The following is a 123,283-nucleotide window of genomic DNA, read 5'->3' as shown; positions in this document are numbered from 1 at the left end:
TTGATCAAATGCTTTCCCTCTGAGATCAGAAGTAAGGCACAGATGTCTGCTCTCACCATTTCACTCTTGGAAAGACAGGTTCTGTCGAGTTCACTCTCCCTAGCTTCCAGACTGGGAAGGAAGAAAGGAGACTGGCTGTTAATACACAGACAACAGGGTTTCTACAAAACGCTCAGGGGTGGAGAACAACCAAAAACCTACTAGAACTAATAAACAGGTTCAGAAAGCTTAGACACAAGATCAATGCTCAAAAGTCAGTTTTATTTCTACATGCATATTGCTGATGACCATGCTAAAAATAAAGAAAGTAATTTCATTCAAAATTGCAGAAAAAAAAAACTTGGGAATAAATTTAATGAAATAACTGCAAGCTTTTGTACATTAAAATCTACAAAACTGCTGAAAACAAAGATGTTCTAAATATTAATAAATGGATTAAAAGACTCCATTTTTTAAGACTGCACTTGTCTTAATTAATATATAAATGTACTGCAATCTCTAAGAAATCTTAGCAGATATTGACAAGATGATCCTAAATTATATCTGCAATTATAAAGGACCAGACTAGCCAAAACAACCTTGAAAAAGAATGAAGTTGGAGAACTAACACTCAGTTCAGCTCAGTTCAGTTCAGTCGCTCAGTCATGTCTGACTCTTTGCGACCCCATGAATCACAGCACGCCAGGCCTCCCTGTCCATCACCAACTCCCAGAGTTCACTCAAACTCACGTCCATCGAGTCGGTGATGCCATCCAGCCATCTCATTCTCTGTCCTCCCTTTCTCCTCCTGCCCCAAATCCCTCCCAGCATCAGAGTCTTTTCCAATGAGTCAACTCTTTGCATGAGGTGGCCAAAGTATTGGAGTTTCAGCCTCAGCTTCAGTCCTTCCAATGAACACCCAGGACTGATCTCCTTTAGAATGGACTGGTTGGATCTCCTTGCAGTCCAAGGGACCCTCAAGAGTCTTCTCCAGCACCACAGTTCAAGAGCATCAATTCTTCGGCGCTCAGCTTTCTTCACAGTCCAACTCTCACATCCATACATGACCCCTGGAAAAACCATAGCCTTGACTAGACGGACCTTTGTTTGCAAAGTAATGTCTCTGCTTTTTAATATGCTATCTAGGTTGGTCATAACTTTCCTTCCAAGGAGTAAGCGTCTTTTAATTTCATGGCTGCAATCACCATCTGCAGTGATTTTGGAGCCCCCAGAAATAAAGTCTGACACTGTTTCCCCATCTGTTTCCCATGAAGTGATGGGACCAGATGCCATGATCTTTGTTTTCTGAATGTTGAGCTTTAAACCAACTTTTTCACTCTCCTCTTTCACTTTCATCAAGAGGCTTTTTAGTTCCTCTTCACTTTCTGCCATAAGGGTGGTGTCATCTGCATACCTGAGGTTATTGATATTTCTCCTGGCAATCTTGATTCCAGCTTGTGCTTCTTCCAGCCCAGTGTTCCTCATGATGTACTCTGCATATAAGTTAAATAGGGTGATAATATACAGCCTTGACATACTCCTTTTCCTATGTGGAACCAGTCTGTTGTTCCATGTCCAGTTCTAACTGTTGCTTCCTGACGTGCATATAGGTTTCTCAAGAGGCAGGTCAGGTGGTCTGGGATTCCCATCTCTTTCAGAATTTTCCACAGTTTATTGTGATCCACACAGTCAAAGGCTTTGGCATAGTCAATAAAGCAGAAATTGATGTTTTTCTGGAATTCTCTTGCTTTTTCGATGATCCAGTGGATGTTGGCAATTTGATCTCTGGTTCCTCTGCCTTTTCTAAAATCAGCTTGAACATCTGGAAGTTCACGGTTCACGTATTGCTGAAGCCTGGCTTGGAGAATTTTGAACATGACTTTACTAGTGTGTGAGATGAGTGCAGTTGTGTGGTAGTTCAAACATTCTTTGGCATTGCCTTTCTTTGGGACTGGAATGAAAACTGACCTTTTGCAGTCCTGTGGCCACTGCTGAGTTTTCCAAATTGGCTGGCATATTCAGTGCATCATCTTTTAGGATTTGAATTAGCTCAACTGGAATTCCATCACCTCCACTAGCTTTGTTCTTAGTGATGCTTTCTAAGGCCCCCTTGACTTCACATTCCAGGATGTCTGGCTCTAGGTGAGTGATCACACCATCGTGATTATCTTGGTCATGAAGATCTTTTTTGTACAGTTCTTCTGTGTATTCTTGCCACTTCTTCTTAATATTTTCTGCTTGTTAGGTCCATACCATTTCTGTCCTTTATTGAGCCCATTTTTGCATGAAATGTTCCCTTGGTATCTCTAATTTTCTTGAAGAGATCTCTTGTTTTTCCTAGTCTGTTGTTTTCCTCTATTTCTTTGCATTGATCGCTGAGGAAGGCTTTCTTATCTCTCCTTGCTATTCTTTGGAACTCTGCATTCAGATGCTTATATCTTTCCTTTTCTCCTTTGCTTTTCACTTCTCTTCTTTTCACAGCTATTTGTAAGGCCTCCTCAGACAGTCATTTTGCTTTTTGCATTTCTTTTCCATGGGGATGGTCTTGGTCCCTGTCTCCTGTACAATGTCACGAACCTCCGTCCAGAGTTCATCAGGCACTCTATCAGATCTAGTCCCTTAAATCTATTTCTCACTTCCACTGTATAATCATAAGGGATTTGATTTAGGTCATATCTGAATGGTCTAGTGGTTTTCCCTACTTTCTTCAGTTTAAGTCTGAATTTGGCAATAAGGAGTTCATGATCTGAGCCACAGTCAGCTCCTGGTCTAGTGTTTGCTGACTGTATAGAGCTTCTCCATCTTTGGCTGCAAAGAATATAATCAATTTGATTTCAGTGTTGACCATCTGGTGATGTCCATGTATAGAGTCGGCTCTTGTGTTGTTGGAAGAGGGTGTTTGCTATGACCAGTGCATTCTCTTGGCAAAACTCTGTTAGCCTTTGCCCTGCTTCATTCCGTACTCTGAGGCCAAATTTGCCTGTTACTCCAGGTGTTTCTTGACTTCCTACTTTTGCATTCCAGTCCCCTATAATGAAAAGGACATCTTTTTTGGGTGTTAGTTCTAAAAGGTCTTGTAGGTCTTCATAGAACCGTTCAACTTCGGCTTCTTCAGCGTTACTGGTTGGGGCGTAGGCCTGGATTATTGTAGCTGATATCAAAACCTAGTACAGAGTTGCAATAATCCAGACAGTGTGGTCCTGGCACAGCAAGACATGCAGACCAATGGAGCAGAACTGAGAGTTTAGAAAAACCTTTATATTCACAGCTAATTGATGTCCTACAAAGATAAGAAAATCCAGTGATTAAAGGATAGCTTTTTTCAACAAATGGTGCTGGATCAATTAGATACCTACGTAAAATGGATGAATGAATACCTGGCCTTATACCGAATGAAAAAAAGAACTCAAAATGGATCATAGACCTAAATGTGAGAACCCAAACTACATAACCCTTGGATGAAAACATAAAATAAAACCTTTGTGGCTTTGGATTGGGCAAAGATATTTTAGACATAACAGAGCACAATCAACTACCAAAAAATTCGATAACTGGACTTCATCAAAATTTAAAACTCTTGCACGTTAAAGACAACATTAAGAAAATGAAAACACAAGTCACAGACTTGGAGAAAATATTTAAAAAACATATCTGATAAAAGAGCTTTATCTAGAGTATAAGACACTTATAACTCAATACAAAGAAAAAAATTAACCCAGTTAATATGGGCAACATATTCGAATAAACATTTCTCCAAAGAATATATACAAAAGGCCAATAAGCACAAGAAAAAATGCTAAACATAATCTCAGTCATTAAGGAAAATGCTCAATAAAACCACCCTGAGGAACATTTCTTCACAGTCCAACTCTCACATCCATACATGACCACTGGAAAAACCATAGCCTTGACTAGACGGACCTTTGTTGGCAAAGCAATGTCTCTGCTTTTTAATATATTATCAAGGTTGGTCATAACTTTCCTTCCAAGGAGTAAGCGTCTTTTAATTTCATGGCTGCAATCAGCATCTGCAGTGATTTTGGAGCCCCAAAAAATAAAGTCTGACACTGTTTCCACTGTTTTTCCATCTATTTCCCATGAAGTGAAGGGACCAGATGCCATGATCTTTGTTTTCTGAATGTTGAGCTTCAAGCCAACCTTTTCACTCTCCTCTTTCACTTTCATCAAGAGGCTTTTGAGTTCCTCTTCACTTTCTGCCATAAGGGTAGTGTCATCTGCATATCTGAGATTATTGATATTTCTCCAAGCAATCTTGATTCCAGCTTGTGCTTCTTCCAGTCCAGCGTTCCTCATGATGTACTCTGCATATAAGTTAAATAAGCAAGGTGACAACATACAGCCTTGATGCACTTCTTTTCCTATTTGGAACCAGTCTGTTGTTCCATGTCCAGTTCTGACTGTTGCTTCCTGACCTGCATACATGGTGTTGGAGAAGACTCTTGAGAGTCCCTTGTACCGCAAGGAGATCCATCCAGTCCATTCTAAGGGAGATCGATCCTGGGTGTTCATTGGAAGGACTGATGCTAAAGCTGAACCTGCAATACTTTGGCCACCTCAATGGACGAGTTGACTCACTGGAAAAGACTCTGATGCTGGGAAAGGTTGGGGGAGGGAGGAGAAGGGGACGACCGAGAATGAGATGGCTGGATGGCATCACCGACTCTGTGAACATGAGTTTGAGTCAACTCCGGGAGTTGGTGATGGACAGGGATGCCTGGCGTGCTGTGATTCATGGGGTCACAGAGAGTCGGACACAACTGAGCGACTGAACTGAACTGAACTGAACTGAGGAACATTTACATTTATTAAAACACTGCATCCAACAACAGCAAAATGCACAATTTCCTCTAGGTTCATAGAATACTCACCAAGAAAAACCATCTTATGAACCATAAAATAAGTCTCAATATATTTAAGATCATACAACATATGTACTCTGATCATTCTGAAATTAAAGTAAAAATCAGTAGCAGAAATACATTCAGAGAATTTGCAAATATTTGAAAATTAAACAACAGACTTCTAACCCATAATTCAAGGCAGAAATCACAGGAGAAATTAGGAAAACTATGCAAGTTAATGAAAACAAAAACCAAAGCATGCGGGATTAGTGGCTTCGTGGGAACTTTATAAGAAAATGAAAACTCTTGATTCTTGCTTCAAAACACCTCCTAGACCCGCATATGCCCGTTCCCCGCGGCAGCACCACCGTCCTCCCAGCTGCTCGGCACAAACACTCCGGAATCGCTCTCGGCTCCTCACCGCCTCGTCCCCTGTCTCGTCTCATCAGTATCTCTTGACCGGAACACGCACCCGGTAACTTCCTGGGTGGCCACCCCCTTCTGCTCTCATTATGCACAGAGTAGCCGGATGGTCTTCTCTAAAAGGCAAACTGAACTGTGTCCCTCTCCTGGGCTAATCCTTCCGATCTCACATAGAATAAAGCTGGGCCCTCATCGGGGCCGACAGAGGACCACGCTCCCCACCTCCACGGCCTTCTTCCTGCCTCCCCCATCGCTCCTCTGCTCCAAGCTCTGGCATCCCTGTCCCTGGAACACTCTTTCCTCAGATATTTGCACGGCTTGCTCTCTCATTTCATTCAGAAAAAAAGCAACCTGTATTAATTATTTAACCATCCATTGATCAAAACAAGAAAAAACATGGGTTATCTCTCACAGTTTCCACCGTCAGGGATTCTGGAGCAGTTTGCAGAATGACTCAGGCTCCGGGTCCCTCACGAGGTGGCAGTCAAGATCGGCCACGCTCGAAGGCGCCTGGAGTTTCTCAAGGGGTTTATGCCCACAGCTGGCGAGTCAGTGCTGGCCGCTGGCAGAGTGCCACTGGCAGGAGCGCCTGTGCACGCTGGCCTCCCTCAGAGCAGGCAGCCCGGAAAGGACAGCACCCAAGCACAGCTGCTCCTCGGACCTCCCCTTGAGAGCCACACCCCTCTCGGAAGCAGTCCTCCAGCCGACCACATACAAAGAGAGGGACTGGGCGCCCTCTGAAGGGGTGCATGTCAAAGACGCTGCAGGTGTGCGAGACCACCGCACGGTCCCATTGAGCTCTGTCCTCCCCTCCTGCTCTCTTTTCCTTGGAGCAGGTGACACTGCGGGAAACGGTCTGAGATCCTTATTTGCTTGCCGTGTGCTGAGTCAGGAATCTCCCTTTCCCACTGCTGTACTCCAATAATTTAGAGCAGTGCCTGCCACCCACGGGAGCCCAGCAAATGTCTGTGGGTGAATGACGTGTGGAAGTCCCCTGCAGCGGGGCCTGTGGGGACGCGGTAATGCTGAGAAGACGCATGCGCATGCTCAGTCGCTCAGTCCTGTCCGACTCTTTGCGGTCCCACGGACAATAGCCCACCAGGCTCCTCTGTCCGTGGAATTTTCCAGCAAGAGTGATGGAGTGGGTTGCCATTTCCTACTCCAGGGGATCTTCCTGACCCGGGGATCGAACCCGCATTTCTTGTGTCTCCTGCACTGGCAGGCAGATTCTTTCCCACTGCACCACCTGGGAAACCTGCTGGGAGATGGGCTTCCCGGAGAGTTAGGGTTTGGAAAGTCAGTGAGGCCAGGGACGGGAGGATCTTGTTGGGGAGGCAGGCCGGAGAACCATCTGGAGATGGCGTGCGGCGGAAGTCAGCGTGAGGGCGGGCCAGATGGCGCCATGGCATCTGCAGCCAGGGCTGGTGAGGGCCCCCGGGTGCCCCCAGGTCGAGGACCGAGTCCCATTGGCCAGGCCTGCAGATGGCTGGCCCCAGCTCCCCAGCCCTGGTCTGGAGGCAGGCCCTTGACTGGCCGCAGGCCAGGAGTCTGGACACAGCACCTGTACAAAGGTTCCACCTGCCTGTCAGCATCCTCCTGACAGAAGAGTGTCCACAAGTGACTCAACTTTCAGACATCGGTTCTCATCCCGGTGTCTGATTCGGTCAAAATCCTCGGGAAAAACCCTGGCGGGAGGTGGTGGTGGGGGGGGTCGTCTGCTTGAGTCACGTGACTCCCTCTCAGCCAATGGACCAAGGCCAAGGAGGGGCTGTATGTGTGATTGACAGCCCTTGCTAGCGCCCCGGGTTGGAGTCAGGGAGGAGGGGAAGCAGTTCCCTCCACGTGGGGAACCAGTCGGGGTCGGGTTGAGGTCCGGGCGTGGCGGTGCAGCTGGAGGCTCCCCCCTACCCCTGGGATGGACAGGACCTCGCTCCCACTGGGGGCCAGAGGCGGCCCCCCAGCATTCCTCCGTCCTGACCGCAGCATCTGATGCGCCAGATTCAGGGTCCAGTCCTGGCTGTATCTCTGTGTGTCTGTGTGTGTGTGTGTGAGAGTCACAGGTGCAGGTAACCGTGCCCTAGGGCAGCAGCAGTGCTGCGAGTCACCACCGTGCCCGCACTCCCGCAGCCCGGCCAGACGGGCGCCCACTGAAGGGAAGCTGGCTCGCGATGCCTGTGAGCAGACACAGGCCGGGAAGCTTTCACGCCTTTATTTTCACTTTTTTTTTTTTCCTCTTTCCTTTTAAAAATGTATTTCTTTGGCTGCACTGGACCTTCATGCAGTGCAGCGCACAGGCTTCTCTTGTTGCAGTGCTCAGGCTTTCACAGGCTCCGTTGTGTGGTTCCCTTGGGCTTTTCTAGCTGTGGTTCCAGAGCTTTGCTCTGCAGCATGGGGTATGGAACAAGCCTTCCCCTGTGTCTGAAGGCAGACTCTTAACCACTGGACCAGCAGGGAAGTCCCAGGCTTTACTTCTTTTATCAGCACTCCTGATTTTATAAGCTGCTCTGCTGCTTAGTCACTCAGTCGTGTCTGACTCTCTGTGACCCCATGGACTGTAGCCCACCAGGTTCCTCTGTCCCTGGGATTTTCCAGGCAAGACTACTAGAACAGATTGCCATTTCCTTCTCCAGTGGATCTTCCCAATCCAGGGATCGAACCCCAGTCTCCTGTGTCTCCTGAATTGCAGGCTGATTCTTTACCACTAGCACAAGGAACGGAGAAGGCAATGGCAAGCCACTCCAGTACTATTGCTTAGAAAATCCCTTGGGTGGAGGAGCCTGGTAGGCTGCAGTCCGTGGAGTCGCTAAGGGTCAGACACGACTGAGCGACTTCATTTTCGCTTTCACACATTGGAGAAGGAAATGGCAACCCACTCCAGTGTTCTTGCCTGGAGAATCCCAGGGACGGGGGAGCCTGGTGGGCTGCCGTCTATGGGGTCACACAGAGTCGGACACGACTGAAGTGACTTAGCAGCAGCAGCAGCGCAAGGAAGCCCATTAACCCCATTCCCACCCAAATCTCCTGGTAAGCTTGGATATAGTAGGACTTCATGGTGATCCAAATATCCTTAATAAGGCTTTGAAGCATCTTGGCACAGGCAGGCATCTGCTCATGCAGCCTCAGCCCACGGCAGGATCTTTCACAGCAAGCAGCAGGGTTGAGCCCTTCTGCAGCTGCACCCCTCTTGCTGGGGGTGTGGAAGAAGCCCACGAGGTGAAAGGGGGTGCAGAGCCCAGTGGAGACTCAGCATGGGAAAGACTGAGGCCTGGGACATGCGAGGGCCTCTGGGCAGAAGCTCGACTGCCGACAGCCTGTGGGAGGCGGTGCCGGGTTGGTAAACAGGCCTCAGGGGTAAAAAGAGCCCTGATGCGCTGCCGGCAGTGTCCATGGTGTAAGACCTCCAGCCATGGCCACATTCAAACTTCCAGCTATGTCACAACCGGCCCTGGGTCAGGGGATATTTAGAAATTCCCTTTCCAGGCCCCATAGGAACCTCTCCAGCACCCCTTCCTGGGGGAGTGAGGTGGGTGGGAGGAGCCAGGCCCCCAGGTGGCTTTGGACCCTGGTGAATTCCTTTCTCCCTGCACTGACCTGGAGCTGTAGGGGCCACACCAGAGCCAGCATTGCTGGCAGCCTGTCCCCACGCACCCATGCCGACTCCAAGCTCTGAGTCACCAGAGGCCACAGACCCTGTGAAAATGGGACCGGCTCTGGGCCCCTGAGCACACCCCCCAAGCCCTCCTAAGACCACACGGCAGACTGTGGACCTCACCCCCAGAACAGAAGGATGTGTGGGTGCGGCTGCAGGCGGGCACATTAGCCCCCAAGCAATGATTTCCTCTCGTTGAGAGAGAAGGGGACAAGAAAGGGAGCATGCCAAGCGCTGCAGCCCTCGCCTTGCAGCCGGGGTTCCCGCAGTGTCTGTGTTGAAGTGGGGGCAGGCCAGCCAGAATAGGGGCGAGAAAGGCAGGGGATGGGGCCAGGATCCTGTCGGGAGGGACTTGGGCCCTCCCCTTTCCACCTCTTAGGACATCGTTTAGGTGTGGGGACCACCCTGCTTTGTCCCTACTGGGGGCTTCTGCTGTTGGGTCTGCAGAATCCTCAGTTGCTATAGGAAACGGTGATGTCACTGGCAGTGGGCGGAGCTTCAGCCATCCTTTGAGTTAGGGAGAAGGAAGCACACAGCGGGGGCTGAGGGGGTGAGGACAAAGAATTGGGGTCTTGAGGACTGGAAGGACAAGGAGGTTCTGTCGAGGGGCGGGAGGGGGTGCTGGGTGCCGGGAGCGCACTAGGAGAGGGGAGAAGAGTGGGAACAGGGTGTGCACAGGGTGTGCCTCAGCAAGGCCTCCTGACCTCTGGCCCTCCTCCCACCTGCTGCAGACCCGACCCCCTCTGGCGTGGCCTCTTCGCAGCTGGTTGCGGTTCAGACCCTCAGACTCTCCTGGAAGATGCAGCTCAACATGGGGTGGCCACCCCCTATTCTTCTCAGTTCTCTAGGAGGGAGCCCGAGTCACATGGCCAGGCAGCCAGGGCCTCGTCCCCATTTTTGAGACTTCTGCCTCCCCCAGGGGCGCGGCTCAGGGCCTCTTCTCAGGCCTTGCTTTCCGGCCGGCAGAGTTAGGCCCCGAAATATCACTGACCGTGGGTGAGGACTCGTGCACGCGCGCGCACACACACACACACAAACTGGCACGAACACATTCGGTCCTGTTAAAGGACACAGGCGGCCACCCGCGGTGACACGAACTCTTCTCACCTCCTCACGCTCGACTCCCTACAGGTGCGAGACAGCCCAGGTCGCACAGTCTCAGCGACCCCTCCACGCGCGCGCACACACGCTCACACACGCGCGCGCACAGGCGTCCCCCTCTGGCGCGCGCTCTGAAAAACGCTCGCACGAACGCAGGCGCACAATCTGGCGCGGGAGGCGCCCCCGCTCCGGCTCCGCGTTGGGAAGCGGGGGCGGCAGGAGGGGCAGGCGACGCTGGCCCCGCTCGCCGCTCCGCAGTCGCCGCAGCTGCCGCAGCGTTGGGACGGGGACCAGCGAAGCCCGCGGAGGAGCTGCCGCCGCCGTGTCCTCGCGGCGCGGGGCACCCGGAGCGGCAGCGAGACCCGCTTCAGCACCGCGGACAGCGCCCGCCGCCCGAGCCGCGCGCAGGGGACCCACGCGCGCGGGGGCCGCCCGGCTGGCCGAAGCCTCGCGGCACGCGTCCCTCTCGCGGCTATCGCAGGACTAAGGCTCCCGGGGAAGACGCGGCGCCCTCCGTCCGCGGGATCGGGCGCGCGCAGGACGGCCGGGGCTTCCCGCTGGGGATGCACCCAGGGCCCCGTGTTCGCGCTGCCCAGAGTCAGGGCGCTGCCCGGAGCCCATGAGCACCATGCGCCTGCTCACTCTCGCCCTGCTTTTCTCCTGCTCCTTCGCCCGCGCCGCCTGCGACCCCAAGATCGTCAACATCGGCGCGGTGCTGAGCACGCGGAAGCACGAGCAGATGTTCCGCGAGGCTGTGAATCAGGCCAACAAGCGGCATGGCTCCTGGAAGATCCAGCTCAACGCCACCTCCGTCACCCACAAGCCCAACGCCATCCAGATGGCCCTGTCGGTGTGCGAAGACCTCATCTCCAGCCAGGTGCCCGCCCCCCCACACCCGCTCACGCTGTGCCGGCCCCTCCCCCATCCTCCCTGCTTCACCCTCCTTCCCTGCCTCTGTCCCCGTTTCATTCCATCTTTCCCTCGCCCTCTCGCTCCCCTTGAGAAAGGACCCAGAGGGCTGGTCTCGCCAGCAGCTGAACACCGGGGCGTCAGCTCTGCATCTTAGCCCCAGACCAATCGCCTGCCACTGGGGCTTGTCCTCACCAGGGGCCCAACTGGTGCCTGCGGACGTGTAGCCATTTGTTTGGTCACTGTGTGTCAGGGTGGTGGTGGGCATCCCGGGCCGCCCACGAGGTGCCAGCCCAGCCGCACGCAGGACGCAGGGCTTTAAACCGGATGGGGCCCGGGGCCATCTTTATTCCTTCTTGGAGACCTCCGTCCCTTCACCCTCCCCTGCCCCCATCCACAGGACTGCCTGACAGGGGAAATGGCCCACGTGTTGAAGCAGGGTGCTCTCTAGGGTGGGGATGGGGACAACGTGTGTGGGAGGCACCAGGGCTCAGCGGCTGGCAGCCCGCACTGCGGGGGAGAGGACACGACTGGGGATTTTGCCTGCGGAGCTGTCCGCCCCCGGGCTCCACGCCTGCTGCATCCCAATGAGGCAGCCCGATCACTGCAATGCAGCCCTTTATGTAAGAGGCGGACCGACCTGGTCCAAGTGCTGTTCATACACACTCACCTGACAGGCGTGCCACATCCACGGACATTCATGCTCACATGTGCGCACACAGTCATCCACGTTTGTGCACAGAGATGCGCAGCCTTAAAACTAGCACTCACTCATGCGCAGACTCAAACTAGCACTCACTCATGCGCAGACTCAAACTAGCACTCACTCATGCGCAGACTCAAACTAGCACTCACTCATGAGCAGACTCAAACTAGCACTCACTCATGAGCAGACTCAAACTAGCACTCACTCATGCGCAGACTCAAACTAGCACTCACTCATGAGCAGACTCAAACTAGCACTCACTCATGCGCAGACTCAAACTAGCACTCACTCATGCATAGACTCAAACTAGCACTCACTCATGTGTAGAGTTAAACTAGCACACACTCATGCATGTTGGCACTGGGTAATCCACTGCACACTCATTAACACAGACGCCCACTCCCACGCATATCCATGGGCACATGCATTCCTGTGCCGGATATGCAAACACGTGCTCACACACGCTCAAGCGTGCACACACATGCACATATACAAGTAGACATGCTGGGGCATGCTGTATACACACACACCCAGCACACACTAGTGAGCACTGGCATGGTCACACACATGCACGCACATGCTCAGGCAGACACTGACCAGACACCTCTGGGTGCAGATGGGGTCAGGGAGGGAGAAGGGCCCCTCCTCCAGCTTGCAGGTTTGCTGCCTGTATGCACCGTTCTCCCAGGGAATAGCCAGTGCCGGGAGCCACGGTGACAGCAGTAGCTTTCACTCACTGTCACGTGCTGTGGGCCAGGCATGGGCATGGCAGCCATCACCCCCCACACAGGGGGCCAGCACACTCCCTGCCCACTTGCAGAAACAGGGGGGCCCCATGGCTCAGACAGGGGAAGGCACAGATGGGACAGACAGGGCCTTCTGATCTGAGGGCGGCTTAGAACCCAGGCTGTCCACCCCATCTTCCTGCCTCGGGGGCTGAGCCGCTGGCCCAGGCGGGAAGTCCAGGCCTCCTTGAGCATTACAGGCCTCCTTGAGGATGTGGTTGGTGCCCAAGTCAGCACTGCGTCTGGCTCAAACCAAGCGGGGCTCAGCCTGCTGCTGGAAGACATCAGCAAGAGGCCTGGGCCTCTGGGTGGCTCCTTGTCCAGCTTCTCCCACTAATTCCTAATTCTTGGTCTGCAATTCTCCATTCAGGCCTTCTGGAGACACCCTCCGTCTCTGGAGCATTAGCCTCTGTCCACCTCTGACCCAGGATGGGGGTCAGTGGGGGCTCTGGGTGCGGGTCTCCCCAGCCCACAGCGCAGCTGCACGTACAGCCCCAGACAGGATGAAGACTGGCCTTTGTCCTCCCGTGCAGCTCAGGGCAGCCTCCCAGTGTGAGGCCAAGAGGGGAGGCCCCGGACGGCAGGAGCACGGGGGAGTCTGTCATCTCCTCATGCGTCTTCTCAGCCCTTGGAGTCTTGCTTTTAAATTATCTTTGTTTGGCTGTGCTGGGTCTTAGCTGTGACACTTGGAATCTTTAGTTGCGACATGTGGGATCTGGTTCCCTGACCAGGGATTGAACCCAGGCCCCCTGCACTGGGATTGAAGTCCCAGCCACTGCACCACCAGGGAGGTCCAAGTCCCTAGAGTCTTGCTGTCTCTCTGCTTCCAGACACCCCCCGCCTGCCGTGTTCTGCTGCTGCTGCTGCCGGCCGGCCGGCTCTGGGGCAGGGCCTCCTGCTCCCCGCTCGAGCTGACTGTGTCTCCTGTGCCCACAGGTCTACGCCATCCTAGTTAGCCACCCACCTACCCCCAACGACCACTTCACACCCACCCCCGTCTCCTACACAGCCGGCTTCTACCGCATCCCCGTCCTGGGGCTGACCACACGCATGTCCATCTACTCAGACAAGGTAAGGCTGACCGCTGTGCCTCCGTGGGCAGACCCGGGGCCACCAGCAGCTGCCCGGGGAGGGGGTGCGGGGCATAGGCAGAGGAGCTCAGACCACGGGCTCTGGGATCCAGATGATACATTCAGGCACGCTGACAACTCACACCAGAATACAGTCTCACAGAGACACACACACTCACCCACACACACGCACACTGGTACACACTCAGCATTCACACAGACTCACAGATGCGAACATATCTGTACACTCACGCCTACACACGCAGTCACACAGTCACAAGGACATTCACACGCTCTTACACACGCACACACTGACGTTCACACGTACACTCACACCATCTCCCACTCATTCTTGCTGTGTGCACACTCAGAACCACTGTGCTCACTCCCCCACACTCACGCCCCCTCACACACTGTGCCAGACCCACACTCACACACACTCATAGTGACACAGGCCCGCGCACACTCAGGCACACAGCCCACTGACAGGTGACAGGTGCCAAAAGCAAGCCCCGGGAAGCGGCAGAGGCCGTCGTGGGTCAGAAGAGGGACAGACGGGACAGCTTCCTTGGAAAAGGCGGTGCTGCAGGAGGAGGAGACGCCTAGAGGGGCCTCGACACCAGGGACCAGTGAGGGTGTAGTTTCCAGCCCCCCCACCAGAGGATGCAGCTGGAATAGGATTGCACTTGGTGCTGGGTGAATGGAGGAGGCAGCTCACGGCTGGGGGACCGGTCTGGGGGGTGCGGTCCTCAGGGCTGCCTTGTGGCCCCCAGGCTGGGGGTCTGGCTGGAGCCGTCTAATCGTGGAGCAGCAGCTGGGAGAGTCGAGAGACCCCCAAGTCAGGCTGGCAGGAAACTCACACCCAGAGCAGTGGGGAACGCGCCCTGGCTCGCGCATTTCTCCCGCAGCGTCTGCCCCACCTCCGGGAGGACCATCGGCTGGGAGTGATGCCACCAAGAGGCTGCAGGGGCGGCTGGGCCGCTCCACGCTGCCCCCCAGGTCTGGGGCCTCCCGCCCGCTCAGTCGCTCAGTTGTGGCCGACTCTGCAACCCCATGGACTGCAGTCTGCCCGCTCCTCTATCCGTGGGGCCCTCCAGGCAGGAACATTGGGGTGGGCACCTGCAGACAGACTGTGGGCTCTGGCTCTGTGTCTGAGCCAAGGGGCAGAGGGCTGGGCTCTTGGGGGCCTTCTGGCTCTCCCCATCTTCTCCAGATTCATCCTGTCCAGAGCCCCGAGCTCTGATAACAGCGCCTGAGTCACAGGGGTCATCTGAGCCAGGCCTGGGTTGTCCAGGGAGTTCAAGGATGACAGCAAAGTCAGAGCAGAGCGAGGGATCCTCCGGGATGGCCTCCGCGGGAGGAGGCCAGCGGAGGCCGGGGCAGCCCTTCTTCCTGAGGCTCTGAGAGCCACAGTCACAGCAGAGCCTCCCAAGCCGCTCAGAGGCACTCACCCCTCCGCTGTGAGTGGAGGGCTCCCTCCTGCGCCTTCCAGCCTCTGCCTTCCGCACCTCTCTGGGCACCAGGCCCAAAAAGTGCCTCCAGGGAGGACAGCAGCCGGGCGCCCGGAGAGGCTGGGGCGGGGAGTTCTCTCCCGGGAAAGATGTGGGCGTCACGGGCCCCCATCCCAGATCCAGACTGTGGCCCAGCACGAAGGCACACCTAGCGGCCGGATCTTAGAGATCCACCTTGACCCTACTCCTAGAACAAACCCCTGACCATCTGTGCCCAGCAAGCAGACCAGAACAACCCGGGTCAGAGCCAGTCCGACATCCCAGCCACAACACCCTGGCAGCCGTGTACCTGCCGGAGGACAGACAGAGGCAAAGAGACATTCTTGAGCCCAGATTTCAAGGCATGAAGAGGGAGCAGACGAACCCCTGTTCTCTCTCCCTGGACAAAGGCGGAGGCTCCGTGCTGAGGAGGGCGGAGCCTGCTCAGCCCCTCGCCCACAGGCGGGGCCAGGGTGAGGGTTAGAGCAACAACCCCCACGAGGCCAAGAGACAGGAATGTAGCCCCAAGAAGGAGGTTTCCTCAGAAAGACTGGTTACACAAATTCGAGAAGGACCTGTGGGGGTCTCTGAGATGCTGGGCGTCAGCCAGAACTTTCTGAGCCCGAGTAGCTGAGCTGGGGTATCTGCGGGGATGTGGGGGAGTCACCCCAGGAAAATTTCCACAGAACCCCGCCCCGTCTCAGCCAGGGGGCTGGTGGGCAAGCCGAGTCTGTTTCTCAGATGATGTGAGGTGCGGAAAAGTCACAGTGGGCGGGGAGGAGTCGGGGAAGTGGGGCCCCCGGGTCCGGCGTCTGTACGCCGCGAGCAGGAGCAGAGACTTGGTGGGGTCTCCAACGCGCGCGCCCTGGGCGAGGTCTCCCGCCGCGTCTCGAGCCCCGCGCGCCCTCGCGGGAGTCTCCAATGCACGTCCTGGCAGGGTTTCCGGCCGCGCGCCCTGGTGGGGTCTCTAATGCCCGCCCTGGAGGGGTCTCCAACGCGCGCGCCCTGGCCTTTCCGGCCACGTCTCGAGCCCCGCGCGCCATGGCGGGGTCTCGCACGCGCGCCCTGGCGGGGTTTCCGGCCGCGCCCTCAGCCCTGCTGTGCCCCGCAGAGCATCCACCTGAGCTTCCTGCGCACCGTGCCGCCCTACTCCCACCAGTCCAGCGTCTGGTTCGAGATGATGCGCGTCTACAGCTGGAACCACGTTATCCTCCTAGTCAGCGACGACCACGAGGGCCGGGCTGCGCAGAAACGCCTGGAGACGCTGCTGGAGGAGCGCGAGTCCAAGGTGAGGCGCGAGCCGGGGCGCCGCGCGCAGGAGCAGGAGCCGGCTAGCCGCCGCCGTGTCTGTGGCCCGTGTGAACACCCTTCTCTTTCCATCGTGCGTGGTCAGCACCACTCCGTCTGGCGAGCGCCGCCCCAGCCTGTCCTCGGCTCATTTCACCCGCTTCTGCCATTAGTCGAAATCTCCTTCGTGTCAGTCCCTGCGGGGCCAGGGCAGGACCACCTGGAGCTCTGCAAACACCCCGCGCCCCCCAGCCCGCTCAGGCCTGGGCTCGGAACTCACTGGGCCGCCCCTAGGGCGCCCCCTCAGGGCGATGGCCCCACGCACCGCCTCCCCTGCACGAAGGCTCGGTTCCCTCTGTGCGACCCCTCCCGGGTCCTTGCCGGCCTCGCTGCGCAGCCGCCCTCGGCCGGCCGCCGCCCGTCAGCCCCACAGCAGCCCCGTCCGGGGCGTCTGCCAGCCCCACTCCCTGTCTTGGCCTTGCCCCACTTCGGCCCCTTCTTTTCTCCCCACCCAGGTTCTGGACCCCTCCTGGGGACCAATTAGGAACCTAGTTCTCATTGACCGTTCTCGCCCAGCTGACCCCTGTCCCTGGGGCGGTGGCAAGGCCAGAGTGGTGTTTCTGGGGGTCCAGGTGACCCCTTTCCCTCCGTGTCCACCCCCACTGCCAGAGGAAACCCAGGGTCCCACCTCCACTCAGCCCAGAGCCCTGGGCGCTCCGCACCCGGGCTGTGCCCCTGCCAGGTTGGGTGGCGACCAAGCCGGGCAGGGAGGCCCAGGCTGGGGAGGGCCCCAGGAGGCCAGACCCAGGGGTGGCGGGCACACGCGCTGTGTGCAGAGGTGGAGTTGGCTTCAATAAGCTGAGTGCCAACCCAAGCCCCCAAAGGCGCCATAGGCCCCGAAGGGAAGAGTGGGCACCAGCTAGGGGGAGGCAGAGGGCAGACCCAGAGAGCTCTGGGGGCCTGCTTTAGGGGACAGGCTGAACCTGGGAGGGAGGGCTGGCTCCCAGGCTGCAGGGCGCCCCCTCCCGAGACAGCTCCAGATGGGCGTGTCCCCCCGGGGTGGCCGCACGCGTGCCCAGTGCACACTCAGACGCACATGCCCGCACGCCCAACCACACGCTCCCTCTCACAGGCACGTGCAGTTGCTCCCAAGCCCATCCGCTCACACTCCCTCTGTCCCAGACTCAGGCCCCAGGTGCCCTTCGCCCCCACAGTGGTCCAGCAGGCTCGCAAATGGCGTGTGCCCGTGAGCAGCTTCACCCCGAATTCACACTCAGTGCCTGCGTGCACACACATGCTCAGACAACGCTGACCCTCACCCCGCCCCCGCCACAGGCTCACATAGGGGGACACTCGCACGCGGATGCCGACAGATGCGCCTGTGCTCACAAACTCCCGTCATAACCGCTCAGGGCACACGGGGGTGGCAGTGGCATCTGTCACACACATTGGCGAGGGCAGGACACTGGAGCTCCCAGAGGGGCAGAAGGGGGTGCTGGAGGGGAGGGAGAGGGGACAGGGCTGGGGGAGGGGACGCCACCCCATTCAGGACTTACGTGGCTGGGTGGGTGCGGCGGGGACCCCGTGGCAGGTGCATGGCAGAGCTGGGGGAAGGCGGGATCCCCAGGGGGTGTGTTTCGCTTGGACGCAGACAGGGCCTTCCTCTCTCCTGAGCGTGACCATTTCCACGAGCGCAGCTCCACACAGGCAGGGAGCCTCGGTGGCCCCTGCGTCCCGCACCCCTGCCCCGGCCCGGCCCCGGCCCCGCCCCGGCCTAGGTGTTTGCGAGCTCCAGGTACGCGCCCGTCTGCAGACGTGCCGAGGAGGTGGTGTGATTGCTTTAGCGCCGTCATTTTCAACCGTTTATAATCTTCTTGTGTCTGCATATTTTCTCTGTGCACATTATTCATCAGAGTAAAAAAAGGAACTATGAAAGCCTCGACCAACTGTCCTATGACCACAAGCGCGGACCCAAGGTATATATGCATGGACGTGCACGCCACCCACGACTAGGGAGCCCCGGCCGGGCGCCTCGGCCACCAGGGCTGCCGTGGGCCCGGCCGCGCCACACCGCGGCCGAGCAGAGAGGAAGGAGAGCCAGGTCCAGAGCAGGCAGCCTAGGCAGGAGAGGCCGGTGCCGGCCACCGGGCCCCCGCCCGCAGGCGGCCCGCAGGAGGAGCGGCTCTCTGGGGAGTGCATGTGAATCTCTGGGCCCCCGGGTTTCCTCGCGGAACCCAGGAGGGAGCCCGCCTGCCCGCCTGCAGTCCAGTGCGGGCCGCTCCCGCAGGGCCGGCGGACCAGGCCCCGGAGGACCTCCCGAGGTTTTGGAAAAGGCGGCCTGTCTCCGCCTTTTTGGATTGTGTTCCAAAACTCTTTTCTGTTTCCTGTCCGCTGCACGCCTCTTTCTGAGTCTCAGTCCACTTCAACTTGCATGCTCAGTGCAAAAGTGAGGCCAGGAGTGAGAGGAGGAGAGAGCGGAGCGCAGAGAGCGAGCAGGAGGACGCAGGAAGGCCGGCGCAGCAGGGCAGGCGGCAGGCAGCGCAGGCGGCAGGCAGGCCGCGGCGGCCCTAGGGCGCGGCCTCGGGGTTCCTAGCGGCTGCAGCTCCTTTTGCCCCTGAGGCGCTGTGTCCCCGCCCCGGCCTCCTGCTGACACTCCCACTCACACTGCAGGCGGAGAAGGTGCTGCAGTTCGACCCGGGGACCAAGAACGTGACGGCGCTGCTGATGGAGGCACGGGAGCTGGAGGCCCGGGTCATCATCCTCTCCGCCAGGTGAGGCCAGGCTGGGCCCTCCGCCACCTCAGGGCCAGGCCCAGGGTGTGCCCTGCTGATGTTGGACTTTGCCTCCCAAACACCCCTCCGCCCCCTCACGCACACACAGAGCCTTGGGGATGGCAGAGGGATAAGCCCCTGCCCTTAAGAAGGCAGAGGTGGCCCGGGCGGCAGTGGCTGACCGGGGTTCTGGGAGCTGGTCAGGGAGAGGTCCCAGGGAGGGGGCGAGGGGCCTGCAGAGAAGGCCCACGGCAGGGAGAGACCAGGGCCCTGGGGTGGAAGGGTTGGAGCAGCCAGACTAGGCAGCACGGGAGGGGGACCGGTTAGGGACTCGACCCCTTGGCTGCTGCTGGAGGGGCCTGGCCCTGCCCCGACCTTGGAGCTGAGCCCCAGTGAAAGCTTCCCTTTGTGCAAATGGCTCCGTCCTCCTGCGAAGATAAGGCCAGGCAACCAGAAAGAGGAAACGGAAGTGCCCTGCACCATGGGACACGGGGGACCTGGGGAGACCTATTCCACTGTCTGCCTGCCCCAGAAGCTTTGCAGGCTCCAGCTGGGGTGAGACCCAGGGGTGCCCCACCTCCTGTCTCCCCGGGATACAGCCTGCTCCTCAGGCTGGAAGGGAGTTAGCAGGCACTAACCCCCCACAGAGGCATCCACAGCACACACACTCGCACGCATCCACAGACACACGTCACCCACATGCTGTCTGCACCTGTGACCTGCTTCTGCGCCCTCATGTACACATGTATGTGCCATATACACAGGACACTCATATCCACACACAGGCACGCCGCCACACACAGCACACACACGGCATGGCGCGCAGGCCCTGCTCAGCACACACGCTGTCCACAGAGGCCCAGCGTTCATCAGCCACATGCCCGCCTCTTGAATCCGCTCATGGCCTCTGAATTTCAAGTGCGAAGGAACCCCTGCCCTCACACACAGGACCTCGGAGCAGAGAGGCCAGAGTCCCACCCCAGGAGGAGACCAGCTGGCCCGGCATAGCCAGCTCCTGGAGCCCAGGGATGCCAGCAGTCCCCTGGGCAGGGCAGATGCAGCCCTCAGTTCACCCTGTCCCCAACCCGCCACCCCTGCCTGGTTCCTCCTCATGAAGCCTGTTGAGAGCATTTTGCAGAGAGACCTCATTAAGCCAGTCTTAACTTTTGACCAGTTTTCTATTGAGCGTGTCAGAATTTCTCATTTGTTTCCAAAACTTTTTTTTAAAGTAATCCACCTGAAATTGTCTTTACTGGGATCAGTTATTTCCATAAAACAGTTTGACGTCAATCAGGCTTTTGTCTGCAACTGCTTTACTGAAGGTATTGATTTACACAGACACAAGCATAGGTGTGTGCTCACCACCAAGTCCAACCTCACAGACCTGGATGGTGTCAAGCAGACAGGCCTCTCCACCAGGCTTTCGGGGTGCCACGCCCTGGCATGCACGCACTGGTGCTGCCGGCCGTCTTGGCTGGATGCAGCCTGAAGCACCTCTATTTTGGCTTGCGTTCTTGTTTAAAGCAAACACTGAAGGTTTGCATTTTTCCCTGGGAAAATTGGGGGCCGACCCTTTAAGGTCCCTAGGGCTGCCTGGGTTTCCCACATCAGCCATTGTAAAAATAACCCTGCCCTCAGACAATCTCCCAAACTGCCTTGTCCCCCGCTGCCCATGCATTAGAGAAGCAAAGTGTCCGTCGTGTCCGGGGTCAAGTTCCACCCTGCAGGGAAGAGGAGGTGGGAGCACCATCAGGCCCAGGGTGCTTATCCTGACCAGGGGGAGCCCAGCCCTAGGGGGCTGTGAGGAAACACCAAGAGCTCAGGAAAACGTGCCTGCAAGGTGAGGCCTGTGCTCTGTCCTGCCAGGGGCTCTGCCCAGGGCTGGGCACCCAGAGATGCTTGTTCAGACTCGAAAAGGGAGAGCAGGCGCCCTCATCCCCCCAGTGGCTTCTGCTGCGAGGCTCAGGGCAGCACCCTGGCACTTGGTCCCAGCAGCATCCAGAAAGGTCCCAGGCTCTCAGTTCACAAGTTCAGGCGTGGGACCAGAGGGGTGTGGCTTACCCAGGAAGCTGCAGGAGCTTAGGCTCAGGGATGGATTATCAGACACAGACCTGACCCTCTGCTTCGCACTGTGTGCTTTGGCTCCTCGGTCCCTGTCCTGACCAGGGATCATGTTCTGCCTGCCTCACAGGTTGTGAGAATTAAATACAAAGGTGCATGGAAAGCATTCAGAATAGTGTCTGGTACCGGTGAGCAAGTTATCCATCAATAATGATCCATCACCATCCGTGTCAGCCTAACCCTGTCCACAAGGGCGGGGGGCCAGCAAGAGACCTCTGGCAGGCTCTGGGGGTCTAGGCCCCACCCCGTCACTTCGGGGCTGGTCTCCTGGCCCAGGTGCAGTGCAGGCTGTGGGAGGGGCGGGGGTGGGGGCTGCGCCCCCGTCTCTACAGTGCCTCCAGAGCTCCCTGCAGACCAGGGGCGGGGGAGGGGGCAGGGGAAGGCCACGCTGTGGAGGACGACATGGGAGTCGAGCAGCCGCCGGCGGCCGCGTGTGGGGAGAGCTGGAGTCCTGGCCGTCACCCCGCTCTGCCCCACAGCGAGGACGACGCTGCCACCGTGTACCGCGCAGCCGCGATGCTGAACATGACGGGCTCAGGGTACGTGTGGCTGGTGGGGGAGCGCGAGATCTCGGGGAACGCCCTGCGCTACGCCCCGGACGGTGAGTGCTGGGCTCCCGGGTCCCGGTGGGCAGGGGTCCCCCGCGGGCTCTAAGCCAGCCCTCGTCCCCAGGCATCATCGGGCTGCAGCTCATCAACGGCAAAAACGAGTCGGCGCACATCAGCGACGCCGTGGGCGTGGTGGCCCAGGCCGTGCACGAGCTGCTCGAGAAGGAGAACATCACCGACCCGCCGCGGGGCTGCGTGGGCAACACCAACATCTGGAAGACCGGGCCGCTCTTCAAAAGGTGGGCGGGGCCGCTCGTCCAGAGTGGGCGGGGCCGCTCGTCCAGCGGTGGGCGGGGGCGCTCGTCCAGAGTGGGCGGGGCCGCTCGTCCAGAGTGGGCGGGGCCGCTCGTCCAGAGTGGGCGGGGCCGCTCTTCCAAGGTGCGCGAGCTGATCTAATTCGGACAGGGTCTCTCTCTGAGGTGGGCGGGGCCGCTCCGTCCGAGGGGGTGGGGCCGCCCTTCTAGGGTCGGGGGGCCACCGTCCCAGAGCCCGGAAGAGTCGCTCCAGCCCAGCGTGCTGCGCCTACAGACACAGCCTCCTTTCCCGCTCCTCTCTGTCCCCATCTCGTCTCCATCCTCACCTCCATCCCCGCTGTGATAACCATCTGATCCGTTTCCAACACTGACACCATCGCCTCGAATGTCACAGAAGCCTGGCTGCCTCCATTGCCCCTGTCCCCACCTTTAAACACTGCAACCAACACTGAGACCCCACCCCAGTCCCCAGGATGACTAACAGCCCTGGGGAGAAGGATCCTGCCTCAGGCGGGTACTGGGAGCTTCCTCAGATCCAGGAGTTCAGACAAGGATTTGGGGGATGGCACCCAAGCCTGCCAAAAGCCTTTGACTGTGTGGATCACAATAAACTGTGGAAAATTCTGAAAGAGATGGGAATACCAGACCACCTGACCTGCCTCTTGAGAAACCTATATGCAGGTCAGGAAGCAACAGTCAGAACTGGACATGGAACAACAGACTGGTTCCAAATAGGAAAAGGAATACGTCAAGGTTGTGTAGTGTCACCCTGCTTATTTAACTTATATGCAGAGTACATCATGAGGAACACTGGGCTGGAAGAAGCACAAGCTGGAATCAAGATTGCCAGGAGAAATGTCAATAACCTCAGATATGCAGATGACACCACTCTTATGGCAGAAAGTGAAGAGGAACTAAAAAGCCTCTTGATGAAAGTGAAAAAGTTGGCTTGAAGCTCAACATTCAGAAAACAAAGATCATGGCATCTGGTCCCATTAATTCATGGCAAATAGATGGGGAAACAGTGGAAACAGTGGCTGACTTTATTTTTTTGGGCTCCAAAATCACTGCGGATGGTGATTGCAGCCATGAAATTAAGAGACACTTACTCCTTGGAAGGAAAGTTATGACCAACCTTGACAGCATATTAAAAAGCAGAGACATCACTTTGCCAACAAAGGTCCGTCTAGTCAAGGCTATGGTTTTTCCAGTGGTCACGTATGGATGTGAGAGTTGAAGAAAGCTGATCACCGAAGAATTGATGCTTTTGAACTGTGGTGTTGGAGAAGACTCTTGAGAGTCCCTTGGACTGCAAGGAGATCCAACCAGTCCATTCTAAAGGAGATCAGTTCTTGGTGTTCATTGGAAGGACTGGTGCTAAAGCTGAAACTCCAACACTTTGGCCACCTCATGCGAAGAGTTGACTCACTGGAAAAGACTCTGATGCTGGGAGGGATTGGGAGCAGGAGGAGAAGGGGATGACAGAGAATGAGATGGCTGGATGGCATCACCGACTCGATGGACATGAGTTTGAGTGAACTCCGGGAGTTGGTGATGGACAGAGAGGCCTGGCGTGCTGTGATTCATGGGGTTGCAAAGAGTCAGACAGGACTGAGTGACTGAACTGAACTGACTCAAGCCTGCTTCCCTGATGACTCAGATGGTAAAGAATCTCTCTGCAATGCGGGAGACCTGGGTTCGATCCCTGGGTTGGGAAGATCCCCTGCAGGAAGGCATGGCAACCCACTCCAGTATTCTTGCCTGGAGAATCCCCATGGACAGAGGAGTCTGGAGGGCTACAGTCCATGGGATCATAAAGAGTTGGACAGGACTGAGTGACTAAGCACATCCAAGCCTGCTGAGAGCCAGGGTTGGCAAGAGACAGTGGGTGGCCGCAGCAGGGCAGGAGTTAACACAGAGAACCCTGGACACCACGCCACTAGTACAGGGAGGCCCAGTCTATCAGCAACACCCACCCCCAAGTAGCAGGTGCAGAATCCTGGTCCGTGGTGCCCACAGCAGGAGCACACACATGACCGCAGACACGCAGCGCACCTGCACACAGGCGCATGCACGTATATGCAGATTCCAAGAAACTTATGGAGCATCACACCTGTGCCACAAGTACACGCACAGGGCTGCACCCCATACAAAGATCTTGTGTGTGCACACATATATGGCCCAGTGGACACCCCACCCACCCACACACACACGTGCACACACCACACACACACACACACACCTGCACACGCAGGAAGACAGGTTCTCAACCCGGCCTCCTCCACTCGCTGGTGAATGGGCCACCATGTCCTCCCTGGGCTTCTGCCACCTCAGCCGTAAAGCTGTGAGAATCGAACGTCCCAGCCCACAGGACGCCCTCAAAACACGGTCTAGAGCCGAGGAGCTGCTTGGCTGGCGTGGCTGTGCTGTCCATCTGGTGCCAGCGGATGGGCTCGCCATCCAGGTGGCTCACAGTGGGAGCAGGGACTGCATGCCTGATCGTTCCAACCACACTGCCCTCTCCAGGGTGCTGATGTCTTCCAAGTACGCAGATGGGGTGACCGGCCGTGTGGAATTCAACGAGGATGGGGACCGGAAGTTTGCCAACTACAGCATCATGAACCTGCAGAACCGCAAGCTGGTACAAGTGGGCATCTACAACGGCACTCATGTAGGTGGGGGTCATGAGGGGGTGGGGGCTGGGGCCTTAGGGCCCTGGGGCCGAGACCCCTGCGTGGCCACCTCCATCTCATACTCCCACCCCCAGGTCATTCCCAACGACAGGAAGATCATCTGGCCGGGCGGAGAGACCGAGAAACCGCGCGGCTATCAGATGTCCACCAGGCTGAAGGTGGGGCCCCGCCTCCCCGCCCCAGGCTCCATACACCATGGCCTCCATCCTGGCCACGGGCGCAGAGGGGACAGTGAGGGCCCCGAAAGTGACTGAAGGTCCTGGAACCAGCCCAGCACCCACAGCCACTGCACACACCTGGCGCGGCAGAGGGGCAGTGGGGGCAGGAGAGGAAGCCCAGCTCCCCAGCCCCTCCTGACCCCATCCTGCTTAAGCCTGGGGCAGCCATGTGGACCCAGGCTCCCCTGGGGATGAGGGACAGACGGGTGGTCTTTCTGCGGACCTCAGTACTCTGAATCCTGAGCCCCGGTCCTGGAGATGACACCCTCACACTCTTTGGCACTCCTCCAGGTGGTCCCAGCCCACGCCCACCCTTGGCCTTCCTGGCCTCCTGCTGGGACTGGCTCAGACTGTCCTTCCGAGCTGGGTTTCCCTGCGCTGGCCAGCCCCTCTGTGACTCACCGGGCCTCTGGGAGCCCCTCCCCCAGGACCTCATCTCTCACAGCTTCTCTTGCTCGTCCCGATTCTGCTATGCTCCTTCGGGCTCATCCCACGGTGCCTCCCAGGAGTCCCTCCCACACTGACCCACACCAGCATCAGGCTGGCACCTGAGCTCAGCAAAGGCAAGGAGCCTCACACCATGCTTCTCGTTGTGTCCCCAGGCCCTCTCTTGGCCTCCTCTGCTTTCTGAGCTACCCCACACCACAGCCTCTCACCTGGACCTCTTTGTCTGCACCTGCCCACAGGCCACTAACCCTCTCTATGGGCAGAAAGGAGTTTCCCCAAGCCAACGCTCAGGAAAGTCGCCTTGTGTTGAAAAGTCTGAGCATAAAACAGACAAAACAGGTGGCCAAGATGGTCCCCTATAGGCTTTGAGAGCCAGAGGCCTTTCAAAAATTTTTTTGTGTGTCGCTTATTTTTTTGACACTAAATTGTTTATTTTCAGATTAATTTTCATTGGAGGATAGTTGATTTACAATGGGTTTGTTTCTTCTGTACGGCAAAGTGGCTTATTTATACACACACATATATCCACTCTTCTTAGGTTCCATCCCCATATGGGTCCCTGAGTGCGGTTCCCTGTGCTGTGCAGTAGGTCTTATTAGTCATCTATTTTATATGTAGTAGTGTATGTATTCATCAATTCCAATCTCCCGGTTTATCCCTCGTCTGTCTCACTGATTTTTTTAAAAGCACGAGCATGTTACTTGTATAATAGAAACTGTGATGAAAGTTTTAAAGGCAAATAAGCCCCTTCAGGGGCTCCCAATCCCCTGTCCTTGGGGGAGCTGGTCACCCTGCGGGAGAAGGGGCCTCTCTCACCAACCCCATTCACCTTGTAGACTCAACCCCAGCACTATGTCCCCTGGGACCCCTCATCCCATGCAGTGATTGGTTCAGCTCCTCTGCCTGTGTCTATCCTACCTACTCCCAGCCTTCGGGGCTCTAAAGGACAGAGAGGAGAGAGTGCCCACCGTGAGCCCCGAGGAGCCCCTGGATGAAGAAGCCATGGCAGAGAGGGCAGCCTCAGCAGGGGAGAGGCAGGATAGGTGATCAAAGACCCCTGCGGGTGGAGGCTGTGGCCAGAAGCTGGAAGAGCCGACAAGGGCAGTCCCACGTGTCCCTAGTCCTGGGCAGGCTCTGAGTGGACATGCCCCTGTCTTCACGGCAGGAGTGGGGGCAGGGGGTAGGCTCTGGGCTGGGACAGGGAAGTCCTCAGCCTCAAGAAGTCAGAGAAGGGGCTCAGGGCAGACTGGACGTTCTGTGAGGCTCCACTGACCGAGGGACTGTTCCATAGGTCAGGACCTGAAGGAAAAGTGGCCGAGAGAAGGCACTGTGTTCCAGGAGGCCGGGTGCCCTCTGCGCACCGGGCAAAGCCCTGGGGTCTGGCGCCCCTCCTGGGGGCAGCAGGCTGATCGCTGCCAGAGGGGACCATGGTGGGGGTGCAGGAAATGTCAGGGATCTGGGGAAGGGGGGCTCCAGGGAAGTCTGGGTGCTGAGAAGAGGGCAGCTGGTGGTCCAGGCCGTGTGTCCCCTCGTCCCCAGATCGTGACGATCCACCAGGAGCCCTTCGTGTACGTCAAGCCTACGCTGAGTGACGGTACGTGCAAGGAGGAGTTCACTGTCAACGGGGACCCGGTCAAGAAGGTGATCTGCACCGGGCCCAATGACACGTCGCCGGGCAGCCGTGAGTGCGGGGCGCGGGCCAGGGGCACTGGCTTCGGGCAGGCAGAGCACGCGCCTGCGAGCCCCTCGCTTACCGCACCCCACCCCCACTCGCCCAGCGCGCCACACTGTGCCTCAGTGCTGCTACGGCTTCTGCATTGATCTGCTCATCAAGCTGGCGCGGACCATGAACTTCACCTACGAGGTTCACCTGGTGGCCGACGGCAAGTTCGGCACGCAGGAGCGGGTAGGAGTGGTCCCTAGGAGCCAGCGCAGGACCGGGTCCTGCTCCCCAGAGGGTCTTTGGTGGGCGGGGCCTGAGCCTGGGAGGAGTTTGGAGTGGGTAACCCCTGAGATGGATCTGGGTGGGAGCCTGTCTGGGGAGTGGGGTCCGCGGCGTCCGCGTCCCCACCAGCGGGGTCGCCCCACAGGTGAACAACAGCAATAAGAAGGAGTGGAACGGGATGATGGGCGAGCTGCTCAGCGGGCAGGCGGACATGATCGTGGCCCCGCTGACCATCAACAACGAGCGGGCCCAGTACATCGAGTTCTCGAAGCCGTTTAAGTACCAGGGCCTGACCATTCTGGTCAAGAAGGTGCGTGGAGGCCCGGCGGGGCGGGGCGGCGTCCCGGGAGGCCCAGGGCGGCGTTGATGGCCTGTGGTCCCGCAGGAGATCCCCCGGAGCACGCTGGACTCCTTCATGCAGCCCTTCCAGAGCACGCTGTGGCTGCTGGTGGGGCTGTCCGTGCACGTGGTGGCCGTGATGCTGTACCTGCTGGACCGCTTCAGGTGAGTGCGGCCCGGGGACCGGTCTCCTCTACCCGCGGGCGGGCGGGCGGAGCGGGCGAGGGCCGGGGCAGGCTGCCCCTCGCGCCCTCTCCCGCCCGCCCTTTGCGCCCCCGCAGCCCCTTCGGCCGGTTCAAAGTGAACAGCGAGGAGGAGGAGGAGGATGCGCTGACGCTGTCTTCGGCTATGTGGTTCTCCTGGGGCGTCCTGCTCAACTCAGGCATCGGGGAAGGTGAGGCGGCGCCAGGCCGGGGCCCCATCCCGCCCCTCCGCCCGCCCCGGGCTGACGGTCCTCTGCCCGCAGGCGCCCCCAGAAGCTTCTCGGCGCGCATCCTGGGCATGGTGTGGGCGGGGTTCGCCATGATCATCGTGGCCTCCTACACCGCCAACCTGGCGGCCTTCCTGGTGCTGGACCGGCCCGAAGAGCGCATCACCGGCATCAACGACCCGCGAGTGAGGCCGGGCCCGGCCGGGGGCTGGGGAGGGAGGCGCCCAGGCCCTCCGCCGCGTGGGGTGGGGCGGCGTGGGGTGGGGCGGGGCCGGGAAGCAGCCCCGAGCCGGGCTCTCTGACCCCGCAGCTGAGGAATCCCTCGGACAAGTTCATCTACGCGACGGTGAAGCAGAGCTCGGTGGACATCTACTTCCGGCGGCAGGTGGAGCTGAGCACCATGTACCGGCATATGGAGAAGCACAACTACGAAAGCGCGGCGGAGGCCATCCAGGCCGTGCGCGACAAGTGAGGGGCGGGGCGGGGCAGTGGGGCGGGGCCGGGCCGGGGCGGGGCCATCCAGGCCGTGCGCGACAAGTGAGGGGCGGGGCGGGGCAGTGGGGCGGGGCCAGGGGGCGTGGCCATCCAGGCCGTGCGCGACAAGTGAGGGGGAGCGGAGCGACAAGTGAGGGGCGGGGCGCTACAAGTGAGGGGCGGGGCGGGGCAGTGAGGAAAGGGGCCATCCGGGCCGTGCGCGACGAGTGAGGGCGGGGCCAGCAAGGGGCGGGGCGGGGCCTGTGAGGGGCCGGGGCGGAGCCATCCGGGGCCGTGCGCGACGGGTGAGGGCGGGGCGGGCGGGGCGCGAGTGTGGGGCGGGCTGGACGAGCTGGAGCAGCCCACATCCACAGTCAGTGTCCCGGCCGTGTGGGAGCCACGGGGAGGGGTCAGACGGCGGGTCCTCAGCTGGCAGAAGGAAGGCTCGCAGGGAGCCAGGGCCACCTGGAAGCGTGGCCCCCGTGACCCCGCCCCTGCCCGCAGCAAGCTGCACGCCTTCATCTGGGACTCGGCGGTGCTGGAGTTCGAGGCCTCGCAGAAGTGCGACCTGGTGACCACGGGCGAGCTCTTCTTCCGCTCGGGCTTTGGCATCGGCATGCGCAAGGACAGCCCCTGGAAGCAGAACGTCTCCCTGTCCATCCTCAAGTGAGCTGGCCTCACCCGCCCCCTCTCCGCCCCGCCCGAGGCACGCCCCGCCCGGGCTCACACGCCCCGCCCATCCAGGTCCCACGAGAACGGCTTCATGGAAGACCTGGACAAGACGTGGGTTCGGTACCAGGAGTGCGATTCGCGCAGCAACGCCCCTGCTACCCTCACCTTCGAGAATATGGCAGGTGGGCCCCCTCCCCCCCACCCCCGTCAAGGCCCCTGCTGACCCTGGATGGGCGCCCCAGGGGGCCGCAGCCGGAGCAGCCACAGCTGAGGCACTGGGTGTCGCCCGCAGGGGTCTTCATGCTGGTGGCTGGGGGCATCGTGGCCGGGATCTTCCTGATCTTCATCGAGATCGCCTATAAACGGCACAAGGACGCCCGTCGGAAGCAGATGCAGCTGGCGTTTGCGGCGGTGAACGTGTGGAGGAAGAACCTGCAGGTAGGGCAGGCCGCCCTCCGAGGCCTGGTGCCCACGGCCCGGCCCGGTCCGGCCCTCCTCCATCCCCGCAGGCGGAAGCGCTGGCTCTGGCTCCCAGGAGCCCAAGTGGACTGAAGCTGGGAGCCATAGCCAAGGCCGCAGTGCTGGGGGCCGCCTGTGGGTGGCTGCCTTTGTGAAGCCGGGCTCCGAGCGTCCACCTGGCCCCTCTGTCTCCAGAGTCGCCCACCGAGGCCCATTCCGTAGGAAGGCAGACTGAGGCAGGGTAAGACAGGAACCCAGCTGGGTGTAGCATGTGAGTCCAAGGCGCAGTCCGCCATCCCTCGTCGCCCCACGCCCCTCCAAGGACCCGGTTCCCTGCCACCCTGCTGTGTCCTGTGCTCCATATAACTGCATTCCGAGCTGGTCAGCTGGTCCCGCTGGGCACCCCAGGCTGCGCCCGTGGGGCTTTGCCGGCAGCAGGGGACGGGCTGCCCACAGCCCACCTGGGCCGGGCTCATGCCCCACGGTCCAGCCCCAGGCTGCCCCATCTCTTCTCTTTCTCTGGGTGCCTCCCCAGAGCCTGTGTCCTGGGAGGAAGCTGGTGTTGCAGAGAGGGAGGGCTGGGGGAACGGGGTCGCCAATGTCCCGACACCTCTCATCTGCCCACTCTTGCTCTTGGGACCTGGCCGCTGCTCCCAGTGGTGGGCGCAGGGCCCACCCTGGCCATCAGACCTGAGGCCAGGGTCCCAGGAGCTGCCTCTGTCTCTCTGTCACTCCAATCCATCTCGCCACCTGCCTTTGGTCCCCTCAGCCCCTTCCTAAATCTCGGTGCACTTCTTCTGGGGTCAGAGTGGCTGGTGGGTCCTATGGGGGCGACTCACCCAGTGTTCAGGGGGCTCCTCCTCCTGGGGGCGCCTGTATACCAGGGGCACCTTGGAGCCAGGGAACCAGGCGGACCTTCCTGGAAGAGAGCCAGCTGAGGAGCCCACCCCACTTCCCCGAACCCAGTCCCAGCACAAGGAAGGTCAGGCCGGAGACCCCAGCAGCAGCAGAGGCTGTCTGCGAGCGTGGGGCCGGTGGCTGGTCCATCCAGCACAGGGAGGCAGGCAGGAGCGAGGGCCCAAGCGGCCAGCCAAGCTGGGCAGCAGCCCCCAGGAGCAGGCGAGGGCCGGTGTGGCCGCCACCCTCAGCCGTCTAATCACGTGTACATATTCGTTTTAGGATAGAAAGAGTGGTAGAGCAGAGCCCGACCCTAAAAAGAAAGCCACATTTAGGGCTATCACCTCCACCCTGGCCTCCAGCTTCAAGAGACGTAGGTCTTCCAGAGACACGGTAAGGGGACGAGCGCCCGCCCCGTCCGCCCCTCCGCCCCCGTGTCTGTGTCCCGTGCGTCAGGCCCTCGCCCTGTCCTCGCCATCCCACCGCCCGCCTCCGCCCACCCAGCACACGAGGCCTCTCTCTCCGACTCTGGACCTCTCTCTCGGGCCTCTCTCCCACGGGCCCGCGCCGGCGCCTCGTCCCCGTGTGTCTCTGCGTTAGTCTGCCCCCCATGCCATGACGCCACGCGCCATCTTAAAGCCGTGTCATGTTGTTGGTCAGCCGGTCAGCCTCCCCACTCGGGGCTGTGCCCGCAGCCCCGGGTGCCCAGGGCCACCCCGTCCCGTGCTCCTCAGCTGTCAGGAGGCCACACCACCTCTCTGTCATGTCCGTTCCTCCAGGCTCTCCCAGGGAGAGGCCCACTGCCCTCGCTCCCTCCCTGCGACGTCCGTGGAGGGGTGCCTGTGATGTCCCATCCGTCCATCTGTCTGGCCGCCAGCCCCGCCACCCAGACACCTGTCTCTCGTGTCTCACCAGAGCCATGCCCGCTGCCTTCCCTCCATGTGGTCTCTGTGTGGGCCGGGGCTGGGGGGCCGGGCCCGGCTCCATCTGGGTGGACGGCTGGGGCCTGGAGTTGGCACACAGGCCCCTGGCCACAGGGGCCGTCAGATGGGGAACGGGTGGGACCAGAGGCAGCGGCTCCCACCCCAGGCCGAGCAGGGGCCCTGCGGGAGGCGTGCTGGCAGCACCCGGGGGTCTGAGAACGGGGTGGGGGGTGGCCCCGAAAGCTGTGGCTGGCAAGCCTCGGGCACCGGGACTCACAGAGGGGAGCTTCAGCGCCTGGCCCCCGGCCCCTTCAAAGCCTGAGCCAAGGGTTCCTACCTTCCTGCCTGGGCAGCCTGTCACTGTCCCGGCTGTGTGCGCTTGAACCCCAGGCCTCCGAGACTGGCCTAGCCCTGCTGGGAGCGTCCCCAGGCGAGGAGGGCCCGCCCAGGGTCAGCCCAGCAGCCTCCCCGCAGTTCGGGGGCGGCTTGTCCTCCCGTCCACAAGGAGCCCCCAGTTCACAGGCGCCATCACCCCACAGTCTTACGATCCAGGTGGAAGCAGGATGTGTAGCCCCCACCCACAGCACAAGGGAAGAGGGCAGACGCAGGACAGACAGGGCGCGGCGTGGAGCCATCCGAGTCCGGGCTGAGGCCGCCACCTGCCCCAGAGGGGCCCATGAGGCCTGGCTACTCCACTCCTAGGGCTCGGCACAGGCAGAGAGGGTGGACAGGGGCGGCCCGAGGGGCAGAGAGTACAGGCCTGGAGCCGTGCAGCCCGGGAACTGGGTGGGGCCTGAGCCAGGGGCCCCACTGGGGGCTGGGAGGGCCAGCGAGGAGCAGCAGGGGGCAGCTGGGGAGGAGGCACCCAGCAGAGCTCTGGGAACAGGCAGGCGAAAGGAGGGTCAGGAAAGTCACACAGGCGGTGGGCCACTTTCTGAGGGCAGCAGAATCCCACCCCCGTCCCGGCCCAGAGCCCACTCACAAGCCCCTTAGCTGGCCTGGGTGCAGCTCAGAGACCCTCATGGTGCCTTTCCTGGGACACGCTCCCAGCAGACTCCTTGCCCGAGCCCCCCCGGGGACCACCCTCCAGGCCAACTCTGGTGCCATGTGGCATCTGGGGCTGGCCGGCCCTGCAGGGGTGACTGGGGACACTGCCAGCTGGGGGCTGGGCGGGGGAGGGCAGCCCAGCCCCCCACCGTTTCAGGCTGGGCACCTGCTCGGAGGGAGGCCTGGGTGGGGGGCTCTGTCGGGAGGGGTGGGGTTAGTCCGGCTGCTGAGATGCGCTGCCCCTGTCCCGTGGCTGGTCTGGGCCAGGGCGGCACTGGGTGCTCAGGGCTGGGGTCCCTGGCAGCCGGCGGGGCCAGCGGGTATTGATTGTTGGTTCTTATTTATAGAGCACCGGGGGTGGACGCGGCGCTTTGCAAAACCAAAAAGACACAGTGCTGCCGCGACGCGCTGTTGAGAGGGAGGAGGGCCAGCTGCAGATGTGTGCCCGTCATAGGGAGAGCTGAGACGCCCTGCCTGCCCTCCTCTGCCCCCCTCCCCCGCAGACAGACAGACAGACGGACGGGACAGCGGCCCGGCCCACGCAGAGTCCCGGAGCACGACGGGGTCAGGGGGAGGAGTGCCCCCCAGCCTCCCCCAGGCCGCGCCCGCCTGCCCGCCGGTCGGCCGGCTGGCCGGTCCACCCGTCCCGGCCCCGCGCGTGCCCCTGATGGCCGGGCTAACGGGCGCCTTATCTGTATTTCTATTTTGCAGCAGTACCATCCCACTGATATCACGGGCCCGCTCAACCTCTCAGATCCCTCGGTCAGCACCGTGGTGTGAGGCGCCCGGAGGCGCCCACCCGCCCCGTTAGCCCAGCCAAGGACACTGAGAGGTCCTGCTGCTCGGGAAGGCCTGAGGGAAGCCCACCTGCCAGAGACTGCCCACCCTGGGTCTCCCGTCCGTCCGTCCGCCCTGCTGCCGGTGGGCAGCCCCTGCTGGACTGAGGCTCGGACGAGAGCCGCTGAGGACGGGCCAGAGCTGAGCTGGCTGGGCAGGGCCCTGGGGTCTCTGAACGGCGGGGAGAACAGCTGACTCGGCCCGGCAGAGGGGCTTGGCGCAGAGACTGGAGCCCCATCCTTCGAGGCCACTCGCAGAGCCACGGTGGGCCTTGGCCCCGGCTGGCTGGGCCACCCCTCCCGCGCCCCCGCGCCTCACGGCCTCCGCCCCACCTCCCCCTTCCTGCCTGTAACCCTTCTCTGCTTCACCCCATCCTGAGCTGGCCCTGCCCTTCCTGGACTGCAGACCCTGAACCCCACCCGCTGGCAGCGCCTCCCTGGGGCGTGCTCGGGCTCCCCACTGCCTCCCACCTTCTCCGGACCCTGCGAGGGCTGAGCCTTCTCTTTGCCTCCTCCGCCGGCCGCCCAGGGTGGGCTACGCTGGCTCGGGACTATCCTCAGCCCCGCCCGGTGCAGGCCCGGCCCTTCCGTGTCCGGGCGCGCCTCCCCCGTGCGGCCCGTACCCTCCACCCCAGGAGCCCGGCGCGCCCGCCCCCCGCCCCACCCAGTGTGTGCAGTGGTGATGCCAAAAGGAATGCCGCGAAAACTCCGAGCTGTGTCGCTTGTTGACGCCTGTCAGGAATGAGGAGGGGAAAGCGGGTGGGGGCAGGTTCGAGGGCGGCAGCGGCCCCTCAAGCTTGGGCGGCGGTGGCCGCAGGCGAGGCCGTGCCGGGGCCAGGATCCGGCTGCCTCCTCTGTGGGCGGCGGGCGGCGGCGCGGCGGCGGCGGCGGCGGCGGTGGCGAGCACCGCAGGCAGTGAACGCAGAGCCCAGGGCCAGACAGGCGGCCAGGCTAGCGAGGAAGGAGACGGGCCCGAGAGCATAGACCACGGCCAGATCCTGGACGGCAAGGGGCCGCGCGCAGTGGCTGAAGGCGGCGTCCGGGAAGGCGGTCAAGGGGCTGAGCGTCAGGCGCCCCGGCGACACGCAAAGCAGCGTCTCGGCCTCTGCGGGACACGGGCGCGGCGTCAGACGGGCGCGGGGGTAGCGGCCCGCCCAGCCTGCCCGCGCCCCCGAAGGCTCACCTGGCGCGTGCCGCGGGTGCCCGCGAAGCCAGGCGCAGAGTGGGCGCAGCGCGCAGCCACAGGTCCAGGGGTTGCCGCGCAGGCGCAGCGTGCTGAGAGCCGGCAGGCCCGCCAGGAGCCCGGACGCGAGCGCAGGCAGGTCGTTGTCCTGCAGGCTGAGCGCGCGCAGCAGCGGGAGCGCGCCCAGCGCCGCGGGCTCTAGGCGTGCCAGCCGGTTCTCAGCCAGCGAGAGGGCGCGCAGCGCGCGCAGTGGCGCAAAAGTGCCGGGCAGCAGCGCCTCTAGCTGGTTGGCGCTGAGGTCGAGCTGCTCCAGCGCGCCCAGGCCCCAGAAGGCCCGCGCGTGCACCCAGCGCAGTCCGTTCTCGCGCAGGTCCAGGCGAAGCAGGGCGCCCGCGTCCACGAAGGCGCCGGGAGGCAGCGCGTGCACGCGGTTGTGGTTCAGCAGCAGCACGCGGACGCGCCGGTTCAAGCCCCCTGGCACGGCCGGCAGCGCGCGATCCGAGCAGTTGGCCTGTCCCCCCGGCGCGCACACGCACGCCTCGGGGCAGTCTAGGGCGCTCGGGGTTCCCCAGGAGGCGGCTGCGGCGGGCGCCTGGGTCCAGACTGGCCACGGCAACAGCAGCAGTAGCAGCTGCAGCGGCGGCGGCGGCCCCCACGAGGGAAAGGAGGGACTCCGCATGGGGACAATCGTGGAGGTCCGCTGTCCGCGTGTTACCAGAGCCGGTCCGTTCCTGCTGCGCCCGCACAAATATTAACTCTCCGGCCTGAGCACAGGCAGTTCCTGACCCACGGCTGGTCCTGCGCCTCCTCCAGGGCGGAGGCTGGGCAGACAGCCAAAGGCAGGGCACTGCCAGCCACCTGTCCCGGAGCTCAGCTCCACTTGGCTCTGGGACAGCAGCTCTGTAAGGACCGCACCCCTCCTCACCTGTGTGGTGCGCCATCCCGCGACCCCAGGAGGCCTGAGCAACTGGACCGCCAACCCCCACAATCTCTCCCCCGCCGAAGTCACGGCAGCGACACACAACGTGGGAGCCAGTGCGCCCTGCTGCTCACCCACCTCTGTCTCCACTCAGCAAGGGATCCCAGGGCGCACACAGCAGTCCCCACCTAGCACGGCCCCATCCCCACGGTGGACGGTTGAGGGGCCCCTGAGCCCGGGGTCCAGGAGATGTGGTAGGGGGTGGAGGGAGGGCGGCACCCCTGAGAAAGGGGAGGCAGTCACCTGCCCGTCACCCTCCAAGGGCTCTCCCGGAACCTCAAGGAGATGCGTGTGTGGGGCAGGGCCACTGGCCCAAGTCCTCTGGTCACATGCTGCTTCTCTGGACTCCAGCGAGTCACAGGTCCTGTCTTGGTGTTTTCCCGGGGTGGGGCGGGGGCGGGGGGCCCCGAGGGCTTCACGGGACAAACAGCAGGCAGAGTTAGGGAGGAGCTGGGCTGAGGCATGCAGGAAGTGCAGACACCCAGAGGTGTGGACCCCTGCCTGGAGGGTGGGACAGCTTGAGCCTAGAGCGAGCATCCCACTGAAGAGAAGGGGGGCGACCAGGTGTGTGCAGGCCCCCCCCCACCGCAGACACCCCCAGAGGGGCCCAGGGAGGACAGCACCGAGTAACTAAATACTGTTTAATTCACCTCCTCCCAGCGCTCAAAGCCCTACTCAGGTGGGGGGGGCGGCTCCTCCAGGGTCGAGTCCATGGTGATGGTCATGAGGCCGTGCTCTTCCAGGGGCTGCATCATGGGGACCGCCATGTCGGGGTCCATGAGGTGGGACTCCACGTGCACCGTGCGCAGGTCCATGTGGTCTTCCTGCACGCCGAAGTGCCCCACCATCCTGCACAACACGGCCCAGGTCAGGCCGGCTGCAGGCGGCCCCGACCACACAGGCCTCCGCCTCCCAGGGACACAGCTCACCCTTGAGGCCCTCCCCTGGGGTCACTCACCTGCTTTCCATGTGTGCAGGGCACGTTTCACTGGGGTGGGGGGGGGACAAAGGTAAGGTGTGAGTCTGTGAACAACGCGCCTGGCCTCCAGGCGCCCAGAGCTGCCCCCACACACCTCTCCCCAGCCCAGTCTGGGAGACGTCCTTCCCAAGCCCTCCTGCTGACCTCACCCAGTGAGACCGGGAGCCTGAGGGGACAGCCTGACCCACAGCCCCCACCCCCCACCAGTCGGCCCTGGGATTCACGCACCCCTTGGCTCGAATGACACCAATGGCCACGATGACAAGGGCGCAGAAGCAGCTAGCGCTGATGCCCGCCAGCACCACCAGCAGGGCGATGAGGGCCTCGCGGCTGAGACCAAGGCTGCACTCGCAGTAGGTTCCAGCTGCAGAGACACAGCCCGGGTGGCCAAGGGGCCTGTGTCACCTGCCAGTGGCTGACCCCTGAACCCCGCCCCCATGGCCGCTGGGCCTGGCTGGGCGCGGGCAGGGCCCGGGCCGGGGCAGGGCTGGGGGAGGCCGCACCTGCAGCAGGGATGAGCAAAAGGGACAGACACACGAGGCCGAGGGGGCCACCGAGCAGACAGGAGTTGGGCTGGGGACAGGTGGCCATGTCCAGCCCCCGGCCCGCCGCACGCCTCTGGCTGGAGCTCGGCGGAAGGCGCTGACCTCACAATGGAGCTGTGAGGCAGGGAGGGCGGGGGCAGGGCCTCGCCTGGAGCTTCGCTGCCCTGGGCGGGCGCTGGGGGCCTCAGGGAGCCCCGGGCAGGCGGCCCCAGGATGGACAGGGCCGGTAGGGCGGCCTGGAGTGTCCTGGCCAGGTCTGAGGCAGGGCGGCGGCGGTGGGGGGGCACTGCCCTGGCCTTGGGGGAAGACCACTTCACGGGAAGTGTACCACCTGTACTTGGGCCCCTGGGGGCATGGAGGCAGTGGCCTGGAATGCCAGAGGTCCACAGCGGGCCAGCCCCAGCCTATTTGTCAGGATGAGGGCTGAAGCAGCCTGGTGGCAGGAGGGTGGCCTGGGGTGCAGCTGACTGACATCACCACACTCCCCCCAAGACAGACAAGCAGGAGGCCTGGGCCTGGACCAGGCAGTGTTTGCACAACACCCTTGTGGAGCAGGCGGCTCTGAAACCACTACGACAGCGTCTGGAGCTCTAGGTTAGTTGTGTTGTTAGTTAGAACTCATGGCCAGCTCTGCAGTCTGCTCCCTGTGAGACCTTCCCACACACCAGGCAAGTGCGGCTAGTGGGAGGTCAAGGTTAACCTTAGCTCTGCCCCTTTTCCCCTAAGGACCTGCCAGGCAAGCTCAGGCAGCAGGAGGAAATACTTGTCCCACACCTGACCCTCCAGGGCACTGGGGGCTGCAGCCAACCCCTGGTCGCTGGGGACCTCCCTGACCCTCGCACGGTACTACCTCCTGGGGGCGGCTCCTGGCACACCTCTGCACCCGATGAGTGAGGCAATGACTTGAGATGCTGGGTTTTACCACACTCGGGCAGAGTCCGGAGGGACTCGGGGCAGGTGTGTCCACGCCCAGGGGCCGGCCATGCCACCCTGCCAGGCTGGTCCAGCCAGTTTCACCCGGGCTAGGACAATGAGGACAGGCCTGGCCCAGTGCCAGGCAGGAAGTCCTCTTCCCGTGACCACAGCACAGACCCCCAGCGGGCCGAGTCCAAGGGAGACACCTGCCGGTCTCTCAGCGTCCACAGACCACTCAGGCTCTGTTAGGCCCTCCACATCTTCCTTCAAACCCTGCGGCAAACCCCACCCTGGGGCATAAGGAGTCCCAGAGAGAGCTCCTGGTGGCCCAGTAGTCAGGACTCCGGGTGCTCCTGCCATGGCTGGGGTTCAGTCCCTGGTCGAGGAATCCAGACCCCAGACGACCCTTGGTGTGGCCAAAAATTAGAGAAGAGCCCTGGAAGCAGGAACCAGCACTGGGGCCCTCGAGCAGAACAGGACAGGTGGGGGCGCTGGGGCCTACACTGAGGGAGCCAGGGGGATCTGGGGCCCGGGGACGCCCTGCAAAAGGTGGGGGGCAGTGGAGACACTTGTCCCGAAGGGACCTTTGTCACCTGGGGAGGCAGTGCCACCAGGCTTGAGTCCAGCCAGACAAGCTGGGTGAGTGAAGGTTGGGCCATGGTGCCCGTGGCGCCCAGCACAGCTTGAAGGCCTCGGGCCTGGCACCAAAACCCACCCCACCACCTCCTGGGAGCTGGGGCGAGGCGAGGGCTGGGCCCCCAGAGCGGCTGGACAGGGCCTAGTGAGCAGCCCTGCGGGTGGCTGGCTCCCTGGGCCTGGCCTCTACTGTGGGGAACAGCCAGGCCCCCAGGTGCCCCCGACCACACCTCAGGGGCGTGGGAGGGGTGGGTCTTTCAGGAAGCACGCCTCACTGTCAGCCCCCAACACTGACTGCTAGACCACTGCGGGGACGCAGGCAGCCCCTCGTGTTGCAGACGTGAGGGGCCGCCTGTCTGCCCACCCGCCTCACACATTCTGACGCACCTCAAACATTCTGGCCGTAGGAGGAGCCCTGGGGCTCTCAGCCCAGCACTAGGGGGCTGGACCCTCAGGCCGGGTAGGAGGGAGGGGGACCTGAGGAGCTCTCTCAAAGGCCAGAGGAGTGAGGCCACGGCTGGGGCCTCTGGGGCGGAGATCCAGGAGACTGTTTCCCAGGCGGCTGGCCCCCTCACTGACCGGAGCCACGAGCCTGACGTAGGTCTTCACTGGCCACGGTGACCGGACACTCACGTGCCAGAGCTCCTCCGTGCCTGGAGCCCACACAGGTGTGCAGCCACCTGCTGGGGGGGACCCGCTCTTCCTGGCTGCAGGGAGGCCAGTGTGCAGAACCGGAGGACAAACCCAGGGTCGGTGGCGCGGGGAGGGCCTGAGCACGCGTCCCTGGAACCACAGAGCCGACACGACACGGAGGATGAAGACCCATCTCTTTACTCGCGTTCTGGGGGCAGGCGGGGCCTGGCAGCGGCTCAGCCGCAGTTCTTGGGCAGGCGATAGACGCCGGCGGAAAAGACGAGCTGCTGGTCGCGCACCTTCCTCTGCAGGAAGCCCTGGAGCTCCTGCAGGTCGATCTCGGCCAGCGCGGGGCCGGTGACCACGAACATGCGCAGCATGCTGTAGATGCGCTCCAGCGACAGGCTCTCCAGGTTGGTCAGCATGGCCTGGATGTACGTCCAGAAGAGCTGGGGGAACAGCCGCTGTCAGGCCGCCCCGCTGCACGCCCCGCCCCCGCGGTCACGCCGCCCCGCCCCCAGCCCCGCCCCCGCGGTCACACCGCCCCGTCCCCAGCCCCGCCCCCGCGGGCGGGCCGCGCACCAGCAGCTCCTCCTCCTTCTGGTCGGCCTGCGAGGCCAGGCCCGAGTCGCTCTCGTCGTCGCTGTCGACCAGCACCATGCTGTCCCGGTCCTGCGGCCGCTCCTCCTCCACCACCGAGAAGGTGCCGGCTGGCTCCTCGCGCAGCACGCCCTGCTGCAGCCACACGGACAGGCGGCGCCGCAGCAGCGCGGCCGGCATCTTCACAGCCTCGCTCAGCTCCTCCAGGCTCCAGCTGGCTGCGGGCAGGCGGCGGGCCGTGGGCGTGGGCGGGCTCCGCTGTGCCCCTCACCGCCCAGCTCTGCAGGGTGGGCAGAGCCTGGGGGCGGGGAGCCGCCCGGGCCCGCCCACCCTCCTCGGGAGGCGGGGCGTGCCCTCCTGGGGGCGTGGCCGGGGTCGGGGTGGGGCGCGGCCGGGGAGCTCACCTTGGTCCTGGAAATACAGCAAGACCACAGCCTGCACGGGGGTTACTGCCACGGACAGGGTGCGGTCAGCCAGCTCCACGTCCATTGTCACCAAGCCCAGGGTGTGCTTCCAGCTGAGCGTCCGCATGGCCTGGGGAAGACAGGGTCAGCGCGGGCTGTTCGGCGGGTCCCGCAAGACCAGGCTTTACAACCCGGGAGCAGGCAGGGAAGGGCTCCCGTCCCCAACTGCCGGGTGGCAGCTGCAGTGGCGGCCAAACGAGCACCCGGTGGGGTTCCAGTTACCTCCCCTCAGCCAGCAGCACCCAACAGCCAGGCCACCGTGTCCCCACGAGACACGCCCATTTCTTGATCCCAGGACCCCAGAATGTGACCTGACCTGCGGATGTCGGTAGGGAAGACGAAATCTGGGAGCTCACGGGCCCTAACCTCATAGACCGGGGTACCTGTCAGAGGGTGGGTGGCGGGCAGACACGGGAAGCAGAGGGGAGCTGGAAAATGGGGGAGGGACTCGCCTGCAGCCTCCAGGAGGCCCGCAGCCCTGCCCCACGCTCCACCGCAGACCCAGCCTGCAGGGACAGGAGCAGGTCCTACCACTCTGCCACCTGGGGAGTGGGCTTTGTCACGGCCACCGCGGAAGGGCGGTGGACTTCAGCGCGGGTGAAGCGAGCTGCTGGAGCAGGCACCTTTCCCAGAAACGCGGCTGTGGCTGTGGCGCTGGGGGAGGGGGGGACTTGGAACGTTCTGAGCTGCATGCTCGTGAAAGCCGGGGTTGCCCTGGGGAGACCACCAAGAGAAACACGACCCAAAGGCCCTTCCGGTGAGGCCTGTCTCAGCGCCACCGGAAATGACTGCAAGGCGCCCGCTGAAGGAGCGGCAGAGACGAGCTCCACTGAGGCGCGCAGGGCTGGGGGGAGATTCCCAGGTGAAGTGTGGGAGGCACAGCCTGCAGCTTCCTCACTGCTTGTGTGAATCGAGGGGGAAACCGGGGAGGACCGGCGAGCCCAAAGGAGCACACCACGCCACGTCCTCTGCAGACAGAGCCCACGCAGCCCGAAAGGTGAGCTGTATCAAAGCCACATCAACCAGCAGCATCCCGGGACCAGCACTGGGGGCCCAGGAGAGGCGTGGGCGCCCCAGTCCGGGCACTGGATGCTGAGACCTGCATGGACGCCCACAGGCTTAGCCCTCAGCAGCAGGGCAGGGCCGCTGGCCTGGGTCCCTAAAGGCAGCTCATTAAGGTGCGGTCACACGGAGCAGGGACTGGGGTCCTCGGAGGAAGAGGGAACTCTGCACACAGACACTGGGCGAGGCCGGGTGACACGAGCCGGGGTCAGAGTGACGCACCCACAGCCAGGAGCACCTGGAGCTTGGTCACCGCGAGGCCAGAGGATCCTCTCTCGCAGCGTGTGGAGGGGGCATGGCCCTGCTAACACCCTGACGTGTCTGCTGGCGTCACAGATGCTGCTACTGAGAAAACAGGTCTGTTGTGTTTGAGGCGCCTGTCTGTGGTCTTTGTTATGGCCGCCACCAGGGACACTCGCAGGGTGACTCTGGGCCAAGCGCCGCCCCAAGTCCTACAGCCCCCACAGCTCTGAAGGGGGCGTGACGCTGAAGTTCTCCATGGTTGGCAGGTGGCCGGGTCCTAACCAGGCGCTGCGGCTCCAAACCGTGACCTTTTCAACCCCAACTTGGGTCTGCAGAGGGGCAGCTGTGTGGCCAGCAGCAGAGGCCATGGCCACCCTCCTGTGTGCGGCACTGCCCTCGGGCAGGAGACCCGCTGGTGGGAGCAGAGGCCCCGTGGCACTGCCCCAGGGCTCCCCCAGGTGCTCCAGCACCCAGCTGGAGGATGGTTGTCTCACTGGGCGCACCAACCTGAGAATGTGGCTGTGTCTGAGTCTGCCTTCGGACCCAGGGGGATGCCCTGGAGGAAGCCAGCAGGGCCTCTCCTGACAAGTGCGCTGGGGCACAGAGGGAGGCTGGGGAGGGCCCCTCAGATGTCTTCAGTCAGGAAGGGGTGTGCAGGGCTGAGGTGGGGAGCACAGGCGGGCTCTGGAACCCTGCGCCCCACCGCCCCACCCCCAGCTCGGGAAGGAAGCCCCCAGGATCAGCTCTCCAGCACTGAGCCTCTCCCCACTTGGGACCTTGAGTCCTCAGCCTTAACAGCCGCACCCAGTCCGCCGTGGTGCCGGCTCGCAGCAAAGCCAGAGGAGCCACCGAACACCCCAAGAGAAGCCAGGAGACTCCCTGGAGACACCCATGGAGGGGACACAGTGGGTGTCCTGGGTCGAGCACGGCTGCCAGCCCCGGGTTCTGAGAACAAGCGGGTGGACGCTGCAGAGGCAGCTCAGGGTCAAGACTCGCGCCAGCACCGTCGGGCACAGCAGAGCGTAGAGAGTGCGCACATGTGCACAGACGGGCACGTACGCACAGAGGCGTGTGCACACGTGCACGTGGGTTCCTGGGAGAGCGCAGAGGGCGTGGACCCCAGAGCACAGGCGCAGGGCTGGCCCGAGGTGCCCCGGCCCCAGCAGCGCGGCCCTACCTTCAGTTTCTCGTATTTCCGGCAGTAGACCTCCAGGGCCTCCCTGATGGCCTCGGGGACCTCCAGCTTCTCGTCCTTGAAGGGTGGCCAGAACTCACTGGACAGGATGACGGCATAGACTCCGAAGGGCGGCTGCTCCTCGGCGGGCCGCTTCTCATCCTCCTCCCGGATGTTGGCGTTGATGCGGCGCGAGTCCGCCATGTCCTGGGGAGACGGGCCTCCTGAGGGTCTGGGCAGGGGCAGGGACCAGGTGGCTGCGTGGAGCCCGGGCGCCCACCTTGAGCATGACCTCACAGAAGTGCATTGGGGCCTCGCCAAAGCGCAGCTTCAGCAGCTCCACGTTGCGGATCTCCCTGCAAGAATGCATCTCTGAGCGGAGCAGCGCTCCCACCCCAGCCAGCCCCTGCAGGGCAACACCCACTGCCCTGCACCCCCATCCCCAGAGCAGGGACGTCCACAGTCCAGGAGGCCAAGCAGGAGCCCTAGGAGCAGCCACTCCAAGTTCTCGGGCTGTCCCCAGGCACCCGGGGCAGCAGTCGAGCACAGGCTGGTCCCTGCCGGGCCTGGAGACCATGCTCGTCTCTGCCATGCACTGGAGCTGACAGAGGACAGCTGTCCCAAGTCAGGGCCACGCCTCCCCTGGACGTGGGGGAGCCCCCGCAGGCCTCACCGCTCAGGGCTGAAGCTGAACTGGTGCAGCAGGCGGTCGGCCAGCAGCGAGCGGTACTCGTTGATGAAGAGGTCCTTGCTGCCGTAGATGCTGACCAGCAGGCTGATGATGTCCGAGGAGCGCCGCTTGGAGCTGGACTTCCCTGGAGGCCGGGCACACGAGTGCCTCAGACATGGAGGTGGTACCGTCTGCACCAAGCAGCCTGCCCACTGCACCCCTGCGTGAGGCCTGGCTCTGGGTCCCTGGTGTGGACGTGCAGAAACCTGCCCCTCCTCCAGCGGAAGCAGCAGGGCAGTAGGGCAGGGGGGAGGCAGGGCACCCCTTAGGGCTCTGATGGGGCCACCAACCACGTGGGCCCAGCTGGCCAGCGGAAGCACCCTGGGAAACCAGGCCAGGTTGGGCACGGACCAAGAAGCTCCTCAAGCTGGAGTACGTGCAGTGACAACCTGGAGGCCAGAGCTTCAACCCAGCTGGGCTCCCATATGACCCCAGGCCTCACAGGCCTGCCCAATGCTGACCTGGATCTGCGTCCACTGGGTCAGGGACCCAGTCCTCCGGCTCCCCAGAGTCGTCCTCGCTGTCCTGCCCGGTCTCCAGGCTCGCAGGGTCCGTCTTGGACAGCTCAACAGCCAAGTCCCCCGTCCCATCAGAGTCCCCGGTCAGCCCTGCCACGATCTGCCGCACAGTGTCCTCCCGCGTCCTGGTGGACACGAGCCCTTGCTGCCTGCTCCAGCTGACCCTGTGACCCCAGCGACCCCCGCAGGCAGCACCCACCAGTCACGTGCTAAAGGCAAGGCCATCAGACTCCACTGTCACCCCCCAAAATTAAAAAGCCACCGTTTCCTGCATCACGGGCTGGGATGACAAGACAGATCCGCACCGGGGCAGCAGAGCCAGGGGGCAGCAGGCTCAAGTCTCTACTGCTCCCCAAGGGGTCCTGGCTGGCTGCGCTCCCTGGCCAACAGTCAAGAGGCTCTGCTCCTCAGGATGAAAAGGCCAACACAAGACCCATCCTTCCCGTCAACCCTGGGCCAGCTCACAACGAGGCAAAGTTGAGCCTCTGTCTCTGTCTGTGCTGGCCTGGCCCTGGGCCTGCATATCGGTGTGGTGACCCTCGGCTGCAGGCCCACAGCCAGCACTGGCAAAAGGAAGGTGCCCAGCTTGGGCTGCCCAACCCGGGAGGACACCTGGTGCCCAGGGGACCACGTCCTTTCGCTTCACCAAGGCCTGCAAGGGGCTCAGCAGCACAAGTGGGGCGGGGGCCCTGAGGGTTCCCTCGGCCGCCCTGCGCTCACCGCAGGTACCGGCGAATGGGCTCACAGGCCACCTCCAGGACAACCATGGACGGGTCCAGCACGCGCAGCGCCTTGATGGCGGAGATGTACAGGGTGATGATGTCACATGTGTTCACGCCTGTGGTCGGGACAGGAGACCCCGAGCAACACAATGGCGTGGAGACAGACACCCCACCGGGTGACGTGCAGGCCCCGCTGTGACGCCACCCCCAGAGGCCCCGGGATCTGCCCCACCACCTGTACTGAGCGGGTGTGTTCTCACAGGGCGGGGCAGAACCCCGCCCCCAAGGGGTCTTAACCCCTCCCAGGCTCCCGGGTCTGGTCCCCGAGGGTGAAGGTGGGTGGGCCTGCAGGGCGGCACCTGGGTGGAGCAGCCGTGTCTCCAGGGCAGCCTTGAGGGACACGAGCAGCTGCGGCCTCTGGTCAGTCCTCTCCAGGCAGTACTTGAGGTCCTCCACAGCGGGCCTCGAGTCTGGGAAGTCTGTGGGGAAAGGCTGGTCCTGGCACATACACATGTGGTGTGCCCATGGAGGCCTGGAGGGTGAGCAGCCACACCTCCACAGGCCGCAGAGAGAGGCCCTGCGGGTGGCCTGGTGTGGCCCCTGTGCCCTCAGGGACCCGTACCCCTGAGTACAGCCACCCCGAGGGCAGATGGGCGGAGCAGAGCCCAAGGGCCAGTGCAGAGCAAGGGGGCAGACAGCGCCTCTCCTGCCCGATGCGGACACAGGGGTCTTGGGTGTCCCTGACCCCCGCCCCAGGCTGAGGGCAGAGGCGAGGGCAGGGGCTCCCAGGGGGCGGGCTGACCTCGGATGATACTGAAGAGCTCCTCGATGCGCAGGCCGGCGTAGATGCGGTAGAAGAATCTCTGCACGTGGCAGCGCCACCGGCGCAGCGTGGTGCCCGGCTCTGGGGACACAGGCCTGCTGGGGCCGTCCTGCAGGAACACCTTGCCCAGCCAGCCGACCACTCTCTCGATCCACTGTTGGGAGACCACAGGTGTGGGGCTCCAGGGGCCAAGCCCAGGGCAGAGGTACAGCTACCCGCCGCGGGTTGGGCCTTGGGAACCCCAGGCCACATGTCCAAGACCAAGAGCACAGTGGAATCAGCAGATGGGGGCCTGAAGGGGCCTCCCAGGGCCTCCCCCATGCACACCAGCCCCAGGCTGCATCTGAGTGGACGGACACACCCTGGGGACCGCGCACCCAGCCACCGGCAAGACGGCCCGGATAGTCTGCCGCCTGGGGACAGCACAGCTATCCCCGGGCCTCCAGGCATGCACTACACCCCACTGCAGGGGCCCTTGCCCTGAATGCCACCCCTACCCTCAGCATCGCAGCACACCCACATCCTCAGGAGACAAGAGGCAGGATGCAGCAGAGTGGGGCGGGTGGGAAGTGAGGTAGGCTCAGAGCCCCACAGTCGGGACCAGCTCTCCCACAACGCTGTGCAGCCCAGGGCAGCCCCCAGGCCATGCCCCAACAGCATGGACGCCCCAAGGCCCCTTGCTGGGACAGCCCAGACCTTGGAGCTGCCTCTGGCCATGTGACCCTGCAACATCACAGGTTCTTCCTCGCTGGTGCCAGGGTGGGCCCAGCCTCCACCCAGCACCAAGACAGCTTCTATCACCAGCAGCGTCCTGATTCACCCAGGTCACCACACTCTGCCCACGTCTAAAGCCAAGGCGTCTAGTCTGTTTTGCCATCAATCTCTTCTCTCATCCACGGGGGCGTGGTGGTGGGGCCTCACCTTGTGGAACTCACGCAGGAAGGAACGCTCGTACTCGCCCCGACAACGGTCTTCCATCCGCTCCCGGGTCACCTGGTGCAGGGTGCTGGTCACAGCCTCGGCGCTGACCCGCTCCAGCAGACTGAGCCTGTGCCTGGAGGAGAGCCCTGCCCATGGAGCATACAGTGCACGCACCCGCCCCACACCCTCAGCACAGCCTCCTGCAGCCCTCTCGCTGGGGCAAAACTGCACCGGGGAATTCAAAGCAAAGCCGCTGAGATGACAGAGCACCGGTAAGGCACCTCCTGCTCTCCCCAAAGGGTCAGCATCTCTAGCTACTGGGGCCAAGGCCTCGTCCACCTCCTTACAACGGCCCTAAAACAACAGCTGAAAGTGCCACTACTCTGACCGTGTAAACACAGCTGTAGCAGTCTCTGCTCCTCAGTGCTGATCCTGACCCACGGTGGCAGAAAACCCCAAGAGAACAAAGCTTCTGTGGAACACGCCACACCCTCAGTCCTGTGAGAAGACTCTGACAGTTGCATAGCTGCCACTTCACTCAAACTGAAAAATTCATCATAAAGGGCCACAGGACATCCCACGTGGTCAACAGGTTAAGAATCCTCCCAGTACAGACAATACAGGTTCAATTCCTGGTCGGGGAACTAAGTAAGATCCCACGTCATGGGGCAACTAAGCCCCCAGGCCGCAACTACTGAGCCCACATGCCACAAGTAGAGAGCAGTGCCACGGTCAAGGCACAACACAGCCAAATAAACAGTAGGAAAACAGGTATTTTATAAAAGTGAGCATCCACAGAGTCGGGGACCCTGACGGCAGGACCTGGGTCTGATGACAGAATCCTTCCCTCCTCAGAAGGCTAGAAGGCATCACTTTGCCCAGCACGCTGGTCTATTCTCTGACATGCTCTAGTGAGAAGAAACAGCAAGTGTACTTTTCTCAAACCCAAGACAAACGTCATTCCACTTCTGCAAGCCCATAGTAGGCACAGCCCGGGAAACTTAGAACCACGTAATCTTAGCGTAAGCAAAGTACAAACTCCTGAACCAAGGTGAGTGACAGATTCACCTACGGCAAGGACAAGACGTATAAACTCAGAGCACACACAGCCTGAGAACTCTTGGGAACCGGGGCAAGGGGCAGAGACCACCCCCAGCCAGCTCAGCAGCTCTCGGAAGGGGCCGGCTGGACCCAGAGGGGCAGACAGGAGCCAGGAAGGACAGGGACACAGGACATGCAGGCCGAGTACTCACAGGACCTGGCTGAGCTGCTGGAACTGCTCCAGCGCTTGGCGGCACCAGCACTGCTGCTTGTCGCTGCCGCACCCCGCGCACAGCGGGCTTTGCAGAAGGCGATAGTACCGGCGGCGGGCATACCTGCTGTCCAGCTCCCCTTCCAGTTCGGGATCTGTGCCTCCTTCCCCCTTTCTCTTACTCTGCATGTAAACTCTCAAGAAGCGCCCATAGAGGCGCTGGATCATCTCCTGAAAAGCTCTGGGAGTGGAAAAGAACAGGACGCCCCGCAACGTAGTGTGGACCTTTTCCCGAAGCCCCTGAGCACCGGTGCCCATCAGCAAGCCCAGGCGAGTCCATTTCTCCAGCAGCTCTAGACTACGCAGGTAGGGATCCAGGCGGCTCTCCAGCAGACCAAAAGCATCGAGGAGCAACAGAAGGCACTGGGGTTCGTCCGCACAGTTATCGCGCTGAGAGATGGCATTCCAGAACTCGAGGGAGATGTTGGCCTGCAGGTCGTTCTGCAGCACCTCTACGAACCACTCCTCCAGGACCGAGTGCAGACCGTGGCCCCTGAGCACCTCCACCGCCGCCCGGAGCTCCTCCTCTTTTGGAGGGACGGCACCGCTGGTCCGGGAGGACGCCTGCAGTACAGAAAACTCTGAGATAGGGCAGAGGCGGAGAGAGTGGAGACAGGTGAGGACAAGCGGGAAAGGGATAGCGCGGATGGAAGGCCACGGGAACCCCGCCGCCCTTCGTCGCAGGGACGCAGGCCCACGCGAGGGAAAGGCTGTGGAACACGGAGGGAAGCCAGGACGGGCGCCGGCGGACTCGGGGCCCCGGGCAGCCCGCGCCGGCCCGTCGCCCTCTTCTCGGGCCTCACCAGTCCCAGCGCGGCCGGAGGCACCAGCCCGGTGCTCACGGTGTTCCAGGCCGCCAGCAGCTCCTGCGCAGGCCCCGCGTCACGGCCCGCCTCCGCCGCCGCCGCCATCTGCGCCCAGCAGCCCTCGGAGCCTCTCGGCGAGGCGCGCCGCGATGACGCCGCGCTGGGCGCGCGCGCCGCGATGACGCACACGGGGCGCGGCGAGCGGCGTAGGCGCGGTGACGCGGACCGGGGGCGGGGCGAGCGGAGACCGTGCGCAGGCGCCGAGCGGCGCGGCCGCGGCGGTTGGGGCGGCGGGCCCGGCGGCGACCATGACCCAGCAGGGCGCGGCGCTGCAGAACTACAACAACGAGCTGGTCAAGTGTGAGTGGCCGCGCGGCGAGGCCGGCGGGCGGGCCGGGAGGGCGGCGGGGCCGCCGGCCTGCGGGCCCGGGCCGGCACTGGCCCGCCGCGCGCGGCTGTTCCGGCCGCGGCGGCCCGGACGCCGGGCGGAGCCGCGGAGTGGCCGCCCCGAGAGCCGGCGTCGGCGGCGCGCGCGGGGTGCGGGGCCTCGGCCGCTCGGACGGCGCGCGGGCTCGCGCGGGGCCTCCCGGGACGCCGGCCGCCGCTGCTCTGGGCGCCCGGGCCTCCGCCGGCCGCTCGCCTAGCGCGCTGGGGCCGGCGCTCGCGGCCCCGCCGCGGCCCCCGGCGCCCACCGCGCCCGCTCCCCGCCCGCCCCAGGCATCGAGGAGCTGTGCCAGAAGCGGGAGGAGCTGTGCCGGCAGATCCAGCAGGAGGAGGAGGAGAAGCAGAGGCTGCAGAACGAGGTGAGGCAGCTGACGGAGAAGCTGGCCCGAGTCAACGAGAACCTGGCGCGCAAGATCGCCTCTCGGAACGAGTTCGATCGGACCATCGCGGAGACAGAAGCCGCCTACCTCAAGGTGGGGCTCGGGGGCCGGGTGCTGGCCCGCGGGCGCCTAGACAGGCCGTCGGCCCCCGTCGAGTGACAGCGCGGCCTGGGTCCTACTGTTGGCGCCGTGTCGCTGGCTCCAGACTGAGCCGCAGCGGGAGCCGGAGCCGACCTGGGTCTGGCTTCCCAGGGTGTGGGCAGTGGGCTTTGGGCTAAACTCAGAGGGGAGCAGGGCCCGGCATAGGAGAGGGCGCCGGGCTGTGGCAAATTTCCTACGGGAGGAAGAGTGTTAACTGGTTGGTGTCTCTGTTCACAGATCCTGGAGAGCTCGCAGACTCTGCTTAGTGTCCTGAAGCGAGAAGCGGGGAACCTGACAAAGGCCACAGCCTCAGAGCAGAAGAGCAGTGGAGGCAGAGAGAGCTGATGAGGCCACAGGTGGGCTTCCTGCCTGTGGCTCAGTACCCCCAGCAAGTCTGTCTTCAGAGCATCTTTGTTCTTCCCCCAGCAAGTCTGTCTTCAGAGCATCTTTGTTCTTCGGGGAAGCAGCGTTCTCCATTTGTTGTCTTTGGTGCCGAGAGGCAACTGCCAAGCTCCAGTGCCTTTGGGTGACAGGATGGCCCTGGGCGTAGCCCACCCTGTGGGGGTCTTAGTCCTGCACTCACGCAGGCTCTGGGGAGGGTAGCTCTGTGCAGGGCCCCCACACCACTAGGGCTGCAGGGAAGGCCCCGCTTCTAAACTTAGCACCGAGGGAGTCCCCAGACTTCCTCTCTCAGCTAGTAGGTGCCCAGGCAAGTGGGGGAGGGGCTGGGGCCCTTCTTCACCTCAGAGCTTGCCCTGGAGGCCTGTGACTGTCAATAAAGTTTGTCTTTGTAAAGATCCATGTCAGCCTGCTACCTGTGTAGAGTGTGGGGCTGCCAGATGCAAACCGCACCCCACCCCCACCCCCTGCCCAAGTCAGAGCACAAAACCCTTGCCAAGCTGTCATATGGTTCCTTTTGAAGAAAAGGGCCTGGGGTGACTTTCTCTGCGTCCAGCCTTGTTGGCCTTAGGGACAGAGGTAAGGGTGCCCCTGAGCATTTCCTGTGACATCTGCCACACCCCCTTCCCCTGAGCCTATCATACAGTCCACACTTCAGTGAAGTTCCGCTGGTCCTGGCCTCTACCATGAGGCCAGGCCTAGGGGACCTTGTTGGCTTTAGGGCCCCCGGTAAGAGCTGCACTCCAGCCCAGTGACTCCGAACGCTGCGGGGCAGCACAGCGCCCGTGCTTCCCACTCATAACGAGCGGCCTCCGTGCAGACTGGGTCCCAGCCCTCCATTCTGAGTCCTCTGGGCCCATCTCCTTGGCCTGTCAGCCCCGCTGGGATCCCCACAACTGCTATCTCGAGCCCAGGCAGATGGGGAGGCATGTCAGTTGAAAAGGTCTACAGAAGCCTGGGCCCACCCCCCCAAGAAAACACCTTCTTCCCTCCCAAGCCTGGCCCAGTGGCATTTCTCCTGGGCCTGACATTCCAAGAGGAAAAGACATGCCTTCAATGGCTGGATTGTGAATGGCCTGGCTCCACACAGGCAGCCAGTCCAGGCGGAAGTCACTCCCATTCTTCTTGTCACCTCTTGTCAGCTTTCCCTGCTAGCGGGACCCCAAGTGAGTGGTCAGCTTGCCACAGCCTTCCTGCAGGCTCTAGTGGGTCCGGGAATCTTCCAGTCTAAACAAGCAGCAAGACTGCCTGTCCTGCCCTTCTCTGTCCACCCCCAGCCCTTGGCCCTTCAGGAAAACCTTCAGACCCAACAGCTGTTGTGCTACTGCTCTCAGGCCCATAGAGTTCCAGCCCCCAGAAAGCTTGCCTGGCGTCCTGCCTCACCACAGCTCTCGCTGAGCTGCTTCTGGGGGGCAGGGGGAGCACTAGAGACCGAGGGTACTCACAGGGCAGGAACAGGGAAGACCCTCGCCCAGCCAAAGCGTGGCTGGGAGGGGAAGCAGGGCAATGAGGACAACAGGTGGGGAGCAGCCTGGGCCACACTGTGCGGTGGAGGGCGTCAATCAGGGCCACCTCCCTGGGCACTCAAGTCCACGCTGGTCCTCCATCCGACCCCAGGTGGGTGGCCTCCCCCATGCTGCCTCGATGTAGCCTCACGGACCGCACCCCTGCACCCCCTCTCCCCAGCCCAGGACCATGCAGGAAGGTAGAGGCAGCTCATCCAGTGTTGTTTATTGAGTCCGTCATCAGAAGCGGGGAGACTTGCTGATCATCAGAAACAGTGGCTGACGTGGGGGTGTGGGCTGGGGAAATCCGAGTCCCGTCGACCTCCACCTGGACACACCTGACAGCAGGACCCACCCCTCCCCACAGGCAGTGCCCGCAAACCAGAGTCAGAAGTCCCGGGTGCCCCAGGCTCGGGCCCTGAGCACCGGCCTGCTTGTGAGGCCCCAGGCAGGGCGAGCGGGACGTGGGTGGGCAGAGCCTGGCAGGCTGGAGGGCGTGCAACACCTGGGCACTGGGGGCTCAGCCTTGGCTGTGCTGGTCGGGGGGTGGGAGGTCAGAAGTAGAGGGCTGGCTCGCTTCGGAAGTCCGAGAGGTCGTTCTGACCAGCAGGGGTGAGCTGAGAGGGGTGTGGAGGCAGTCGAGGGTGCGTCCAGGCGTTTGAGCCCCCACCTCGCCCACCCTCCCTGGGCGCCCAGCCACCACCCGGCCCTGCTCACCATGACCTCCTTGGACGGGGCCTCCTCCGTGCTTGGAGTCCGCTCCAGCACCTGCTCCGGCCACTTGCTGAAAGCCACGGAGTGCTTTGGCGTGTAGCTGGACAAGCCTGCAGGCCGAACGGGTGGACATGTAGCTGCAGTTCCATTGCCTGGGCCACCCCACTGCATCCTGCCCGCCCGCCCCGACAAGCACTCACCGGAGCTGCTGTCTGGCAGCCGCGGGCTCTCGGGACCCACGCTGCTCATGAATGTGGCCCGGGGCAGGAAGAGCACGAGGGGCTTCTCCGCTGCACCGTCGGGGCTGGAGGCCTCTGTGTCCTCCTCCGCGTCCCCCTCCTCCTCCTTCTCTGCCTCTGCCTCCTCCTCCTGCAGGGAGCTCTCGGGGGGGTACTCAAACGTGGTCTGCAGGCTCTTGTCATTGAAGGAGATCTTCATCTGGGGGCAGGCGGTGCATCAGTGAAGGCCCCGCTGCAGGCCTTGGGGGTCCTCCAGCTGGACGGAGCTGGGTGCAGGGGCCCCCCAGGGTGCCGTGGGGACGTCAGACCAGAGCAGGAGCCCAGCACTCCATTGGCCCCACGGTGGGGGCTGCCCCTCATCAGAGAAGACCCTCCACCTGAACCCTCAGGCCGAGGTGTCCGCCTGCAGCCTGGGCCCCGCCCGCCCCTTCCCAGCCCCTCCCACCCCAGGGTCCCCTCACTCCTAGTGACCACTCCCAAGGCCCAGACCCTAGCCAGCACCAGAAGCCCTAAGCCAAGGGGTCTCCAGATGCCTCCAAGGCGGTCCCCAGGGTTGCAGGTCTGCCTCCTGAGGGAGGCAGGGCACCAGCCACATCTCCCAGCCTGAGACGCGTCAGCAGGAGCAGGTCCAGCTGAGGCTGCACCTGGGAGCCCACCTCTACGCTTCCAGCAGCCCCTCCTATTGGCTGGGGCCTTCCTCCATGCCTGCATTCATGTCCCAGCTTGCCAGGCACCGGGATGATCCTGCCCACCCTGCTCAGTAGACCACCACTGCTGGGCCAGGGCCTGGCACGCCCAAAACCAGGCCCCCACGGGCCCACATGAAGCCAGGCAGCGGCCTTGTGCCAGGCCCAGGAAAGGGCGCCGAGTTGCGCCGAGTGGGGCCACTGGCAGTCTTCTCTCGCTCGGGCTGCCCGCACGGTCTGCGCTGCCCTGTCTACCCAGCGGCCCCAGGAGTCTACGCCGGGGGAAGTCCTCTGCTTTCCGCCCACAGGCCTTGGAGCCCAGACTGTGCTGCAGGTGGGGAGGGCCCGGGGCCTGGCCCCCACAGCCTGCTCACGGGGCTCGGCCGGCCAGGCGGGGTGGTAATGAATACGGGAGCCGCCTGCCCACAGCAGATGCGAGCAGCCCTACAGGAGCTCGAAATATTAAACTCCAGGGCACAGGACACCACAGCCAGCTCAAGTTCCTCCTCTTCCCCTGGAAGGAGCCAAGGAGGCAGCCAGGCCCCTGGGCGAAGAACCCTGGGCCTGGGGACAGCGGGGGGGTGGTGGTCTCAGAAGAGCTGGGCTTGTGGTCCTGGGGAGCAGAGGGCCCAGCCTTGGGGGACATGCCCAGGGCTGCCCAGGAGCGGCCGGCACTGCTCTGCTAAGCCAGGGTCTGGAAAGAAGGGCGGGGCTCCTGCCACCTCCCGCAGGCACACACAGCTGTGGACAGCCTTGCCCACCTCTGCCCGGCCCGCAGACACCAACTGGGCAGCTCCCGAGCCCAGGAGCCGCTGCCCTCGCTCCAGCCGTCCGCACAGACGAGTGGTCAGGGAGACAGGCAGACCACCACCAGGGCCGGGAAAAAGTGGGATCGAGGGTCCTGTCCTGTGGGGACGGAGTCAACAGGCCACGCCCCCACACCCCCAAACTGGCCCTGTGAGACCTGGGGCCAAAGACCCTAGGAGGAGCCCAAGGCAGGAAGGGGGCCGCCCAGCCCAGGCCCCCAGGGAGTGTGCCCCTGGATACACAGCATCGTCCCCGAGGACCCCGGGCCCTCTGCGCCCATCCCCCCACTGGGGACAGGGAAGGGCCTGTTGCCAGGGCCTGGAGGATTAGCACGCTCTCATTAGTCCACATGACCGGCCGCGAGCGGGACAACAAGGGGGCTGGGCGCAAGCAGGCCCCGAGCCTGGCACGGCCTGGCCAGGCAGTGGCCTGGCAAGTGGCCGGGTGGGAGGGGTGGGCCCACAGGCCTGCCTCAGCCAGCTGGAGCACACAGCAGGTCACGTCCCACCTCCTTTCGGTCCCCAGGCTCCGCGTGAGCTCAGGTCTGTGGGTCACAGGACAACCTGTGACTCGTGTGCTGGGGGGACCCGTCTCCACACCCCAGGCGGACAGAACGAGCAAGGGCTGCAGCCATAGGCACCTGCACAAGCCTGGCCAGCTGACCGGCGGGGACTTTGCCCCGGGTCACCAGCGGGTGGGTCCTGGCTCCGCCTACTTCACCCTCACCGCACCCCGTCCTGCAGGCCCAGCTGGTTACTGGAGGGTGTCCACCCTGCACTCTGGGCTGGCAGCTGGGCTCCTGCAGTCCCAGTCGGTGGTGAGCACCCACCCCACCCCGTACCCCTGCACCCACCATCCCCCACTCAGCCCAAGTTCCAGAGGGCCACAGGACCACCCCACACAGCCCCAGAGGAGTTCTCACGACAGCTCAGGTGGGATGCCCTGAGTTCAAGTCCGCCCCATCCCCACCCACCCGACCCCCCCCATCAGGGGGTAAGTTTGAGAGGGTCCAGGCCTGCTCCAGTGGTCCCGGGCTCTAGAAAGACCACACAGAAGAGTGGGGGTTGGGAGAGCAGGGGAGCAGTCCCCCAGGGCAGAGGCACCTGGGGCCCAAGGAACAGAGGGGTGGGTGGTTGGGGGCTTGGGTGCAAAGGCTCAAGCCCTGTAGGCATCATGCTGGGCTGGGCGGGCGATGGGCAGGTGAGGAGGGCAGAGGTGAGGGAAGGAGCCACCAGATGGGCACCTCCTGGGGGAGAGGCCTGCAGTGCCAGCCCGGAAAGCCTGGGGCTGGGGCAGGGGTGAGAGGAGCGTGGCCGGGGGGAGGTAGGGCGTCTGTGCCTCTGCCTAGAGGTAACTAACTGGGGGCCATGTGCGCACCCCTGGGCATGGCTGCGGGATGCACAGCTGGCAGGGCTGTGCCCTCCACGGACGTATCACCAGCAGCCTCCGCCCGCGTGAGGAGCTGTGCCTCCCTGTCCCCCGGAAGAGGCGGTGGTCTAGCCCCCACCCTGCACAGGAGGCCCCCGATGTCCTGCTGGGCTCCAGACCCCCACGTCCCTGGACTGCGGGGTGGGGCGGGGGCGGGAAAGCGATGAAGTCCCAGGATGGCTGGAGCGGGCGCAGGGGCAGTGGGACCACGGGGGCGGCCACGGCCGGGGTGGCCCAGGTCACTGTGAAGGGCTGGGCGACCACACGCCTCCGTCCCACCCAACGGGCGTTCTGCTCTTCCTGGAAAGGGCAGCTGGTGCTTGCCCAGGCAGAAGCCACCCCCAGCAGCTCGTGCTGCTCTGGCAGGGCCCTAGCCAGGCTGCTCGGCCATGCTAAGCACCATCCATCTGGACCCCCAAGCCCTGAGGCTGGCACCCGGACAGGGACCAGGCTGGTCCGAGGGCCAGGCCAGACCGGGGCCGGCTTTCTCTGGTAACTTCCTCCCGCCCTTCTCACCCCTACTTGACCACCGGTGACCCCCACGGCCCTGCCCCCAGGCTCTGGGCTGCAGCCCTCCAGACCCAGGAACCAGCAGCAGACTCCTGGTGTGGGGGCTGTGACGGGGGCTCAACAGAGAGCTCCACGACCTCCAGTGCCCTCAGGCCCACCCTCCGCAGGGCAGGGCGGGAGCTCCCGCCTCCACCGCCCGAGGCCAGCAGGGGAAAGGAGCCTCCAGCAGCAGTTGGGGCCAAGGGTCAGGACGCAGGAGCGGACGGGGGAGAGAAGAGGTATGGGGGTGGGGCTGTGACCGTGGCTGCCTGACGGCCCAGACAGAGGGTGAGGCGAGGTCAGGCGGGCAGGACGGGCAGCGGTGGGGGGAGCCGGAAGCGTGGCGGGGGACGGGCGTAGATGCCTGACCTCGCAGATGGAGCGGCATGAGAGGGTGATGCTCGGAGCGAGGGCAGTGCCAAGGCCGACCCTGAGGCAGGAAGCAGAAAGGAAGCAGACAGGCGAGGTGCCACGTCTAATTAGACAGCGCCAGCAGGACGGTGGGCAAGGGGGCTCCAGTGACAACAGCATGTCACCGCCCCCCACGGTCCCCAAGACACTGAGGCGAGGACAGAGGCGGCCTCAGGACGAGCAAAGAAGGAGACGCCGACCCGGGGAGAGTGCATCTGCCCGCAGCACCTGCTGATTACAGTCATGCGGAGCTGGCCTTGGAATCTGCCCCGGGGTAACACATTGCTGCCGGAATGACCAGGAAGAATCTGAGGAACGTCTCCATGTGCCCAGAGGGTGCCAGGCCTCCCCAGTGAGGGCAGCCTTTTCATCACTCCCCAACAGCTCAGCCCAGTCTCAGACCAGCCTGCCACACACCAAGGGCTCGGTCAACCCTCGCTCAAAGCCAAGTCCTGCTAAATGCGAAGCCAGTATGCTCTCTGGGGAGCTGAGTAGGCGTCCCAACCCATCCAAATCAAAGGGTTTCCTGCCCCTTCCCAATTCCACCCTGGCCCCCTGCTACCTGCACAGGCCAGGACCCGAAGAACATGCCAGGCCATTCCTCGAAGCCAGGGCCCACCTGGGACAGGACTGCCCAGCCACTTCCAGAGAGAGCCACAAGAGTCAACAGGAAGGCACGGCCCTGGCTAGACCCACCGTCCCCACCAGCCTCTCAATGTACAGAGCCCCTGGGTCCCTAGGATCCCACTGGAACCCGTGCCACGGGCTCCCCCAGCCCAGACTCTCCTGGAGTGTGCACGGCCACCAGCCCCCTCTGGTCCACATAGACGCCAGCCCATGCCCAGCCCAGGCGTCCTGGGAGCAGGCCTCGTGCTATACCCACAGATCTGTGACCTGCCACCTCCCCCTCTCCCTGTTGGGGACTCGGCCCCCCCGCCACTCACCTTCTTTCTTGAGGAGCCGGCCTTGGTGAGACAGGACTTCTGCAGGGCCAGGTAGCCGCCAATCACCTCGATCTCGTGCACAGTGGGGTAGCGCTTCTTCAGCGAGGTCCCCGCGGCAGCAGGGGGCTCCGAAACTCTGCCTGGCTCCTCTTCCTCAGCCTCCCTTGGCCTGGCCTCGCCATTAGCCTGCACGGCCCCAGGCTTCCTCTTAGGCACCACTGTGAAGCTGTTACCACCCCGATGCTGGAGCTCTGACAAGTGCCCAGGTCTGGTCGGATGCGGGTGGTACTGGGCAGGCGCACCAGCCCCGGAGCAGGGCAGTTTGGCTTCTTGGGCGACCTCGTCCTCCGAGTCCACCTCATCAATGAAAGTGATGGGCAGCCCTGGCTGCCCAGGCTCCCTGCCATTCTCGGCCAAGCCAAGAGTCTGGAAGCCCTGGGCAGGCTCAGCTTCAGCAGCGGCCCGTGGAGACGGGGGTGGTGAGGGCGGCCTCTGCCACCTGACCGCAGGGTCCACAAGGGCAGTGGCGGGTGCGGGGCTGCCTCCCTCCTCCATCCTGGAGGGGATCCTCCCCCCTGCAAACACACCATCCACTCCAGGCATCCGACGGGCTTCAGGCTCCGGGTGCTGGGAGGACCAGACAACTTCTTCCTCTGGAGGCGCCACGTACTGCCTCCCTTCCCCAGGAGGAACCCCAGAGGTCTTGCGCTTGGGGATGACTAGGAAAGAGTTTCGAGAGTTCACTCGAAGGCTGGCCAGAGCCCGGGCCTGGATATCCCCTGCAGGGATCCTGCCCATGTCTGGCTTGGAGGCCGGCCGTATCTCGAAGGAGTCATTGGCGCTGGTGGCCGCGGAGACCCACTGGCGCTGGCTGGGAGTGGCACTGGAAGAGCTGAGCGTGGGCAAGGCCGGAGCCGCGGCTGGAGTGGCACTGGGGGTCCCCGGGCTGGGGGACTGGTGGGAGGGGTCCTCCCCCGACTCCACCTTTGGCTTCCACTCGCCTGGCCCAGGCGCGGAGCCCTCAAAATCCTTGGCAGCGCCTGCCCGGGACTCCGGGGTCGCGGGCCCGCTGGGGAGTGGGCGAGTGCCCGCACTATGGCGCAGGCCCCGCGGGTTGACAGTAAAGGAGTTGCTGCTGGTCTTGTGCAAGAAGTCGCTGCGCCGGGGCCTGGGGCCAAGGCCTGAGCAGCAGCGCTCCGGATCGGACTGGAAGCAAGAGGCGCGCTCGCCCACGCGCAGAACGGCCGGGCCCGGAGAGGGCGGCGGCGTGGGGCGGACGCGCTCCGGGCTCCCGCGGCGGCGCGGCACGGCCGGCGGGTCGAACTTCTGAAGCAGGCGGCTGACGCGGCCGGACGGCGGCGGTGCCTCGTACACAAGCACCTCCGCGGCGCGGATGCGGGCGGTCCCGCCAGGACCGAGGCCCGGGCTGGGCGGGGGCGCGGGCGGAAAGCCGGGCGCTGACTCGATGATGAGGATGTTGTCGGCTCGGATGGTGCGCACGCCGGGCACGCAGCAGTACAGCTCCAGCAGCTGCTCCGCGGGCCGCGCTCCGGGCCCCGCCGCGCCCGCGCCCCCGCCGCGCCGCGCCCCGTGCCGCCGCTCCGACTCGAGCCGCATGAACGGGTTTTCGCGCAGCGGGCCCAGGCTCTCGGCCAGCACCAGCGGCTCGGCCGCCGGCCCCGCGGTCTCCGTCGCGCCCGCCCCAGCGACCGGCGCCGGGCCCCCGCCCAAGGCCGCCAGCTTAGCCCGCTTTCGCTCGAGGATCTCTCGCTTCCAGGCAGGCATCGCGGCGCGGGGCGCTGGGCCCGGCCGCCCCAAGCCGGCCATGCTGCGGAGTGGCCGCCGGAGCCAGCGCGCGCCGGGGACTGGGGCCGCCGCCCGCCGCTGGCCTTCGCGCAGCGGCCACACCCCCGGGCCGCCGCCCATTGGGGGAGAGGCCCGTTCAGGCCCGCCCCAGGCCCGCCCCAGGCCCGCGGCCCCACCTATGGCAGGGAGGGTAACCGACCACGCTGATTGGAGACCGTTCTCCCCGACCCCGCCCTCCCGCCGACCTCAGTGGACAGCGCCCAGCACGGAGGTCTTTATTGGGGAGGCTCCCTGGGGCACGCCCGTGACGCCTCACGCCCCTCCAGGGAGGCCCACACTTCCGCCTCTGCGCTCTAGGCCCGCCGCGCCCAGAAGGCGGAGCCGGGAGGGGATGGGTTCTGTCCCGCAGGCAGCCGGGACCCCGGGGTCCCGCGTCGCGGTTGACCTTGGCTGCGCTTGGTCTGTCCGCCTGTTATCCCGCGGAAAGCGCGGTGGAAGAAGAGCCAACCCAGGACTGGAAGGCTGTCTCGCTCCCGTGAGCGGTGCACCGGTTCTACGCCAGCCTCCCTCTTCCTGGCCCAGGTGCCTATGGGCCCAAGGACTGCCCACCTGCGGTCCTGGGTCTCCTGCGGGACTTAGCGGAGATACCAACGGCTGGAGCCCCACCCAGTGCTGAGTAATCGGTCTCTCAGGAATCTCTGGGCTTTGCTGGCCCCTAGAATCCACTCTTGTTGCGCAGACAAGTAGTGGGACTATCCACCCTTGGTCACCCAGGGCCCACCAAACACGGACGGGAGTGTGGAAGCCCGTAGCGCACACAAGCCCACAGCGCTCCAAGGCAGACAGGGCAATAATAGACGGGGCACATTCCATTCAGCTGGTGAACCGCCCCCACCCCAACACTGACCTTGAGGGCACACCTTCTCTGTGTACTTTCCATGAGGAAGTTCACTGCCCCTGGAGGGCTGCAGAGTTCACTACATTCTTTCAGGCCTGCTGGAGCCAAGGAGAAAAGGACAAATTGGGGGCGTGGGCAAGGACAACTGTCACCTGCCTTTCCATCACCTGCCTACAGTCAGCAGATGTTTACAAATGACACTACTGCCTCCCACCACACTCACTTTTCAGAGACAAGGCTCCAAGAGCAGCTGGACCTCTGCAAAGACCCAGGGCAGGTGTCAGCCCCAGGGCCCTTCTCCATCTGTGTCCCGTGGCAGTCTGCAGCTATCACTACAATAACAGTACTTATAACAGCCCAGTCTATCTGGAGAAAAGAAACTGGATTTCAGCCTTCCAGAGCTCAAGTGTTCCTTCAAATCACCTTCCCAGAAAGGAAGCTGAACATTCTTGCGCTCATCCCTTGTATGCCAACAGGATTTCCTAATCCTGAACTACCAGAATTCAACAGGGCAGTGACAAAACACACAAACTAAAAATAACATTAAAAGGATACCCAACCCCAAGGGTCAGTTTGTAGCTGGTTTTGACATGCTGGGTGGGAGACGCTTCTGTAGCTGTGGCACAAACTAGACGAGCCTCCAACTCAAGCATCTCAGTGGCTCAGGCCCTGTGGCACCCACCCTAGGACAAGGGTCCTGAAGCTGTTTCAGTAGAACAAGAGTCCAGAAAATATGTTCTGCAAAGGGCGAGACAGGGAATAATTCAGTCCAGTGGTTCTTACCAGGAACAGCTTTGTCCCCCAGGAGATTTGGCAATGTCTGGAGACACTGGGCTGTCACAAGTGAGGGGTGCTCCTGGCATCTGGTTAAATGGGGGTCAGGGGTGCTACTGAACACTCTATGATGCCCAGGAGAGCCTCTCCCTGCACACACACAACCAAGAGTGATCTGACCCAAAGGCCAACCGCGCCAAGATCGAAAGACCCTGTACACTGCAGGCCACATTCACTTTCTATCATGTTGTTTTCACAACCCTTTGAAAATATAAGTTATTTTTAGCTGAAGGGCAGTACAAAAACAGGCCCCGGGTCCCTGCCTGCTCTGCAGATCAGCAAGGCCTACAAAGACTCTGATGTCACACAAGCTGCCTGTTAGGTCCTCACCAGGGGCCCACCCCCGGGTTGTCTTCACTCCAGCTCCCCAGGCAGGAAGCAGGGATTCTGCGAGAGAACTACCCTGCCATCCACCCAGAAGGCTTGAGCCAATTTCCAGCCCTCTCTTACAACCTCAGCTCTGTAACCTTGTACACCACACAGCAGGGAGCATCTCAGCATTAACTCTCAAAAGGTCAGGCAACCACTGTGTGTTTCAGCAAAACATTCTCATTTTATTTTCATCTCAGCAAATGTGCTCATTTGGCACCTAACTGGCATCAAACCAAAGCCCTCAGAGTGACAAGTGTGGGCTGAGACCAACTGCAAACCTCCCATGCGTAGGTCTCAATGCCTATTCGCATCAGAGCACCTGATCCTCTCTGTGGTCCCTTAGAGGGGCCTAAATGTCTCAGGTGCGCTAACACTGCCGGCCACAAGGTGGTGGAAAAGCTGGGATAGGAAGCCACGCAGTGCCTTGAAAGCAAGTTCTTTTCTCAGGTGACAGATCTCCGGATAGGGTCCGGGTCACGCTTATTCAACATCCTCCTGTCTGCCTGGGCTGGAATGAAGAAAAAGCCATCCTCCGCAGTGCCACTGGGGAGAAGACACAAGCTGGTTTACGCTTTTTAGAGCTCAAGCATCTAAGAAAGTCTTGTCTGGGGAGATGGGGACAGCAAGCGCTCAGGTCAGCACTGCTGGCCAGGGCAAATCCCGAGTCCAGCTTTGCAGCCTTTGCACACGGCATACTTTGCTAGGATCCATGAAAATACTCAAGAGCCCATGAGGACATTTTACTTATATGCAGTTTCTGTCAGGAGTTCAGGATTGTCTGGCCTTCTCAGGATCCTTCTTGGGATCTCAGTTCAAGATTAGCTATTCAAAGCATTAAATAAGAGAAACTACACTTTAAGAACCAAGGCTGCTCTTTTTATCCCAGCTGAGGGAACAATTTCAGACATGACTGATCGAAAACCAGGCACGCAGCAGGGCACAAGCTGGCTTTCAGACTCAGATTTCTCCTCTGATGCGGCAGACATGGGGACTCGGCGTGGGTCCCAGGATTCCAGCCCATCTTCTGCGAGGCTAGTTGACCCGGCAGGCACGGATCATGAGCAGCTGCAGGAGAATGAAGACCGGAGACGTGATCAGGCCGAACCAGAGCTCTCGCGTTTGCTCCACCAGCTTCTGGCACAACAACATCTCGAAGACGAACTTGAGGCTGAGAACTGTGAGGACCCAGAAAAGGCGGAGCACGGCCAGCCGCTTCTCTCCATCCTGGAAAAGTCGTACAGAGACGATGGTGGTGAAGTAGGTGCTGAGCCCGTCAGCAGCGAAGAAGGGCACGAAGACGGTCCACCAGGACAGGCCAGGAGCCAGGCCGTCCACACGCAGGGCCAGCAGCACGGAGAACACCAACAGGGCCAGCAGGTGCACGAAGATCTCGAAGGTGGCAAAGCCCAGCCACTGCACCAGCTCCCGGAGCGAGAAGAGCATCGCGCCGGTTGGGCGCGGGCCGGGGCCCGGCCGAGCGTCCCGGCTGCCGAGCGACGCGGCCGCGCCCTCCTAGCCTCGCTGGCGCCGGCCGCCGCCGCGGCCAACGAGAGGCAGCGAGCGGCCCCGCCTGCCCCGGCCCTCGACCCCGTCGCGCGGCCGACCCCCCGGCCCCGACTCGGGACCCCTCACAGGCCACCCGCCGACGCCCGCCACGCTCGGACGCCATGCCCCGCCGGGCGCGGCCCTAGGGCGTCACTTCCGGCCGACGCCGGAACCCGGAAGTCGGGCCTGTCGCGGGCCCCGGGCTGGTGGCGAGGGCCGCGGGCCGCGTCGAGAGTGCGGGCTTCCCCGGCGTCAGCCCATGCCGAGCGCACGGCTCCTGGTGCTCTTCGGCAGCCAGACGGGCACAGCCCAGGATGTGTCGGAGAGGCTGGGCCGCGAGGCCCGGCGCCGGCAGCTCAGCTGCCGGGTGCAAGCCCTGGACTCCTACCCGGTGGTGAGGGCTCCTCGGACCTCGGCGGGAGGACCCGGCGGGCTTGGGGCACCGGCCCCCAAAGCGCTCGACCCCAGGGGGCTGCGTTTCGTCTGAGAACGGGCCCTTCCATTACGACAGATTCAGGGCCCGGGAACGCTTGGGAGCAGCGGCCAGTTTAGCGCATGGAGACGGGGGAGCGGTAGCCGGGGAGCCTGGAAGAGAAGGCAGGCCGGCCGCTCGCGAGCGCTGAGTCCCTTTAACCCATTCCTCTGAGAGGAGGGGAGCCAGGCTGCTGGGAGGATGCGTGGCCCTTACAGCCCGAGGCCTGACATGTGTGTCTTTTTGTTGAGGTGAATCTGATTAATGAGCCGCTGGTGATATTTATTTGTGCAACTACAGGCCAAGGAGACCCTCCGGACAACATGAAGGTAAAGCTGACCTGGAGTGTGCTCAGGAGCTCAGATCCCTGCCCTTGGCCCTCACCCTGTTTTCATTGCCTGGAAAGACTTGAGAAGCACAGTGAATAATTGTTCTGTGGATTTGGGAGGAGATCTTTGGGTGGAGCGGGGGCCTCTGGGTCTCATTCCTAACAAACTCTGCACCACTTTAACTTTTCATGTTTTTCCCTGGGCTGAATATAAATCTGGTATGGGTCTTATGTGTATTTCAAAGCTCACCTTCAGGGAACATTCTTCCATTCTTTGACCATCTTTTGAGCACGCATTGTATTCCAAGCTTAATCTAGTGCTGTGAATCCAGCTATGAACCCAGTAGTCACATTTCTATCCTCGTGAAACTCAAAACATAGCAAAAGTAAAAGTTTAATGGGCAATTACAATGCCAGAAAAATGCATGCTGCAAGAGAAAGTGCTGGATGTTACTGGGAGCATTAATACGGGCTGCCTCCCTCAATCTGGAGGTTCGGAGAGAGCTTTCTGGAAGAAAAGAGGCTAGGCTAAGTCTTGAAGGATAAGTGGGGGCTAGCCAGGCACCAGGCAAGAGGGAGCAGCCTCTGCAGAGGAGAAAAAGAGCCTAGCTGTGGAAGACTGGAAAGTGGTTCAGGATGGTCGAACCAAGGAATGAATCAGGCTTGCAGGGAAAAAGGAGTGGGCAGCCAGGTTGGATCCCAAAGAGGTCAGCAGCCGCGGGGAGGCAGAAGGGTTTGAAACGAAGGGCCATGGAACCCATGGGGGGGATGCAGTCACGTGTGTATTCTAGCAAGACCAGCCCTTGTCTGCATGGGGAGCAGGCTGCAGGAGAGCAGGAACGGGGGTGGTGGTGGTGGTGGGAGGTGGACACCATGCAGCCAAGAGCCTGAGGCTTGAGGCAGGATGGTGGCAGAGCAGAGGGGAGCAGACGCACTCCAGAGATGTTAAGAAGGTAGAGTTGATTGAACGTGGAATGGAATCTCAAAGATGAGAAAGAAGGTAGAATTAGGACAGGGATTTGGGCTTAGCTACTAGGATGGATGGTGGTTCCATGCACAGAAGCAAGAACATCGGGCGGGTGAGGTGCCCAGATGTTGTCCAGGTGGAGACACGCAGTCGACCTGGGGCTCCAGTGAGGATCCTTAGTGGAGGCACACGTCACAGTGGCCAAAATATGGGGGCGAGAGAAAGGAAGTGCCTCCCTCCCCCAGGACAGGCTGCCCTTAAACACAAAGGCCGGAAGGTGGAGAAAAACCAGGGAGGGGCAGGAAAGTGGCCCCAGCAGCGAGAAGAGGGAGTGGACCATCTCCAAGGTCGAGAGCAGAGGGGTGACTGTTTGCAGAGGATAGTCTCTAGTGCTCAAAGCTGCAAGGAAATGAAGTAAGGTCAGCAAAGGGACGGCTGGCAACCTCGGGCACAGAAGCGTTTAAGGACGTCTGCACGTGAAACAACTCAAAAATGCTTATGCTGTGAGAGGTTAAGGGATTAAACAGAAAATAGTTATGAGATAGAGAAACCCAGGCCTGTTTAAATGCTGGTAGGTGCAAAAGGTGGAGAAGGCAGTGGCAACCCACTCCAATACTCTTGCCTGGAGAATCCCATGGATGGAGAAGCCTGGTGGGCTACAGTCCATGGGGTCACTAAGAGTCGGACACGACTGAGCAACTTCACTTTCACTTTTCACTTTCACGCATTGGAGAAGGACATGGCAACCCACTCTAGTGTTCTTGCCTGGAGAATCCCAGGGACGGGGGAGCCTGGTGTGCTGCCGTCTATGTGGTCGCACAGAGTCGGACACGACTGATGCGACTTGGCAGCAGCAGCAGCGGCAGCGGGTGTGAAAGGCAGAAGATTGAAGACGAGGCTTGGAGCAGGCACAGCAGTACAGGAGGAGGCGCGGGAGAGGAGGCAGGTCGGGAGATCAAGGCAGGAGGCATGTGGTGGATGCCAGAGGCCAGGGTGTGGAAGGGGCGGGGGGTACAGACCTCCGTTGGGTCAGTTGGGCAGAGGTCCTGACTTGGCAGCAGAAACTCATGAGCGTGGTGACAGTCACACCGGGAGGAGGGTGGTTATCGGAGGGCCGGATGCCAGGATGGACGCCACGGAGGCAGTCAGGATGGGGCCCTCCCAGCCCAGCACTGAACAGGAGCGGGAGACCCCAGCCCCCTTGTCACCGTCCTGGAGGACACTGGCCAGGCAGGCCCCTCCAGGCAGTCAGGGCCTCGCCCCCTCTCTTGGCCAAGAAACCCGCTGGTGACAGGCCTGAACTTGAGGTTTTCTGTCATCTTCTGAAGCACAGATAGACCACAAAAAACAACCACATGCTCGAGGAAAGACCCCTGTGAAGGACAGGGACCAAGAGAAGCACACGCAGAACCAGAGGAACAGGCAGAGCAGAGCTCCATCTGCGAGGGGTGGGTGAGCCTGGTGCCCTGGGGCCAGAAACGCAAAGCCTGGGCAGAGCAGGAGCTGAGGAGACCACCTTAAAATGATCTCAGGTCAGAAGATAACGTTGAGAAATTCTCACAGAAGCCATAACAAAGTTAGGGAACAAGAAAGATGACATCAGGAACCCGAGATTTTCCCAGCAGCCCTGCAACAGGAAGGAGAGCTGTGAGGGAATCACCACGGAAAGTTTCAACAGGACCGAAGGCTGGGTCTCCAACCCACAAGCCCGCCATGTGTCCAGGAAGGGCCAGCGGGGTGTGAACCAGGCTCCCACTGACACCTGACTCATGTGGGTTTTAACTGTTGGACGTGCAGAGTGCCCAGGTGTCTGGGGACAGAGCAGGGTACAGAGGGACACTGGCTTCCCAGCAGCGACCACCCAGCTGGACCAGCTCAGAGCAGACTTTCAGGGGCCTGGAGAAGACAGTTTCACCCTGAAGTGTGCCCCACTGTCTGCCAGCAATGCAAGGGGAAGCCCAGCATTTTCACACCTAAGCCGTGAGAATTGCATCTTCCCTGGACCCTTTCTCAGGAAGAACCGTGAGACTTTCCACAGCCTTCAGGAGACAAGGTCGAAGCAGGAGATCTCAGAAACGCCTCTGGGCAGGAAGGCCAGGCCAGGGCCTGGAATGGGAGGTGCTCCCGCACAGGCTGCCCAGTGATGACCCTATGGTCAGGGAAGGAGAGGGACTTGGGCTCCGGCCTGGGGGCCACATGGAGGTGAGGGTGCCCTGGGGGTGGGGGACGGTGTGGGACCTGGGCTGGCTCTGCAGGGGCGGGGAGTGGGCACGGAGCAGCCTGATGGCCGGGAGCTCTGGGCCCAGGAGGGACGATCCCACCGAGTGGGGAAACCAGACCGGAGGGGGCCCTCGGGGTCTGCAGTGCTGGCCCAGAGCCTCTTGGCCGTGAGGCCCGAGATGGGGCTGAGAGCTGCCGGGGCCGCGCTGCCTGCACGTGGGGGGTGGGGGCCGGGCCAGCAGCTGCCCCGCTGGTGACAGCCGCGCCAGGCCCCCCAGCCTTCTGCAGGGAGCTCTGGAGCCCAGCTCTGGCACTGGTGCCAGGGCAGCTTTCTTCCGCTTCCCCATCGTCTGCCTTTTGCCAGTCTTCCTACTACAGTGGAATGAGAGGTAGTCTTGTCGTAATAACAAAACTGTTAGTTAGGAGAGCAGAGGCCTGGGCCCCGGTGGCCGGGAGAGGCCTTGAACTCCCCTCTCCCGCTGCAGAGTTTCTGGAGGTTCATCTTCCGGAGGAGCCTGCCGTCCACCGCCCTCTGTCAGATGGACTTTGCTGTGCTGGGTCTTGGGGACTCGTCTTACACCAAGTGAGTAAGGGAGGGTGGGCCTGTCCCCCATGTCCATACAGTGTCCTGGTGGAGGGATGCACGACCCAGCCCCCAGGGTGTCCCCTCAAGGCCGTGGCCCTGGCCACACGTCCTGGCCCCAGAAGCTCCTTGGTGGCACCTTCTCCATGGCCAGAAGCCCTGGGCTTGAAAGACAGGCTGGTTCATGCAGGAATGGGCAGGGCAGCTGGGGTTGGGGGGGCCCTGGCTGGGACTATGCCCAAGACACAATCCAGGCAGGAACTGGTGTCCAGAGCCAGACCCCAGGACCTGAGCCAGTGTCCTCTGTCAACACGTGATGTAGGGCAGCAAGGGACCCCGACTCACCCCGCCTTCATAAGCAGCCTTCGGGGAGGGATTCGAGCCTACGATGAGCACAGAGAACAGGGAGGTGTGAGCAGTCAGGGTGCACAGAGCCTGGCCCCCGGGAGCCATTCCATGGCCACCGCTTCCCACCTCTGGTTTGCGTTCTTTGACCGTTTTCATGGCACGTCTGCATCCTGAGCAGAGTGTTGTCGCTCTGCACTATTTCCCAGGGATGTACTGAGGGCTTTGTGTTCAGAGGTACACATGGCATGGGGCTCCTGCAACATTAAAACCCCTAACTCTGCAGCTTGGAGCCGAGGGAGGGGTCACTGGGTACAGATGCCTCCAGAGCCAGACGCAGCCTGGAGTTGTCCGGGTGAAAAGGACAGAAAGTGGGTGGCCTTGTGGCCCTCATCTGGGAAGGGTCTGGGGGTTTTGTTTAGTGCATAACGTAGATGTCTGTTCCCACTGCCGGGCACACCCACGGATCAGGTGAGAGACCCTTCTGCCCTTCAGGGAACCAGCGAAGAAATCTGTGGAGGCTTGAGAGCCTCCACCCTGTGCAGCCTGCTGGGCGTGTGCCTCCCGCCTGAGCGGGGCCGGGGCCAGCACCAGCTCTGTCTTCTCTGTAGGTTCAACTTCATAGCCAAGAAGCTGCACCGCCGGCTGCTGCAGCTCGGGGGCAGTGCCCTCTTGCCCGTGTGCCTGGGCGATGACCAGCATGAGCTGGGGTGAGTGGGTTGTGGGGTGGGGGTGCCCTCCTGCGGGCCCAGCCAGGAGTAGGGTCCCCAAAGGGGTGTGTACCTGCTCTCTGCAGGCCCGACGCTGCCATTGACCCCTGGCTGCAGGATCTGTGGGAGAAGGTGCTGGGGCCACACCCTGTGCCTCTGAACCTCGACCTGGGCCCTCCTGGAGTCCCGTAAGTATGGACTTGGGGTGGCACCCACCCACACAGCAGACCTGGCCAGCGGTCTGACAAGTGTCCGCCCCTTCACAGTTGGCCCTCCAAGTTCACCCTGCAGTTCCTCAAGGACACCCCCAGCTTGGACCCTGAGGAGCTGTGTGTGGCCAGAACAGACCCTCAGGGACCCCCTTCAGAGCTACAGCCGTTCCTGGCACCCATGGTCAGCAATCAGAGGGTCACGGGGCCCTCGCACTTCCAGGATGTGCGGCTGATTGAGTTCGATGTCTCAGACTCTGGGATCAGGTGCGGGTTGGCCCCGGGGGCCCGTGGAGGCAGGGCTGTGCGAGGGAGCCCCAGTCCAGGGTTGAGCCGCTCTTCTCCCGAAGCGGGTGCGTGTCGGGGTGAGAGCAGAGAGAGCAGCTGGGGAGGAGGGACCACCACCACCCCCCGGTCCAGGGGTCCCCTAGCCGCCCTGGCCGCTCACCTCCTTCCTCTGCAGCTTCCCGGAGCCCCCAGCGTCCTCCCCCCACAGGTGGGCCCCTCCCCAGGCCCTGGCTGTCCCTCCCCCACAGCTTTGCAGCCGGTGACGTGGTGCTGATCCAGCCCGAGAACATGGCCAGCCACGTCCAACAGTTCTGCCAGGCGCTGGGCCTGGACCCCGAGCAGCACTTCACGCTGCAGCCCCGGGAGCCAGGTGAGCCTCCGAGGCTGCGGCGCTCACACTGTGCGCTCCCCCTTGCCCCCCGCGCCCTGTCCCCACGTCACCACCCCACAGCGTCCCATTCCCTGCAGGTGTTGCCTGCCCCGCACGGCTGCCCCAGCCCTGCTCCATGCGGCGCCTTGTGTCCCAGTACCTGGACATTGCCAGTGTCCCCCGCCGCTCCTTCTTTGAACTCTTGGCCTGTCTCTCCCCCCATGAACTGGAGCGGGAGAAGCTGCGGGAGTTCAGCTCTGCACGGGGCCAGGAGGAGCTGTGCGAGTACTGCACCCGGCCCCGCAGGACAGTCCTGGAGGTGAGCAGGGGCCGGGGGCCGGGGGAGGGCAGGGGCCGGAGGAGGGCCTGGGCCCCGTGGGATGGCCCTGGAGGTGGGCACTGGCTGGTGAGCGGGCCTGGGCCCTTTGCTGCAGCCACGCATGCCCCCGTCAGCCACGGCTCCCCTGCCACTGTCCCCCCAGGTGCTGTGTGACTTCCCCCACACGGCTGCTGCTGTCCCCCCAGACTACCTGCTGGACCTGGTGCCCCTGATCCGGCCCCGGGCCTTCTCCATCGCCTCCTCTCTGCGGGTGAGAGAGGAGGGCCAGCCTCGGGGGGCGGGGGGCCAGGCTGGGGGGCCCGCGGGGCAGGGCGCCCACTGTCCCCTCCCCCAGGCCCACCCCTCGCGGCTGCAGATCCTGGTGGCCGTGGTGCAGTACCGGACCCGCCTCCGGGAGCCCCGCCGCGGCCTCTGCTCCAGCTGGCTGGCGTCCCTGGACCCTGCGCAAGGTGACCCTGGCTCTTTGGGGTGGGGGGTTGGGCCCTGGGCCTGCGAGCCTCTTCAAGCCGCCTCCCTCATGCCATAGGACCTGTCCGGGTACCCCTGTGGGTGCGGTCTGGGGGCCTGACGTTCCCAAAGATGCCAGACGTACCTGTGATCATGGTGGGGCCCGGCACCGGCGTAGCCCCCTTCCGAGCAGCCATCCAGGAGCGAGTGGCCCAGGGCGAGACTGGTGAGCAGAGTCTGGGGCAGGGAGGCAGCCGGTGCAGGCCCAGGCTCAGGCCCCTGCTCCCCGCCCCCCTCCCGCAGGAAACGTGCTGTTCTTTGGCTGCCGCCGGCGGGACCAGGACTTCTACTGGGAGGCCGAGTGGAAGCAGCTGCAGGCGAGGGGCTGCCTGACTCTGGTCACTGCCTTCTCCCGGGAGCAGGTGTGTGTGTGGGGGGGGTGGGCCGGGACACACAGGGCGCAGAGTCAGACCACCCCCGCCCCGCAGGAGCAGAAAATGTACGTGCAGCACCGGCTCCGGGCGCTCGGGCCGCTGGTGTGGGAGCTGCTGGACGGCCGGGGCGCCCACTTCTACCTGGCAGGGTGAGCCCGGGCTACGGGTGGTTGGCAGGATGGGCCTCTGGGGACGCCGGCTGTGCTGAGCGCTGTCCCGCCTGCCCTTCCAGCAACGCCAAGTACATGCCAGCCGATGTGTGTGACACTCTGCTGTCCATCTTCCGGGAGGAGGGCGGGCTCTCTGGCCCCGATGCGGCCGCCTACCTCGCCCAGCTGCAGCGGACACTGCGTTTCCAGACTGAGACGTGGGCCTGAAGGGCCATCCTGCCGTTGGCAGCAGCCACCCTGCCCGACGCTCTCTGGGGGCCGTTGTCAGCTCTCGCCCTGTCTGCCAGCTGGGAGGGTGGTCAGCTCGCCTGCACAGACCCCAGCAGAGGAAGGAGACCCTGGGCAGCACACACCTGCCCGCCCAGTTCCAGGAAAGCCTCAGCAATAAACGCCAGGATCTTGGTGGCCACTTCCTACCTGCTCTTCCTTGTGTGGAAGTGGGCCTCGGGCGGTGGGTGGTCCAGAGCAGGTCTGCATGGGACAGCCCGCCCCACTGGGCACGGGCACCATGGCTCAGCCCACACTTCAGTGCCTGGTCTGATGATGAGGGTGCCGGCCGCTTGCCCACCTTGTGCAGACTTTGCCTTTGCCCTGAGGGCCAAGCAGGAAAGGCACCCGGCCAGGCTGGTGTTGACCATCCCTTACCAGCTCAGGGAACAGCTGCCCAGGGCCCTCAGGAGGGAGGGAGTGGGCGTGGCCTGAGTTGGAGGGAAGGGGTGTGGCTCAGGCTGGTGGGGAGGGAGATGTGACTGGCGTCCCCACCCCTGGGAGGGGAATTCCTGTTGGAGGAGTTGGACTGGCCTGCCCACTGGGCCACCGCCTGGAATCCAGCTGGCTGTCCCTGGCTGACACAGGGACCGCTGTGCCTGCAACCAGGCTTGAGCAGATCCTGTCGGGGACGGCACGCTGGGCCCGGGAGCCGGCAGGGGCACAGGTGCCTGCATGAAGTTTCCTTGAGTGGGGCCGGGAGCCAGAAAGAGGCGGTGATTGCTGCAAGGTCAGTGCCAGAGCCTACCTGGGCTGCGGAGGGCCACGCTGACCTTCAAGGCCCCAGCCACCCTGTCGCCACCCTGGGGTCCCCACCCACCCATCCCGGCCTCTGCCCTGGAGGCCCTGCCCCTGAGCTGTGCCCTGGGGTCCCCGCTGGTGGCCCTGCCGACTGCAGCTCTGGGCTCACCGGTCGGCCTCTGGGCCCTGAGCACTTGGACCCACCGCACCAAGTGCCGGGAGAGGATGGGTCAGGCGGCGGGGCCCTTGGGAAGCCCCAGGATGCCAGGACTCTGTACAGTGAGCCCCTGCCGGGGGTCACAGCTGTAGCCCCACCCTGGGCCAGCCACACAGAGGATGAGGAGGCGCAGCAGGAGGCGGAGGAGTGCCCTGTCTGCACGGAGCCCTACGGACCAGGGCAGCAGCGCCTGGCCCTGTTGAACTGCGGCCATGGCCTCTGCACGGGCTGCCTGCACCGGCTGCTGGGCACCACCCCCGGTGACCTGGGCCGCGTGTGCTGCCCGCTGTGTCGCCAGAAAACCCCCATGCTCGAGTGGGAGATCTGCCGGCTGCAGGAGGAGCTGCTGCGGGCCGATGGGCCCCCGCGCCCCGTGCCCCCCACCCCGCCTCTGTCTGCCCGCCGCGGCCGCGGGCCCTGGGCCTCCCTGGAACAGCGCTACCAGCTGCGCTTCCTGCCGGGGGCCATGGGCAGCCGAGGCTGCCTGCCCTTCCTGCCCTGCCCGCCCTGCCTGGGTGCCTGGCTCTGGGCCCTGCGGGGACACGGGCCCTGTGCCCGCCGCATGGCGCTGCTGAGCCTGCTGGCACTCGAGCTGCTCGGCCTGCTGCTTGTCTTCACCCCGCTCCTGCTGCTGGGGCTGCTCTTTGTGCTGCTGGACGGCTCCCGCCGCTGAGCTCTTTGTGCTGCTGGACGGCTCCCGCCGCTGATGGCCTGGGCCTGGGCCTGGGCCAGCCACAGCTGCTGACCGACAGGAGGCCTTGGTGCCGGGGGCCCCGGGAGCACCCTGCCCTGAGGCCCAATGATCAGGAGTGAAGAACTCAGGGCTGACCAGGGCACTAGCTTCATCCCGGAGCCTGGACAGGGCCACCCCAGAACTTGTGTTCAGCCTCTGACCCAGCCCAAGGTGCCTACTGCCCAGACACGAGCCGCCAGTGCCCAGCACAGCGCTGGAGGAGATCCGTGGCCAGGACTCGAAGAGCCCCTCGATGGACAAGCCCTACCGCTCTGCTGGGCCTCCCACCCGGCCGGTTTGCAGGAGCGGGCGCTGTGGACCCGAGTGTTCCCTGAAGGTCAGGCAGCCTGGGGGGCCCCTGCTGCACAGGCCCCGCCTCACCTGGGCTGTCAGGAGCCCAGCGGCCCCGAGCAGCCTGGGTGTCAGCACACGCCCCTCCATTTCGAGGGCCCAGGGCCCTGCCAGGTCCTGCAGCCAGAGACTGCCAATCAGGCCCCGTCCTCCCGACCCCGCCGCAGCACCCCTCCCTGAGCCTGCAGCCTGCGCCTGACGGACACTGTCACAGCCCCACCTTCCGGGTCGTTGGTACAAGGGGCAACTCTCAATAAACAGGGACTGCTACGATACTGTCGTTCCTGCATCGCCCTCCCCTCTACCCTGCTTTCACCAGCCAGGCGACAGTTCCTTCTCCAGATGCAGTCATCCAGTGCCGGACAGGAGGCCCTCAGGCCCTGTACCCGACTGTGGTTGCGGCCAGCCTTTGTCCCAGCCCCAGCTCAGACGGGCCCCAGGGCTGTGCCCACAGTGCCTCAGTGAGTCAGGCGGCCTCCCCGGCCCAGGTGGGCTGCTTCGTGTCCCCGGCTGTGCTCACATCCAGTGGCCAGCACAGAGAAGGTGCCCTCCATTTGTCCAGCCGGCCCTGCTCGGCCCAGCTGCTCCCACAGTCCTGCCCAGAGCACACGGGTGGCTCACGCACATGCACACACGCGCGCACACAGGCCCCACCTGGCCCCCACTGAGCAGAGCAGGCTGGCCCCAAGTATCCAGCCTCGCTCTGGCTGCTCAGCCTGGACCCCACCGGGGCTGCTGCTCTGGGTGCCCACTCCCCCTGGCCCGGGCCTGTGAGCAGGCCTCGGCTTTGGTGCAGGGCACGAAGTGCAGGCTTTGGCAAAGAGTTTTAATGGCAGAGTTGGCTGCAGCGACATTGCCACGTGGGTGGGGCCAGAAGCTGTGGTGGGCAAGGGGTTAGCGGGCAACAGGGCAGGGCCAGATCCCTGAAGAAGCGGCGAGCAAAGACCAGTGAGCGTTGGCAGGTGGGTGGGCGCTACATGATGGAGCAGGCAGACAGTGGGTTCCGCACATGGCAGGTGCACGCGGCCCCACAGTACTGCCGGAAGGTCTGGTAGCAGCTGCCCTCGGGCTCGCCACCCCACTGGCCACCCGACGGGGCGGTCAGCGCCTCGGGCGGCAGGCGGCTTAGGATGGACGTGTTGATGGCCAGCGCAGCCAGGCCGTAGTCAGTGAAGAGCACAGTCTCGCGACGGCAGGTGGGACAAGAGATGAACTTATACTTGGGGCAGGACTCGTAGAGAATCTGCAGGCACTGCTCACACACGGAGTGCAGGCAGGACAGCACGCGGGGCCGCCTCTGCGTGGCGTTGTACGTGTGCCCGCACGTTGGGCACTCCAGAGGCTCCCCCGCAGCCGCGGCCACTGCTGCCGCAGGGGCTCCTGGGGCTGCAGGGCTGGGCCGGATCACGTACTGGTTCACGATGACCTCGTCCGCCGGTGCCACCCGGGGGAAGCCCAGCTCGGTGCTGCCCTTGCGGGGCCGCCGTGGCAGAGGCGGGGTGCAGGGCGCCCCTTCCAGGGCGGGCATGTCCCCCCCACAGGCCTGGTTGACGATGATCTCTGTGTCTGAGGGCCAGGCTCGCTTGGGTGCCAGAGCTGGGGCGGGCCGGGGTGCAGGTGGGAAGCAGGGGGCAGCCGCCTGCAACTCGGGGAACTTCTCAGGGTGGACCATCTTCATGGCCTCCATCTTGAGGATGACATGGGGGCCCTTCAGGCAGGACATGAGGAAGCCTGGCCAGCCACCGCCCGCCTCGGGCCCCGGGTCAGCCGGCATCCGGCTGTCTCCAGTCAGACTGGGTGCTCGGGTTGGGGGGGGAGTTGGGTGGGGCCGGGGGGGCAGCGAGGGAACAGCATCCTGGCTGCCCTGTGGACTCCTGGGGGAGGCGGGCAAAAGCTTGGGGGGAAGGGCCCCCCCCAGCGGCCACAGTGGCTTCTCAGGTCCGGTCCTCGGGGGAGGAGGAAGGGGCGGGGGAGGAGGAGAGGGGAAGGGGCAGGGGGGTGTGGGCGGCTGCCCTGGGCCGCAGGTCCGGCCCAGGGGCTCACCCAGGGTCTCTGGCCTCTGAGGCTGGCCAGGGGGCGTTGCAGGAGGTCCCCCTGCAGCGGAGATCAGCCGTCCCGGGGCCCGGACATCCGGGCAGGCAGGGGCTAGGTGGGCCCCATGGCTCCAGGACAGGGCGCCCAGGGAAGGCAGCTAGCCTGAGCGCTGGCCGCCAAAGGACCCGGGCGGCAAGCTCGGGGTTGGCGGCGGAAGCACAGGAGAGGCCGGGGCTGGGCCGGAGCTGCAGGTGAGAGAAGGCGTGAGGTCAGCGCCTGGGCCCACCCTCACCCTGCACAAAAGACGGGGCGCCCGACCTCTGACCCCGACCCTCGCCAGACTCGGAACCCAGCCCGTTCCGCAGCCCCTCGCGCCCGTGGCCGACCTCTGTCCAGGGGTGGGGGCAGGCGAGCGGCGACCCCGCGCTGGCCCGCCCCGCCCGCACTCACCTGCCCCAGCCTGGCGTCCCCGGGCCGGGCCGCGCGCCGCCGCCTCCGCAGAGGCTGTCTCAAAGGCAGGCCTGGATGCGGCGCCCGAGCCTTGGCTCGGCGGCTCCGGAGGCTCCGGCGGCGACCTCGGGCGATGGCCGGGCCGCGGCGGCTCCCGGGGGCGTGGGGCGCGGGCGCGGGGTTCGGCGCGGCGGCGGTGGCGGCGGCGGCGGCAGGTGCGTGCGGAGCGTGGCGCGCTCTGCGGCGGAGGCGCGGGGACCGCAGTGCGCGCGGCGCCCGCAGCGCCACCCCCCGTCTGGGGACCCGCGCGGGGTCCGCGGGGCGGGGCCAGTCTCTCTGCCGCCCCTCGATCCGCCGCGGGCCTGGCGCCGGCTTTGGGGGTCGTCCTCCGCCTCCCCCCGCGGGCCCCGTGGGGGGTCGGGATCCCCAGGCGGGCCGCCTCCCGTCTCCCCCACCTCCGGCCCCTCCTGCTGACCCTGGGTCCTGGTCAAGCCCCCTGCCCCGATTCTGGAAGGGAAGAAGTGCTCTGAGATCTCACAGCACCAGAGGGAGGAAGGGGAGAGGGGGCCCTGAGGTGGTCCCAGGAAAGCCGGCCGCGCGGCCCCACTGTGAGACGGCGCGGGTCCTCCACAGAGGCAGGGCCTCTGTCAGCCCTGCCCCGCAGCCCCCAGAGAATGCCTCCGGGCTGCTCCAGCTCACAGGTGCCCAGCTCAGGCCGGCTGAGGGCAGAAGAGGGTGAGCAGGGGTGGGGGAGCGCACATCCAAGGAGTGGATGATGGAGGAACCCTGGCTGGGAGAGGGCTCCAAGGACAGGACGCTGGGACAGATGGGTGGTGTAAGGGGCGTGCAGAAGGTCAGAGACGGACGGCAGGGCAGGCCCCAGGGGACAGCTCACGGAGGACACGCACCTACACGGACAGGCAGGGTGGCCTTTCCGGCGCCCTAGCAGGTCAGCAGGTGCCCCGTCGTCACACAGCTGTGTGCTCACCTGACCCCACCCAGCAAGGCCCCGTTCCTTTCTGCTTCTTCCTCGGGCCAGACTTCCCTGCCCCCCAGGATACACCCTCTGCCTGTGAGGAGCTGTCAGGTGAGGGGGACGGCAGGGAACTGGGGCAGCCTGGGCCTCCAGAGTGCCTTTCCTTAACCTGCCATGGCCACGACGTGGCTTGCCAGCATTCCTTTGAGCAGCACTGGGCCCTGCTTCTGACCCTGACAGACCCAGCCCCTCTGGCCACAGCTGCTCTGCTCTGTTACAGGCCAGAGTGCCCCTGGCATAAAACTAAGCCCAGCTCCTGCAGGGCAGCAGAGCCCAGCGCGGTCGGCATTCCTGATGAAGGGCCCCACGTGGGCAGGAGGCTGGAAAGGCGTTCTGGGCCCACAGGCCCGTCTTTGCTCCCTCTGACACCTGTCTAGTGCCTGCCCTTCAGTGTCACCCACCACTCGGGTGTGAGAGCTGTGCACGTGAGCAGGTGCCCAAGGGAGGGGCAGCGAGGGGCCCTGGCCCGAAGGCCGGGAAACTGAGGCAGCCTCGGCCAGGGAGGGCTGGGTGTCCAGGCTGGGCAGCCGCTCTGCTCAGCCCGCTCCTGCCCCAACTCGAGGCCCCGCCCCGTGCCTGAGGGCCCGCCCCGCCCGGGCCCGGAAGCGCAGCGCCGGGGCGGCCCAAGCCCGGTTCTGGCGGGAAGGGGCCCGCTGACCCCGAGCCTGGTCTTTGGGAAAACCCTCGAGCGCGGAGGCTCCTGGGGACTACAGTCGGCGCCCGCCGCCCGCTTCCTCCCAGGCCAGGTTTGCGCATGCGCCGGCCCCAGCCCCTCGGCCGAGGCGGACGCTGCGGGGCCGCGGGCGGGGCGGGCGGAGCCTGCGCGGCGGGCCCGGATTCCGGCTCTGGCCCGGTTCCCCCCGCATCCGGTGCCGCATCGGTAGAACTCGTGCCCAGACCGGTCTGACTGGCCCCACACCGGCCGCGCGGGTCAGCTGGCCGCTGGGCCACGTCTGATTGGACCCCGCCCTTCCCGGAGGCGCCCCCGCGAGCGCGAAGGACGAGGGGTGCGGGCCCGGCCGCCCCAGGCGGAGTTCGCCAGTGCCAGGCCCCGCCGAGCGCGCACGTCCACTGTGACCCCGCGCACAGCGACCCCGGGGCATGGCAGGCGCCAGCTCAGACATGAAGCTGGGGGAGGTGGGAGGGCCAAGGATGGGAGCCCTGAGAGACGGGGGGGGGGGGGGCTGTCCACAGGCCCCGGACCAGAGCGAAACTGTAGTTTCAGAAATGAGCAGGAAACGTCACTTGTGTATGAAACTCACGTTGCCAATAGTGAGATAAGTTTTATCGGCGAAGGTATGCAAACCAAACATTTTTTATCAGTTGTACATACAGTAAACCTCCGAGCTGAGCAGCGTGCTCACTAATGCCCTGGTCTCTGCCTGCGGAGAGGAGGCTCGGATCACCGTGCAGGCCTCTCCCTCTGCTTCAAAGCAGTGGCTTTGAGACGGTGACGGCCAGGCCCCAGACCATCTGCGGACCTGACCCAGGCTCCTGTCCTGCATTCCGGTGACCTGCCAACTCCCTGAGGGCCACGACATGCCTCAGATGGGTCAAGGCTGAATCAGCCAGGCTGGCAGGGTCCCCGGGAGCCCAGGCCTGGCCACCGCCCATCCAGGAAAGAAAGGGTGGGTGGCCGCTGTGCTGCAGGAGCTGGGGCCTCCTAGCATCTTGGGAACCCCGTCTTTGAGCCCCGCCCGAGGCCCCGCCCCTCCCCAGGAGGGAAAAGGCAGCTACCGGTGGCTCAGCTCACAGGCGCAGGGACCTGGGCAAGAGGACAGCTCGCCGCCATCGCCGCTCCAGGTGGGTCCTGGGCTGAGGGACTTCCCCACCCACGGTCGGACCAGCTTAGCTGTGTCTCCCGGTCCCCCCACCCCACTTCCAGCTCCATCACAGGACCCTGCCACTCAGGGAGGGCGGAAGACACCTGCGGACAGCTGAGAGATGCTGGCCCTCATGGTCCCTACACTCTGCCATCTCGCACACACACACACACCTTGCACACTCAGGTGCTTCCACGGCCTGGCTTACCTTGGGATGTAGCTGTTGCCCTCCATGGAACTGATTTTGTCTCTTTTTGCTCACCCTTGCCAGGCAGGGCCATGGACCCCCATGAGATGCTCGTGAAGAACCCATATGCCCACATAAGCATCCCGAGGGCTCACCTGCGGCCTGAGCTGGAGCAGCAGCTGAAGGCTGGCACATCCTCCGCAGAGTCGCAGCCTCTGCCTGTGAGGTCCTGCACCCTGGAGCCTCCGGAGGAGGCCAAGGGGGCTGCCTCCATCCTGGGCCAGCCGGCCTGTCCGCAGCCCTGCAAGCCCTGTGGCAGCGGGCAGCACCCAGCAGGACTGGCCTATGCCGGCCCGCCGCCCGTTGGGCGCGGCGACGACATTGCCCATCACTGCTGCTGCTGCCCCTGCTGCTCCTGCTGCCACTGCCCCCGCTTCTGCCGCTGCCACAGCTGCTGCTGCGTCGTCTCCTAGCCCGGCCCCCGCTGGCCCCAAGGCCCGGTGCTGCCAGGCTCAGGCGGCCACGGCAAGGCCCTGGACAGTTGGGACTGCCACTGTGGTGTTGTCTTGGGCACTGGCCACTCCCTTCCCCGGAGAGCGGCACCCAACCCACCGGGAAGGCTGACAGGTCCGCCCAGGCCCCTGGAACGGAGCCCTGGGCACTGCCCATGCTGGGGACACCCTTGACCACCTCTTCGAGGCCCAGGCCCAAGCAATAAAGCCATGTGAGCTCCATCCTAGACACTTCTTCCTTTCCACTGTCCCCTTCGGGAGAGTCCCAGGCTAAATGCCGCCAGAGACCGCCAGCCTCTGTGGGACAGTCACGGGCGGGGCAGTCTCAGGACAACCTGACCTACGGCCTCAGGTTGGCCCACGGGCTGGACAGGAAGGCCAGTTGGGGGCAGGTTAGACAGCAGGAGGATGCTGTGCGTGGAACCGGGTGCCAAGCCCGAGACAAGACTCCCGGAGGAGGGCCCGGTTGGCGGCACCGTGGTGGGTGGAACCAGCACAGGCAGGTTTCCGGGGGTGGGAGCCAGGGGCCCAACACCCGGCCTGGCCCACCTGTGAGTCACCGCCCTGCCTCGGCCGGTCTGTCTTTCTGGTTTCCCACGGAACACCCCAGTCCCTGACGTCTGCCGTGTGCTGTTCCCCCCTGCCCTGCCTCGGGCCCGGACTCTATGGAGGTGGGCACATGGTGCTGGGCCAGACCCATCTCCCCCTGTCTGGGCAGCATGGCACGCCTGCGTGGGGGGCCGGGGTGGGGCTGAGCCCCTCGGGCCTCGGGTGAGGCAGGGAAGCGCGTGTGCAGGGGGCACATCCAGGCCAGCACCGGGCACCTTGGTGTTTCCGGGACGGGACAGAGAGCTGGAGGAGGCGAGCCGGCCTCGCAGGACGGACGGGTCCCGGTGACAGCCCTCCCCTGACCCCTGGTGACTGGCCGCGTGGCAGGACCAGTCTCTGGGTGTGGGCAGACATGTCATTGGCCTGACTGCATGGGGACTCAGAAATGCCAGGTTCCTGGCCCCTGCCCCCTGGCTGGCCCCCACAGGAAGATGACCCCACCCGGGGCAGCTGCAGAAACCCGTCCAACCAGCCCAGGAGGCCGAGGACTGCCAGGGTTGTGGGAGTAAGGAGGGGCCCTCTGGCCCTTGGCCTGCTCCAGCGGGGGAGGTTCTGGGGTCTGACCCCCTCCCAGCCCTCCCCGACACACCCCATCCTGCTATGCCACTGGGCTGGCCCCGGGGCCTCGGCCAGGCGTATGCCAGGGGGAGGTGGCCTCTGAAGGGGGCGTCTCGGGCTTTCCACAGTGCCCTGTGCCTGGTAGTTTCTGGGTGGTCTGTCCACTCCTGTGCTCACGGGCCTCCTCGTGGGGCTATCTTGTGATGGGAACAGCGGGGGGACGAAAAGGCACTGCGACCATTCAGCGTGGACACGTGCACAGCGACTGAGCCGCGGAGTGGCGGGGCCCTCAGGGCTCTGAGCTGGTGGGGGTCCTGGCAGGTTTCCTGGAGGAGGTGACGTCTGAACCGAGTGCTGAAGAGCAGGCAGCACCCAGGTGGAAGTCAGAAGGCTTTCCTGTCGTGAGTGGTGGTCGAGTATGAGTGGGCGCGGGTCCGGGGCGTGAGGCAGGAAGCTGGCAGCGCTGCGCAGTGTGTGGGGGGGCAGGGCAGGCAGAGCAGGGGCATCTCCAGCACAGTTGGCGGTGTTGGTGGATCCAGTTGCAAGTGCTTTGTGGCTGAAAGGGGAGCCCACACAGCCCGCAGCCACCACCTGCCTCCCCGCTGACTGGTCCATGTTCAGCCAGTAATGTGAGCCCCAGGGAGGGAGCCCCAGGCACCCCGGGTCCCCCCACCCCACCCCTGGCCACCCTTGGTCTGGACACAGCCGCCCGGCAGAGTAGATGCAGGTAAGACAGACCTGGGGCTCGAGCAGGTGGGGGTTGGAGGGGTGGGTACGAGCCTGGGAGGGTGCCCGAGGGCCACCGAGACCAGACCGCAGGCCAGGTTGCTGCCCGATCGGCAGTCATGAGAACTGAGGCTGTGCCCAGGCCCCGGTATTGGCCAGCCCCACCGGCCACCGCCCACCTCCCAGGTCTGCAGAGGCCTGGGCTCCTGTCCTCTGGGGTGGGGGAGCACTTCCCGTGCTGAGCCCAAACCTGGGGGACGCTTGAAGAGGCTATACCGCCCCCCACCCCCCGAATGCCTCCCCAGGATGCTGCTGCCGGAGGGGCCCCCGGCCTCTGAAGAGGCCACGACTGCTGGGTCCCAGCGTGGTGACTGCGTCGTGTGCTACTCGGCCTATGACCTCACTGGGCACCTGCCCCGCCGCCTCTACTGCGGCCACACCTTCTGCCAGGCGTGTGTGTGGCGGCTGGCCGTGCCGTCCCCCGAGCAGCGCTGGGTCCCCTGCCCGCAGTGCCGCCAGAGCACGCCTGTGCCCCGTGGAGGCGTGGCCATGCTGGACCTCGACCTGGCCGCCTTCCTGGCTGTCAGGGCCAGGCGGGGGCCATCTTGCCTGCAGCCGCAGCCCCCCGGGCCCTGCAAAGGCAGCCCCACTGTCACTCAGCAGCCGGCCAGGCTCCTTCCTGCGTCGGGTCCCCCGCCCCACTTCCCCCAGCCCAGAGGCTGCTGCCCAGCCTGCCGCAGCCTCTGCTGGGATCCCCCAGGCAGCCTCCAGCTCTGAGCTCTGCTCCGCGCCGCCCCTCGGAGGGGAGCCTCGGCCTGCAGCACAAGGCACAGCCTTCCCAAGGCAGCCTCGTGACGGGGTGCCCCAGGTGCCACCCCGCATGTTCACCCCGGGGCCACTATCTAAGGTCATGAACTGTGCCCACAGTGCCATGCGCCCCTGCAGGAGCTGGAATCTGGGCCAGAACTGTGGGGGTGCTGCTGTCAGAGTCGCCTGCGAGCCCAGCCCAGGTCTGGACGCAACTCAGAGGTGGCTCCTGAAAGGGTCTGGGGGCCAGTGTCTGGGCCTGGGCTGCAGGTGGGGGGGTCAGGCCCGGCAGAGGCCGCTCCTGGCCTGCTGGGGGAGGCCATCTCCTTACAGAGCCCTGAGCCCAGCGGGAGGGTCTCTGCCTTCAGCCCCTGTGAAGCCCACCGGCTCACTGTCCCGAGCTCCTGCCCTGTCAGGTGCTGTTTGGAGAGGGTCCCAAGCACGGTGGCTGCTGCTGCTATAGGTGTGCAAGGAACTCCAGGCTCGGGGGTGACTGCTAAGGGGCGCTCAGGACACCTGCCCCCTCCCTGGGCCTGGGGCATCCTCTGCCTCGGCGGCCACACAGACCCTCAGAGGAACCAGAGACAGACCCCATCGGTCAAACTGCTGCACACCCACCCCTGCGCGTGAAGGGGCTGTCTCTCAGGACCCCTGGAAGGGCCAAGGGGCCCGCCCCAGCCGTGGGGGGCAAAGATGGGAGGGACGGGCCAAAGAATGTGCTGAGAGGACAGTCGGAAACTTGCTCCTTCCCGGGGACAAAGTCCCCCGGCACCAGCAGCTGGTGGACAGCAGGCGGGGGCTCGGGACAGTAGCCGGCTGGGGCGGGGCTGGCCCCCGTGGGATTGCTCACCCTCCCCATATCTCCAGAGTGGGAAGGGGCCAGATTCCAGAAAGAGGCACCTGTGAGCCAGGGGGCCGGACTCAGCTGGGGAGAGAGCCGGGTGGGCTCGGGTGCGGGCTGAGCAGCAGTGTGGCCTGGGGTGGGCCCTGGGGTGGGCCCTCCCCTCCCACTTGCAGAAGTCTTTAACACCTGTGACTGGGACCGTTGCTGATCACTTCTGGGGCTGCGCTGCTTGGGAACTCTGCCAGGCCCAGCCCTGAACTGGATGACCTCGGGGGTTGCTGCCTTCCCCGCCCACCTGGTGCAAAGAGCTTCCTTCTGGCCATGTGACCGCGACAGGACAGGCACGAGAAGGCCTGCAGAGATGAGGGCAGACTTCCTGAGGGGTCCCCAGGACAGCTGGCCAGAGTGCCAGCATGCTGCCTGCTGCAGGCGGCCAGCATGCAGCATCCATCATGCTCCTTAGACGTCCACGTGTGGGAACCCAGCTCTGGGGGCCAGCTGCCCAGCCCTGCTCACCCCTGGGTGACGGTGGGGCCTGGGAAAGGCCCACACCCAGGGCTGTGACGGTACCCCTGGGGGCCCTCGGCTCCTGGGTAAACATTAATGGGCTCAGTACACAGCAGGTCATGTGTGCACCCAGCGGATCTTTGACCTGTAGCTGCTCTTGGCCCGTGTCTCCTCCCCGAAGGTGCCCCTCACTGCCCACACAGGTAGGAGCTTCTAGAACCAGGCGGGGGCCCAGGACACTGGGATCAGGGCTGGGTGACCTCCAGGCCCAGGGCTTAGCACCCACTTCACTCTCCAGCAGCTGAGGTTGAGAGATCCACTTGGGGGCAGCCAGAGGGAGGGGTTACCACAGGCTCCCCAGGCCCCAGGCCCTGGGGGCTCCAGGCCCAGCAGGCTGAGGAAGGAGCCTTGAGGCGGGGTGGGGCGTCAAGCCCCTTGTCCTGCTCCCCATCACTGGGAGTGGGCCCTTATCAAGTGGAGACGTTGCTGTTTGGTACCAAATGCCAAAGTCTAAGCTGTGACTGTCTGCGGTGGCCTCTGTGACACCCAATAGGAGACGCCCCGGAGTCCCGACCACTTCCGGCTACACCCTAGCACCCTGGGTCACCCACCAGCCCTTCCTCCAGCCAGAACCAGCAGCCAGGGCTCCCTCCACTCTGTCCCCCCAAACCAGACTGAGCTCGCCTGACAGCCACCTGGGGTCACTGTAGCCATCCCCCTGCGGACATAGGAAGGGGGAGACCACTGAGGCCAACAGCAGGTGGGAAGGGGTGACGGTGGGAAGGTCTTGGGCCAGGGCACCCCAAGGGCTGGTGGGCAGGGGGCAGTGTGAACTGCCCTTCTCCCTGGCAGATCTGGGTTTGGGCCTGGGTCTGTTCCCACCTGAAATCCATGCCGCATCCCCTCACCGGTGGCCCGGCCCCTCCCGCCCCTCTGGACACAGTTGACCTGGTGGACCAGAGGCTCGGAAATGCAGGTACCAGAGACCCAGGGTCCCAACCTCTACCGGTGTCTCTGCTCACCCACCTGGCCCCTGACCCATCGCACTGGGGAAACTGGGAGAGGGTACCAGCCAGTCCCCAGGAGAGCCCACGGGCCAGACCCCTCCTTCCCACTCCCGTCCCTCATCCCAAGCCCCTGTGCTGCGGGCACCCCCCCGACCTGAAGGCGTCCAGGAAACAGCTAGGTCCCTGGCCCTAGCTGACCCCGACCCCTGCAGGGATCTCTGGTTCTGCCTCCATCCTGGAAGACATGGACCCCTGGGCTCTCCCTCAGCTGAAGGACACCAGCCAGTCCTGGAAAGGTAGGTCTGGAGATACTGGGTAGCTGGTTCAACGCAGCTCCAGCTCGCCAGGTGTGAGTCTGGAGAGGGTTCTTGGGGAGAAAGCAAGGAGAGGCTTTGCTCCAACAGGCCACATGGAAACGCACCGCAGACCCCAACCAGGGCGCCCGGTCCTTCAGCGGGACTGCTGCCCACTACACTGGCCCTTCTCCTCCATCCTGTGGGCAATTAGGCTCCCAGGAGACTGCAGAGGGCTGTCGGCCTGAACATTCTGCCACGGGACAGAGAAGGGGGATCGAGGCCCTGCCCTGGGAAAGGGGAGAAAAGGAACGGGCCTGGGAGGAGTGCACAGGAGGGCGGGACCCACCAATGACCACCCTGCCCTGTATCCTCAGAGCTCAGCGCGGCCGGCAGGGCGCTACGGGTGCTCGTCAGCTTCCTCAAGGCCTGCGGGCTGCTGGGCGGCCTCTACCTCTTCATCTGCTCCCTGGACATCCTCAGCTCTGCCTTCCAGCTGCTAGGCAGTGAGTGACCCTCAGGTGGCTGCGGGCTGGGGCCAGCCCGGCCTCCCCAGCCTCAGGACACGTCTCCCGGGCGCAGGCAAAGTAACCGGAGACATCTTCAAGGATGACGTGGCGCTGTCCAACCCTGTGGCTGGGCTGGTCATTGGCGTGCTGGTCACGGTCCTGGTGCAGAGCTCCAGCACGTCCTCCTCCATCGTGGTCAGCATGGTGGCCTCCAAGCGTGAGTGCCCCTCCCCCCTGGGATGGTGGGGGGCTGGGGGCGGCTGGCTGACGCAGCGCCCCCACAGTGCTGACCGTCCGGGCCTCTGTGCCCATCATCATGGGTGTCAACGTGGGCACATCCATCACCAGCACCCTGGTCTCGATGGCACAGTCGGGAGACCGGGATGAGTTTCGGAGGTGAGCGGGGTAAGGGGCAGGCAGGGGCCGGGGCGACGGTCCGGGTGGTGGCCGAGACCAGCACCCAGCTGCCTCCGTGTGACTCCAGGGCCTTCGGCGGCTCAGCCGTGCACGGCATCTTCAACTGGCTCACGGCGCTGGTCCTGCTGCCGCTGGAGAGTGCCGCGGGCCCCCTGGAGAGGCTCAGTGCGCTGATCCTGGGCGCCGCCAGCCTGCAGCCCGGGGGGCACGCGCCCGACATCCTCAAGGTGCTGACCCGGCCACTCACACATCTCATCGTGCAGGTGAGGCTGCTGGTTCCTTTCTGGCAGGACCCACAGGCCAGGGCCTGGCTGGGAGGTCTTTGCTGGGGAGACGGGTCTGGGCCTGGGGTCAGGTGGGGCAAGAGAGGGGTCCAGCACGGTGGACCTGGCTGCAGTCCTCCAAGCCCCAGGCCAGTCCTGAAGAACCAACGCCAGACCCGGATCCTCTGTCCCCAGCTAGACGCTGATGTCCTTACGGGCAGCGCCACGGGCAATGCCACCAACCGGAGCCTCATTAAGCGATGGTGCGGCACCAGGGAGCAGATGGTGAGCTGACCAGGGAGTTGATCCCTGAACCTCTGATCCCGGACCCGCTGAATTATCCCGCCCCGCCTACTCTGAGCCCGTCCTGAGCCCCACCGCCTTGCCTTCCCAGACTGCGGGGAACAGCAGCCACTGCGGAGCGGCGGCGGGGGGCCCCTGCCTTGGGACGAACGACTCTGCGTCTGAGGAACCCCTGCCCTGTGAGGCCCGGCCCCGCGCGCCCCCGCCCCCCCCCGCGCGCCCCCGCCCCCCCCGCGCGCCCCCGCCCCGCCGCCCCGCGCGCGCCCCCGCCCGCCCCGCGCGCCCCCGCCCCGCCGCCCCGCGCGCGCCCCCGCCCAGCCCCGGCGCGCCCCCGCCCCGCGCGTGCCCGCCGCCCCGCGCGGGCCGCGGCTCACCAGCCCCCGCCCTGCCCCAGGCCGCCACCTGTTCGCCGGCACGGCACTCACGGACCTGGCCGTGGGCCTCATCCTGCTGGCCGCCTCCCTGCTCGTGCTTTGCTCCTGCCTCGTCCTCATCGTCAAGCTGCTCAACTCCACTCTGCGGGGCCGCGTCGCCCAGGCCGTGCGGACGGTCATTAACGCCGGTGCGGGCGGCGGGACGCGGGGCCGCCGCGGGGTGGGGGCGGGGAAGCGGGGCTAGGGCTCACCGGCTGTCGCTGCGCAGACTTCCCCCGCCCGTTTGGCTGGCTCAGTGGCTACCTGGCCATCCTCGTGGGCGCCGGCCTGACCTTCGTGCTCCAGAGCAGCAGCGTCTTCACCGCGGCCATCGTGCCGCTCATTGGTGAGCAGAGCCATCGGCACCTGGGGGGTGGGCTCAGGGCCCGTGATGACCCCCGGCTCCCTCAGGGGTCGGGATGGTCAGCCTGGAGCGAGGGTACCCTCTCTTCCCCGGCGGGGTCGGGGGTGGGCTCAGGGCCCGTGATGACCCCCGGCTCCCCCAGGGGTTGGGGTGGTCAGCCTGGAGCGAGCGTACCCTCTCTTCCTGGGCTCCAACATTGGCACCACCACCACGGCCCTGCTGGCGGCTCTGGCCAGCCCCTCGGACATGCTCCTCAGCGCCGTCCAGGTACCACCCTCCCGCACCCTCCCTGGCCTGCAGGCCCCTCCACTGCCAACACGGGCCTGGGGCTTCCGCTCTGGGTTAGTCCCCCTCCTGTCCGGTCCTGTAGGCTGGCGGTGGGACGTGTGTCCTGGGGCCTCAGGCCCTGGCTCTCCTGGACTCCACCTCTGGCTGCCCACTCAAGCCCACAGCCTCACCTCCTGGGACCCCAAGGGCCCTGTGGGACTTCTCCGGGTCCCAGGCCTTCCCCTCTTCCCCTACTGCCTCATCATTTCCAGGACCCTGTAGCCCCAGGCCTTCCTCCCGGTTTCGGCTGGCGTTGCTCCTGAGGGACCGCTGTGGCCTCAAGCCCCTCCATCTCACCACCTCTGGGATGCCCCCCATCCCCAGCGGCCTAAACGGCATAGGTCCCCACTTGGACGGCTCCCCATCTCCCTCCTGCGCTCCTACCCAGTCCCAGTTCTGCCTCCAGGACGCTTCCCGCCAGCCCCCCAGCTCTGAGCCCCACGCCCAGTCCCACTCCGTCCCCCTGATTCTCTCCAGATTGCCCTCTGGGCCCCACTGCCTCCCAGCGGCCTAATAGGTGCAGCTCTGGAAAGCCTGGATCTCACTGACTGCTGCCCACAAGAAGAGATGGATCCCAGCTCTCCCCAACTCCACCTGCTCTCTTGCCTCGGCTCTATCTCTGTCCATTTAGAACCTCCCAGTGCAGGGCCCTAATTCCCCTCCTCCAGGAAGTCCTCCAGGCTGCACCCACCACAGCGACTCCTCGACTTCTCCAGCAGCCCCTGGAGAGAGTTGTGTTCCCTCCACGTGTAGCCCTGCAACTCCTCCTTGCAGGAGCCAGGCCAGAACCTGGGGCTGGGTGGCTAAGCCCACTGAGGGACGAGCATGAGTGGGGTTGCTGTGGATGAACCATTGACAAGCGAAGCCAGCTCAGGGGAAAGTGGAATCCACAGGCCCATCCGAGACGCAGTTACCACATGGCGACGCCGAACTAGGCTCCTGACCCTCAGGGCACTGTGGGGTGTGGGAACAGCGTGCCCACTACAGCTGGCCAGAATTCGCCCTCCCAGGCGGCGTCTCAGGCAGACCTGGGCGCCTCCCCTTCCTGCCAGGACGGGGAGGGGCGTGCCCCCCACGGAGCCCAGGCTCCTGAGTCCCGCCTGCTCTCCCTCCCTCCCTCCAGGTTGCTCTCATCCACTTCTTCTTCAACCTGGCGGGCATCCTGCTGTGGTTCGTGGTGCCCATCCTCCGGCTGCCCGTCCCGCTGGCCAAGCACTTTGGGAACCTGACCGCCAGCTACCGCTGGGTGGCTATTGCCTACCTGCTGCTCTGCTTCCTGCTGCTGCCGCTGGCCGCCTTTGGGCTCTCCCTGGCGGGGGCCGCAGTGCTGGCCGCGGTCGGGGGGACCCTGCTAGTGCTGGCACTCCTCGTCGCCCTGGTCAACGTCCTGCAGCGGCACCGGCCCGCCTGGCTGCCCCGCCGCCTGCGCTCCTGGGCCTGGCTGCCCCTCTGGCTCCGCTCTCTGGAGCCCTGGGACCGCCTGGTGAGACGCTGCTGCCCCTGCAAGGCCTGCAGCCCCCCTCAGGCTGCGGCCAAGGAGGCCCACTGCTACGAGAACCCCCAGGTTCTGGCGTCCCAACAGTTGTGAAGGGTGGACGTAGTTCCCCCGCCCCATTGACCTCTGACGGCCCTGGGGGCTTCCAGTAGCTGCGGACTTGAGTCACCTGGGTCGCCTTTGCAAATAAAAAAAGCCTGTACCCAGGTGTAGGCGGTCTTCTCTCCCCAATCCCGGGCTGCAGAGGAAGGGCCCCTCTCGACCCCCAACTTCCCCCACCCCCTCTTCGACCCTAAACTTTCCCTCACCCCCTCCTCTGCCCGGTAAGGCGCTGGGGGTGGGGCAGTGCCTTTGCCGCCCCCCAGCGGACACTCGGGGGCCAGCGCCGAGCCCGAGTAGGAGCTGGAAGTCCCCGGAGGTGCGGCCAAACAACCGAAGCCCGAGCTGTGACTCTCTCTCCGCGGCCGCCGGCAGCAGAAGGTCCTGAGTGCGGCGGATCCGAAGCGTGGAGACTCCCCGCAGCAAGAAGCTCGGGGTCCAGGGAGGCTGGACGCGGCCAAGGCCTTCCCTGTGGTGCAGGGAGGGAGGGCGGACGCGCGGGCCGCTCTGGCGCCCTGCAGCCCCTGTCGGCCGTCGGCCCGGAGGGCGTCACGTGGCCGCTGCGGGGCCCCGAATTCCGCAGGTGCGTCGCGGAGTGGGGCGGGCACGGGTGAGGACCGGGTGGCTCCGAGGCGCCCCGCTCCCCCGCGTCCCCGCTCTCCTCCCGCGGCGCGGCGCCGGCGGACCGGTGCGCTGTTACCCATGTCCGCCGGCCTGCACCGGGGCGGCCAGGGGCGCCACCCGCCGTCCTGGGCAGAGCAGGTGCTCAGTGCCCCCACCCCAGGGAGTGGGTCCTGTCTGCCAGGCCCGGCGCAGCTCGCCCCTGGAGGCCGCACCTAAGTAAAACATCTCTGGGCCAGGTGCCCACCCGGGGGTGGCTCCCCTCCCCCTCCTCCAGCCCCCCCAACCCACCCCGCCCCTGCCCCTCCTGGCTGTGCCGCTGGTTTCCACATAGGAAGGCTTTTGTCTGGAGCCCGGCGCTGGTAACCGGACACCCCTCTGGTTCAGGGCTGCCCCCAACACCAGCCGGACCCTGTGCTGCCACAGCCCTGAGAAGAGAGCGTTGGCGGATCCAGTCTCTTCCCCAGAACTCGGGCACCTTGGGGTGCCGACGTGCACACCGCTGGGCAGCTTGGATCCGGGGAGGGCTGGGGGTGGGGGGGTGTTGCCTGGTTTCTCGGTTTGCAGCTGTGACCAGTGACCACTTTCTGATCCAGGGATGCTGCCCCGAAGATGGGGGCCACCTTCCTTCCCAGCCCCCCAGGTGTGCCTAGCCAAACCCGATGGGGGGACAGGTGTGAAGTCAGGAAGATGAGACGGGACCCCAGAACCAATTACTGTCCCCAACGGCGCCCTCTCGCTCGTTCTCGGGTTCTCACAGAGCCCCCTCCCGTGTCCCCCAGTCCCTCTCAGCGCCCCCATGTCTCCTGTCCTCCCAACAAGCTTCTAGATCTCCTGAGCCTGGGGCTCACCCTGGCCTCCGGAGGAGCTAACCACCTGCTCTGAGACCCACAAGGGGCCTCGTGGGAACAAGACCCCTGGGACAGGCCCATGTACCCGTTTTTGGCTTCCCCCCACTTTTGTGACCTCAGGATACACCTGCCCTTCTGACATCAGCCAGACTCCCATGGAAGTCCCTGAGGAGGGGCTGGGCCTGGCTGTTTCCCCAGGGACAAAGTGGGGGGTTCCCCCTCCCCGTGGTGGGGAGGCAGTGAGCGGGGGAAGCAAGTACCCAGTGCCTGCACCTCTCCTTCCGGGGGCGGGTGAGGCCGCCCACAAAGGCTGGCTCCTGGGTCCTTTGAGGCCGTGAACCACTGTCTGCCTGCTGCTCCCGCCTGGCGGTAATGCAGCCTCCCGCTGGGACCATGGCCACGGGGTAAACAGAGCTGTCGTTGAGGACGCCTTCAACAGCTGCAGGCTCAGGCAGGAGGGCCAGGCGCCCGGCCATCCCGCAGCCGCCGCCCACTCTGCCCTGTGTCCCGCTGGATGTGGACCTCCCCCGAGCCTGGGCCCGGTGGCTCACAGGAGCCCACCTCCACCCTGCGGCAGGAACACCCTTGGTTAAGGGTGGGGACCTGCAGGGCCTCCCCCGCCACTGGCCCTGTGCAGCAGTGCCAACTGTGGTCCTTGGCCGAGGGCCTCAGGGAGGCCTGCTGCCTTGTTCCCAGCCAGTGTTCACTTCAGAAGGGCAAGGTGGACAACCTGCTGCCACGAGGGTCCCTGGGGCTCGCACCTGGGTGGGTGACACAACTGTTATCTGTAAGGTAGAGGTGCCACGCTGAACTCCCGGCCCTGAGGGCACTACTCACAGGAAGCAGAGACTTCTGCCCGTGGGGATCTCAGCCCATGGTGGGGGGCGAGGAGCGAAGGCTCTGACAAACATTTCAAAGTGCCCCAACTCACTGGCTCACTTGGAGCCAAGCCTGAGCTTCTCCCTTTCTCGCTGATTTGTGACAACTCAGTGCTGCAAGACCCTGGAGCCTCCCTGCTGCAGTGTCAGGGCCTCGCAGGCCTGCTTGGGCAGCTAAGCTACTTTGCAGGGCACTGTGAGAACCCTAGATGCCAGGCAGGGACCCGGCACACCCGACATGCCATTGCCTGTGGCCAGCACCAGCCAGGCTCACCTTCCGGGACTGGTGTGGGGGAAGGGGCTGGTCTCCTGGGCCCTTCCAGGACTATTACTTTGACATGCTGACTCACCCTCCAGGTCAGGTTCAGGACTGCAGCTGCAGACCACTCTCAGGGTACGGAAAGACTCATCCCTATGCCAGTGTGCTACTTCCCAACAATTTCATCACAGATTAACCATACGGTGAAGTGCCCTAACGCTGCAGCACGCCAGGAAACGGCAGTGTCATGAAGTACACGGTGAAGAGCAAGCACAATCTCTCTAGGTAGAAATGACCAGGTATTGCCCACAACATCCATGGGCTGGGGAGCAAAGGAGGGTAAGAACCTCATTGAGAAAACCAGAATCTAGACAGGACCCGTCATCACAACGAGAGAGACTGTCCATGCGGACATTACGAAAATATAATGCAAGGGTACTGTTTTTAAAATGATTGATTAAAAGTGTGACTACATGCAACTTTACTGTTTTTTTGTTTTTGTTTTCATAAATTTTTTTTTTTTTCTGCAAACTAAATTCAAGGAAAAGTACAAGCATTTGTTCAGCCAGGTGTACCGATCTGTGTTTGCCCAGAGGCCTGGGCGCGGCCCTCGTGTCTCCACGCAGCTCCGTGCGCTCCTGGGGCCAAGGCACCAAGGCAACGGGCGCCAGGCCAGCGCGGTCTCCACAACAAGCCGCAAGCCGCTGCCGGGCAGGGCCCCGTCCTGCCCCGCCCGCCCCGCGCCCACCTCTCTCCGGCCCGGCGCCGCGGCCCCACGCGCTCGCCCACCTGCCCACGAGCCGTGCGGGCCTGAGGACCGAGGAGGGGGCAGGCGGCCCCCAAGGCCTCCACAGCTCAGGGGCGGGCCCGGCGCCGCCGCCCCTCGGCCCCCGATCCCCCAGGGCGTCCGTGTGAACGGCCCCGCGCCCCTCCTCCGCAAGATGAGCTCGGCCGCCCTCGAAAAGGCGCACGGCGAGGCCCGGGCTGGTGCGAGGGCCTCGGGGCGCGCCCCGGGCTCCGCCGGCCCCCGCAGCGCCCCGCCCGGGCCGGTCCCCGCGGCACTGCGGCGGTTACCAGGACGCCGGCCCCGCCAGCCAATAGCGGCAGGCTGTCGGCGTGCTCTGCGGAGCCGGCCAATGGGAGCACAAATCAATCATTTGAAACAGCCAATGGTCAGAACACCGCAGAGCGAGGGGGGTGACTTGGATAGGGAGCGCAGAGGCCCGGACGGACCAATAAACGGCGAGCGGCGTCGGGAAGGCGGGCCCTGGGCTGCCCGATTGACGGGGCCACAGCCAATAAAACGAGGTCGCCTGCGAGCCTCGCTCTGGACGTCCAATAAGAGGCTGGCGGGGGCGGGCGCGGCGGGTATATAAGCGCCGGCGCAGCGTCGGTTGTAGCAGTCTGCGCGTCCGCGTTCCGGTTTTCTTTCGGGTCTTTCCTCCGCAGCCGCCCCCGCTGCCGCCGCCGCCGCCGCCGCCGCCGCCGCCGCCATGAGGGAGATCGTACACCTGCAGGCTGGCCAATGCGGTAACCAGATCGGCGCCAAGGTGAGCGGGGACGTCTGGGCCGACGCGGGTCCTCCGGGCGGGGCGGGCTGGCGGCGGGAAAGATGGCGGCATCCGGCGGGCGGCGCCCCCGCATTGCGGCCCCTCGCGGTGCCGTAACCGGGGTCGGGGCAGCGGGCCGCGGCTGGGGTCCGTGGGGACGGCCGGGCGGCGGGGGAAGGGAGGGCTGGGCCGCGCCGCCCGGGGCGGGGTCGGCTCCGGGCACCTCCGGCGTGACTCAGCCTGGGACCGGCCCGCCCGCGTCTCCCGCAGTTTTGGGAGGTGATCAGCGACGAGCATGGCATTGATCCTACCGGCACCTACCACGGGGACAGCGACTTGCAGCTGGAGCGAATCAACGTGTACTACAACGAGGCCACCGGTGAGACCCCGCGCCTCTTCCCCACCCCCCGTGCCGCCCCGCGGCCCTCCCCTCGCTGACGCTCTCCCGCCCCCCAGGTGGCAAGTATGTGCCCCGCGCCGTGCTCGTGGACCTGGAACCGGGCACCATGGACTCTGTGCGCTCGGGGCCTTTCGGGCAGATCTTCAGGCCAGACAACTTCGTTTTCGGTGAGCCGCAGATCGGTGTGGGTGGCGGCTGATAGCCAGGGCGGCGCAAAGGTCAGGGGGTGCCCAAGATCGCCATCTTCAGGACTCGCAGAGCCGTGGTCCTGATCCATTCTGTATTCTCAGTAGAAGCTGGGTTCCAGGACGCTCTCCCTTCTAGAGTTATTCAATCCTTTCACCTAAAGCGGCTTTGCCGAGAAGGCCCAGCTGTCTCCCTGCCGGGAAGGAGCAGGCAGATGTAATCTCCCTGCCGGGAAGGCTGAGCTGAAGGCAGTGGCAGCTCCGCTGCTCTTGGGAGTTGGCAGAGGCTGCCCGCGGGAGGGGCTGGCTTGTTTACCCACGTTAGCTTGACGCCTTGACGTTCCGTTGGGTGCGTCGTTGTGTCAGTTTGGGGGTCCATCTGCTGTACCTGCAGGGTGGGTTTTGTGTGTCATCTCATACTGTGCCACTTGGCCTTTCTGGCACGAATGATCAGTGGTGACCACATGCCTAGCAGAAGAGCAACTGGCTGTCCTCTCTTGCAGGTCAGAGTGGTGCTGGGAACAACTGGGCCAAGGGGCACTACACGGAAGGTGCGGAGCTCGTGGACTCGGTGCTGGATGTCGTGAGAAAGGAGGCGGAGAGCTGTGACTGCCTGCAGGGCTTCCAGCTGACCCACTCCTTGGGTGGGGGGACTGGGTCTGGGATGGGCACCCTTCTCATCAGCAAGATTCGGGAGGAGTATCCAGACAGGATCATGAACACCTTCAGCGTGGTGCCCTCGCCCAAGGTGTCGGACACTGTCGTGGAGCCCTACAACGCCACCCTCTCAGTCCACCAGCTGGTGGAGAACACAGATGAGACCTACTGCATTGATAACGAGGCGCTGTACGACATCTGCTTCCGCACCCTGAAGCTGACCACTCCCACCTACGGGGACCTGAACCACCTGGTGTCGGCCACCATGAGTGGGGTCACCACCTGCCTGCGCTTCCCGGGCCAGCTCAACGCTGACCTGCGGAAGCTGGCCGTGAACATGGTTCCCTTCCCCCGCCTGCACTTCTTCATGCCCGGCTTTGCCCCGCTAACCAGCCGGGGCAGCCAGCAGTACCGGGCGCTGACGGTGCCCGAGCTCACCCAGCAGATGTTCGATGCCAAGAACATGATGGCCGCCTGCGACCCGCGCCACGGCCGCTACCTGACCGTGGCCGCTGTCTTCCGAGGCCGCATGTCCATGAAGGAGGTGGACGAGCAGATGCTCAACGTGCAGAACAAGAACAGCAGCTACTTCGTGGAGTGGATCCCCAACAACGTGAAGACGGCCGTGTGCGACATCCCGCCCCGTGGCCTGAAGATGTCGGCCACCTTCATCGGCAACAGCACAGCCATCCAGGAGCTGTTCAAGCGCATCTCGGAGCAGTTCACGGCCATGTTCCGGCGCAAGGCCTTCCTGCACTGGTACACGGGCGAGGGCATGGATGAGATGGAGTTCACGGAGGCCGAGAGCAACATGAACGACCTGGTGTCCGAGTACCAGCAGTACCAGGACGCTACGGCCGAGGAGGAGGGCGAGTTTGAGGAGGAGGCGGAGGAGGAGGTGGCCTAGAGCTGCCGGAGCCGGAAGGCCGAGGCCGTGGGAACTCTTTATTCACTCACAGCCCGTTCTGATAGTCTGTCTCACTGTGTGTGTGTTCTTTTCTGTTGACATCACGTGCTGTACAGCCACCACCATTAAAGCGTTTTCATAGTGTCTGGCTGCGCCTCTCCAGTTCTTTCTGATAGGCCTTGCGAGTGCTGTTGCCGAAGGTCAGTGCATAGTTGTCCTGCATGGCTGTGAGGGGCAACGCTGCCGCTGAGCCCCTAGGCTCACTGCATGCACAGGGAACACGCGGGGCTGCTGCAGGGGCCAGGGGCCTGCAAACATGCAGGCTTGGGAGCTCGGGGCTGCCTCCTGGAGGTGGGCCCAGCCTGTGCACAGGAAACCCCCAGGAGGCCAGTGTGGTCTGGAGGCACTTGGCCTCTTGGCTTTCAGTCAGGGCTGTCGGTGAGCCCCTTCCGCACTGGGGGAGTGGGGACACTGAGGGAACTTTGGGTCATTTTGGGTCGTCCTGTCCCAAGGGAACCTTGCCTGAGGTTCAGCCTGGCTAAGAGGGGCCGCCCCACAGTGGCCTGTCGCCATGTCTTCCAAGAGGAGCCCACGGCACTCACATGGTATGAAGCCCATGTAGAAAGGTATCAGGCCTTGGCTTCTGTAGATGGTGGTGTTGGGCCAGTGGGTTTTGGGCAGCCTCTCACCCAGGGCACAGATGGGATTTCTGAGCAGAAACTGGGGAAACAGGCAGGTCAGCGCTGCCATGTCCTGCCTCCCTCAGCTGGAAACCTCTGAGCAGAATGTCCCCGGGGAGTGCAAAGCTGGCATTTTGGGAAGTGAGTGGCTCAGGGGTCTTCCCTCCCCATGACACTCCAGACCTCGGAGCCAAGACCTAGTCACAAGGACATGGCTGGGGCGGGGCGGAGATGGGGGCGTGGATAGCCTCTTTGGGCCAGGCAGAGCTTTCTCCAGGGAAGCCAGAGGGTGGAGACGGCCTTGCTCACCCAGGGGTGGTGTCCACACACCTGGCTCTTGTCGAACTCGTCCATAGCCTGTGTGACCCCATCGCGATAATTCATCCCCATCACCCAGGCAAACCGAGGGACAAAGCCTGCGTAACCTGGGGAGGGAAGAGGTCAGGGTCCCCTGCAGGTCCCCACTTGCCCCCAGCGGTGTCAGGGCAGTCTGTGTGGGCTCCTCCCCCTTCCTAAAGAGTGGGCCCTCAGAGTGCCCACCCTTGGGAAGGGCCCAGGGGCAACCTTCTCATTTGCTCTCCCCCTGGGCCCTTGGGGCCTTGGTGGGGAGGGCACGCACCTGAGATGGACTTGCGCTGGATCAGGTTGGGGTGGTCCAGTTGGGGCAGCCTGTGGAACCTGCCCACGTCGAGTGTCTCCTGCCAGTGGGCAAGGGGTGGGGACTCGTCCCTCCTGTAGTGGTACATCTGAAATGAGGAGGCGCAGGTCATCCCCAGCCCCCGCCCAGATCTGGCTGGGGTGGGGCCTGGTGCCTGTGTTCCCGGGGTGTCTCTCAATTACCTGGTACTGCCCGGGAACCTCACAGGCAGGGGTGGTGCTCTTCCAAGCCTCTTCCCCTAATGACAGCCGCAGCCCCGGGTGTCCAAGGTCCCTGGAGTCCCCCTTCCTGCCCGGAGGGCAGGGGGCGTAGGGGGAATAGGGCATGAAGCCTGCAGGCAGTGGGACATGCCTGGATACATTCTCACCCCCCAGGGACCCCTGGGCATCCGCCTCCTGGGGTGGGAACCGGCCCAGCATCTCAAAGTTCTCGTAGGGCTTCAGACCTGTGTGGACAGGGCAGCCTTGAGCCACAGCAGGCAGGAGGGCATCCTGGGACATGGCAGGGCCAGGGTGGGGAGGTGCAGGCAGCTTACCAGTGTAGTGGGGTATGTAGGGCTCGATCAGGTCACGGCAGGGCACAGAAGGTGGCTTGGGCTTGCTGAAGTCCTCGATGAACCTGGGCTTGGCAATGGGGGCCAGCACGGAGCAGGGGCTCTTCTGCACGCTGGGGTCTGTGAGCAGCTGCGCCGTGGTGCGTCCGTACGTGTCCCCCACCTGGTAGCGCAGCTGCGGGTAGAAGCCGGCATAGCTGCAGAGGCAAGAGGGCGAGGCAGGGCCCCACAAGCAAGTGTGGGTCTGGCCTGCCGGCTGCAGACGAAAGCCTCCACCCGCCTGCAGAGCGGGGTCACGGCAGCCCCGCCATCTGGGGCTCCTAGGGCTTGAGCGGGCAGCTCAGGCCAAGCACCGAGAACAGGCCTGGCCTGCAGGAGGGGGGCTGCGTCGTCCTCCCCACCGTCAGCGTGCCATCCGCCAGCCATTTTCCAACAAGGGGCCGAAAGATGAGAGATGGGAGCTCTGCCCCGCAAAGCATCGCAGGGAGGAGACGGGCTGGGCCTTGGGCTGAGGCACAGAGGAGCCGGCAGGTTACTGGAAAGGTGTGGGAGGACGCTGCTTTTAGGGGAGGTTCAGGCCTGTGGGGAAGTGGCGTGGGCGCCACGGCTCAGCCCCGAGGAGTGGCCTGTGTGACAGCAGGGAGAGTGAGCTATTTTCTTTTTAAAATTTGCCTGGTGTCACAGTGCAGGGGACACGGGCTCAACCCCTGTTCTGGGAAGATCCCACAAGGCAACCAAGGCCGTGGTAGTAGCACCCACAACCATGGAGGCTGCCGGCTGCAGCTCCTGAGACCTGTGCACATAGAGCCTGGGCTGCGCCAGACACCATGGCCCTGAGCAGCCAAGCGCCACTGTGAAGAGCGGCCTCTGCTCACCACGGCCGGGGAAAGCCCGTGCACAGAGGCCCAGCGCAGCCGGATATAATTATTAACACATATATATGTATATATAATAAAATCTACTTAAAAAAACTGCTCAAGTGAATGCAGGTTTGTTAGTCACCGAGCTAAGCAAGGCTGAGGCTGAAGGTCAGGGCCTCTTCAGCGTCACCAGAGTTGGTTCTGTTCTTACTAGCCTTTTTGTGCATGTGGCCTGAGTGTGTGTCAGTGAGGAGGCCCGTTTCTGTTTATTTTTGGTTACACTGCATGGCAGGCAGGATCCTAGTTCCTCAACCAGGGATCGAACCTGTGCCTCTGCAGTGGAAGCTCAGTCTGAACCGCTGGACCCCAGAGAACGCCCCGTCTCGTTTTTGACATGGGGACACCCAGCAAGGCGGCCTGAAGGCCATGCCCGTCAGTTCACTCCAGGTGCTCATCTCCTTTTTATTTTTTTAACTTATTTTTTTATGTTTTGGGGGCACGAGGCATGCAAGGTCTTAGTTTCCAGGCCAGGGATCGAATCCTTGCTCCCTGTGATGGAAGCGGAGCATCTAACCCCTGGACCGCCAGGCCTGTCCCAGCTCAGCTCTTCTTTAAAGCGGGATGCACTCTGGAGGGAGAGGCCAGCGCCCCCAGCTGTGGCGCCGTCCCCAGTCTCTGCTCTCTGCAGGCGTGCAGGCCACCTGGTACGGCGGCACCAGCAGGGCGGGCCGGCCAGGGCCCCGCAAACCTGCCCCAGCCCTCCTGACTGGCCCGCGGCCTCACCCCGCTCCCCAGGCAGCTCCCGCCCAAGAGCCCCCTGCTCTGGCCTCAGCTTCCTGGAGACCCAGCGCTGGGGTCCCCTCAGGGACCCAGCCGTGCTCCGCTGCCCAGGAGACCCCAGGCCCGCCCCAGGGCTGTGGAGCTTACCCAGGGATGTAGTGAGGTTCTGACGAGAAGAGGTTGTGCTTCTGAGTGGCCGTCATCGCGCCTCAGTTCTGCGGGGCTGCCTCCAGCCCCGCGCCTGCGCCTGCCACCTTCCAGAGAGGAGCCCTGTTGCCTGGCAACCATTGTGAGGAGGCCCGCCTGCTGGGCTGCCCTGCCTGCACCTGCAAGTGCTCCGCCTCAAGGCGGGGCCACAGGCTGGGGGCGTCTCGCTGGGGACCCAGCACTTGGAGAACGTGAACCCCAGTGGCAGCCCAGACAGCCCCGCTGGGCAGTGAGGGGCAGGCCTGGGCCAGGATGCGCGCAACCTGCGGGAAGCCGGGAGCGCGGTGAGAAGCAGCCCCTTGGGGCGAGGCTGAGGGAGACCCCACCCTGAGCGCCCTCCTCAGACACGAGGCGCTGGCCACTCTGGAGGCACTGCTGTGAGGTTCAGCACATGAGCCTCCTGAGCCAGGGGCCGCCGGGACTCTGTCCTCGAGGGTCTTTGCCCTGGAGCTGGCACTGCTAAGTCACTAAGTCACGTCTGATTCTTTGCGACCCCAGGAACTGTAGCCCACAGGCTCCTCTGTCCATGGGATTTCCCAGGCAAGAAGACTGGAGTGGGTTTTCATTTCCTTTTCCAAGGGGTCTTCCCGACCCAAAGATCGAACCCACGTCTCCTGATCTGTCACTATTTTCCATTTAAAACAAATCCTGATTTTTTTTGAGGTGGGGGTGTAAGGAGAACTTTCTAAGCATAAAAACGAAGAAAGGTAAAAGGACGGTTAGCAGGTTCAAGCACGTGTCAAAAAACAGTATAATCAATTCTTAGTAACAGGTGACAGACCAGGGGAATGAAGCGTCTGCAACGAGTGTTGCGTGCAGATAGGGTATCAGTAGAAACAAGCTCACAAAGCAAACCCATGAGAAGTTAACACCCAACAGAGAAGCCCGTGAAACGTGCACACAGTCAGTGAGGGCAGAGCCTCGGTTAAACGCGTGAGGGCGCTGGCGGCCTGCCGCTCCTCACCAGCACAGAGACCGCCTGGCACGCGGCCGGGCTCTGACCCGCGGCTTCCACTCGGTCCCGAGGACACAGCCCGCCGAGCACAGGTGTGTGTCAGGAGCCGGATGGGAGGGCCTTGGAGAGGGAGAGACGGGCATGCGTGGGGGACGGGACATCCTTGGCTGTGATGCCTGGGTGAGGCCAAGGCCGGGGCTGGGCTGGTCTGCTGGTTGGCTGCGGAAGGCACTGCGGGGGCCTGCTGCTCACCCGGCCTCATGTGTCTTCATGTTTCAGCCCCAGCAGCCCCTTGTGTCTGTAATGACATCCAGCCTCTGTGCCCCCCAGAGGACAGTGCCCCCCAGCCGCACCTGAGCCGCCAGGCCTGCCTCCCCCTTTTCTGGTGAGTCCCCTCCGGCCTCCCCCATGTCTCCTTCGGCTGGCCCTGCAGGCTCAGCAGCCCACGGCCCCTGTCCCCTTCTCCACCCTCTGCCAGGGCCTCAGTCCTTCCCGAGCGCTACTAGAGTGGACCCTAGGGCCCCAGGAGACCCAAAAGTCCAGGAGATCGGAAGGGTTGGGACAAGAAAGGGGAGGAGGGAGAAAGGGCAGCAGAGTTGAGAGTCACAGGGGCCTCCGGGGGGCCTGCTGACCCTGGCTGATCCCAGGGCAACCCACCTCGTGGGTCAGGGGAGGGGCCGCTTCAGGGCTGGACAGTGCTTCCCAGGGAGTCCCGGGCAACAGGGGACCCATGTCCAGTCAGTGAGGTCACAGAGCCCTGTGATGTCCCTAGGGGAGGGGAGCCAGAGACCCTGATAATGAATTTTGACCAGAAGGCGGTGAAATTCCTGGGAAATTTTCACATCAATGGAGGCAGACACTGGACCCATGGCTCCCTGAAGCAGAAGCCACCTGTGACTTCCCAGTAACTGCCCGCATGGTGGGCTGGCTGGGGTGCAACGGCCTGGGGTGGCCCTCCAGCCACGTGGATGGTGGCTGCTTGCGTCTCCTGCAGGCTCAATGCTGCTGTGCTGTTGACAGGCCTGGAACCGGGGCTGGGGGCCGCCTGGGAGGAGATGTGGCCCACAGCGGTGTGGAAGCTCCAGGTGGGGCTCAGGGCGCAAACCAGTCCCCTCCAGGAGCCCCTCACTCGGAACCTGAGGGAGCTGTGTGAGTGACAGCTCGGGCTCCCCAACCCCGGGCTGGTCAGGGGAGTAGGCGGGGCCGGGCAGGGGCCTCTGGGAGGACCCAGGCCCAGGGCTTGTTCCGCCAGTGCTGGACCAACGCCCTCCCATTGTGACCGACCTGCATGTTCCTGGCGCCACCAAGTACCAGGTGCCAGACGCGTCGCTGCGAGAGTCCTCCCCACACCCACACTTCAGCATCGGCCGCAGGCACCCCACCCATGGTGCGTGCCCCTCCCCGCGACCCCCACCACCCACCCTCTCCCCTGGAGAGGGACCCTGGCCACAGGCACCCCTGTGACCCTGTCCCCGCTGCAGAGGGCGGTGGCCGCAGGGCGTGGCAGACTGTGTGGTTCCAGAGTGAAAGCCCCTTCACCCAGAAAGCTGACTTCAACCGAGAGCAGAAGGTGCCCGGCAGGCCGTGGGTGGGGTGGGCCCCACCGAGGGGCAGGCCTGCAGCAGCCTCGTCTCCCCACAGTGGCCGTCGCCTGCCGACTACCAGCTGCCCAGCCCGCCTGCCTGCCCGCCCTTCAGCTTCAGGGGCTGCCCTGCCTCCAGGCCGCCTGAGGCCCGAGCCCGCCAGGGGGTGCTGCAGGGCTGGGGCAAGGGGCCCCGGGCCCAGCCCCTCCTGCAGGCCCCTCTGCCCACAGGGGATGAGATGGGCCCTGGTCCCAGCACCTACGACATCCTTCCTGGCTGCCGTCTGAAGGGCCCATGCTCACCCGCCTTCTCCATGGGCCGCTTGCCCCTGCTGGCCTCCTGGGTGGGCTCCTGTAAGCGGTGGGGGGGAAGGCGGGGGGTGGGAGGGATGGACTTGGGTGGCACAGGTGGGCACAGTGACTGCACCCGCCTCCCCTCTGCAGCCTGCACCCCAGGCCCGGCTGCCTACGACGTGGAGAAATGCTACAGCTCACGGTTCCCCTCGGCACCCGGGGTGGTCATCCAAGGCGTGCGGAGGCCCAAGCGCCACGACACTGGCCCGTTCTGTGCGCTCTAGAGCCCGCAGGGTGCACCCGGCCTGCCGGCCTGCCAGGTCAACACATGAAACCCTGCCCCCTGAGGGGTCTTGCTGGACCTCCCTCTGAAACTCAGTGCCGTCCATGCCGGCCTGGCCTGCTGACACTCCGGATACCTCTGATCCACCCTCCTGACCAGCCAAACCCTCTGAGCTGTGGACGAGGAGGGCCCACCATCCCTTGCTATATACTGAGGTACTGTTGATCTGTCCAAGTAGTTCTGTGTGCTTGGCGACCGCTGGCCCTTCCCCTGAGCCGTCCTGCAGACATGGCCTGCGGCTAACCTGTCACGTCTGCTGCTTCCTGGCCAGGCCCCCTGCTCTTTTCCTTCAGCGCTCTCTTCTCTAGGGTGGCTGGGGTGGCAGCCAGAGCTTGCCTGGCCTGCGGCAGGATGGGACAGGGCCCTGTGGGCCATGCGGACGCCCCCACCAAGCTGTGCCAGCCAGTGGAGGGGTCCAGCTGCTGGACTCCCTAAGAGTCGGGCTGCTTGCCAAGCTGAGGAGTCAACTGTTGGAGTGGAGGTGGGGGATAGTCAGCTGCCATCCTGAGGTGGGGTCAGCCTGCTCCCCGGCCAGGTAAGGCCCAGAGGACCCGCTCCTTAGGGCCTGACTCCACTTCTCCCTGTAGCTGCCCAAAGACCCTGTGAACTCAGCCAGGGTTGTGCAGGCCAGGCTGCAGCCAACAGATGCCCTGGGCTCCACTGTGAGGCTCCACCCCGCCCACAGCAGTGGCTTGGCATGGGCTCCTCATCGCCATCGCCCCGCCCTCCTGTCCAGGGGTCGGCCCCAAGACTGCCTCCCTGCAAGGGCCTCCTGCAGCTTGCGGTGGCTCCTGTCACTGCACCAGTTCCTCCAGGGGCCCTTCCCGTGTCCCCCAAGCCCTTGGCCAGACCTCCTTTGTCTCTTCTGTCCAAGCTCAACCCTTTCAACAGGTACCACAAGAGCTACTCCCACGGTGCTGGCATCATCCCTTTCCACAGGGAAGCCAAGAACAAGGGAGTGTGAGTGCCATGCACCTGGGACCTCCTCCAGGGTTGAACCAGCTGTGGCTCGAGCTTCAGCACCCCAGGAATCAGAACAGTGGGACTGCAGGCTGTGGGCACTGGGCCCTGGGCTGACCAGCGGGCCAGAGGGCAACAGAGACAGCTGTGGAGCTCTAGCCTTTTGAGTCTGGCCCAAGCTCAGGGCACCAGAAGCCCTGCTCACAGCTGCACCACCAGCAACCCCTAGGACTCAAGCTAGGAGTGGGACCAGCAGGAAGGATGGAGCAATGCCCCAGCTGGGCTGAGGAGGGTGGGCTTCTGGGAGGCTTTCAAGGATGAGCCAGAGTTTGCTGGGCAGCAGGAAGGGAATTTCTGGCAGAGCAAACCTTGGAAGCGAAGGCACGTGGAAATGTTACATTTGGTGAGGCCAAGCTTGGGAGGACCCAAGTCTGGTGGGCGGGAAGGAGGGGGCTGGAGGGATCGAGCAACTGCAGAGGGCTGTGTGCGAGTCCAGGCGCTTGCACGCTCAGTAAGGGAGCCCGCGGAGGGTGCAGAGCAGGCAGTGTCTCCCACCCTGTATGGGCTTCTTGTCTTGCAAGGTGGGCTGTTGGGTGGGGCTGGACCTTAGCCTGAGGTCCTGGCACTTTGGGTTAGTCAGGGGGTTAGATGCTGAAGGCAATAGAGGACAGCCATCTTTTTCACACTGTCACTGCACGCCCAGGTCTCTGCTAGGCACTTCCTACTTTGAGGCACTTCCCGTTAGAGTTTGGTCTTTGCGACAGTTCTGTGGTGTGGGCTTTATCGGTTTGGACAGGGAGGAAACCAAGTTCCATGATGAGAAGGTCCTGCAGCTGGTGGGCGCTAAGGTCAGCAAAAGGATTTTTCTTGATTATTAAAACGCAGATCCTGCGAGCCGCAAAGACCCGGCACAACCAAATAAATATATTAAAAAAAAATAAAAGGCACTTGGCGGTACAGTGGTTAAAACTCCACACTTCCACTGCAGGGGGGTGCGGGTTCAATTCCCCGGCGCGCGGCCAAAAGTTTCTTAAGTAAAACACACCCGGCTAAAGTATCAGTTCTGAATCTCCTGAAGCAGGCCAACCCGCCGGTGGCACCGGCCCCCGGTGTTCCAGCCGAGCTCTGGTGGAGCCCTTCCCAGGGGCCGGCCCGCCAACCGCGTTCTACCCGGCGAGAGGAAGCTGGCCCCGGGAGGCTGGGCGGGGCCTGGGTGGGCGGGGCTTCATCCCATGCGTCATCCGGGGACCGCCTTCGCGCTCCGCCTCTGCCGGGCGCGGGACGCGGCGCTCTTCCCGGGAACCTCTGCGCGGCGGCAGCGGCGTTTCCGGGGAGCCCGTTGGCCCGCGGACCTGGCTGCGCGGAACGGAAGTGGGCGGCTGCGGAGCGAGCGGAGCGGCGCTGCGGGCGGGACCTGGCCGAGCTGGAGGGCGCCGGGGAGCGGAGCGCCGGCGGCCCCCGAGGCCCGGGCGAGAGGACCGCTGCGGGGCCCGTGGCGAGCGCGGCAGCGCCGGGGGAGCGCGGCGGGGATGGGGCGCCGGGCCGGGTGGGGACCGGGGCCTCGGCCCTGTTTGCGGGGCTGCAGGACCTGGGTGTGGCCAACGGCGAGGACCTAAAGGAGACGCTGACCAACTGCACGGAGCCGCTCAAGGCCATCGAGCAGTTCCAGGTGGGGCTGCGCGAGGGCCCGGGGGCGGGCGCGCGTGTGAAGTGGGCGTATCCGTCTGCTCCGCGGCCCGGAGGGGCCGGACCCGCCGATCTCCGGCCGCTTCGACGGCCGGCGGGCGGCTCCCAGCGTCTGCTGCTACAGCCGGCGCGGCGCGGACACCCTTCTGCCTGCCTCTTCGAGCGCTCGGGGCAGCCGGGGCGCCTGACCACGAGCGGCTGCGGCTGAGGTCTCTCTTGCCGCCCCCGAGGCAGCCACGCCGTCCTCTGCTTCCTTAGACAGAGAACGGCGTGTTGCTGCCCTCCCTGCAGTCGGCCTTGCCTTTCTTGGACCTGCACGGGACGCCGCGGCTGGAGTTCCACCAGTCGGTTTTTGATGAGCTTCGGGACAAGCTGCTGGAGCGTGTGTCAGCTATCGCTTCAGAGGGGAAAGCCGAGGAAAGGTCAGTGAGACAGGCAGCCCCCTCCCCAGCCAGGAACCCCCAGTCAGCAGCGCTCACCACCCCATGGCTACACATCCTTCCTGAAAAGGGGGCCGCCTGTAACACCACCAGTCTGGGGACCCACAGGTCTTGTGCCGCTTCCTCGGTAATGTGAGTTTTCCCAGGTATAAGAAACTGGAGGATCTCCTGGAAAAGAGCTTTTCTCTGGTGAAGATGCCGTCTCTGCAGCCGGTGGTGATGTGTGTCATGAAACACTTGCCCAAGGTAACAGCTGCCTGGCTGGCTCTCTCTGGGGAGGGTTCCTGAGCTGCCTGTCCCAGGAAGGACAGCTTTGGAGCACGGTTCCCTGCGCTGGCTTCTCCCTGAGCCAAGCAGACACTGAAGCTTGGCATGTGCTCCGGGGTGTGGAGCCCTTTCTGGGAAAAAGCTGTCTGTGGTTGCTACCCGTGCCACTGCCTGGGGGCCTGGTCCCAGATGTCCCCATCAGTTGGGCTGGGCTGGATGTGGTCTCTGCCGTGGGGGCGCTGAGGCCTGCCGGTTGTCTCGAGGGAGCTCGCCGGGGCAGGGTGCTGCTGACGGTGGCCTGTGGGTTATGTAGGTTCCTGAGAAGAAGCTGAAGCTGGTGATGGCTGACAAGGAGCTGTACCGGGCCTGCGCGGTGGAGGTGAAGCGGCAGATCTGGCAGGACAACCAGGCGCTCTTCGGAGACGAGGTCTCCCCGCTGCTGAAGCAGTACATCGTGGAGAAGGAGGGCGCGCTCTTCAGCACGGAGCTCTCTGTCCTGCACAACTTCTTCAGCCCTTCCCCCAAGACCAGGCGCCAGGGGGAGGTGAGGCAGGGCAGGGCTGTGTGCGGGCCTCCCTGGCCAGCCCCTTCCTGCCCCCCTTCCTGCCCACCTGTCTGCTCTTGGAGGCCTGGGTTTGTCTGGGGCGTCGCAGCACTGTCCCTGCATAAGGATTTTTCTGTCTTTTCTGCGTACTTCGCGCTGGGTGGCTGCTCTCTGCGTCTCTCCTCAGCCCTGGGATCTCCCTGTGTCTGGGTCTGATTTGTTTCTTGCTGCAACAAATGTTTTTTGGGCACTGACTTACTGCCGTGGGTGCCTGGACCCTTCAGTGACCCCAGAGGTCAGGGCACCTCCTGGGCGCCTTAGGCTCCCGAGGGGTGGACCCCACACGTTAGATGTCACACGTCGGTCACAGAGAGAAAGCGGGAGTGGGGCGGTTGCAGCAGGCCCGACCCAATGTGGAGTCTGGGGCCTGGGCTGACACCCTCTCAGAGGAGCCTCAGGGCCTGACGGTTCACCATCCTCCAGACCAGAGGTTGCCCCCCAGTGTGAGCCAGCGTCCTATGAAAGAGAAGCCTCAGCCCCATGGGTTGGGGGATGAGGGGGCAAGGGACGGGCGGGGTGTGAGGCCTGGCATCCCGGCAGGTGGTGCAGAGGCTGACGCGGATGGTGGGGCGCAACGTGAAGCTGTACGACATGGTCCTGCAGTTCCTGCGCACGCTCTTCCTGCGCACCCGCAACGTGCACTATTGCACGCTGCGTGCCGAGCTGCTCATGTCCCTGCACGACCTGGATGTCGGCGACATCTGCTCCGTGGACCCCTGCCATAAGGTGGACGCCTCCTCTGCCTCCCTCCTCCCTGGGACGCTTTGGTCCCGGCCCCTGGGCTTGTGTGCTCCCCCGCCTCCTGCTCCGCCACGCCTGCCCCCAGCTGGGGGACCCAGTGTCGGAGCCCACAACCCCGAGCCCACCGCCCTGTGGCGCCATCCCCCGCCAGCCGCGAGGTCTGTCCGCCCAGTGCAGCCGAGCCAGCCCCACCGCCCTGCCCTTCCCGGGGCTTGTCTCCCCTACCCCGCACCAACGTGGTGAGCTCCATGTTCTGGAGCAGGGCTCTCCGCTCTGCCCCGTCCTGACGCGGGCGCGGCGTGACCCCCTCGGCATCCCTAGGGGCTTTGTGGTGTCACACTCCGGCCCAGCACTGCCCACAGCGCAGTGGGGACCCCGGGAAGGCCCGTTTCAGAACAGACACACTTGGCCTTTTCCTTGCACTGCCTAGCGTGGGGGACGTGGGTCCTTGGGCCTGTTTCCTTTGTGCGGCCCTGTTTCTCGCACCAAGCGGGGCATTGGTGACACGAGGTGAGGGTCCCGGTGCTCACCCCAGGCTCAAACGCTCAGGCAGTGGGGACAGCTGCCTGGAGGCGCAGCTCTGGTTGAGTCCTGACCCTGCTTTCTCCCTGCAGTTCACCTGGTGCCTGGACGCTTGCATCCGAGAGCGGTTCGTGGACAGCAAGAGGGCCCGTGAGCTGCAGGGCTTCCTTGACGGAGTGAAGAAGGGGCAGGAGCAAGTCCTGGGGTGAGGGTCCGCTTGGTGTGGGCGCCTGTCCGCGGGCGTCCGCCCAAGCCCGCCGTGGCTGCTGTCGGGAGTGGTGCTTCTTCCCGTGCGTTTTTAGGGGGACCACCTGGTGCCTGAGCCCGTGACTGAGGCTGTGGAGGCTCGGCTGCACCAGGCGCCTGAGCTGGCCTGCCGGTGAGCAGATAGGCCTGCTGCGGCCAGAGGTGGCAGTCTGGCTGCTGGCAAGGTGCTGACCAGGTGGGCCCTGTCCCAGGTCTGGGATTGGGCTTGAGGGAACCTGACTGAATTTACGGAGCTTGGATCAGAATCTCGGCCAAAGTGGGACCTTAATTTTTTAAAAAAACTAAGGTCTTTCAGTTTATTGAGTACATTAAGGGAAAGTTGTGAACGGTGAGCTTTTAGAAAGTGGGCCAGAGTGGGGTGGCTTGGCCCGCAGGAAGGGCTGGCTCCCAGGCCGGTGGCCCCCCTTGCTGACGCCGTGGGCGTGCCGTCACAGGGACCTGTCCATGATCCTGTGTGACCCCTTCGCCATCAACACCCTGTCCCTGAGCACCGTCAGGCACCTGCAGGAGCTGGTGGGCCAGGAGGTGCTGCCCAGGGTGAGTGCGCCCAGCCAGCCGCGCGCTGCCCTCAGGGGCCATGTGGGGGTAACCCTGGGATGAGCCCACGCTCCCTCCAGGCAGAGGGCATGTGGGCCTAAGCCCTGGGCACGTGCGGTCAGGGCAGGACACTGGGCAAGCCCGCCGAGGCCTGTGTCTTCCTGCAGGACAGCCCGGACCTCCTCTTGCTGCTCCGGCTGCTAGCGCTGGGCCAGGGCGCGTGGGACATGATCGACAGCCAGGTCTTCAAGGAACCCAAGATGGTAACAGGGTCAGGCGGGCTCCTCCGTGAGGGACCATGGGGCGGGGCTTGGGGGCGCTGGGCCCACAGCTGGGGGGTGGTTGGAGGCTGGGGTCTGGGGGCAGGCGCGGCGTGCGACAGCTCTAGGGCCTGCGCCCCAGGAGGTGGAGCTGGTCACCAGGTTCCTGCCCATGCTCATGTCCTTCGTGGTGGACGACCACACCTTCAACGTGGACCAGAAGCTCCCAGCTGAGGAGAAGGCCCCGGTCACGTACCCAAACACGCTGCCGGAGAGCTTCACCAAGTACGGCCGCGGGTGTGGCGGGGGAGGGCCATGGCCCGCAGGCCTGCGCGGGGCTGACGGTGCTGGGGCGCAGGTTCCTGCAGGAGCAGCGCATGGCCTGTGAGGTGGGGCTGTACTACGTGCTGCACATCACCAAGCAGAGGAACAAGAACGCGCTGCTGCGCCTGCTGCCGGGGCTCGGTGAGTGTCCATGCCTGCCGCCCTGCCCAGACGCCCGCCGCCCTGCCCAGACGCCTGCTGCCCTCCCCAGGTGCCCGCCGCCCTCGCCATGGCCCGTGTTCCCGAAGAGCCAGGGTCGTCCTTCCCTGACGGGCGAGGGGCCTGGAGTCTCCCAAGTCCTTGGACCCAGGCGAAAGCTCTCCACCAAGGTGGTGGAGAGGCCAGTTCCCCTGGGAACCTCACTCTGCATGCTGGAGGGACCCTGCAAGCCAGGAAGACCAGGGGGATCGGGGCCCCTTCAAGAGCCAGCTGTAGGCTGAGTCGGGGCACCCAGCCTGCTCACCGCACAGCAGCTCCAGGGCCTCTGCTGGCTCAGTCCCGTCAGGGCGTTGCGGCTTCGTGGAGAGGGTGTGGCGCCGCTCACTCAGTGTGTACGTGGGTCATTGGCGGGTCTGATGATGGTGCGCGTTGTTTCCAGGCTTTTCTTTATGGAGGAGGCTGCCTGTGGTGGGTATTAGCTGCTATACAGCCACCACCCAACTGGTGAGCGGGAACTTGATTAACTCTTACGCTTCTGGGAGCTGGATGTCTCCAGTGGGTCTCTCAGGGATAAAGCAGGTGTGGGTGGGGCTTACTCCTTTTGGAGGCCCCGGAGAAGACCCTTCTTGTGCCTCCAGCTCCCAGAAACCCCGTCCTTGGCTCTGGCCCCGTCGCAGTTCATTCGTCCACCTCTCTCTCCTAAGGGACCCGCCCGGGGCACGCTGGACCTTCTCTCCCCGCGGGGCCCATACCCCAGTGGGGTGAGTTCGCCGGCTCCAGGATCAGCACATGGGGAGTTTTCTACGGGGGGAGTTCTCTGCTGAGGGACTTCCAGGAGCACAGTTCTAGGAACTTGGTTAACCGCATTCTTCTTGCTCATTTGGGAGCTTTTGTGTCTGTCTTGAGTAGACATGGGATGTCCTGGAGGCGGGAGTCAGCATAGCCCGCCTGGTGGGCCGGGTGCAGGTCTCATCCCACCTACTGGGCGGGTGTGGGTCTCCAGTTACGTTCTGGAGAGGAACCTGCTTCTTTGTTGTTAGTGCAAGGTTCTAGTAAAAATGGGTGTTGGTTTTTAAAATCTCTCTTTGCTTTTAAACATTTTTTTGGTGGAAGTTTTCTATGAACTCAGGTGCAGGCTAGTGGAGCCCAAGGCCCATTGCCCACCTGCAGGGGCTCTGTGTGTGGCTTCCGTCCCCTTAGGGATGGGCTGGACAGAGCCCGGACCCCAGCAGACCAGGGCGGAGCAGCCCGGCAGGTGGGATGTCGTTACGGCCGTGGCCGCTGCGCGGTGAGCAGGGGCCCAGGCCCTGCCAGCTTCCCCCGTCGTCACATAATGTTTTCGTGCAGGTGGTCTGTTCAGGTCAGGAGTCAGACGGGGCCTTCCCTCAGCTCACTGCTGCTGCTCCTCAGGTCTTGGGGTCTGCAGGGCTACGTGGGGCTTGTCGGGGGAACCAGGGCACCTGTTCCCTGGCTGGGGCTTGGCTGGTTGCATCCCTTGGCACACCGACTGTGCGCCTGCCTGTGTGTCGTGTGAGCCGGGTGAGGCCTCCGTCAGCTGTGGTGGGGGTGGTCCGTGTCTCCCGCCAAGTTGGGGGCTCTGTGCCTCGGCAGTGCCTGAATTTCTGAGGTCACAGCTCCTGGTGACGGGGTGACCAGGTAGTTACCTTTGCCATCTCTCTCTCCTGGGGTTTGACGGCCCTGGCTTTTAAAAGAAGGCCTGTTTGCTCCTTTCTCTCCCCTCGAGCACCACAGTCTGGTGGGCTCGAGGGGCCGCCCGCCTAGGCACTTGTGTGTCTGCTGGAGTCCACGTCACCCTGATCCCCTTGGCTGCTGGGCAGAACCCCACAACAGGATCTTGTCCCCTCCCCACCTTGCCCTGGGACCTGCCCCCAGTTAGGCCCAGGACCCTCGGGCCCCCAGGCTCCCCCAGCACTTGCTTGTCTGCCCGGATCGGTTCCGGCTCAGCCCTGGCCAGGGAGGTGCGGGCAGCTGGGGGACGCCTGCTGTGCTTGCAGTGGAGACCTTCGGTGACTTGGCGTTCGGGGACATTTTCCTGCACCTGCTCACGGGCAGCCTGGCCCTGCTGGCTGACGAGTTCGCCCTGGAGGACTTCTGCAGCAGCCTCTTCGACGGCTTCCTCCTCACTGCCTCCCCAAGGTGCATCCTCTCAGTCCATGTCCTAGGCCGGGGGGAAGAGGGTCGGGTGGGGCCTCTAGGCTGGGGGTTGGGGGCACAGCTGGGCCGCAGGTGGAGGCTTTGGGATTGGGGCGGGGGCTCTGGGCAGCCTGCAGCCCGCCTGCCCCTCCCCCAGGAAGGAGAGCGTGCAGCGGCACGTCCTGCGGCTCCTGCTGCACCTTCACCACCGGGTGGCCCCGTCCAAGCTGGAGGCGCTGCAGAAGGCGCTGGAGCCCACGGGCCAGGTGCGCCCCCACGCCTGCCCGCACCCTTGGGCCGCGCTGCCTGTGCTGGCCCGAGCCTGTGCACGCATGTGTGTGTCCCCATGCTGGCCTGCCCGTGTGTGGGGGTGGGGGTGTGTGCGTGCACGCACGCACACGTGCCCTGGGTCTCCCCCCGCAGAGCGGAGAGGCGGTGAAGGAGCTGTACTCCCAGCTTGGAGAGAAGCTCGAGCAGCTGGACCACCAGAAGCCCAGCCCAGCCCAGGCCCCAGAGACGCCATCCCTGGAGCTGCCCCTGCCGGCTGTGCCCGCCCCAGCTGTGCTCTGAGGCTTTGCTTCGGGCGGTTCAGGGCTGGCAGGGCCCCTGGTGGGGTGTGGCCCCGGTCAGCCTGGAGGGAGGCTCCGCATTCCTGCCGGAGCCTACTCTCTCCTGGAGGTGGATCGGCCGTTCCCGGGATGGGGTGCGGGCTGAGCGAGACCCTGGGGCCTGCTGTGGGCAGGGCACCCCTGCTCTGCACCTCAGCCTTGCCCTGAACTGGGTCCTGGGAGGTGTACACCCCCTGTGTACGGGGCCCCACGTCCCTGCTGCTCTCGGGTCCCTGGCCAGCTCCATGGAGCCCCGGCCCTGCTCCAGGCCTTCCCGCCCCGCCCGGCCCCTCCCGCTCCTGCTTGTTCCTCGAGTCGGGGGTTTCCACTGCTGTCGGGCAGTAGCTGGGACTGGGAAAAAGTCACCCAGGGGTGGGGCGGGGCCTGAGGCCCACGGGGAAGAGGGCAGGCCAGGATGGTTGGCACAGGTTGGCAGAATCATGCAATTTGCCTGCAGGGGCATCTGCAGATGGAGCCTAGCTCTCTCCAAGGAGCTCCCGCCCCTGCCCACAGCCCCGTAGAGCGGGCATTAAGCAGGAAAACAGCCCTGCCCCCGCCCCTGCTGCCTGGGTTTGCCCTTGGAGCATGTGGCCAGGCGAGGGTCGGCCGTTGCTCATCCTGTGACTTCACTTTGTAAATAAAAGGTGTTTTGGTAAATCCAGCAGCCGATCAGTGTCTGTGCACACCCAGGCGTGGCGGCAGTGCGGGCCAGCGGGAGCTTTCCTGGTGTGTTTGTCTCCACGGGGACGGCCGTGACGCCTGGCCCCCTGGGACAGCAGCTGTGGATGGCGGGGCCTGGGCCTGGTGGCACTGGGGGCACAGGACCCGAGACGGTCGGCCCTGGGGGGCCCTCCTGCTGAGGGTCAGGCTGTGTGGAGGCCACTGTGATATTGACAGGTGCGCTCTGCGGGGCGGGGAGGCCGGGCCTGGGGGCCTGGGTGGGGTCAGGAGGGGCCCGGGTGTCTAACGCGTGGACAGGGGAAGGGGCGTGGGAGGGACGGGCTGGGGTGTCACTGGGTGGGGGAGGGGCCATGCCGGGCACCCCTCACAGGCACAGGGTTCTCAGGGAGGAGGCAGGTCTGGGCTGCGGGTGCCGGGGCTGCTGCTTTTCCTCCAGGAAGCAGGGAGCCAGGTCCTGGGCAGGAAGTCAGGACCCATGGGGGTGGGGCCGAGGAGGGAGGGGAGGAACTGGGCCTGGGGAGGGGCGAGCGCCTGGGCAGGGCCCACGGGACCCACTGGAGGCTTGCGGTCAGTGTGGACAGAGGCTAGGGAGCAGGTCAGCGGGTCCAGGCTCCTCCTGCCTGGACAGAGGGGCCAGGGACCCGGTAAGAGTGTGGGGGGCACCCTGGTGGGTGGGGGCTTGGGGGGTGGAGGGCAGGAGCTGCAGGGATGGGTGTGGGTGGGGGGCTGCAGGAAGGAGGAGGCCCAGGTGGGCGGCTGGGAGGGCGCAGCTGAGCTCAGTCGGGACCCTCAGGGCTGCGAGGGAGGCGGGAGTCCTGAGGCTGGACCGGGAAGGGCTGTGGGAGGCCAGGGGCTGGGAGGTCTGGTCTGAAGAAGGGAGCGTCCACACGGGAGTTCGGGAAGGAGAGAAGCACGTGAGAGGCGGGGGCTGTGCCCACCTCCAGGCCGGCAGCTTGGGAACCTCAGCGCCCCACTGGACTGGCAGAGTGGTCGGGTGGGCAGCGAGGTGAGGGGTCTGCAGAGCGGTTAAACACAGGGCCCTGGATTCTGGGCGGGGGGGGTGAGTGCCTCCCGGGGGGGTGCGGTGGGCTGGGCTGGGGGGTGAAGGGGAGACGTCCCCCTGCAGGCGGGGGAGAGGCAGTGGGGAGGGGCCCTAGCCCAGGGCTCAGGCTCACCCTTGACACGGCCACGGTGGGTCCTCCCCTCCGAGGCCTGACTTGTCTTGACTCCTGCCACACCCCTACCCCCTCCTCACCCCCATGGGGGGGCTCTGGACCCCAGGTTTGGCAGACCAGCATTTGGCAGAAGCAGCTGCTGACCGGTTGAGGACAAGCCTGGCCACGCTCCTCCCTACCCTCCCAATCTTTTTCTGCATCTGCCCTTCAAGGCCCCTCCCCTCCCCTCAGGCAGAAGTGTGGAGACTACAGAAAGCCTGATGATCCTAAAGGACCCCACGCCCAGCAGAGGCCTGAACAGATAACAAACAACCTCTGTCCTGTCCCCCTGACTGGGGGTGACATGGGGGATGCCCAAAGGGTGCCTGGGCCCCAGGCTCAGCGCAGAGGCAGCAGGCAGGTGGCAGGGGCAGGTCCGAGGCTGGGGGGAGGGTGTGCAGCAGCTGTGGCTTCTCAGTGAACCTGCCTGAGGGCACAGACAAGTAGGCAGGGGCCTGTCTTCTGGGGACAAGGGAAGCCCCAGCCCACAACCAATACTTCCCTGAATGCAGGTCATGCAAGGAGGTGGAGGGAAGCCAGGGAGAGGTGAGGGGTGGTGTGCTGGGCAGAGGGACCCGTTTGGAGGAGCAAAGACGGAGGATGAGGGGCCGTGGGCAGGACAGGATTGGGGGGCTTAGGTCCGCCCGCGCCCGTGGGACACCGCTGGGCTCAGAGCCAGTGTAGTTTTGGGGGCCATACTGGTTAGCAGACCCACCCCGGGCGGCTTGCTAACACATGCTCTGCGGCTTGCTAACACATGCTCTGGAGCAGAGGGCGCTCTAGGCTGGCCAGCCTGCTCGGGTGGGGCTGCGTGAAGCTGGTGGCTGGGGAAGGACCCCGTCTCCACCTGCCAACTCTTGGCCCAAGTTCTTGCGGAATCTGCCCTCCTGCTAGGGCCGGAGCCAGTGTGGGGCTTTCTCCCCAGTTCTAGGGCTTCTGTCCCAGCGTGTGCTGCCCTGTCTCGGGGGGGCTAGTCTGGGGTACAGGGGACGAAGGCAGAGATGGGTGGGGGCAATGGAGCCCGGGTCCTGGCAGAAGAGGGAGAGGAAAAAGAAATGAGCCCTGTTTTGCGGGGCCCCCAGATTGGGCTTGGGGGAGCAGAAGAGGGAGAGGACCCCCACCCCCTCCACCCCTGCAAACAGGCAGCCTGGACGCACCCATCCCCCTCACCACGGGCCCTGGGGCGTCAGGTGCCAGAGGAGATGTCCCTGGGGAGCTTGGGGTCTGTGGCCCCAGGGGAGGGGAGGTGCATCCTTGGGGTGTCCTGAGCTGGGCTGAGTCGGGAGGTCTGGGAGGGCTGCAGGGCTGAGGAGGGTAGGTGGCCCTCCGCAGGGGGCCTGGGCAAGCCGGCCGGGCCTCCCCTCCGGGCCTCCATTCAGTCTAAGTCCCGCCCGCGCCGCACCCCTGACTCACTTCCTTTGCGAAGAAGCGGAAACCTCCCCAGGGCTTTCTCCAGTCCGGATGCTCCCAGGGTACCCGCAGGTGTCGCTGACCCGGTGAGGCCCCTCACCCAGCCCTGACCCGCTCAGGGAAGCCCACGCTGTCGGCTTCCTGAGTGGCAGGCCCCAGCCTCCGGCGTGGTCAGGCGTGGGGGTCTGGGGGCCAGTGAGAGCCTGACCTGACGCAGCTGCAGGTACCGGGGGTGGGGTGGGGTGGGGCCGGGGCACCACTTGAGAAAGGCATCACCTTTCTCCAGCTGTCTCGTCATGGACTATCCCTCCTCCGAATTTTGTCTTTCTGTCCATCTTTTCACCCCCGGACCCGTCTCTAGGGGCTCCCCGCCCCCCCCATTCGTGTGTCCACCGGAGGGATGTTGGGAGGATCCTCGTTTGGGGCTGGGAGGCCTGGGCTCAGCTCGGGACCGGGGCTGGAGCCCAATCTGGAGAGAAGTACCCCCGCACACCCCAGCCCAGGGTTCCTGTGTGGGACACTTCCGAGCTCCGGGGTGCTCGGACCTCTGCAGCCTTGGCCCCCTCTAGGCGCCCTGCCGGCCGGCAAGCCGCGGCAGGGGCGGGGCCGGCCTTGACCCTGCTTTACCCCTTTGGCGCCTGGCCGGCTCGAACCCCTCCTCCAGGAAGCCCGGGCGGCCTGCCGGCCGATAAACTGCGCCCCCCACCCCCACCCCGCGCAGTCACTTCCTCAAGGCCCGAGGCTGTTTATGCGAGGACCCGAGAGATTTGCATTGGGCCCCGCGGGGAGCCGCTTCCTGGGCAGAGGCTGGTCCCGGTCTCCGGGCAGCAGGCCGCCCTCCGGAGGCCTCGCAGGGGGGTAAGATCCCGATGGAGGGTCCCAGTCGGCCGGGCGGAAGTCTACAGACCATCCCCGACCTTCCTGTTACAGGGAGGGCGACCTGCATGCCAAGCACCACCCCTGCGCCATGGACCGCGGCCAGTCCAGCCCAGAGCCCGCGGCCCCGGTCGCCCCCAGCCCGAGCGTGATCGCCCCGGTGCGCGCTGTCGTCCGCCTGCGCCACCAAGTGCGCCTCCTGCGCAAGCGGCGGCCGCCCCCGCCCGTTGCGCCGGACCCCGGGGCTGTGGCGCCGCGCGTCCACCGGGAGCAGCCGCAGTTCTTCACCTTCGACGGGCCGGCTGAGCTGGCCTCGAGACCCGCGCGGAAGCGGCGCCGGCGCAGCCGCCTGGTGCTCTACCCCGAGACCTCGCGCAAGTTCGGGCCGCGCGCCGAGCGCCAGAGCCGCGCCCAGCGCTGCCTGCTGTTGCTCGTGGCCATCGTGGGCTTCCAGGTGCTCAACGCCATCGAGAACCTGGACGACAACGCGCTGCGCTATGACCTCGACGGGCTGGAGAAGACGCTGCAGCGCGCCGTGTTCGGGCAGCCGGCGGCCATGGGCCGCCTCGTGGCTCTGCTGCGGGACTACCTGGCCACGCACGTGCACAGCCGCCCGCTGCTCCTGGCGCTGCACGGGCCCAGCGGCGTGGGCAAGAGCCACGTGGGCCGCCTGTTAGCGCGCCACTTCCGCGCGGTGCTGGAGGACGGCGCGCTCGTGCTGCAGTACCACGCGCGCCACCACTGCCCCGCGCCGCGCGCCGCCGCCGGCTGCCGCGAGGAGCTGGCGCGGCGCGTGGCCGACGTGCTGGCGCGGGCCGAGGCGGAGGAGAAGACGCCGCTCCTGGTGCTGGACGACGCGGAGCTGCTGCCGCCGGCGCTGCTGGACGAGCTGCACGGCCTCCTGCAGCCGCAGCGGCCGCCGCGCTTCCACAACGCCGTCTACGTGCTGCTCAGCGGCGCGGGCAGCGCTGAGGTCACGCGCTTCGTGCTGCAGAACGCGTCCCGTGCGGGGCGCGCCGACCGGGCGGAGGAGCTGCGCGCGGCCGAGGAGGAGCTGCGCGCCAGCCTGCGCGCGCTGCTGGTCCGCCAGCACCCGCTGTGGGAGGCCGCGGCCATCGTGCCCTTCCTGCTGCTGGACAAGCGGGACGTGGTCAACTGCTTCCGGGACGAGATGGCCGATGAGGGCTTCTTCCCCGAGCAGGCCCGCGCCGAGCTGCTGGCCGCGCAGCTCAGCTACTACCGCGTGGCCGGCCGTGAGTTCGCCGTCACCGGCTGCAAGCAGGTGGTGGCCACGGTCAACCTCTTGTAGCGCAGGCGCGCCTGCGGGCACCACAGGACGTCGGTGTGGCCGTGGTCTTTGGAGGGGGGGAACTGCGGGTTTGCTGCGGCCTGTGAGGCCCCAATAAATCTGTCCCGGGCCTGCTGCTGGCTCACACTGGGACCTGGAGTGGGGTGGGCCGGGCCGGGTCAGTTCTGACCTCTTCTGCCAGTGCCAAGCCCCTCAGCCCCCATCTGCCACCTGCTGGTCTGTAACTCAGCCTGCATCTCCAGTGCCGGTGTGTCCCCCGGGGCCCACACCCCAGGAGTGGGCCCTCTGTCCCTGTGGTCTAGCGGACGGATGGCCACAGAGGGCGAGCAACCCCCCAAGGGTCGCACAGTGGTCCCCGCAGAGCTGGATATGAGCACAACTCCAAAGCACCCGCAGCAGTCACACCTGCACTTGCGCACACGGACCCCCCACCCCACCCTGCTGTCCTGGCCGCTTCTCTGGCAGAACGGCCTGGACTTCCCATGGCCTCCTGGGCCCAGGGGCTCCCTGAGAGGAAAAGGGCTGGGTGGGCGCTCCACCCAATGAGCTGATCCAGGGGAGCCCCCTGAATGCTCCAGAAGGGGCCTCTCAGGGTGACCCAAGTAGGCGGTGGGCCCACGTGGGAGGTCCTGCCCACCCCCTACCCCCACCCCGCTGGCGCCAGGGTGCTGAACTCCTGGGAGGCCTCTAATAGGGCTCCCTCCCTGGTCCCCAGTGTGTCCCAGGCCTGGGGCCGGGCCTCATGCCTGCCATCCCGGCTCCTGCCAGCCTGGCTCCTCCCCAGCCCCAGGCTGTCCAGGCTCCAGCCTCCTGGAGCAGGAGCAGGGCTGCAGGAGCCTCGGGGGGCGGTGAGCGCTGAACTTTGGGGCGCCTCCTGTGCTGGGCTCCCAAGGGGGCCGGGTGTGGTGGTTTCAGTGCTGGTCCTTGACGGGCACAGGGTCAGCCTGGACCAGCCCACTGGGAGGAAGGTGCAGCCTGGGAGGTAGGGGCCTGGAACACAACTGGGGAGCAGCAGCATCCCAAGAAGGGGGCCGAGGGGAGGGCTGGCGGGGTGCTGCCAAGGGGAGGTGGGCTGTGCCAGGGGCTCCAGACCCCACCTCTGCATTCAGCCTGACCCCTGCCCTCCGAGACCTCAAGGCCCACAGGGGCTGATGTCTCTAGAGCCCCTGACAGTCCCCTCCCTGAGGGTCCTCCAGGGTCTGAGCCCCTCCCTTCACCCGCCCTCTTCGTGGTGGTCAGGTGCAGACGGGGAGCCGTCTGTCCAAGAGGTGATTGGGCCCCTCCTGGCAGAGGGAAGCGGCCGGCCTGTCCAGCCAGCACGCAGACACTGGGCCCCAACAGGAAGGGATGGGGAGGAGGCACACCTGCCCTGAAAGGCATACTCCTCCCAGCTCCGGGGCTCCCGGGGACGCCTAGTCTACAAGCTGGTTCCGAACTGGGAGCCGGACCTGCAAGCATCCAGTTGGACACACCTGGAGGAGTGGGCTGCCAGGTGACAGTGCTGTCGCCAACGCGCTTGCTCTTTAATTTTCTGTCATCAGGTCTCTACTTCCCCAGAGGCTTTTAACCATTTTGGGAACAGGAGTTTGCTATTGCAGACACCTGCTTGCTCAGCAGGTAGTGATCACAGGCGCATGCTTATCCAAAACCACCATGGCCGATGGGCTAAGTGACCGTGGCTGAGCTGAGACTGCCTTGGAGTCGGCTAACTCCTAGTGTCCAGGAGGGATTCCTGATCATATGTTTGCTGGTGCTCACTCCTGTCCATGGGAGGGAGGGTCTCCGTACAGAGGGAAACTGAAACTGATGTCGCTCAGTCTTGTCCGACTCTTTGCGACCCCATGAACCGCAGCACGCCAAGCCTCCCTGTCCATCACCAACTCCCAGAGATCACCCAAACCCATGTCCATTGAGTTGGTGATGCCATCCAACCTTCTCATTCTCTGTCATCCCCTTCTCCTGCCGTCAATCTTTCCCAGCATCAGGGTCTTTTCAGATGAGTCAGGTCTTCACATCAGGTGGCCAAAGTATTGGAGTTCCAGCTTCAAAATCAGTCCTTCCAATGAACACCCAGGACTGATCTCCTTTAGGATGGACAGGTTGGATCTCCTTGCAGTCTTTAGGCCTCCTGCAAATTCTTGCTTAAGGCAGTTACAGAGGTTTAATGGGATGGATCCATGTGACGCTTCTGTTCAGTTACGCAGGGAGAACAGAACAGTGAACACAGCAGGCACACCGTCCTGTTTTCCAGTCATCAAGACAAGAGGCGGCCCCAGCATAATGGCTATCCCCCAAACTCCCTTATGAGGAGGTGCACGCAGTGGGTGGACGCACACAGAGCTTCAACAAGTGCGATGGAGCCTGGGATCCCTTCACCAGTCAGAGGCATGGACGTCACTTCACCGAGTCTCAGAGATGTGGTTACACACCAGAAAGTTGCTTAGATACTCTGGTGTGTCAGCAAGTCTGCAGGTGACTCAACTTGCATGGGCAGCTCCATAGAACTTTCCATGCAGGTATTCAGAAGATCTTGTTTTCCCATCCAGAGTCAGGTCACACTGAAGCAAGGAATACATTTAGGTGGGCTCAGCTCCCTAGCTGTATCATGTGGGCCCAAGGAGCAGTCTGGATAGACAGCATCGTCTGGAGCCCCAGTGAAATTACCTAGAGAGTGAACCAAAGGGTCCTTGCTTCGCTGGGTGGGCTGAGGCTTCTGATGGCAAATGGGGCAATCAGAGAGGTGGCCGCCTTCTCCAGAAAGTGAAAGTGTTAGTCGTGTCCAGCTCTTTGTGACCCCATGGACTGTAGCCCACCAGTCTCCTCTGTCCATGGGATTCTCCAGGCAGGAACACTGGAGTGAGTAGCCATTCCCTTCTCTGGGGGGTCTTCTCAACCCAGGGATCAAACTCAGGTCTCCTGCACTGCACACGGATTCTTTACCGTCTGTCTGAGCCACCAAGGAAGCCCCCTTTCTCCAGGGATTGAGAAGTACAAATGAGGGAGTTGGCCTTCCGTGGAAGGAAGGGCGGGGGACGAGGGGAGGGGCTGTGTTGAAATGAAGGTGCACAGCCCGGGTCCGGACACCGTGGGGCAGCTGGTGTCGCCGCTTCAGGTCCTGATGGGCGCTTATCCTCAGGTCTGCAGACAGCGAGCAGGTCCAGCTGGGATTCGCTGCTTTCTTCAGATGCGACACTGGACCTGGAGCCTCCTCCCTGGAGCTGGGCGGCACAACGGTATTTACCAGGCCCTGGCAGAGCCCTTCAGGCGCGGCTGGAGGGGGTCCTTTTAGGGGCCTTTTCTAGGACCTCCAGCCTCGGGCATGGTGTGGGGGTCTTGATCCCCGGGAGTGCACAGCAAAACGGGTGTTCTGCCAGAGCCCAGTGATTTAAGTTTTTTAAAAAGTTAATGATTTACATGATGTGTTAGTTTCAGCTGTAAGGCACGTGTGGTTCTCTGCTACAGAGTAGGTCCTTGTTGGTGATCTATTTTCTGTACAGGAGTGTGTATGTGTTAATTCCAACTGGTTATTTTCTGAAACTTGATTTTTTTTGGCTGCACCACACTGCATGTGGGATCTTAGTTCCCCAACGAGGGATCAGACCCAGGCCCTTGGCAATAAGAATGGGGAATTCTAACCACTGGACTACCAGGGAAGCCGGTTATTTTCCATAGAAGCAGTGCAGAAACGTTTCTCCCTTTCTCGGAGAGGCAGGAGCCACGTGCACTGGGTATTCTGTTCCAGGGAGAACAGACCCCATCAAACCTGTGCAAATGTGTCCACTGTCATGACAAACTAGTATTCAGTAAGAGTTTCAGAACTCTTGAGGGACCAGCTAGGGAGAAAAATGTAAATGCCAACCTCTGATGCAAAGATACACTTTACCAAATTGTAAGGTACAGACTGCCCAGGGCTTCCCAGGTGGCACTGGTGGTAAAGAACCCACCTGCCACATGCAGGAGACATAGGAGACTCGGGTTCGATCCCCGGGTAGGGAAGAGCCCCAGGAGGAGGGCATGGCAACCCACCCCAGTACTCTCGCCTAGAGAGTCCCATGGACAGGAACTGGGTGGGCTACAGTCCCTGCGGTCACACAGAGTGGGACGTGACTGAGCAAGTAAGCACACGCACACACACAGACAGCTTAAAGGAGGAGGAGAGGGCATCCGCTGTGTCTGGAAAACAAAGCTTAAAAGCAGTTGGTTTTCCTTGAGAGTTTACAAACGCTTGTGCTGTTCAAGTCATATGAGTTCAGTTCAGTTCATTTCAGGCGCTCAGTCATGTGCAACTCTTTGCGACCCCGTGGACTGCAACACGCCAGGCCTCCCTATCCATCGCCAACTCCCGGAGTTCACTCAAACTCATGTCCATCGAGTCGGTGATGCCATCCAGCCATCTCATTCTCTGTTGTCCCCTTCTCCTCCCACCTTCAATCTTTCCTAGCATCAGGGTCTTTTCAAATGTCAGCTCTTCAAACCAGGTAGCCAAAGTATTGGAGTTTCAGCTTCAGCATCAGTCCTTCCAATGAACACTCAGGACTGATTTCCTTTAGGATGGATTGGTTGGATCTCCTTGCAGTCCAAGGGACTCTCAAGAGTCTTGTCCAACACCACAGTTCAAAAGCATCAATTCTTTGGTGCTCAGCTTTCTTTATAGTCCAACTCTCACATCCATACATGACCACTGGAAAAACCATAGCCTTGACTAGACAGACCTTTGTTGGCAAAATAACGTCTCTGCTTTTTAATATGCTGTCTAGGTTGGTCATAACTTTCCTTCCAAGAGGTAAGCGTCTTTTAATTTCATGGTTGCAGTCACCATATGTAGTGATTTTGGAGACCAGAAAAATAAAGTCAGCCACTGTTTCCACTGTTTTCCCATCTATTTGCCGTGAAGTGATGGGACTGGATGCCATAATCTTAGTTTTCTGAATGTTGAGCTTTAAGCCAACCTTTTCACTCTCCTCTTTCACTTTCATCAAGAGGCTCTTTAGTTCCTCTTCACTCTCTGCCATAAGGGTGGTGTCATCTGCATACCTGAGGTTATTGATATTTCTCCCAGCAATCTTGATTCCAGCTTGTGCTTCTTCCAGCCCAGCGTTCCTCATGATGTACTCTGCATAGAAGTTAAATAAGCTGGGTGACAATATACAGCCTTGACGTACTCCTTTTCCTATTTGGAACAAGTCTGTTGTTCCATGTCCAGTTCTAACTGTTGCTTCTTGACCTGCATACAGGTTTCTCAAGAGGCAGGTCAGGTAGTCTGGTATTCCCATCTCTTTAAGAATTGTCCAGTTTGTTGTGATCCACACAGTCAAAGGCTTTGGCATAGTCAATAAAGCAAAAGTAGGTGTTTTTCTGAAACTCTCTTGCTTTCTTGATGAGCCAGCAGATGTTGGCATTTTGATCTCTGGTTCCTCTGCCTTTTCAACATCCAGCTTGAATATCTGGAAGTTCACGGTTCACCTATTGCTGAAGCATCGCTTGGAGAATTTTGAGCATTACTTTGCTAGTGTGTGAGATGAGTACAATTTTGCGGTAGTTTCAGCATTCTTTGGCGTTGGAATGAAAACTGACATTTTCCAGTCCTGTGGCCACTGCTGAGTTTTCCAAATTTGCTGGCATATTGAGTGCAGCACTTTCACAGTATAATCTGTTAGGGTTTGAAATAGCTCAGCTGGAATTCAGTCACCTCCACTAGCTTTGTTGATAGTGATGCTTCCTAAGGCCCGCTTGACTTTGCATTCCAGGATGTCTGGCTCTAGGTGAGTGATCACTCCATCATGGTTATCTGGGTTGTGAAGATCTTTTTGTACAGTTCTTCTGTGTATTCTTGTCACCTCTGCTTAATATCTTCTGCTTGGCCCATACCGTTTCTGTCCTTTATCGAGCCCATCTTTGCATGAAATGTTCCCTGGGTATCTCTAATTTTCTTGACGTGATCTCTAGTCTTTCCCATTCTGTTTTTTTCCTCTATTTCTTTGCATTGATCGCTGAGGAAGGCTTTATTTATTTATTTTTTTCTTTTGGTAAGACGTGAATTTATTCAGATACAGAGAGAAGCACACTCCACAAAGTGTGGGCCATCGCAGAGGGTGAATGCAGTGGCCTGAGGAAGACGTTCTTATCCCTCCGTCCAGAGTTCACCAGGCATGAACTCCGTCTGATGAACCTCTGTCCAGAGTCCATCAGGCGCTCTGTCTATCAGATCTAGTCCCTTGAATCTGTTTCTCACTTCCACTGTATAATCATAAGGGATTTGATTTAGGTCATACCTGAATGGTCTAGTGGTTTTCCCTACTTTCTTCAATTTCAGTCTGAATTTGGCAATAAGGAGTTCATGATCTGAGCCGCAGTCAGCTCCTGGTCTTGTTTTTGCTGACTGTATACAGCTTCTCCATCTTTGACTGCAAAGAATATAATCAGTTTGATTTCGGTGTTGACCATCTGGTGATGTCCATCAGGACGTTTGGAATCTTCCATTTTAATGGCGCCCCTTAAGGTGGACTAACTTAAAATTCCCCTTTACA

The 123,283-nt window shown here is 63.5% G+C and overlaps 19 protein-coding genes across 30 annotated transcripts; 12 read left to right on the top strand and 7 right to left on the bottom strand.

Annotated features, from left to right (window-relative positions):
• The first annotated feature begins 10,633 nt into the window (after positions 1-10,633).
• GRIN1 (glutamate ionotropic receptor NMDA type subunit 1) lies at positions 10,634-33,339 on the top strand. 8 transcript variants are annotated; one of them, XM_055399266.2, is made up of 21 exons: positions 10,634-10,891; positions 13,351-13,485; positions 16,086-16,262; positions 18,175-18,237; positions 18,932-19,032; positions 21,633-21,754; positions 21,826-22,000; positions 24,542-24,686; positions 24,783-24,866; positions 26,913-27,054; positions 27,152-27,279; positions 27,464-27,628; positions 27,704-27,822; positions 27,939-28,051; positions 28,124-28,272; positions 28,398-28,555; positions 29,066-29,227; positions 29,306-29,415; positions 29,526-29,671; positions 30,872-30,982; positions 33,271-33,339. In XM_055399266.2, the coding sequence occupies exons 1-21, from the start codon at positions 10,634-10,636 to the stop codon at positions 33,337-33,339; spliced, it is 2,832 nt and encodes a 943-aa protein (XP_055255241.1). The 8 variants fall into 8 exon arrangements, with proteins under 8 accessions (XP_055255241.1, XP_088697111.1, XP_088697114.1 ...); XM_088840985.1 differs by lacking the exon at positions 33,271-33,339 and adding an exon at positions 32,907-33,023; XM_088840988.1 differs by lacking the exon at positions 18,175-18,237.
• On the bottom strand, positions 25,780-37,907 carry TMEM210 (transmembrane protein 210). The gene is made up of 6 exons (XM_088840995.1): positions 37,040-37,907; positions 36,765-36,900; positions 36,516-36,545; positions 35,636-36,406; positions 29,458-29,589; positions 25,780-29,194 (listed from the first exon to the last, which is right to left on the bottom strand). Exons 1-4 carry the CDS (start codon positions 37,125-37,127, stop codon positions 36,229-36,231), a joined length of 432 nt encoding a protein of 143 aa, XP_088697121.1. The 5' UTR covers positions 37,128-37,907; the 3' UTR covers positions 25,780-29,194; positions 29,458-29,589; positions 35,636-36,228.
• LRRC26 (leucine rich repeat containing 26) lies at positions 34,103-35,620 on the bottom strand. Its single transcript, XM_055399267.2, has 2 exons — positions 34,579-35,620; positions 34,103-34,500 (listed from the first exon to the last, which is right to left on the bottom strand). Exons 1-2 carry the CDS (start codon positions 35,255-35,257, stop codon positions 34,187-34,189), a joined length of 993 nt encoding a protein of 330 aa, XP_055255242.1. The 5' UTR covers positions 35,258-35,620; the 3' UTR covers positions 34,103-34,186.
• A 1,540-nt stretch (positions 37,908-39,447) lies between the features above and the next one.
• Positions 39,448-48,796, bottom strand: ANAPC2 (anaphase promoting complex subunit 2). 2 transcript variants are annotated; one of them, XM_055399265.2, is made up of 13 exons: positions 48,638-48,796; positions 47,776-48,398; positions 46,523-46,655; positions 45,581-45,755; positions 45,138-45,257; positions 44,777-44,894; positions 44,000-44,181; positions 43,482-43,623; positions 43,089-43,164; positions 42,812-43,015; positions 40,270-40,399; positions 39,848-40,083; positions 39,448-39,714 (listed from the first exon to the last, which is right to left on the bottom strand). In XM_055399265.2, the coding sequence occupies exons 1-13, from the start codon at positions 48,743-48,745 to the stop codon at positions 39,502-39,504; spliced, it is 2,460 nt and encodes an 819-aa protein (XP_055255240.2). In that variant the 5' UTR covers positions 48,746-48,796; the 3' UTR covers positions 39,448-39,501. The 2 variants fall into 2 exon arrangements, with proteins under 2 accessions (XP_055255240.2, XP_088697118.1); XM_088840992.1 differs by having other exon boundaries at positions 47,899-48,398.
• Positions 48,797-48,865: 69 nt separating this feature from the next.
• SSNA1 (SS nuclear autoantigen 1) lies at positions 48,866-50,404 on the top strand. Its single transcript, XM_055399268.2, has 3 exons — positions 48,866-49,000; positions 49,358-49,557; positions 49,843-50,404. Exons 1-3 carry the CDS (start codon positions 48,949-48,951, stop codon positions 49,948-49,950), a joined length of 360 nt encoding a protein of 119 aa, XP_055255243.1. The 5' UTR covers positions 48,866-48,948; the 3' UTR covers positions 49,951-50,404.
• A 1,316-nt stretch (positions 50,405-51,720) lies between these two features.
• TPRN (taperin) lies at positions 51,721-59,228 on the bottom strand. Its single transcript, XM_055400526.2, has 4 exons — positions 57,288-59,228; positions 52,424-52,661; positions 52,227-52,333; positions 51,721-52,126 (listed from the first exon to the last, which is right to left on the bottom strand). Exons 1-4 carry the CDS (start codon positions 59,211-59,213, stop codon positions 52,064-52,066), a joined length of 2,334 nt encoding a protein of 777 aa, XP_055256501.2. The 5' UTR covers positions 59,214-59,228; the 3' UTR covers positions 51,721-52,063.
• Positions 59,229-61,358: 2,130 nt separating this feature from the next.
• Positions 61,359-62,888, bottom strand: TMEM203 (transmembrane protein 203). The gene has a single exon (XM_055399372.2). It carries the CDS (start codon positions 62,638-62,640, stop codon positions 62,230-62,232), a length of 411 nt encoding a protein of 136 aa, XP_055255347.1. The 5' UTR covers positions 62,641-62,888; the 3' UTR covers positions 61,359-62,229.
• A 25-nt stretch (positions 62,889-62,913) lies between these two features.
• NDOR1 (NADPH dependent diflavin oxidoreductase 1) lies at positions 62,914-71,036 on the top strand. 3 transcript variants are annotated; one of them, XM_055399362.2, is made up of 14 exons: positions 62,914-63,136; positions 63,466-63,543; positions 67,215-67,312; positions 68,269-68,367; positions 68,454-68,555; positions 68,634-68,843; positions 69,113-69,234; positions 69,333-69,553; positions 69,717-69,824; positions 69,909-70,023; positions 70,101-70,247; positions 70,325-70,419; positions 70,510-70,604; positions 70,688-71,036. In XM_055399362.2, exons 1-14 carry the CDS (start codon positions 63,002-63,004, stop codon positions 70,830-70,832), a joined length of 1,770 nt encoding a protein of 589 aa, XP_055255337.2. In that variant the 5' UTR covers positions 62,914-63,001; the 3' UTR covers positions 70,833-71,036. The 3 variants fall into 3 exon arrangements, with proteins under 3 accessions (XP_055255337.2, XP_055255336.2, XP_055255335.2); XM_055399361.2 differs by having other exon boundaries at positions 70,325-70,443; XM_055399360.2 differs by having other exon boundaries at positions 70,325-70,604.
• Positions 71,037-71,374: 338 nt separating this feature from the next.
• LOC129539644 (ring finger protein-like) lies at positions 71,375-73,207 on the top strand (the record flags this gene model as incomplete). Its single annotated transcript, XM_055400428.1, has 2 exons — positions 71,375-72,920; positions 73,038-73,207. A coding segment is annotated over one exon (1,149 nt), but the record flags the coding sequence as incomplete, so codon positions are not given.
• A 562-nt stretch (positions 73,208-73,769) lies between these two features.
• Positions 73,770-75,555, bottom strand: RNF208 (ring finger protein 208). The gene is made up of 2 exons (XM_055399368.2): positions 75,419-75,555; positions 73,770-75,213 (listed from the first exon to the last, which is right to left on the bottom strand). The coding sequence occupies exon 2, from the start codon at positions 74,706-74,708 to the stop codon at positions 73,908-73,910; it is 801 nt and encodes a 266-aa protein (XP_055255343.1). The 5' UTR covers positions 74,709-75,213; positions 75,419-75,555; the 3' UTR covers positions 73,770-73,907.
• Positions 75,552-77,909, top strand: LOC129539112 (uncharacterized). The gene is made up of 2 exons (XM_055399369.2): positions 75,552-77,200; positions 77,778-77,909. The coding sequence occupies exon 1, from the start codon at positions 75,552-75,554 to the stop codon at positions 76,155-76,157; it is 606 nt and encodes a 201-aa protein (XP_055255344.1). The 3' UTR covers positions 76,158-77,200; positions 77,778-77,909.
• Positions 77,910-78,098: 189 nt separating this feature from the next.
• On the top strand, positions 78,099-79,198 carry CYSRT1 (cysteine rich tail 1). The gene is made up of 2 exons (XM_055399371.2): positions 78,099-78,257; positions 78,549-79,198. The coding sequence occupies exon 2, from the start codon at positions 78,557-78,559 to the stop codon at positions 78,935-78,937; it is 381 nt and encodes a 126-aa protein (XP_055255346.1). The 5' UTR covers positions 78,099-78,257; positions 78,549-78,556; the 3' UTR covers positions 78,938-79,198.
• Positions 79,199-79,303: 105 nt separating this feature from the next.
• Positions 79,304-82,923, top strand: RNF224 (ring finger protein 224). Of its 2 annotated transcripts, none has more exons than XM_088840993.1 (2): positions 79,304-79,647; positions 80,465-82,923. In XM_088840993.1, the coding sequence occupies exon 2, from the start codon at positions 81,176-81,178 to the stop codon at positions 81,644-81,646; it is 471 nt and encodes a 156-aa protein (XP_088697119.1). In that variant the 5' UTR covers positions 79,304-79,647; positions 80,465-81,175; the 3' UTR covers positions 81,647-82,923. The 2 variants fall into 2 exon arrangements, with proteins under 2 accessions (XP_088697119.1, XP_088697120.1); XM_088840994.1 differs by lacking the exon at positions 79,304-79,647 and having other exon boundaries at positions 80,208-80,544; positions 81,175-82,923.
• Positions 82,924-83,703: 780 nt separating this feature from the next.
• Positions 83,704-89,390, top strand: SLC34A3 (solute carrier family 34 member 3). Its single transcript, XM_055399365.2, has 13 exons — positions 83,704-83,787; positions 83,880-84,003; positions 84,247-84,330; positions 84,705-84,833; positions 84,910-85,053; positions 85,121-85,232; positions 85,321-85,516; positions 85,712-85,801; positions 85,911-85,998; positions 86,214-86,381; positions 86,462-86,578; positions 86,739-86,863; positions 88,047-89,390. The coding sequence occupies exons 2-13, from the start codon at positions 83,919-83,921 to the stop codon at positions 88,509-88,511; spliced, it is 1,803 nt and encodes a 600-aa protein (XP_055255340.2). The 5' UTR covers positions 83,704-83,787; positions 83,880-83,918; the 3' UTR covers positions 88,512-89,390.
• Positions 89,391-92,513: 3,123 nt separating this feature from the next.
• TUBB4B (tubulin beta 4B class IVb) lies at positions 92,514-94,971 on the top strand. Its single transcript, XM_055400429.2, has 4 exons — positions 92,514-92,676; positions 92,947-93,055; positions 93,133-93,243; positions 93,765-94,971. Exons 1-4 carry the CDS (start codon positions 92,620-92,622, stop codon positions 94,823-94,825), a joined length of 1,338 nt encoding a protein of 445 aa, XP_055256404.1. The 5' UTR covers positions 92,514-92,619; the 3' UTR covers positions 94,826-94,971.
• CIMIP2A (ciliary microtubule inner protein 2A) lies at positions 94,962-98,559 on the bottom strand. Its single transcript, XM_055400430.1, has 7 exons — positions 98,504-98,559; positions 96,699-96,913; positions 96,346-96,608; positions 96,125-96,251; positions 95,836-95,930; positions 95,428-95,545; positions 94,962-95,050 (listed from the first exon to the last, which is right to left on the bottom strand). The coding sequence occupies exons 1-7, from the start codon at positions 98,557-98,559 to the stop codon at positions 94,962-94,964; spliced, it is 963 nt and encodes a 320-aa protein (XP_055256405.1).
• Positions 98,560-100,315: 1,756 nt separating this feature from the next.
• Positions 100,316-101,678, top strand: STPG3 (sperm-tail PG-rich repeat containing 3). Its single transcript, XM_055400417.2, has 6 exons — positions 100,316-100,422; positions 100,513-100,667; positions 100,771-100,905; positions 101,000-101,088; positions 101,160-101,454; positions 101,545-101,678. The coding sequence occupies exons 1-6, from the start codon at positions 100,316-100,318 to the stop codon at positions 101,676-101,678; spliced, it is 915 nt and encodes a 304-aa protein (XP_055256392.2).
• A 432-nt stretch (positions 101,679-102,110) lies between these two features.
• Positions 102,111-111,927, top strand: NELFB (negative elongation factor complex member B). Its single transcript, XM_055400413.2, has 17 exons — positions 102,111-102,218; positions 102,325-102,399; positions 102,612-102,697; positions 103,401-103,545; positions 103,779-104,366; positions 104,642-104,805; positions 104,970-105,069; positions 105,404-105,634; positions 106,235-106,420; positions 107,050-107,162; positions 107,659-107,761; positions 107,929-108,024; positions 108,164-108,306; positions 108,380-108,486; positions 110,520-110,661; positions 110,816-110,924; positions 111,082-111,927. Exons 1-17 carry the CDS (start codon positions 102,111-102,113, stop codon positions 111,226-111,228), a joined length of 2,643 nt encoding a protein of 880 aa, XP_055256388.2. The 3' UTR covers positions 111,229-111,927.
• A 2,655-nt stretch (positions 111,928-114,582) lies between these two features.
• TOR4A (torsin family 4 member A) lies at positions 114,583-116,869 on the top strand. The gene is made up of 2 exons (XM_055400825.2): positions 114,583-114,794; positions 115,502-116,869. The coding sequence occupies exon 2, from the start codon at positions 115,539-115,541 to the stop codon at positions 116,754-116,756; it is 1,218 nt and encodes a 405-aa protein (XP_055256800.1). The 5' UTR covers positions 114,583-114,794; positions 115,502-115,538; the 3' UTR covers positions 116,757-116,869.
• The last annotated feature ends 6,414 nt before the right edge of the window (positions 116,870-123,283 follow it).

The sequence above is a fragment of the Moschus berezovskii genome, chromosome 11 (genome assembly GCF_049115385.1).
Source record: "Moschus berezovskii isolate FMDL1 chromosome 11, NW_MosBer_1.0, whole genome shotgun sequence".
Lineage (NCBI taxonomy): Eukaryota > Metazoa > Chordata > Mammalia > Artiodactyla > Moschidae > Moschus > Moschus berezovskii.
This window is presented reverse-complemented; position numbering and strand designations above follow the sequence as displayed.

Excerpts from the sequence above, each read along its gene's own strand:
- LOC129539112 (XM_055399369.2), top strand. The coding sequence starts at position 75,552 with ATGGCCGGGCCGCGGCGGCTCCCGGGGGCGTGGGGCGCGGGCGCGGGG.
- CYSRT1 (XM_055399371.2), top strand. The coding sequence starts at position 78,557 with ATGGACCCCCATGAGATGCTCGTGAAGAACCCATATGCCCACATAAGC.
- GRIN1 (XM_088840985.1), top strand. The coding sequence starts at position 10,634 with ATGAGCACCATGCGCCTGCTCACTCTCGCCCTGCTTTTCTCCTGCTCC. Across the intron at positions 27,280-27,463 it reads AGTTCGGCACGCAGGAGCGG|GTGAACAACAGCAATAAGAA; the intron begins GTAGGAGTGGTC and ends GTCGCCCCACAG. Across the intron at positions 28,052-28,123 it reads CAACTCAGGCATCGGGGAAG|GCGCCCCCAGAAGCTTCTCG; the intron begins GTGAGGCGGCGC and ends CTCTGCCCGCAG.
- TMEM203 (XM_055399372.2), bottom strand. The coding sequence starts at position 62,640 with ATGCTCTTCTCGCTCCGGGAGCTGGTGCAGTGGCTGGGCTTTGCCACC.
- STPG3 (XM_055400417.2), top strand. The coding sequence starts at position 100,316 with ATGAATTTTGACCAGAAGGCGGTGAAATTCCTGGGAAATTTTCACATC. Across the intron at positions 100,423-100,512 it reads AAGCCACCTGTGACTTCCCA|GCTCAATGCTGCTGTGCTGT; the intron begins GTAACTGCCCGC and ends CGTCTCCTGCAG. Across the intron at positions 100,668-100,770 it reads TCGGAACCTGAGGGAGCTGT|TGCTGGACCAACGCCCTCCC; the intron begins GTGAGTGACAGC and ends TTGTTCCGCCAG.
- ANAPC2 (XM_055399265.2), bottom strand. The coding sequence starts at position 48,745 with ATGGCGGCGGCGGCGGAGGCGGGCCGTGACGCGGGGCCTGCGCAGGAG. Across the intron at positions 43,016-43,088 it reads TCTGTGAGGTCATGCTCAAG|GACATGGCGGACTCGCGCCG; the intron begins GTGGGCGCCCGG and ends CCGTCTCCCCAG. Across the intron at positions 40,084-40,269 it reads GCTGTATTTCCAGGACCAAG|CCAGCTGGAGCCTGGAGGAG; the intron begins GTGAGCTCCCCG and ends GCCTGCCCGCAG.
- RNF208 (XM_055399368.2), bottom strand. The coding sequence starts at position 74,708 with ATGCCGGCTGACCCGGGGCCCGAGGCGGGCGGTGGCTGGCCAGGCTTC.
- RNF224 (XM_088840993.1), top strand. The coding sequence starts at position 81,176 with ATGCTGCTGCCGGAGGGGCCCCCGGCCTCTGAAGAGGCCACGACTGCT.
- SLC34A3 (XM_055399365.2), top strand. The coding sequence starts at position 83,919 with ATGCCGCATCCCCTCACCGGTGGCCCGGCCCCTCCCGCCCCTCTGGAC. Across the intron at positions 85,802-85,910 it reads GCGGCACCAGGGAGCAGATG|ACTGCGGGGAACAGCAGCCA; the intron begins GTGAGCTGACCA and ends TTGCCTTCCCAG. Across the intron at positions 86,864-88,046 it reads TGCTCCTCAGCGCCGTCCAG|GTTGCTCTCATCCACTTCTT; the intron begins GTACCACCCTCC and ends CCCTCCCTCCAG.
- CIMIP2A (XM_055400430.1), bottom strand. The coding sequence starts at position 98,559 with ATGACGGCCACTCAGAAGCACAACCTCTTCTCGTCAGAACCTCACTAC. Across the intron at positions 96,252-96,345 it reads AGGTTCCCGGGCAGTACCAG|ATGTACCACTACAGGAGGGA; the intron begins GTAATTGAGAGA and ends TCCTCATTTCAG. Across the intron at positions 95,546-95,835 it reads ACGAGTTCGACAAGAGCCAG|TTTCTGCTCAGAAATCCCAT; the intron begins GTGTGTGGACAC and ends CTGTTTCCCCAG.
- LRRC26 (XM_055399267.2), bottom strand. The coding sequence starts at position 35,257 with ATGCGGAGTCCCTCCTTTCCCTCGTGGGGGCCGCCGCCGCCGCTGCAG. Across the intron at positions 34,501-34,578 it reads GCACCCGCGGCACGCGCCAG|AGGCCGAGACGCTGCTTTGC; the intron begins GTGAGCCTTCGG and ends CGTGTCCCGCAG.
- TUBB4B (XM_055400429.2), top strand. The coding sequence starts at position 92,620 with ATGAGGGAGATCGTACACCTGCAGGCTGGCCAATGCGGTAACCAGATC. Across the intron at positions 92,677-92,946 it reads GTAACCAGATCGGCGCCAAG|TTTTGGGAGGTGATCAGCGA; the intron begins GTGAGCGGGGAC and ends CGTCTCCCGCAG. Across the intron at positions 93,056-93,132 it reads GTACTACAACGAGGCCACCG|GTGGCAAGTATGTGCCCCGC; the intron begins GTGAGACCCCGC and ends CCCGCCCCCCAG.
- TMEM210 (XM_088840995.1), bottom strand. The coding sequence starts at position 37,127 with ATGGCCACCTGTCCCCAGCCCAACTCCTGTCTGCTCGGTGGCCCCCTC. Across the intron at positions 36,901-37,039 it reads TTTGCTCATCCCTGCTGCAG|CTGGAACCTACTGCGAGTGC; the intron begins GTGCGGCCTCCC and ends GTGTCTCTGCAG. Across the intron at positions 36,407-36,515 it reads CCTGCACACATGGAAAGCAG|GATGGTGGGGCACTTCGGCG; the intron begins GTGAGTGACCCC and ends CGTGTTGTGCAG.
- TOR4A (XM_055400825.2), top strand. The coding sequence starts at position 115,539 with ATGGACCGCGGCCAGTCCAGCCCAGAGCCCGCGGCCCCGGTCGCCCCC.
- NDOR1 (XM_055399360.2), top strand. The coding sequence starts at position 63,002 with ATGCCGAGCGCACGGCTCCTGGTGCTCTTCGGCAGCCAGACGGGCACA. Across the intron at positions 67,313-68,268 it reads GGGGACTCGTCTTACACCAA|GTTCAACTTCATAGCCAAGA; the intron begins GTGAGTAAGGGA and ends TCTTCTCTGTAG. Across the intron at positions 68,368-68,453 it reads GATGACCAGCATGAGCTGGG|GCCCGACGCTGCCATTGACC; the intron begins GTGAGTGGGTTG and ends TGCTCTCTGCAG.
- TPRN (XM_055400526.2), bottom strand. The coding sequence starts at position 59,213 with ATGGGCGGCGGCCCGGGGGTGTGGCCGCTGCGCGAAGGCCAGCGGCGG. Across the intron at positions 52,662-57,287 it reads CCGGCTCCTCAAGAAAGAAG|ATGAAGATCTCCTTCAATGA; the intron begins GTGAGTGGCGGG and ends GCCTGCCCCCAG. Across the intron at positions 52,127-52,226 it reads CCCCGTCCAAGGAGGTCATG|CTCACCCCTGCTGGTCAGAA; the intron begins GTGAGCAGGGCC and ends CACCCCTCTCAG.
- SSNA1 (XM_055399268.2), top strand. The coding sequence starts at position 48,949 with ATGACCCAGCAGGGCGCGGCGCTGCAGAACTACAACAACGAGCTGGTC. Across the intron at positions 49,001-49,357 it reads CAACAACGAGCTGGTCAAGT|GCATCGAGGAGCTGTGCCAG; the intron begins GTGAGTGGCCGC and ends CGCCCGCCCCAG. Across the intron at positions 49,558-49,842 it reads CAGAAGCCGCCTACCTCAAG|ATCCTGGAGAGCTCGCAGAC; the intron begins GTGGGGCTCGGG and ends CTCTGTTCACAG.
- NELFB (XM_055400413.2), top strand. The coding sequence starts at position 102,111 with ATGCGGACGCCCCCACCAAGCTGTGCCAGCCAGTGGAGGGGTCCAGCT. Across the intron at positions 103,546-103,778 it reads TGCAGCTGGTGGGCGCTAAG|GCCAACCCGCCGGTGGCACC; the intron begins GTCAGCAAAAGG and ends CTCCTGAAGCAG. Across the intron at positions 108,025-108,163 it reads TCTTCAAGGAACCCAAGATG|GAGGTGGAGCTGGTCACCAG; the intron begins GTAACAGGGTCA and ends CCTGCGCCCCAG.